Raw genomic sequence first — 144,179 nt, 5'->3', positions numbered from 1 at the left:
ATGTATCCATTCATTCATTCATCTGTCCATTTTAATGAAATTAAATGAGTTTTTTTAAAGTGCCTAGAGTGTGCCTTGATGCCTCAGCCCGATGAGCATCTGACGCTTGATTTCCACTCCAGTCATGATCTTGGGTCATGGGATCAAGCCCCTCACAGGGCTCCAGGGCTCCTTGCTCAGAGTGGAGTCTGCTTGGAATTCTCTCTTGTCCTCTCCCTCCACCCCTTCCCCTGTGTCCGCTCTTTCTCACTCTCTCTCTTTCTCTCTCTCTCCCTCAGCCCTTCCCCCCCCTCAAATAAATAAAATCTTTAAAATGCCCCAAGTACTGGGAAGAAAAAAGATAAATAAAATATTCTCTACCTCTGACTACAATTGCTCTATATATGTTGGAGACAGACAAGTAAATGCTTGGCAGGCACTGTTCTATGAGGCTAGCACCAAGCACTAGGAAACTTACCCAGCAAAGAGTGGTAGAAAAAAAAGAAAAAAGCACTAAGTGGGGAATTTTTTCTCTGCAGGTTCTACAAATACATTTAGCTTCATATATCCTCCTTCCCATCCCTCCCCACCCCAGGAATTCATCTGGAAATAGAAACAAACTTAATGAGAACTTTTTTTTTTCCTTGACATGTGCTGAAAAGCCAGTATTATGTTGTAGCATTTCCTCTCATCTCCCCCACCAATTCCCAGTAAGCAAAATAAGAATGACTCCCAGTTACAGCAGCCCCCCATGTTAGCTGTGGTAGACTGTAGATTCTAAGACATGGGCACAGGACCTGGCATGAGAAAATCTCAGAAAATGTCTGCATGATTGGAGTTAGTGAAATGGTCTCACTTGTAGCATGGAGATACCTCCTCACGATTCTTGGTGCTGTTGTGAGAGTGGCCTTACCCTGAGCGTGGCCTTGAGAAGTACTTCATACATGATAGATGGCAAGCTATTATCATTATTAATATCAATCCTTACAGTTTAGTGGATTATACCAAAACATTTAAAATATTTATTTTTGCTTTTAAAGTAAGGAGAGAGAGAAAGAAAGAAAAAACATTCAGGCCATAATGAAAACCACATGATGCACTCCATAGCTCTGTTTTCCAGGCCTCTGCAAGAGCACTACGTATTGTTTCCTCCTCCTAGCCAATTCCAAGATCTAAGACATACCCCCAGGAGCAATGGCCATTATCTTGCAAACCTCTGTTATCTAAAACAAATTGTCTCCTTGGCTCTGCTGACGGAGTAGATAACCACAGCTGAAGACAGGACAGGCAGGCCCTCTGCCATCTACAGAAGATTCCAGTCCTTCGGATCACGGCCTCTTGCCTGAGGAACCCAAGCAACAAAAGCTTCCAAGGGCTGTCTCCCTCAGGACTCAAGACTCTGCCTCCTTTGCTTCCTAGCCATTTTGCCGACTACAGAACTCCCCACTGCCAGGTCTCTTGGCTCACGTGCAAACCAGAGTGGTTCCTAAACAAGGGCCTCACATCTTCCTTTGCAGAGATCTACACTCTGAGACAAAAGGACTGCGTCATCTGCAAACGTCACCATCGGATTCGTCATTCATAGGGGAAGTGGGTTATTTATCAGCATTTGTCAGAAACATCTGGATGCGACCTCAAGCTAGGAGACTGATTTTACCCACTCCAGCCCTTACCTGAGTGGATTCTTGGGTCCAAGGACAATAGAAATCAGACTGGATCCAAAAATTAAAGGCACAGGCAAAGCTTGACTGGGGTTAGAGCTGGAGGTGAAGGGAGACACAGCGATAACAAAATAGTTCTGGCGGCCTCCCACAACAGCAGGGAAGTCTGGCTTATGGAGAGAAAGCTCCTGCTCAGGTTCCCACTCCATACAATAGGCTAACCTGGGAAGGAAAAAAATACTTTGTCCTGATTGGTTCTCGTCCTGAAGGGCCTAGTCCTGATTGGTCAATATCAATAGGCAGCTCAGGCAGCTCATTGGTGACTTTTGGAGCCGGGGGCGGGGAATCCTCTGTTTTAAGTCCAGGTGGTCTACAGGGTCCCACCCCGGCCGCATCCTGGTTCTGCTCTGGAAGAGAAGTGGTTTAACAACAGCAGCCAACCGAAACCCCTTCAGGTGCGTAATGTTTTTCGCGTTCCCATGGCTCCTATCTGTCTCACAGTTACCCGGATTTTCATTTTGAAATGCTGACTTCTGGACCGGATGCTACAGTTCTTCCAGTTTAAAAACATCTCCGATGCAGTAGGTGCACAAGAAACACGGTTTCAGTTAATGAAGAAAATGTCATTTGGGTCTTAAGGTGAGCAACGGACATTCATCTTATCTGGGTAGAAGATTATGCTTTGCAAGATATCTAAGTCTCTAAGGCTACCCATTCAGAAAGAAAATCTGTAAGGAAATTATGCCTGGCAGGCAGTAGGCACTTTTAAAAAAGTTTGCTTCACAGTGTAGGACCAGACGAAACATGTGTATTTAAATATAAATATAAATAAATAAACATATATATTCTTTATGTAATTGAACATTTTTATGCATAAAGAAGACTAAAGAAAATATGACAAAATGCTAACATAAGTTAACTTTTCAGGTTGTGGAAAAATATGTTTTTTCTATATTCTATATATATTCTATATTTTTCAAAAAAATTCTCAAAGTTAAAAAAAGAGGATGTTGCCTGGATTTGGTCACCTAGAGGATGTGGATTAAAGGACACCAGAATTCTTTCATGAAGGCAGGAGTGACTTCCGCTAACTCTTTTTTCAAAATATAGGCTGGGGTTGGGGCACCAGGGGGGATCAGTAGGTTAAGCGTCCTACTCTTGATTTCAGCTCAGGTCATGATCTCAGGGTCCTGGGATCTGACTCTGTGCTCAGTGGGGAGTCTGCCTGAAGATTTTTCTCCCTCTCACTCTGCCCTACCCCTTCTCTTTCTCTCTCTAAAATAAATAAATCTTTTTAACATACACACACACACACACATGCTGGATCCTACATCCCCCACAACAACCTTACATGTCAGGTATCATAATAGTCATTTCACAAATGAAACCAAAAAGTGAGGGTACAGAAAGGTGAGTTAACTGGCTCAAGATCACACTACTGTATATGGTTGACCAGGGCTTCAAACCAAGCGGCTTCTCTTCAGAGTCCTTCTCTTTAACCACTGTCTTGATGGACTGGACCCACTGAAATTGCCGTCATAGAACGCAGCACGAAGAATGGCTCTGTGTCCTGTTTTCTTCCTGGAATCAAAATCTGAGCGGGAGAATTTTGTTTTCTCTAAGGCAGTGTTTCTGAACCTCTTTTTTTTTTTTTCATTATCAACTTCCATAAAGGGCCATTTTAGACCCCCACAATGGTCCCTCCCCCTAAACTTAATACCACAGATATACTCTTTATCTATGTATGCACTGTTAAGTGACACAGACCATTGTATTGGTAACATCCTCCATTAAGAATACATGTTCTGAGTAAGGAAGCCAATGTCAAGGATTTCTCTAAGGGATTTTTTTTTTTTTTTTAAAGGAGAGGTGTGGAGAGAGCCCAACATGGTGCTCCATCTCACAACACAGAGATCGTGACCCGGGCAGAAATCAAGAGCCAGACACGTAACCAGCTGAGCCACCCACGTGCCCCTGAAAGTCCTTTTTTTATTGCCACTGCTTATCTGCATGTTACAAAAATATGGTATGAAACAAAATCTCCTACCTAGGCTGAAATCACAGGAACCAGGGCAATGGAAGAATTTTAGTTGTTTCTCCCCAGTTTCCAAGGTGGTGTGTTTGAGGGAGGGCTGCTGGTATGTTCTGAGAGAATGGGGAATGAGTAACCCCAAAGTAACTGCCTCAGAGCTGGAGATTCCAGTTGTCCTTATTATACGGAGTCAGTTTTCAATTACGTCTGCTAATGAGGTCCAGCAATAGGATGGGTAATTAAAATCCACAAAGAATTCCCAAACCTCATTTAGAAAACTATTTCAAGCTCCTTCTTGAGCCTGTGAACATGTAAGAACCAGACTGGGATAACTGTTCATTTTCTTCTATTGTTTCCAGACTCAGATGGAATGGGAATAACAATCATGCCAGGTTCAACTTGTACTCATTTAGTCAGAACCTTCTCTCTACCAGGCACCTCGCACGATCCATTCACCACGGTGTCTCGTTAAGCCCGTAGGCAGCATATGTGGTATCATCCTTTCTATTTAAAAATAGGAAAAATGACTTGCTGGAAGTGCTAGGAAATGGTGGAATTTGGGGTTCAAACTCAGGTGTTTCTAATTCCAAGTACATTCCTTTGTGGTATTTTTGAAGCCTTATGAAAAAGCTAGAAAGACCTGGAAAACATTCAATTGAGTTGAAGTCAGAGCATTTTGAATTGTTGATACATTCAAATGTTAATTATTTGAGCTTTAAAGTTAGACAAACTGATTTATTTCTCTCTTATCATCATTTCTTATGGCTCTTGTGTTTCATTCAACATTTTCTAATCAAGAAAACTGTTGTAGGGAGGATTAGATGATATAATGTTTTCAAGCACGTAGTACATCATCTGCATCAAAATATCCTGTTTCCTGCCCCATCCATTAGTCCTCATATAATTTCTTTGCCTTTTGTCCTATGCTGCCCCGCATTGTGACCTCTCATTTTACAGTATCTGTCTGACCTTCTTAGCTGAATCATAAGAACTCTGGGATCATGAATTGTTCATATATGAATGTGGCTCTCAAATTTTCATATTTGTATTTTTTCAGTGTATGAAATTGCATACACTACACATTGACACTCCTAAAATGACAGTTCTAAGCTAATTTTAGACTTCTACACATCACCTACCAAGCAAGAATTTGGACTCTCAAATGGCGGCATCTCTTGCCAGGATGGCAACAATTTGTTCTGTTATGTGAATAGTTTATTGCATTTGTTCTTCTAATTTTATAACAAGTGGAAAAGCAGTAACCAAAAAAGTGATAAATAAGACTGTGAGATGATAAAAGATATCCCCTAAATGGCAGATCTATATCCTCAAAGGGATATTTATTGAACTTCAACCCAAATCTGCATTCAACTTTGAAGGGTAAGAATAAATGAAAGGTCATCATGAAATGCTGAGAGTCTCTTCTCAGAGTCTGCCTGAAAGGACAGAAAGGTGGTAGGAGACATGTAGAAATCTTTAGATTAGAATTGTGAATCTGTGTAAAAAATCATTGCTATGATTCAAATGCCCAGAGGAGTGCAAGGCTGAGAGAGAGATTGCCAGGGGGTAAAGCTCATGTAGGTTCCTGGGAATGAATGCCAAAGTTCAATTTCCTTTGATGAAAATAATAATAAAAAAAAATGATGCTGTACAATCATCATTATAAGCTCCTACTCAATCTCCTGCCCAAATGCATTCACAAATTCTTTTTTTGCACAATGAAATTTATTTTTTTAAATAAAGATTTTATTTATTTGAGAGAGAGAGAAAGTGAGCAAGAGAGAGAGAGAAAGCACAAGCCGGGAGTTGGGGAGAGGCAGAGGCAGAAGCAGACTCTCTGCTGAGCAGGGAGCCAAATGCGGGACTGAGTACCAGGACCCCAGGATCATGACCCAAGTGGAAGGCAGATGCTTAACTGACTGAGCCATCCAGGAGCTGCACAATCGACTTATTTCTTATGTCTATTTACAAGATGCCATTTTTAGAAATTAAGTTCTTCATAAGCAAAAATGTGTTTTGTTTACTGATGTGCTCCAAGCACATAGATCCTTGTACCAAGTAATCACTTAATAAATATTTACTGAACGTAATTCAAGTAAACTAAAGTTGAGATAAGATACTACTTTATAAAATTCTTTAGTATGTTCAGTTTTATCTGTGTTTAATAATCATGTGAGCCTTGTGTGACCCAGGAGTTTAAGAACATCTAAAATAAAGAATACACTTAGGATTTTTTATTTTAGCTCTTGGGTCCAGAAAAGTACTGTGTTAGGTTCTGTCTTGAATTAAGCATACAGTATTGATCAAGTCACTAAAGCTGAACCTGGTTTATTTTTTTGTTTTGTTCTGTTTTTTAGAGGAAAAGGGAGAGCATGACAGGGCACAGGGGGAGAGGGAGAGAGAGAATCTCAAGCAGATTCCCTGCTGAGTATGAAGCCCAATGCTGGCCCAACACAGGGCTGGATCCCATGACTTTGAGATCATGACCTGAGCTGAAATCAAGAATCTGACACTTAACCAACTGAGCCACCCAGATGCTCCCTGAACCTGGCTTAAGATAAATAAATAGCAACATATTTATGTAGCAAACTATTTATTTATATATCCACCTCACGTGACAGCTTAAAAGAATACAAAAAATGAACCAAAAGAAATCCAATAAACTGAATAAAGAAATATCTAAATGTATATAAGTGCTAAGAAAATATATGTTAAATAAGAAGATATGACAAAGAAAAAAGCCTCAGTTTTTTTCATTTGTAAATAAAGAAATGGTACCAACCTCACTGGTTGATGTGAATATTGGATGATTTCATGTGATATTAACTTCTTAAGGTTAACACATTTTATTTTATTTTTAAAAAGATTTTATTTATTTATTTGTGTGAGAGAGTGAGAGTGAGCTCATCAAGCAGGGGGAGTAGCAGGCAGAGGGAGAAGCAGATCAATGTGGGACTCGATCCCAGAACCCGGGGATCATGACCTGAGCCAAAGGCAGACACTTAACAAACAGAGCCACCCAGGCATCCCAAGGTTAACACATTTTAGGCCTTTTAGTTGTAGTAGTCATAAGCATAACCTTAAAGACAAGTAGGGTAACTTCATGCTTCTACCTACACACAGTTGGTGGCATGAATCTTCCCTCTGCACTGTAATCTTCTTGATGGTTGTAGATGTTCAGTGGGTTTTCAGTGGGTCTTACTGAGGACGACTTATACTATGTGGTAGATGATATGCAAGCATGGCCACCAACAACCTCTCCTAGACCCACACATCTGCTGGATCTCTCATCTAGAGATAGTCTATTTTTCTTTCCCTTAAATCCGGGAAAGCCTTGTGACTTGCTTTGACCAAGAGAATAGAACAGAAATAACACTGCACCAAGTTTCACGGCACATTGAAACTTGTGTTCTCACTCTCTTAGGAGCCCTGAGACACCATGTAAAGGAGTTCCTCTGCCCTGCTGCACAGAGAAGCCATATGGAGAGAATTTAGTCTAGCCATCCCTGGCCACTCCAGCCATCCCAGCTGGAGCCTCATACGTGTGAGTGAAACTAGCTGAGCCCTTCCAGTCCAGGTAAGCCACCCCAGCTGAAACCATACGGAGCAGTGATAAGCTATTGCCACCAAGACCTGCCCAAATCATAGAATCACAGGCACAAACATGGTTATTGTTTATATTAAACCACTAATTTGAGGGATGTTCCTTATTCTGCATTGATCAACAGTTCCCTAGGCAGAACTCTAGCCTCAGAAAGAGCTGTGCCATAGTGGTAGTTCTGTTTGTGTCAGATTTTCTCTCCTGTCCTTAGCAACTGCCTCTCTATTTTGTCAATTCCCACTCCACTCTCTGACCTATCTACTATCCATGGATTTTCAAGGAAGATCAGTAATGTAGAAAAGGCCTCAATCTTGGGTTGATGCCCTCAGAGAAGACTACCAGATGTGAATACAAGGTAGGCAAATCACTTGTTTGGTAATACAGAAACTGAAAGCTGGGCCCTCTATAGACCAAATACCCGAAATTGGATGTCACAGTGGCTTGTTTGGATTAGGCAAGAGGAAGGAAAAGGACAGTAGTGTGTCCCAGTAGACCCCAGTGAGATATTGGTACTACACAGGAAATAAAACGTCACTTCCCTTATAAAGTGATAAAGATTAACACACACACACACACACACACACAAACATGCCTTTTTTGGTCCCAGTTTTAATGTACTGTACAATCAATATTTTAATGAAGGAAAAGAATGAAATAAGCCACAACTATTTCCTTTTGCCAATTTCCTTTCCAGTCATTTTCCGTGTGCATGTAAGCCCTTATTTTTAGCTGGTTAATTATCCAGCTTCTCTTGCACAGGCCCGAAGGCCAGTATGAACCCAAAGCAATGAGGGAGACAGGAGAGGGAAAGATAAAGGAATAGTACTCTTTATCTCCAAAGAGGCATGGAGGGAAGGTGTTAATGATTAATTTATTTCTCCTTGTATTGAGTCAATGAATATTATCGCAAGTATTTTAAGTACTTTCCACTTTTTAACATTCTTCAGCTGTGTAATTACTTGTTCATTGGTCTTTGGCCCAATTAGAATGTAAGCTATACATGGCCAGATCTGTTGTATCCAATTCACTGCTGTTTCTCTAGTGTTTAATATAATGCTTAGCACTTCAGAGGCATTAAGTAAATATTTGTTGGATTAAAACAGGGGAATCGCTAGTCTAGAGAACACATTTACCAAACCAGAGACAGAAAGGAAGAAGTAAGAAGAAATGGTGGTTGTTAAATTAAATAGTGTCTGAGAGTCTATATATTAAAATGAGAGCATGCATGCCCTAATGTACTTTAAAATGAATGTGGTCTATTTGATTAATTCTGCTAGTTAAGATTTGGGTCTTCTGGAAAAAAAAAAAATGAAGCCATCTCCGGAGACATTGTGTATTCAGTTCATTTAATATTTATATTGAGCTTCTTAACTCAGCATCCTCAAGGAGACCAAAAATGATCATTGCAATATGCAGAGTGATACCCAGGAGGATGGGGTAAGAGCACTCCCCACTCTCCCAGTCCTAGATAAATCAACATAGATTGAGTTAAATTTAGATATTCTCCTAAGGGGTGGAGCGAGTACTCCAGAATATTCGGAAAGGAAATACCATTTCTTATCTTTTTCTCCATAAGACTTTGGCAGAGGTTTAAAAAGGAGATTTTCCATCACAAGGAATAAAAACCATGTAAGTTATGATAGAGGTCAAAAGGGGACCCCCAAATTCAATGGCTTAACTAAGATATAATTGTATCCACTCTCAGAATGGTCTACAGGTAGGCAGATCAGGCTGGAGGACATCTGTGCTCTAATGAAATAATTGAGACATAGATTCCTTCCATCCTGTTGCTCCATCATCCCCTAAAGCAGTACTTCTCAAATGTTCATGTGCATTGAAATCGCCTGAGGATCTTGCTAAACTGTAGAGTCTGGTTTGGTGGGTCTAGAATGGGGCCCCAGATTCTGTATTTCTAAAAAGCATCCAGGTAACAGGAACCCAGCTGGCTCAGTTGGAAGCACCTGTGACTCTGGATCTCAGAGTCATGAGCTTGAGCCCCATGTTGTGTGGAGATACTAAAATAAATAAACTCAAAAAATAATACAAAGAAATGAAAAGCATCCAGGTGCTGCTGATGCTGCCAAGACCATGCTTTGGGTAGCAGAGCCCTGGGGCACTGTCATTATCTGCGTGGTCAAAGCTGGGTAACTGGCACATCTTGTTTCCTGTTCTCAGGAAGGGAAAAGAAAGTCCGGGGCAAGGAGTTTCCTTTAAGCAAACAATGTGGAAATAATATACACACCTTCTGCTTACATTAAAAAATGAAAGACAGGGGACGCCTGGGTGGCTCAGTGGGTTAAGCCGCTGCCTTCAGCTCAGGTCATGATCTCAGGGTCCTGGGATCGAGTCCTGCATCGGGCTCTCTGTTCAGCAGGGAGCCTGCTTCCCTCTCTCTCTCTCTGCCTGCCTCTCCATCTACTTGTGATTTCTCTCTGTCAAATAAATAAATAAAATCTTAAAAAAAAAAAAAAATGAAAGACAGTAAGATGGCAACACCTGGCTTCCAGGGGGCTGGTAAATATGCTTGCTCTCTAGACAGCTTCCACATTACTAACCACAAAGTGTGGAACACAGGGCAACGCGCTTTCACCGCAGGAAAAGAGAGAATGGATATTGGGGGCCACTTAGCCGTCTGTACCACAAAAACTAAGAAGGCAGGAGCTTATATTAAGCAATAGGAAGAAATGAAGCCCCAGGAAGTAGGATATATGAGCTAGAAATTACTCTGAAACCAAGGAAGACAGCTTTAGCAAAAAGTTATTGGCTCAGAAGTCAAGGGGCACTGAAAGCCTTCCATTTTCAGTTTTCAAGCCCTGGTATGCCTTGCCTGAATGCCCTCTGTGACTTGTTCCTGGGGGTGCTGGGAATATGACAGGCATGTGAGAACTTAGAGACTGTTTTAAAGGACCAAGTAGAGCCTGATACCTGCCTGTGTTTTGAGAAAACAAATGTAAACAAAAACAAAGAATGTAACTAAGAAAGACATTAGGCCAAATATGAAGATAACCAAAGCATAAACTAGAAACTTCTTGACCTATTTAACATGAATTTATATCCCTCTGTCCGTTTACCCAGTACCTATTTTGAAATTTATGTGTTTCTGACAGCACCAGAAACATAATTCATTGTCCAGCTTTCTGAATGTGACAAATTTTCTCAGACCCTTCTGTTGACTGTTAGTTTTAGAAACTTCCAGCAAAGAAAATTACATAAAACATTTAATTATCCTGTATCTTATCCAAGATTCCTTTTGCATCTAATCTAGTCACAGTGACCTCTGAGATTGAAAGTGGCATCGTTAACAATTATGCCAAGATAATAGGTGTAAACCAGGACCATCCTGGGTAACCCAAGGATATATAACTACGTCTAGGTAATACTATCATATATTTTCCTTTATATATGTCCTTTGAATTTTTTTCATATAAAATAATTATGTAATATTTTTATATATGTGTATGTGTTATTTCTTAGGAAGAAGTAGGGAATGTTAGTTGTATTAGTAAAGCTTTTAAAGATTGCAATGGATAGTCCGTTGCAGATTGCCTTGGGTAATGAGAATCTGTTCTAAGTATTTTAGGTAATGAAATTAACATGGAGGTGTGACTGGAGAGCTGTAAAGTCACTGTTGCTTCTAATCCAGACAATGTTTTTTGGAATATAGTCTGGGTTCCTCATCTCCCTCTCTCCATGTGCCTTTGTTGGACAGTGATATTGCCAAGTCCTGTCAGGTCAGGTCCCTTGGCCTCCCTCACATCAAGCCCATTCAGATTTGCCTTGTTCAATCAATAGTACCCAGGGAACAAGAATGATTTCACTCATTGAAAATGTTGTCAACTTTATGTATATTTTTTGTAGGGGTGGGGGGAAACTACTTGAGGCTCCTTTGCCATGAAGTCACAGTGTGCACATAGAACATCGTAGACCTTTCTCTAGCAAAACAAACACTGTAATATATATCGCACTTGTGCTTTTTTTTTTTTATTATTCATTTATTTGACAGACAAATCACAAGGAAGAAGAGAGGCAGGCGGGGGTGGGGGGAAGCAGACTCCCCGCTGAGCAGAGAGCCCGATGCGGGGCTCGATCCCAGGACCCCGAGATCACAACCCGAGCTGAAGGCAGAGGCATTAACCCACTGAGCCACCCAGGCGCCCCTGTGCTTTTCTTTTAAAATGCAAAAAACATACGACTGCTTGAGATATTAAGAAAGGAAATAACATCTTTTTTTATCTCTTTGTTAACATGTCTCTGGCGGAGGATAAAAAGTGATTTAAATTGAAGTCCATTGTGACTATAAAGCTTTTTTGGTCATTTGATGACTCCTATGTAGGACTCCGTTACCAGAAGTTGCTGGGAGAGTAGTGTGACGGGCAGACAAAAATGCAAATACTATCAAAATGGATAAGTGATAAAAGCTGATAGAGCATCATAGAATGTGTGTGACGCTTGCCCCAGTAATATTGGGGATCTGAGCAGGAGCTGCCCTCCAAGATGAGAGTTTGGGTTGTGTCTGGAAAGGAATGTTATACAGAAGGTGTTAACTCAGAATCACATAGCCTAGAGAAGTATGAAAGAAACCTTATGCAGGAAAGGGAGGTAAGGAAAAAATCAAATGCTGCCTTAAGCCACAGAGACTCAAATGGAAGCATAAATATGGTAATGCATAAGATAAAGACAGTGAAATGAGAAAAGAGGAGCTGGGTGGTCAAGGTCAGGCATTTCTGTATAGAACTTTTTAAATACTTCACATCAGGTAAAAATCTTTCTTTTAAATTTGGGTTCTGGTTTGTTTCACCATAGTGGAAAATAATCCTTAAACAAGTTGAAAGTTACCAAATAAGATGAATTTGTCATTTCAAGGAAGTATAAACCATGTCTTGAGACAGAAGGTCACTTCTCTAGACTCCACACTGCCTGGGTGAGAGGCATGAAACCCGCAAGGAAGCCACAAAAAGGCATGCTAGTAGTAGTGTGGAGGAGAGCAGTATTTGAATATTCACCCCTGCCCAGCTCCACCTAATGTAGCCAAGGATCAGTACCCTTTAAATGTGCAGCTGCTCACCAGAGTTGTGATGTCCAATATTTCCCTGTTCCCCCCTTCAAATGTAAACAGCCTGAAAGTCCAAGCATCCCTCTCTTAACTCAGCACAGGAACCAAGCCTAGAAGTGCAATCAAACCTAAGGAACTTCTTTCAGTATTTTCTATAACCAAATAAACTTTTGTTTATTCAACTTTTTTTTTTTTTTAAGATTTTACTTATTTATTTGACAGAGAGAGATAGTGAGAGAGGGAACACAAGCAGGGGAAGCTGGAGAGGGAGAAGCAGACTCCCCACTGATCAGGGGGCCTGATGTGAGACTAGATCCTAGGATGTTGGAGTCATGACCCGAGCCCTAGGCAGACACTTAATGACAGAGCCATGCAGGCGTCCCTTGTTGTTGTTGTTGTTGTTTAATTAAGTAGGTTCTGTGCTCAATATGGAACTTGAATTCATGACCCTGGGATCAGGAGTCACATGTTCTACCAACTGAGCCAGACAGGCACCCCTGTTTGTTCTACTTGTTAATGGCTAGACCCAATGAGTTCTCTTAATTATATTCCCTTTCAGGGCCAACAGGACCCATTGCTGGGATATGAGAATGAGCACATATAGTTAACCTACTTAAATCAGAGGTACAGAACACAGCTATGAAGCATGTGTCAGGGCAGAAACTGAGTAGTTATTCACCAGATCTATTTTTTTTTTTCTTCCGGAACATTTTCTAGCCTTGTTTGTAATGAAATGGTATCACATTTCAGCTAATAGAGTGTGAACAAAACTGATATGTGCTAATTGTAGACCTATTCAATAACTTTCTACCACTCCATAGCATAAACCATCTTTGTTTTCTTTTCTACTCCCTTGGCTTAGTGACAATAAACATGGTGACCTGGGAGGCCACAGGTTGAAGACAGCAGAACCACAAGATGAAAGAAGCCCTAGATCTTCACTTGATAGAGAGCCACCTGTCAATCAGATACCTGTTTTGCTAGTGTCTAACTGCTAGAGCAACTACCATTATCCTAACTGATTCATATACATACAAAGAAAGAATGATGGAAAGTATATCTCGAAAGCACTTTAGAAATCAAATCCAACTCTCACTATTCAGAGGTAAAATGATTCCCCAAGACTAATAAACTAGCACTAGAATCCATGTGTTTTTTATTAGCCAGGATGAACTGAAACTGTACTAAACAGAAAGAATAATGCATTGACTCATTTAATTGAAAAATTCATGGAGGGGCACTGGATGGCTGAGTTGTTAAGCATTTGCCTTCGGCTCAGGTCATGATCTCAGGATCCTGGGATCAACTGCCCTTGTCAGGCTCCCTGCTCAGCAGAAAGCCTGTTTCTCCCTCTTCTGGCCCCTGCCCCTCTTGTGTTCCCTCTCTTGCTGTGTCTTTCTCTGTCAAAGAAATAAAATAAAAGAAATTTTTAAAACAAGAAGAAGAAGAAAGGAAAAATTCATTGATACAGCTGAATCCGGAGGCAAAGACAATGTCATCCTGATTTGGCCTCTCCTTCTGAGTGAGCTCTATTCTACTAGGTGGACTCTGTTCCCAGGAAGGCTCTCCTCTTCTGGGAGCAAACTGTTTGCTGGTAGCTCTAAGCTATAACCCCAACAGAATGAAAGTTTTCTTTGCCCACACTTTAAGTGAAAATCTTGTAATAAGATTCTGATTGACCTGGCCTTGTCATATGCCCATCACTGAACTAAATGCTGCAGCCACCACCCTTGTTGACTATTTAGGTGGCCTCAGCCCTAGTGATAGCCAGATATCAGGGTTCTTACTCTACTTAACTAGATACACCATCTCTCTCACAAGAGCATTAACCATGCACTTACTCATTGAAAATTTGCAATATGCTAGGATCTGTGCAGAATGCTATAGGGGATAAAAAGATGAACAAGATACAAGTCCTTTACTCTCAATCCTATGTGTCTGATAAAACATGTACATGAATAATTACATGGCCACCAACCAACAGTAAGAACAAGCTATCTCAGTCCTAACAGGATATACTTAGAGTTTATGATTATGATTTCCGGCTGTGGGACCACATGCTTGTTTAAATCCACAGAGAATCTGTGCCACTAAAAAAAGTAGACACGGTTAAACTAAGGAATTAAAGAAAGGCAAATTGAAACATCAGTTGGGCAGAGTAGAGTAAACCTAGTTTTCCCTTGCATTCCAAATTCCAACTTTAACTGCAAAAACAAATGTTCAACTTATCAAAAGCATTTTAAACAAGATGGAAGTGTATTACTCTCTCATAAAACATCCTAACAAGGGATAATAAGGCAGCTTCTTAGTGTTAAAGCTTCAAGTTCTTTCTCTCTCTGTCATTTTTGATGGTATTCTCTCCTCTTGGTTGAAGATGAATTGCTAATACATATCTTCTGTCGGCATCTGAGCAAGCAGAAAAGGGGCAAGATTCAGGGGAAAGACATGCTTTTTGCTTCTAAAGGTACAAACCAGAGGTTGCAAACTTCACTTCTACTCATGTCGCATTGACTACAAGGAAGGTTGAGGAATATCTTTTGTAGCTGGGAGTTCTAGAACAGAGCAAAGAAAATGGATACCAAGGGACTACTAGAAACTATGCCACACATAAGAAATAGTGATCTAATCTATCAAGGATTAAGGAAAACCTGTAGGCATTATTTAGTCAACCTGTATCATAGGAAACCAAGGTCTAGAGAAGTTGAATGATTTGCTTAAGGTCATGTGGCAAATTATAGAGGGAGCCAGGACACAAATTGGTGTCCGTTGATGACTTTGAATGGTAAACTGTTAATATTATCTTGTCTTTTTTACATAAATTTATGAAGAGGAAAGTAATAGTATAGACACCAATGAGAGTTTTCATAAGAAAAGGCAAAGAGAACTGATTTTCTCCCCACTGCACAGTTGATAGAGCTTATTTAGATTTTAAAGTATTTAGTTGTGTTCTTTGATGCATAGTAATGCCATCATAAAAATTTAAATACTATAAAAGTTGTTGTATTCCTCTTCCCAAGAATAACCACTGTTAACATGCAGATCTTCTTATAGAGATTTTCAAAGTTTCTTTTGTCTATTTCCAAAGTGATAGTATTCCCAACAATATTTTTTAGTAGGACAAGGAATGGCAAGTAGATCCGCAGAACCATTCTCAGCCACTTCGAGTTGAGATGGCTCTTTGGTTGGGAAACTTCGGGGGCACCAGAGGCCAGGCAGCAGAGAATAAGTTCCAGCACTGGATAAATAGTGTTCATCTATCCATGTCATCTTGCCAACACCGGACTGGCTGCTCAGCACCAATTCGTTCTTTTACCTCCACCACCAAATTCCCCACACTCAAGCCAATATATTCCTAAGGATACTGCCTTATTTCCTCCCAGAAGACTGACTTCCACAGTCAGGTATACTAGATGGAAAATATGAAGGGCGTGGGGTGTGGAGGCGCATGAGTTTTCTGTGTAATTTCTTAACCATTCAGAAATGATGGCCCCAGGAGTTTCTCGGTATTCCCAGTTCACAGTGCCTCTCTATGAGACAGTGTGTGCTGAAAAGTGGAGTCCACGGTGCACCATCATTTACGTACATGTGCCTTATAACAAGTCATTTGGCTCTCTGAGCCTTAATTTCTTTGTGGTGACTGGGGACAATCTCACAAGGTTAAGGAAATTAGTGAGAAGCTGTGTGTGAACACTACTGTCTTATAAGCCTTTGTGGAGAAGCTTCAGGGCCCTGCAGACTCATAAGTTGTGATTTATAAGAAGATATTGAGAAATGAGGACATAACAAAAACATATTAGACCAAAACCTAACATTTCCTTGTCCTTTAGGGATTTAGTAAGCCTCATATTATAGACTTAAAGTGCCCTGGATATTTTTAGCATCAATAACAGGATTCTTCTTAATGAGTAGGCAATAATTCTATATTATTCTTTTATTTAAAAAAGATTTTATTTTATTTATTTGAGAGCATGAGCAGTGTCGGGGAAGGGGGTGGAGGGCAGGAAGAGGGAGAAGCAGTCTCCCTACTGTGCAGGACCCTGGGATCATGACCTGCACCAAAGGCAGACAGCTTAACTGATCTAAACCACTCTGGTGCCCCATAATATTATTTTTCATCTCAGAGGAGCTAGTCCTATTTTTGTTGTTGTTGTTGTTTTTATTACAACTTCTGTTAATTTTGTTTTTAGTTCTGAAGTTTTATGAAGATTTTCTGGACAAAAAGAAATGGATTGAGGAAGCCTAACAGGTAGAGCTAACAGTTGGCAGGAAGCATTAATTCAGCCAAAGGGTGGTGGTTTGAGGCTGGCCTCTCTTTTAATTGGTCGGTACCTGTACCAGTGGCAATAGTGAGTTTTGTGTTTAAAGAGCACATGTCAGTTTGAAAACCAATTCATTTTTGGGGAGAGTAGGGTCAACTTCTAGCATCCTCATTTCATTTCAGTCAAGAGTTTTAAATCAAAGGCAGATCTGTTTTTCAACTCCCCAAACAAGTGTCATTTACAAGCTAACTCAACTGCATAGACTTGCCCTTGAGTTTTGTTACTTTTATTTATTTGTATTTATTTATTTATTTTTAAAAAGATTTTATTTATGTATTTGACAGAGAGAAAGAGAGCACAGGAGCAAGGGAAGATGAGAAGCAGGGTCCCTGCTAGGCAGGAAGCCCGATGTGAGATTCGATCCCAGGACCCTGGGATCATGACCCGAGCCGAAGGCAGACACCCAACTGACTGAGCCACCCAGGTGCCTGAGTTTTGTTGCTTTTAGTCACGATTTGGGGTCACTTACAAAATAAGCAAACAAATGAATCAACCTCCTCCACTGCTCCCCTCCCTGCAAAGAAACCGAACAAATAAAACCAGTGGGTGTCATTAATTACTAACCCCAGACATAGGTGGCATATTGGTCTTCCCAAGAATACAAACACTTAAAACGTTTTTATTCCTTCAGAGGTATTACTAAATCTACATTTTCTGTTCATATTTGAAAAGCTCAAAACAGAGATGCTATGTATATATTGATTCCTAAGTATTTAAAAAAAGCTATTTGTGAATTGATACATTAGGTTTGTTGTTGTTATTGTTGTCGGTGAAACATTTTAAGCTAGCAACTAATAAAACTAAGATTTCCCAGCTTTTTCAACCAAAATCAGAAACTCTGCCTATTTCCTGGCCTCCAATAATTTGTCTTCTATTTATAGGACACCAAGACAGCATGGGGAATTAGTTAATTCAGAAATTACTTCTCTGTCATTTATACATGTAGAAATGAGATATATAGATATGTAGAAACCAAGTTACAAACAAATTCAGAGAACTCAATCATTTGTGTCATGACTGAATCAAAACAAGAAATTATTTAAGCCACTGTATCTTACAAGTCTAGGTATAGCTTAAATAAATGAAGAATAAAATTCTAGTTTATTTTAAACTAGAATTATTCTAGTTATTATATTACATATTATTATATATAATATTATATATTATTATTATTATTCTACAGTTATTCTCCTATTGATAATTTCATAGGTACTGAAATATTCGCTTGTTATGTTTTAGATATGAGATTGTGGGTGATCAGATGCTTTCTTTTTACTTCAAAAAATTTTTTGACTTACATATACTACTAAAATTAGAATTTTTTAATTAGAAAAATAAAATATTATAAAGTTATTTTTATTACTAAAATGCTAATTTGTGTACTAAAATGTTGATTCCATTGCCTTGCAAATTTCCAAAGGAATTTGAGATGTAAAAATTGAGTTGTTCATTTTACTGTTGTCCTTTATGGTTCAATTCAATTAATCTTTTAATTTTTGATGAAATCTGTGTTGGCAAGATACTATAATTCTGAAGTCAGCCTACTGTCATAAAATTGAATATTTTTCTTATGCAGTAAGTCTCTTATGCCGTAAGTGTCATAAAATTGAATATTTCTCGTATGCAGTAAGAGCCAAATTATTCAACCTAGAAGGAGCCCAAGTCACTTCTCATGAAAGCTAAAATTCATAATTTGGTTTAATTTTGTTATACTCATTTTATGAACTTTAGTTCCACCTAAAGAAGAATTGGGTAACTGATTCTGACCAGGAAATGAAGCAAACAATTAGGCAAATTTCCTTAGAAAAGGTGAAGTTTCAAATTTCTGACACTAATATAACCATTAATGCAATTAATTGCAATAATACAATTTATTATTTAAATATTTTGATATTTATTAGCCAGATAATTTAAAAAAAAATAAATTTGACTAATGACTAACATTAGTCAGAGGAACTCTGCTAGTCAATGAAAATCCTCAAAAGAAAATATCATGACAATCTTCCTCAATTTAATTTATGAAATCAGTCAAGACTGAAATCAAAATTTCCCTTCATGGTAGAGAGGAGTCATTTATTGTGAACTCTGAATATTAACAGTCAGTTACAGCAACATTAGACAAGGAACAGTTGAGATATGCTAGCTCTGAGGAATTTAATTAATTTCCACCATTAACATGATTATTTCAAACTAGCATCCCTCCTAATATTTCAGTCTCTTAGGGGAAAAGCGTCTTCTATCGAGTTTCTTAGCACATGCAAAATGTTTATGAGTTTTTCCCTAAGAATTGAGGCTAGAAATCTTTTAACAGTAAAAGTCATAGATGAAACTCCATAAAATCATTGTGTGTAGGGGCGCCTGGGTGGCTCAGTGGGTTAAGAGTCTGCCTTCGGCTCAGGTCATGATCCTAGAGTCCTGGGATTGAGCCCCTCATCGGGCTCTCTGCTCAGCAGGGAGCCTGCTTCCTCCTCTCTCTCTGCCTGCCTTTCTGCCTACTTGTGATATCTCTGCCTACTTGTGATATAAATAAAATCTTTAAAAAAATAAATCATTGTGTGTGTGGCATATCTTAACTAGATATTAATACCATCTATGAAAAACAGACTGGCCTGATGTTTTAGAACACAGATCTGTGTCAGAATTCTGAATCAACTCTTGGCTCTGCCAATTACTAGTGGTAAAACCTTTAACAAGTTATATGACCCATCTGAGACTCATTTCCTCATCTATAAAATGGGAATATCTCATTGGCACGCTATAATGATTATACAAAATGCAAAACTATTTCTTATTCCAAACCCTAAGACCAAATGTGTCTCCAAATGGTAGAGAACATGTTCAAATAGGAAGTATGGTGTACATACTATAAATTATACAACTCCTGTAACAAGAGTCTGGAGTAGGACTCCAAAATCAAATACATCGTGTTAGTCAGCTCTTGCTTCAATACTTCCACGTTCAAAAAACACCCTGAAACTCATTGACTTACAAAAGCGATCATATTTTTCTTACTTACAGGTCTGTGGGTCCACAGGGATGGGTGCTTCAGGCCACAGGTCATCTGGGCTCAGCTAGGATTGGCTATGTCAGATCCAGATTGCTATTGCAGGAGGCTGTTCTGCATTTCTTCTCACTCTCCTTGGATCAGCAATTTCCTGAGGCAGCCTTTCTCATGGTAAATTCTAGGAAGGCTAGAGTCAGACCAAACTCAGATCTCACAAGCACACATAAAGCACCCCTCCACCCCTGCCCCATCACCTCCAGTCATGTTCTCAAAGCAAGTCATATGTCTAAGTCCAAAGTTAGATATTTTTCAGGATGAAGTGAATTGTTCCTGTACATACTCGATTCTATTATATATGATGCCCTGTCTTCAGTAAAATATATAAATACATTCACATTAAGTGGGATAAACACAAATTATAAATAACCTCATGATCGTTTGGTTTTCAGAACTTTTTGGATTTCACATTCAAATTAAGACATTGTGGATCAGCAGTGTAGGCAAAGCACTTGGCATAGTGCCTGATAATGGTCTTTTTTCCTGTGCTCAGGGATATTTTATAATCTTTATGATACTTGGAAACTTAACTATTAGGAAGCTTTTCCCCAGATTATGCCAAACGTTAAAATGCATCTCTATCCCCTCTTGAGTATAAGAATGAAATTGCATTGCAATTAGTTTAATGATGTAATTCTAGATTGTGCCAATGCCTAAACATTTATTAATTTTAATTCATTCAGTTTACAGTTTTCTTTTTGAATGTTAAAGCCAGTAATATTTCTTTAAATGAAATACCTTATTAATTTTAATCCATTATTTTACAACTTTCTTTTTGAATGTGTAAAGCCAGTAATGGGGTGCCTAGGTGGCTCAGATGGTAAAGCGTCTGCCTTTGGCTCAGGTCAGGATTCCTGGGGTCCAGCAGGCATGGGCTCCTTGCTCAGCGGGGAGTCTGCTTCTCTCTCTGCCCACCACTCCCCCCTGCTTGTGCTCTCTCTCTTCGTCAAATAAATAAATAAAATCTTTAAAAATAAATAAATAAATAAAGCCAGTAATTTTCTTTAAATCTGAAATACACAAATATAAATGTAACATAGTGCATAAGCCAGGCACTGTTAAACTTCACATTTACAGCTAATTTAATCCTCATAATGGCTCTGCAAGCTAGGCACTTTTGTCATCGTCAGTTTGCTCTCCTCAGGTAAAGAATCTGGAGAGACACTCTACAACTTTAATCATTACCTGCCTAAGAAGCTGTTGAATTGATTCAAATCCAGAATGTTCTCATTCTCGTCTCCTTTCTCTTAACCTTGTGCTAAACATTTTTCTGAACACAGAGAAGCTCACAGATTCTCAATAATAAACCAAAACCCATTGTGGTTTTAAAAAAATCCCTATTTGCACACGACTCTAGAACTTCCCCAGCTGTATTTCAAGATTTGAAAAACCTAGTCACTACTTTACTTTTTGCCAATGCCATTTATCTGTGTGCTCCTGAAAGTCAGGAAAACCATGTGATAGATCATATTCCAAGCATCTGGCATAATGCCTGGCCTGTAATGGGCACCAAGTAAATATTTGTTGAACACAATGAATGACCAAATGAGTAAGTTACACATTAAGTAATTAATGTAGCCTAAACATGAGCCTTTAAGATAGAAGTTTGTGAAATTTCCAACAAGTCATGTGGTATTTCCTCCGTTGTCCTTTCACTTTGCAATGACTATTCCTGAGATGAGGTGCTGCAGTAGGGGTGGCCTCCCTCCTCTCTGCTCAGTGGGGGCAAAAGCAACTGCTGGTGCCTGATTTCTAATGTTCTCCACAGCACCTAGCTGTTTCAGATTTTAATCTACTTCTTATATGCCCTTCACAGGACCTAATAGAAGCTCCAGACCCATAGGAGGCACATCAGAAAAAATAAAAAATAAAAAATACTCATTCAGTTGGATTATAATGTCCTTGAAGCCTGTGGACCCATGCAAGCCAACTGTGAGAAGGCTTAAGGAGGTAAGCCCCAGGGACATTCCTACCATTCAGTTAGAACATTTTATCCACTCCTACTCTGTTATCTCTCTGCTTGAAGAACATCTGAACAATTCCAGGTGTGTTAATTAAACTTCACATTCTCCATTGCTTAACTAATGCATTTACTACCATGTTTTTTTTTTTTAACCAAAATGAGATGTTTCCTTAGACTTCCATAACAGAAATGTTGGCATTAGAGCTATAGTAAAGGCCAAATAATAATTAGTGAGTATACCATGTTTTTCTATTTCCTTCATTATCTGAGAATCATGTTTCTAAGGAGATATGAAGTAGGGCTGTGGACTTGTGTTTAAAGTGGAATATTGCCCAATAATAGTGCTGTCTACTATATACTTATCCCTAACCCTTCTTGCCTAGATTGTAATTAAAAGAGAGGCCTATTATAACTGCATGGTTATTACTTGTTTCATGTTACAGTAGGTTGGTTGATGTCTTCTTGAAAAATAAAGAAGTCAACTTTAAGCTGAGGGATTTTTCTAAATACCCCAAAGCAATTCTTGTATGCACAAAATTGTGGTTTCTCAAGTTTTGGGAAAAGATTAAATAAATCCAAACATTTATGAAAGAAAAATAATAGAAAACGATACTGCTGAATTATTTTCAACTGAACCAGACAAGAGTCAAAATGAATTTTTACTTATTTTTGAAGCTAGATCATGAAAAAATAGTAAATCAAAAATAAGTAACACAAGAGAAAATTTTATGCTCTCAGAAATGTCTTGATGATATTTTGGGACTTCAAAAACTGACAGACACACACATACAAAGTTGGTACAAATTTCCCATTGCTTTAAAAAATTAACTATTTTATTACAATAATAATATAGGTTTGATATTTTAAAAATTAACAAAATAGAAAGGTACAAAGTAAAACAAAATTTCCCTGCCTTCTATCCTCTCTGTTCTATTGTCCTAGTTTCTGGGGATAATCACTGGTAACATTTTCTTCTTTTTGTAGCCATTTAAAATATTTCACTTTTTCTATTTGTATTAGTTTCCTAGGGTTGCCATAACATAATACCATAGACTGATTGGCTTAAACAACAGAAATTCATTTTCCCATAATACTGGGGCCAGAAACCCAAAATCAAGGTGTTCACAGTGTTAATTTCTTCAGGGATTTCTCTCCTTGGGTTGTGGGTGGCTGTTCTCTCACTCTATCTTCCTGTGGTCTTTCCTTTGTGTTCCAATCTCTTCTTATCTGGACATCTGTCAGATAAGATTAAAACAGCCGCATCTCAATTTAACCACCTCTTTGAAAGCCCTATTTCTGAATACAGTCATACTCTGGGATTCAGGGCTTCAACAGATCAATTTGGGGAGTCACAATTCACTATTGGGGAGACATAATAACACTATTAAAAGCAATACCATAACAAAACTGGAATTCCTATACATATATCTGACAACTTCTGCAGGTATATGAGAAAGATAAATTTCAAGATGGACATCAAAGGGTATGCTCATAGGTAATTTGGAAAGATATTGATAAATTTTCTATAAAAGGCTTGTAATGATTGGGGTGCCTGGTTGGCTCAGTGGGTTGAAGCCTCTGCCTTCAGCTCAGGTCATGATCCCAAGGTCTTGGGATCGAGCCCCGCATCTGACTCTCTGCTCAGTGGGGAGCCTGCTTCCCCCTCTCTCTTTGCCTGCTTCTCTGCCTACTTGTGATCTCTCTCTCTGTGTCAAATAAATAAATAAATAAAATGTTTTAAAAAAAGGTTTGTAATAACTTGTACTATCAACAATATATAGAAATACCTATTTCCCTATAGCCTTGGACCTACCTAATCTTTTAATTTTTAATTTTACTGAAAAAAATGACTATCCTTATTTTAAATTGTATACTTTAAAATATTAATATGGCTGAATATCTTTTCTTATGTTAATCATCTAAAATATTTTTTCCATGAACCCCTACGCCCATTTTTCCCATTGAGTTATTTATCTTTTATTTACTTATTTGTGAGAATTTTTGTGTATTAAAGATAGTTTGGGGCACCCGGGTGGCTCAGTTGTTTAAGTGTCTGACTTCAGCTCAGGTCAGGATCTCGGGGACCTAAGATAAAGCTTGGAGCAGGGGTCCCTGCTTGGTGGGGAGTCTACTTATTCTTCTCCCTCTAACACTTCTCCCACTCATGCTCTCTCTGTATCTCTCTCTCAAATAAATAAAATCTTTTTAAAAAAAGTTTGTCATACGTATGGCAAAAATTTTTTTCAATCTGTTTTTGTCTTTACTTTTGCCCTTTTTTGCTGTATAGAGTTTTAAAATTGATAAAAATTTAAAATATTAAGATATAATTTGGGGTCTAAACTTTTCCTGTATAGCTTGATATCTTTGAAAATACTCAGAAAGGCCTTTCTCATGCCAAAATTATTTATGAACTAATATTCCATGTTTTCTTCTAAATATTTTATGTGTTTGTTTTTCACATTTTAGTATAGAAGATAAAGAGGAAAATTTAGCTTTATGTTCTTTAAGCATTTGGCCAATCTTACCAGCATTGATTATTCAATAATTCATATTGCCTCATTTACTAAAGTGCAACTTTTATCATTTATTAAATTCTGATAATTAGGATGATTTATGGATTTTCTCATTTGTTTCATTGATCTGTTTGTCTCATCCAAGATCAGGAAAACACAATTTTAAATACATTATCTATTATTTCCCTCATGATTCTTCTCTTTTAGAATTTTTTCTTTTTTTTTTTTTTAAGATACTTTTTATTTATTTGACAGAGAAAGAGAGAGAGAGAGGTCACATGTAGGCAGAAAGAGAGGAGGAAGTAGGCTCCCCGCCGATCGGAGAGCCCTAATGCGGGGCTCAATCCCTGGACCTGATCATGACCTGAGCTGAAGGTAGAGGCTTTAACCCACTGAGCCACCCAGGTGCCCCTAGTATTTTTTCTTATGTGTATTTTTCTTATATGAATTTTATTATTGTTTAGATCAAATTTCAAGAAAACCCCAAAAGTCTTGCTCATATTTCTTATTGATTCAAAGATAACTGACGTCTTTTAAAATATTGAGTCTTATACCCAAATTAAGGATGTTTTTACATCTTTTTAACTTTTTTTCCCAAAGATTTTATTTATTTATTTGACAGAGAGAGATCACAAGTAGAGCAGCAGGCAGAGAGAGAGGGGGAACCAGGCTCCCCGCTGAGCGGAGAGCCCAATGCGGCTCTTAATCCAAGGACCCTGAAATCAGCTGAAGGCAGAGGCTTAATCCACTGAACAACCCAAGTGCCCCTCTATTTAACTTTTTTTAATGTACCTCTGAGGAATTTAAAATTTCTGTGCTTTCTTATTCATTCTAATTTCAACTTTCTTTTTCTTTTAAAGCAGGCTCCACACCCAGCATGGAGCCCAACACAGCGCTTGAACTCACAACCCTGTGATTAAAACCTGAGCTGAGATCAAGAGTGGGATGCTTAACCAACGGAACCACCCCAAATTTCAACTTTTCATACTAATTGTGAATGAGACACTTCATTCCATTCTGTTTCTGAGAGAGAATCGTTATCCTAAAGTAAATAATTGACCTTACTTTTATATTAAATTTGTGATTACTTTAATGAATTCTTTTGTCTTGACATAATTTTTATTTGAATTGTTCATATTTTTAGGGTTTATAATTATATCAATTACAAATAATTATAAGTTTATTTCCTTCTTGCCTCATTTTAATTCTCTTATTTAATTGCTTTGGCTAACATTTCCAAAACAAATATCAAATAATAGGGGTGACTTTTCAGTTCAGCATTGCACTGGAATTAGCCATTACAATAAGGCAAGAAAAAAATAAAAGCTATACAGTTTGGAAGGGAAGAAGTAAAATTGTCATTATACATATGACATGCTTGCTCCTGTAAAAAAAGGAAAAGAATCTATAAATAAATTATAGTAAATTAATTTTTAAATTATATATATATATACATATATAATTAGTACCAAAATAGAAAATAAAAAATTTTAAATTATCATTTATAATAACACCCCAAATCCAAATATTTAGAAAGAAATCTAACAAAAGAAATGTGAGACCTGTTTCCTAAAAATTACAAAATATGACTGAAAGAATCTGAAGAAGATCCAAATCAATAGAAGAAATCCTATGTTCATTTCTTAGAAAGTTTAATATATGAATATGTCATTTCTTGATCAAATAAATTCAGTGTAATCCTAATTAAAACCCAGCAATTTCTTTTGTAGAAATTTAGACAAAATGATTCTAAAATTTACTTGAAATTCAAGGGACTTCGAAAAGTCAAAACAATTTTGAAGAAGGACAAACCTGGGAGACTTACTGTATTTCAAGGCTTTGTGTAAAGCTGATGTTACCATAGGTTGAGTAAATAGACAAATGGAATAGAATAGAGATCCCAGAACACCTGCACAAACATGGCCACCTAATTTGCTACATACTGGTTACTTCAATATAGTGGAAAAGAAATGATGCTGGCTCAATTGGATATACATATGGAAAAAATTATTTGTGATGAAACATACTCTTCTATATGGAAGTAAAACAATCAAGCTTCTAGATGAAAGCAGGAGAATTTCTTCAAGACATTGGGTAAGAAAAGATTTCTTAAGTGAGCGTCAACAAAACCATAAAGGGAAAGACTGATTTATTGGACTTAACACTAAAAACGTCTGTTTATGAAAAGATGCCATTAAAAGAAGAGAAAAGATAAACTGCAGTCCAAGAGATGATTTCTGCTATATAAATTCTGAAGAAGGATCTGTGTTTAAAATATATAAATCAACCAATTTAAAAATGGAAAAAAGACTTGGACAGACATTTCGCAGAAAAGAATGTCAAAGGACCAGAAGTCAATAGCATTAGTCTTTAGGGAAATACAAATTAAAACTCCAGTGAGATAATTATACATGGGGCACCTGGGTGGCTCAGTGGGTTAAAGCCTTTGCCTTCCACTCAGGTTGTGATCTTGGGGCCGTGGGATCAGGCCCCCATTGGGCTCTCTGCTCAGCAGGGATCCTACCCCACCCCTCTCTGCCTGCTTGTGATCTCTGTCTGTCAAATAAATAAATAGAATCTTAAAAAAAAAAAAAAGATACTTATACATCCCCACCAGAATGGTTAAAATTTAAAAGACTGATTATGCCAAGTGTTGATGACATTGTGGGAGAACTGAAACTTGCATTGCTAGTGTGAGTGCATATTGTCATACCTACTTTGGAAAATTATTCCACAGCATCTATGAACATTAAATACACCAGTAAATCTATAGCCTAGCAATTCCATTTTTGCATATATACCTAACAGAAAGGAATGATTAAGTCCACCAAAAGACATATAAGAATCCTTCCAGCAGCTTTATTCACAACAGCCAAAAACTGGAATCTACTCAAATATCATAAAATTGTAATTTATTTACACAATAAAATAAAATAAATAACATTACATGCTATAACATGGATGAATCTCACAGACATTATGTTGCTGGCTCAGGGGTGGGTGGGAAACAGCAGTCAAAAAGAATATAAATACCAAAGTTCAAAAACAGGAAAAAACACCAGTGGTGATTAATATGAAAAGGGATTAATTAATATGAACACTAGAGGATTACTAGGAAGAGAGCTGAGAATCATTCTGAAGTGATAGAAATGTTCTATATCTTGGGTGTTTTTTTTATCTTATATATGTGTTTGCTATGACTGAATTATCTCCTCCACCCAATTTCATATTGAAGTCCAAACCTCCAGTTCCTCAGAATGTAACTGTATATATAGATAAAGTCTTTAAAGGGTTAAGTTAAAAGAGACCATTAGGAAGGGGTACTAATCCAATATGATGGTTGTCCTTGTATGAACAGGAGGAGACACTAAGTACATAAAACAAAGACCATGTGAAGGGGCAGTAAGGCAGAGGCCAGGCGAGACGCCTCAAAGGAATCCAACCTGCCAGCACTTTAATGTTGTACTTCCAGCCTCCAGAACTGTGAGAAATTTCTGTTGCTTAAGCTATTCAGTCTGTTCTGTGTATTTTGTGATGGCATCTGTAGCAAACAAAGATAGTATTCATTTGCATAAATTCCCCAATGTATATATGTATGATTTGTGTCGTTTACTGCATGTAAGTTACATGCACAGGAATCTAAAACAACAAAGTTTCCTTTTGTCAGTCAATCCAGCTTATCTCCAACACAGCCTGCTTGTCATCACAAACCTGTCTCCCAGTTCTTCCAACATTTTCCTTTTTATTTATTTTTATTTATTTATTTATTTTTTAAAAAAAGATTTTATTTATTTATTTGACAAAGATCACAAGTAGGCAGAGAGACAGACAGAGAGAGAAGAGGAAGCAGGCTCCCTGCGGATAAGAGAGCCCGATGTGGGGCTCGATCCCAGGACCCTGGGATCATGGCCTGAGCCGAAGGCAGAAGCTTTAACCCACTGAGCCACCCAGCTGCCCCCCCCAACATTTTCTACATGGCTCATCACTATTTCTGATTGTTTTTTAACCCCATCGTAGCCTTTTCAAACTACACACTTTTGCTCTATGTTTCCATAACAAGGATAGAAATGGCGGGAGGGTGTGAAATTAGTAAGATCTTGTTATTTTGGACACTTTGGTGAGCTGAAACCCTGGATTTCTACCTTCCTCTCCTTGTACTTTTGCTTTCCCATATGAAAAATGGTGATAATTATAATTGGACAGACCTCCAAGGTTGTGAAGATTACTGAGATATTATCTTAAAATTGTACAGAATTGGTGCTATACAAACACAGGACAAGGTGTTATTATTCTCCATCTAGTAATAAACATGGTTTCAAATGATAGCTTTTAAAGATCTATAATCATAATAAGGACATCACTTCTCCACCCTTGCTATGTTCCTATCTCCCAAGGCCGTAGGTCTCTAAAGCAACATGCTGAAGACACACGGACATAACCACCTCTTCAACCAGGTTTATCAACTTTAGAAGTTACTCTTCCTTGCTTTTAACTTTGCCCATATATATTTTCCTTTTTGTCTACCTGGAGAATACTTGCTAATCTTCTAAAAACTCATCTAGAGTTATGTTTTTCTTTAAAAACTTATCTGAACTCCCTTTTCTCCAATATAAAAAAATCAGTCTCTCTTTTTCAAGCTTTCCGACAGTGTACCCTTATGTGGCAATACCACTGACAACTACTTCTATCCACTCTTGCTGCCCTAAGTGTTACTTTGTTTGAAGCATGGATCAGATTTCTCTATGTACATTAAAAATTGACAGTGATCATATGATGGAGGTACTATGAAAAAGAATAAAGCACAAATAGTTTAAATGAATTTCCTAAAGTCACATAGGAAGTAAGTGGCAAAATTATACTTCAAACGAAGTCTGTCTAGTTTTGAATCTATTCTCTTAACCTCTCTGCAATCCTACCTGTCACATTTCATTGTATTTGTTGGCTTTAACGTCCTTTTCTCTTTTCTAGATTTTTCTTTTCTTGAAAGAAGAAACGTCTTTTTGAAGTATTTAGTGTCTTGCATAACATAGGTATTCAGTAAAGATTTGCTGAGTGGACAGAAGGTTGAATGAGTAAAGAGATCCTCACTTTTTTATTGGAATATTACATGTTGTTAATGATCTGAGAAATCTAAAATGCCAAGGAGTGTTGAAACAAGGCTTTTAGAAGAGTAAATGCATACTTTCTTTGAAGTGAGTATTCACTTCCAGATTTTTCTGGGTTTACAGTTTGAATTTTTTTTTTTTTTTTACTTTCTTTAAGCCAAGTTTATTTGCATAGGAAATCAAGAAGAAAAATAGCACTTTCCTCATAGAAGGTGTTGTGAGGATTGATAGAAATAATACATGTAATATGTTTAGAGCAGCACCTGATATGTAGAAAACCTGAAGGATGTTACTCTGCTGTTTGAACCAAAGGCAGAAGAGAGTAACTGTTAAGTGCATGGACTTTGGTACTACACTGATAGGATGCAAAGCCCAGGTCCAGTGTTTATTAGCTGTGTGATCTTGGGTAAATTACTAATCCTATCTAACCCAGTTCCCTCAGTGTCTAAAATGGAATCATAGTATGTATCTCAACTACAGTGAGGATAAATTGTTCCAACTCGATATATACAAGAGTACCCTTAAGACTTTAATCCTCACCAAAATCTTTTGAGGTACCTACTTTTATTTTACTATTTTAGTTCTAAGTATTATACACTTAAATAGTCTATCTATCCATCCATCCCATTTCAAACAGTGCTCATTACATTGTAAATATAAGTGTTTGTTATTACTATGATAATGTATTATTTATATGGCTTGTCAGATGATATTTTCAGTATCTGTTGATTACATTTATAAAAAAGAAGTCTAAGATGATTTCTCGGTTTCTATTTGGGTCTCTGGATAGCCAGTACTTTGAAATAGGTTATAAAAGAAGAAGAATACCAGAGAATCCAGAATACCAAATATCCAGAATACCAAAGAATACCAGAAAAGAGCTTGGTGACACCACCTTAGGGGCAATTGGTCTATCTCAGTGATTATGTTATAAGGAAAAGACATGAGCTAGACTGTGAATTATACACAATAATATACAAAGAAATGTCTTGGTTGAGTCTGGGAATAAGAAATAATCAAAAGTAGCTAGATCTAGGAGTACTCAGCAAGATTTTACTAGATATGGACTTTATTTGTAGGCAATGAGAAGATATTGCGGAGTTATATTCAGTAAGTGAGGAAAACAGATCTGTATTTTATACAGATATGTATTTTATAATGAGTACACTTTGGGAACTGTATGCAGACTGGATTATCTGTAAGAAACAAGAGATTGTAGATTTGGTAGGGAAGGTCTTCAGTAGTCCAAGTTGGAAAGATGATGAGGCTCTGGACTTGCGGAGAGGTGGGCAGGATGGGGAGGAGAGGCTAGCTCATGTATAAGAGAGGTAGAATCTGATCTGGATAACTTATTGGATGTGTGGGTAATGAATCAAGGGTGGCTTTGAGATATGTAACTTGGGTGACTGTTTGGAAAGCTGGGCCATTAACTAAGGTAGGGAAGACATCTGGTTGATTTGGATGTGCATGTAGTGTGTCTAGGCAGAGACAGCTAGGAAGTGATTCACTTTGTGAGTCTAAATGTTGGGCAAAGGGTCAGAGCTGAAGATACATGTTTGCTCTCAGACTCTGTGGAAAGAGATGAGGTTAAGGAGAGAATAGTTAGGAATATTAACATTCAGGGAGTGGGCAGAAGAAACAGCCAAGGAGAGAGAGAAGGGGACGTTAGAGAAGTAGGAGAGCTGAGAGAGCAGTTATTGAAGCTGAAGAGGTGAGGAGAGGTTTTATTCAGAAGGACGAGTGTTAAATTGCAGAGATGTGAAGTAGAATGGACACCAAAGAGGTTGCTGGTGATCTTTGTCAGAGCAAAGTCAATGGAGTGTTGGGTCTGGAACCTAAATTGTCTGCAGGGGGTCACGGAGGGGATGGAAAATGAGATTATAAAGCCAGCAAACATGAACTGTTCTTTTCAGAAGTTTGATTTACAATGAAAGGAAAGAAGCCAGTGAAGATCATAAATTAAGGAGAAGGTGGGGTTCAGAAGGATATTTTTTAGGGTGGAGAAGATTTGGAAGATTGAGGAAAGATATGAAAGAAGATCATTAAAGAAGCAAGTCATAGAAGGTCTTGCAAGAGAATTCATAATAGAAGCTAATATTTATTGAGCGTGTACCATGTGCTGAGTACTTTACCTAGTAAGTACTTTTCATGTGCTAACTCATTAAACAAAGCCTATGTTCCTAACTGTTTGGCTGGGCAGCTCTCTAAAATAGGTCTAAGCATTAAGTACAGGTGGGGTACTTAAGTAATGGTGGATGCTTTGCCCAAGAAGAAAGGTGGTTCATTGTTTCCTTGAAGATCAGGCATAGGAAAATATTCATCAGTCTGTAGGCTGAGAGTTTATACCTGATGGCTCCTTCTCCTGACTTCCTCAGTAAAATAGAACATCTGTTGTGAGAAGGAGGTGAAGAGACAAAAATCTGGAAGTAGCAAAGCTCCGAGAGAATTGCTACAAAGCCTAGGATTGTACTAGAATTAAATTAAATAAAAAGTCTTTTTTTCTTAAAAATTTTGTGATCTGGGGTTCCTGGGTAACTCAGTCAGTTGAGCTACCTTTGGCTCAGGTCGAGATCTCAGGGTCCTGGGATTGAGCCCTGTGTCAGGCTCCCTGCCCGGGGGGAGTCTGCTTCTCCCTTTGTGCTCTCTCTCTCTCTTTCAAATAAATAAATAAAATCTTTTTAAAAAAATTTTTGTGATCTATTGAGGTAGATAAGACAAGTGGGGTAGCATGTGTAAAGGGACATAACAGATACAGTTGTATGAGCATTCACCCAAGGTAGATACTGTATCTGCTTATGATGCAAGAGAATCAAAAAGTATCTCAAAGTATGTGTAAATCTTGAAAGATAGTTTCATCAGGCAGTCCTGGAGGCTTACTATCCTAGTCTTTCCAACTGACAGCAGGGTTGTTCGATGAGAGAGAGCTGTCAACAGGATTACAGGAAACTGAGGTTGGGGGAATTTAGCATCATGGGAGTGGCAGAAGAGGGGAAAACATACTTTTTTTAATAAAGCAAACACATTGCATTTATGTTTCAGGCCCTGCTTTAAATACTTGACACAAATGATTCCATTTAATCTTTATAGCAATCATATATGGAGAGAGTATTTAATTTTATTTTTTTCTATTTATTTTTACATTTTTCAAATAAGCTCCACACCCAGTATGGGGCTTGAACTCATGACCCTGAGATCAAGAGTTGCATGCTCTACCAACTGAATCAGCCAGTTGCCCTGGGGGAGGTTATTATTATTATTATTCCCATTTTACAGATGAGGCCACAGAATGACAAAAATTACCCTAACTAGCCTAGGCACACACCTGGTAAGTGCCAAAGCCAGGACTCAGAACCCAGGTTGTATGGCTCCCGAACCCATGCTCCTCCCTGCCGCATGGTGCTGACTCCAGAATGGGGAGAACCTTGCTCTTCAAGCCAGAGAGAGCACCTCCTGTCCTTTCCTTTTCTCCATCTGAGGGCTCTCCCATGCCTCTCACACCAGTGACTCTTCAGGACTTACTGTCTTGACCAATAAAGCTACTGCATCACGCTTTTACAGACACAAGATGATAAATTTTGTAAGAACAAGAGCATATCTCTCTTTTTTGGTATTTGTATCCTAGCACTTGCCACATACCTGGCATATGGGAAACATGTAATAAATATTTATGAAAGAAATGAAAGAAAACATCGTCAAGTCATTCAGGCTTCAGGTTTCTTAGCTAGGTAAGAACATATTTCAGAAATTGGGAATTTTTACCCTCATAAATTTTTACACGAAGATGAGTAACATTGATTAAGTGACTTGAAATCTTTGGTAAAGAGGGTCTTTATTAGGGATTCACAGCATGACAACAAAATAAAGAACCAAATAAAAGTACGTTAGGAATCAATTTGCAGGTTAGCAAGGCCACAACTAATTTGTACACTGAATCTTCTGCTAACACGAATGTCTTTTGCTCGCATGTATTCTTGAAGAATGTCCTCAAAACACTGAAATTATGCTTAATTACTTTCATGAGTCATTTGACTTGAAAATTGATCTTCAGCTTGGAAAAGCCTTAATGGCAATACTACCAAAGAATGAATTGCAAAGATTTAAGGGCTTAATTGGAGGGAGTTTGATCCGAGTGGGAGTGAAGTGATGAGGAAGAAAACAGAGCTGAATGTATGAACAAAGGAACAGTAAAAAACTGTCTCAGAACTGGCAGGAAAGCGGGTTTTCGAATGAATAGTCTCCTGAGGGAAACATGGAGTGGGGCGCGTCTGCACACCAAGGACTCGATTTCTCCTCACTTCCACCCCCCTGTAGGTTTCTTTCTGTTGGTGAGTTGAAAGGGCATAGCTGATATAAGGGACATAAGAAGCAAAGTTCTGAAGTGGGCTTTCTCATTAGACTGCATGAGGGCAGGGCCTCTGTCGGGCCCACTGCTCTTCCCCAGCATCTAGATCACTCTCTGGCATTCATGGAGCTCAACACCTATCTAGTGATTGTAAGAACGTATGGTGTGTTGCAGCTACCTCAGAATCTCAGCTTCCCAGTGTAGTAGCAGTGTGGTCAAGGGAATATTCTCTGAACCAGCTTTCCTCTTTTAAAAATGATAAAAATAGGGGTCCCTGGGTAATGCAGTCAGTTAGCACTGGACTCTTGGTTTCTGCTGGAGTCATCAACTCAGGGTTGTGGGATAGAGCCCTGTGTGGGGCTCTGCACTTAGTGTGGTGTTGGCTCAGGATTCGCTTTCCTCATCCCTCTGCTTCTTCCCCCTATACGCTTGCTCTCTCTCTCTCTCTCTCTCACAAATAAATCTTTAAAAAAAAAAAACCCAATAAAATAAAATGATAAAAGTAGTACCTACCTCAAAGGATTGTTATGTGGATTAATGGTGGTAACATATACATTTAACAGAGTGCGTGGGCTGAGGTTAAGTCTGAGTCCTCCTTCCTGCCATTGGCCATCTGTGGGGGGGCCTTCCTGGACCTTTAGATAGCCAGGGACCATAACCATCCATTCATTTAAGAAAATTTGCATCCAACTCTGTGCCATTGCGCTCCATGCCCTCTACGCATCACCGGGTCATTGCCCAAAGAGGTGTGTCTTGGCCTGTTCAGACTCTCCTCCCACTGCCATTCTCCAGGGGAAAAAGCAGATGGAGAGGCGCTGGTGAGCATGACTAAGTCCATGGTGAAATGGGGAGGGAGCACAGTCATGAAGGCAAGGGGTGGGAGCAGAAGCAGTCAGCACAGACCCCATAAAGCTTACACTGAGGAGACTGGCAAAGGGAAAAAAAAAAAACTTTCCCTGCCTCAGCTGCAGGAATCAAGCACATGTGATCTTGGAGGTTGAAACACTAGAGCATCCAGCCCTCTGCAGCAGCCTCTTTCAAGCCTGGGAAACACCAGGGGCCTGGCTGGCTACTTTAGGTTGTCAGCTGCCTCCCACCAGAGGCCTCTGGAAACCTATAAAGTTTTTTATCTGCCCCTTCCAAGTTGTCTGGGTTCAAAAAAGCAATTTCATAAGAGACAATAATTAGGGGTTTTTATAGTTCTTCTCTCTCTCTCTCTCTCTCTCTCTCTCTATTTGGGAACAGAAACCTCCTCCTTTATAACATGTAAAATATTCGTTCAGTGCCCACTCTGTGTCAGGCTCTGTGCTAGGTGCTTTGTAACATTTGTTTAGGGCTCGCCACGACCTATGAAGTTCCTATTAGCATCTTTTAAAAAGATGTTTTTAAATTTTAAAAACTTTTTTTAAAAGATTTTATTTATTCGAGAGAGAGAGAGCACACGTGAGGGGAGGGGCAGAGGGAGAGGAAGAGGCAGACTCCCCGCTGAGCAGGGAGAGCAATGTGCGGTTCCAACCCAGGACCCTGAGTTCATGACTGGAGCCGAAGGCAGACAGTTAAGCAACTGAGTCACCCAGGCGCCCCAGCATCTTTTTTTCTTTTTTTAAAATAAGTGAGAAAAGTAAGCCAGGTGCTTTGTAACATTTGTTTAATGCTTGCCATGATCTATGAAACTGCTATTGTAATCTTTTTTTTTTTTTTTTAAGAATTAGTAAAGTAAGCCTCAACATGTAATTGTCTTGTTTATTTACATGAGTAGTAAGATTTAAAGCTGTGACTGAATAAGCCTCATGTCTGAAATATATGTGGAGTGTCCAAGAAAAGGGGTAAAGGAGACCCACACGTGGATGCTGATGTGTAGAAAGGGAGGGAGTGGTGGGGTATTCATTAAACAATGTCATCAAAAAAGATCAGGTTAAAGTACTGATATTTTAAGCAGTGGGTTCTGAATAGTTCCTACCTAAGGGTGGTGTGTGAAAGGAGGTGCTAGAAAAGCTCTTGTATTTACATACAAAATGAGACAATGGGGCTCAGAGAGAAAGAAGGGAAGGATGGTTATGAAAAAAGGAAAAGAAAAGAATTTTAAAGGAAGCTGTGAATTTCTATATTCATGTATGTCTACTGAGTGAAAAGTGCCACTGAATAATAGAGTATGAACCCAAAGTGCCTGCTCACATTCACAGGCACTGACTATAAGAAAATATCAACAACAGAAGAGCCCCAGGATGCCATTTATGGGTAAAAGCTACTTAGGAGAATGAGAAAACTGAGAGTGGGATTATTACTCCTGTTAGGTCCCTCTAGGAAGTAAATTAGGTGTTTGAGGAGGTATATGCAATTCTTTTAGATCTCTGCATTACATTTATTTCAGTGACAATAATGGAATGCTGCCCTTGGCTTCCAGGGTGGGCTTTCTCAACTCTAGAAACTGGGCCCCCCTCTGTGCAAGGTACGGTGCTGGGGTTCTGAGAGAGGAAGAGGCTTAGGTCACACTTTCCTTGTTTTTAAGTAGCTTGCAAACCAGGGTGACAATATAGCACATCTATAGATATATGTGCACACAACAGACCAGCGTATATATACCAGATAGGCATTTAGTCAGTATATGCTATATAGAAATTGGGTTGGCAGGGGGAGCTGGTTGCAGTTAATTTACCTTTACTTATTCATTTATCCGTCCATCTATTCCTTCACCCATTCCATAAATACGCATTGAATATTAATATGATCTTCCATAAGACAAACCCTTTAAATAAAACGAGGGCTAAATCAGGCTCTCCAACTTGAAGTCTAAAGAAATGCAGTTGGAATGATCAAATGCTCTTGGAAGAGTTGGATTACACTCTTGGATTATCTAGTCTCTGGGACAATCTAAGGACCCGTGACAAGTGCTCTATTGATGATCAGAAGCATTTTTTAGAAGAGAATGTTTCTAGGTTTCAAGTTCACTGAGTGTTGCTCAGAGTCCCATAACAGATGTTGGCCTTACTAGCACCCTTGCAAATAGTTAATCACAAAGACTGCTCCTAAAATATACTTCAAAAAATAATTATAACATGATAGAATTTTAGAGCTGAGGAAGAACAAATTAATTATCAGTTTTATTAGTTTTTAATGCAAGGTTATTGATTTCCCTTAAGGATTCTTAAATATAATTATCATTATCATCATCTCTTGTGAGATTACCATGAAGCAAGTACTATCATTACCTCCATTTCACAGATGAGAAAGCTGAGCTTCAGAGTGCTGGGTGCCTGGAGTGGCTCACAATGACACATACCAAGCAAGGGGCAGAGCTGGGGTCCAAGCTCCATGCCAAACCTGGACAACCAACTCACGCTCTTTTCTACTTGTCTGTGTTATTCCCTTGGGAACTAAGGATCTACTAGTCACTTTTAATTTTTAAAAAGAGAGAATAGAAATTAAAATTTTCTTTAAAGCATTTCATAGTAATGAATATTGAAAGGGTCCCACATGTGGTTTGGCAGTATTGATAATTGCATACAAGTTGAGAATTAGAAATACCTCTTTTTAAGGGCCTCCTGGGTGGTTCAGTTGGTTAAGCGCCTGACTCTTGATTTCAGCTCAGGTCATGATCTCAGGGTTGTGAGATAGAGCCCTGCATGGAGCCCCGTGGTGAGTCCCACCTTGAGCCGCATGGGGAGCCCCACAAGGAGCCCTGTGTTGAGCCCCGTGGAGCTGCTTAAGATTCTCTCTTTCTTCTCTGCCCTTCCCCCATGCACTAGTTCTTTCTCTTCCTCTTTCTCTCTCAAAGAAGTTATATATATCTCCTTTAAATTAAGTGCCCTTTAAAAAAAAAAGGGTTGACCATCTTGGTAGATAACCAGTATTTTATTCCAAGCCTTTCATTTCCAGAGGGGGAAACTGGAACCAAATAAGTGAGGCGAGTTACTCTGAAGAGAAGCATTTGGAAGCTGAGGGAGTACAAGGATGTTCTAACAGTTGACAGAAAAATGAGTTGAGGAGCTAGCTCACTAATGTTCAATAAATACAGTAGTCCTCCTTATCCGTGAGATGTATGTTCTAAGACCCACAATGGTGTTTTTTCCATATGTATACCTATGATAAAGTTAGGTACAGTAAGAGATTAACAATAATAACTAATAAGAGAATAATTATAACAATATAATGCAATTAAAGCTATGAGAATGTTCTCTTTCTCTCTCAAAATATCTTATTGTACTGTTCTCTGGCTTCTTGTGATGATGAGAAGATAAAATGCCTACATGATGAAATGAAGTGAGGTAAATGGCAAAGGCATTGTGTCATGGCATTAGGCTACTCATTGACCTTCTGGCAATAGGTCAGGAGAATCCCCTGCTTTCAGACTGTCGGATCTCAGTTGACTGGAGTTTAAGTGAAACCACAGAAAACTAAACCATGGATGGGGGTGGTGGGGACTACTTAACACATTTTTGTGGATCCAATTCACATTTGAAGTGCATAGAACTACCATTTCTTTCTCTCTCTTTTTTTTTTTTTTTTTAAGATTTTATTCATTATTTATTTGAGAGCGAGAGAGAGCATACATGAGCAGTGGGGAGGGAGATGCAGACTCCTGGCTGAGCCCTACTTGGCCTATCTGATCCCAAGAACCTGAAATCATGCCCTGAGCTGAAGGCAGATGCTTAACTGACTGAGCCATCCAGGGGCCGCCCATTTCTTTCTTCTGAAATAGTGAACCATAGTACGAAATGGGCAGTAAATCTTGATATTGAATCTTATCAACCTTAATTTAAAAAAATTCCTTGGTAGTAAAAAGAAATTCTAACCGAAAGGCATCATTATTATTCAAATGTGTGGAAGTTGCTGAGATAAGAACTCAGAATGTGGAGCTAACTAGTAACAGACGTAAGAAGGGCATTCCTACATCTTTTTTGATGCCCTGGAACCTACTCCTCTCAAGGGAAGCAAAAATAATGTAGGCTTCTGAAAATGTAAAGAAGGAAGGCAAATGACCCACACTGGTCTATCTGTGTTTGGGTACCAAACACTTCTGACCACCACTAGTGTTGACAGCAATTCCGTCTGCTTCTTCCATCTGATCTGGTGTTCTTCAAATAAAGGTTGTTAATCACTATTCTGTGAATAGCAGCCAGACTGGGGCTCCTCCAGGATGGTCAGCTGTCTTCACATCCTGGTCTCCTCAAGGACTTAGAACAAAAAGCCTGGAACAGGTTAAGGGCTCCATATGTGAGCCCTGTTGGTTAAAGTGTTGAAGGAAATAATGGATAAATATCAACTATATCCCTAGAACACTTAAGATGGGTTTTATGGAGATGAATTTTCATATATATATATATATAAAGTTTGGCACTGGCCTTGAAGAGTGTCTACTTGGAGACTAGAAATGAATACTTTCGTTAAGGGTAATCTGCATGGCATCTTCCATAGGGGCAATATGTTCAGCAATATAGCAGAGGATAGGGGACTTGTGGTATTCTCTTGGCATGAAGAGGGTATAGATAGAGGAGAGGGGGCAAGAAACCAGGTGTGTAAAGGGTGGCAAACCTTGTTTGGGGTGTGTGTGTGTGTGTGTGTGTGTGTGTGACCAAACCAAGGGTCTATTTGGGCAACTAGAGTTGTGCTGGTCAAATGACCAGTTTATGAAACATGGAAAAACCAGGCCCAGGAACTTAGGCTTGATAGAGCAGGACTCTCTTAAGAGTCCCACCCTCCTTTTCTCCTAGAAAAGTTTAAATAGAAAGTACCCTCACAAAGAGACAACAAACACTGTCACTGAATATGTGTACCATCTAAATCAAATAAGGTCTCTTTCAGGCTTTTGAAATGCAAAATGCGGGCTTGCTTTCACATTTATTTATTTATTTATTCATTCCACAAAAGTTTAGGGAGGACCCACTAGAATTTTGTTAGGAACCAGGGGGTGTTGGGGAGGATGGGTACAGAGATGAATAAAACTGGGTCCCTATCCCCCAGGAGTTTACAGCTTTGTGGTGGAGACAAACGTGTATACACAAGTCCTCACAATAGGAGCTAAGAATGTAAACACCGGAGTTGGAGGGGTTGGGTTCAAGGAAATATTGCATGGGGGCGATTTGGAAAATTAGAAAGGTTCTTTAGACAACGTGGTTTTTTTTTTTTTTTTTTTTTTGACAACGTGGTTTTTAAATGAAGTTTAAAACTCAGATGGAGTTATATATATGTGTGTGTGTGTATATATATATATATATATATATATATATATATATAATTTTTTTTTTTAAAGAGCCAGGGTCAAGGCTCTGGAAACCCATGCGATGGGGGATAATGTGGTAATGAACAGTGGTCTGATTTGGCTGGAGCACAGGGCTGCTTCTCGGGTGCAGTTGAGGGATTTAGCTGGGTGTATGCTAAATAACTGAGGCTGGGATCAGGTCAAAGGAAGCGGAAGACTTCAGTCTGCATCTCTGTGCTTTGACTTAAGCATCTTTGGGTCCCTTTAAAAAATTCTCCTCCTCTTTCCTAAAGAGAGTTCTAGCAGTTTCGGGTGGGGCCCATTTCCTAAAGTCAACGCAGAAGTTAAAGGTCTGCAAAGCTGTCCGTGGGTGATTTAAATCTCGCACCAGAAAAGGAAACGTGTGAGAGGCGGGGTGGGAGGAACGCACTTAACAACAACATCAACCCCCACACGACACCAGCCCGGGGCGGGACAGACAGACAGCCAGACCCTAGAGCGGGACGCCGGCACCCTCCGGAGCTCGAAGCCCAGCACTGGCGGGCAACGGGGAGAGGAAGAGAGGGAGGGAGGGAGGGAGGGAGGAAGCGCGAGAGGGAGGGAGGAAGAAAGGGAGGGAGGGAGGCGGCGTCATGTGATCCGCTTCCCTGCTCCTTTAAGCGTCCACAGGCGGCGGAGCGGCCACAATCACAGCTCCGGGCATTGGGGGAGCCCGAGCCGGCTGCGCCTGGGGAATCCGTGCGGGCGCCTTGCGTCCCGGTCCCATCCTCGCCGCGCTCCCACACCCCTGAAGTTTTGCAGCGCCCAGAAAGGAGGCGAGGGAGGAGGGAGCGTGAGAGGAGAGAGGGCAAAAAGCACACCCTAAAACATTTCAAGGAGGAAAGAAAAAAGGGGGCGCAAAAATGGCTGGGGCAATTATAGAAAACATGAGCACCAAGAAGCTGTGCATTGTTGGTGGGATTCTGCTCGTGTTCCAAATCATCGCCTTTCTGGTGGGAGGCTTGATTGGTAAGTGCGAGAGCTGCAAACTTTTCCCCCTTTCTGTCTTTTCGGGCCCCTTCCCTCTTTGCCTCTCGGGCTACTTGTTACAGTATCACTGCCTTGCTTCTATGATCTAATTAGTCCGGCTATTGTGCTTAAGAAAGCAGAGCTCCATGGGGCTCCGTGGGGCACAATCCAGTCTAGTGGCTAAGAGAAAAGGAGGGGAAAAAGTTTTGGCCTAGTTTCAGTATCCACTTGAAAGGAAGGAGGGGGGTGGCGGGGGTGGGAATCTTAAGCATGGCGACGGATCGCGCGAGGAAGCGCTGGGTTGCAAAGTTGATTGCTGCTCCCCCCGCATTTTCCCGCGTTCCCCCCTTTTCCTCTCCGTTCCCTCCCAATCAGCTCCCGGAGGGCAACGTAATCGACTTTATTGGGAACAACAGAAGAGTCAGGGAATTGCGCCCGGCGCTAACCCGGGAGCCCGGCTACGGGGCTGTGATCATTGCCGGTATAAACGCATTTGGTCGTCTCGGCTAGGGGGTGAGAGTTTGCGTTTAGGGTCCCGACCTTCCCGTCGGCTGCTTCCTTGCCTTGCCGCACCCCACACCCGCCCGTCGCGGCCGCGGACGGGTCTGAGAGGTGGGCCCGGAGGCGGGATGCGGTAGGGTGCGGTGGGAGAAAGTCCTTGGCTGGCGCTGCGGGTAGTTGGAGAGGCAGGAGGGGAAAAGCGTATGCGAAAGGTGTTGCTCTTGGCCCCCTGCCCTCTTGCGAGTCTCCCCTCCCCCACCTCTCAGAACCCCGGGAGTCGGTGATTCTGAAGCGCCCCCCTCCCCGGGTCGTCCCCGGGCGCCTAGCAGAGCGGCTCCCCGCAGGTGACAGCTCCCCGGCCCCCGGCGGCGACGGCGCCTCTCCCGGCGAGCACCTCCGGGACCTCTGGGAGCCAAACAGGCTTCCGGGTGAAAAAGATGGTCTCACGGATCTTCCACTCGTAAAAACTCCTGCTTGCTGTCTCTCCATCTCCATCCATCCTCTAGCCTGGCCGCACACTCGCGTTCCCTTACCCCTCGAGATTTAGGACATCCCGGCACAAACTTCAGCGCCAACTTCGCGACGGGCGCGGATGGGTGCTTTTGCTTTCTTCGCGGATCGGTGAAACTTTGCGGAGTGGAGAGTCCACGGAGGGGTTTTCTCTGCCTGTCCCTTTGCGAGAGTCCGCGCGGCGCGGGCGTGAGAGCTGCACAGGCTTGGGCACCTCGAGCCCTGTGTGTGGCGTGTCGTCTCCAGACTTGGGTTTGATGGGAACAAATTAAAGGGAGTCTGGTTCTGTAAATCACTGTTAACATCCAAGCTAATTGTTTTAAACAAAGGAGAGTGGGTGAAGCTTCACCGAGGCAGAAATTTCTGAAGGAGATCATGCCTTTCTCTCTGTGTATGTATCTACAAAGTAGAAAGGGCTTCAGAGTTTTCCATGCTCATATTCTCAATTTGGGCCACACAGCTTAATCTTTTATTCCTGGAACGCTCACCACTCAAACACATAAACGCGCGCGCGCACACACACACACACACACACACAACGGGGTTTGGCTTTCCTGTTAGGAGCTCCTGTTTGGCTACGTGCAATCTCCATGTTTCCCTGTATTGGATTTTTCTAGGCTCCTAATACATTCTCTGCTGAGACCTGAAGGCAGCCTTCCCTGTGCCCTCACAGTGATTATGCAGCGGTTACAATTACACCTCTTGTCTCCCTCGATGAGCAGTTGCAGTTAGATGCCATTGGATCTTGTGTGATTTCAGTGGCAGACCATAATTAAAATTTCTTGCACCTTGTGCTTTCAGAATTAAATTGGCCTATTATCCCTGTCTGACCTTCATCCTCTTTGAGGTTTTGCACAAGCAGCGAACCATTACACATAGTTCCCTGGTGTTTGTTGGTGTGTGTTTCTTTTTCTTTTCCTAAGAAGCTGATCTCCTAGCCTTGAAGAGCCCATTATCCACTGTTGTAGGTTTCTTAGGGCACTTCTTGAACTAATATAATTTCTAGCATCTTGGTACTGTGGAAAAAGGTGCAAGAGCACTGGTGTGTAGCTGCTGGATATTAGAGTTGCCGTAGGATCACAGCAGTTGTATGTTCAAAGGGGGTTGTCTGGAGCAAGTGGTGCCAAAGGTTGTTTTTCCCAGAGATTTTTGTCTGGTGACGGTACGTGATAAAAAAAAAGTTTGTGATATTTCCTATAACTAGATTCTTCTCAGTAGGTAAACTGCTTTAGTTCCAACTTCCTTGAAAAAAAAATCTACATGTAACACTTCTTGGGGGAAATTGTGTAAGTTGACTGCTTAGCTCCCTTCCTTCCCCAATCGCCAAGGCTGTGTCCCCCCACTCTGGCCACTTGCCAGAAGACTATAAAGATCAGATCCAGTTCACTTTAAACACTGAATAGTGACTTAGCCTTTATCTCAACCATTTAGAGGTGTTTTGTTTTTTGTTTGTTGTTTGTTTGATTTTTCTGTTAAATCTAGGAACTTGGGTACGGTACAAGACCCAAATATGGGGGGGAAATACCAACAAAAGGTAAGTGGGATGTTTTTCCACCAGACTTCCCTAAAATGAAAAGTAGGTGAAACTGAGCAAAGAGTGAAACTTCACGAAAGTATAGGAGTGGAATCAATAGTTGAAGAAGCAGTTTGTAGGCTGGAAAGTTGAAGTCAAGTTCAGAAACGTCCTCGTCCACTCTTTCCAGTGAGAAGAGAACACCTTTACTGCTCGATTCCCCTGATAAGTGTGAAGTCAGGTGTGGGGTTGGGGGCAATCAGGTGTCTTTTCAGTGCACCTGCAGAGGCTGAGTGAGAAAATGAAATCTTTGCTTTGAATTGGCCATAGTATGTTACTTTTTTTTTTTTTTGGTACGCTTCTTTTTGATCTCTGTTATCCCCCACCCATTGAAGAAAACATGGCAACCTAGGAAGAGGAGAACCTGTAATGGCAAAGCTCCTGATTGTAAGAGTATAAGTAGCCCATACACATATATACAAAACACAGCTACCAACCACCCCTCCCAAACAATCATGACAAACCACGCACTCCAAATTGACCAGGCAATCAGTTAACCAACAAGTTTCATTTTCCTCATTGTAGAGTTTTAGATGATGATTAGACTGGTATTTGGTTGGAGCCTTCTAGAATTGATGGGGAAAATTTAAACATTAGATAAAAAGCAAATAGGAGGGATTGGTTTTTCATGTAGCCAGCTTAAATATTTCCCTATCATAGTGGCCTTCTTAGAACCAAGTTTTTTTTTCTTGTTTTCTGCTTGTTTTGGTTGTTAGTTTTTCTTGTGTCGATGTCTCTAGTCTGCAGACCTTTAATGATATTTTGTAAAAAGACTCTAGAAAGCAGTATCTTATATGGTAGAATTTGGGGTATTCAAAAATTCACTGAACTATGCCATGCCTCTGTAAAAACTTTGAACCATTATAAAATCATGCATCTGATTGTTTTCTTATGTGTTGAGAAGGGTTCTTAAGTGGCTGGCTTCTTTAGTATTTAGAATATATTTAAACATTTAAGAACCCTTAAAGGAAGAGAAAATATTTTATTTTATTTTTTTTTTTTTTTAAGATTTTATTTATTTGACAGAGAGAAATCACAAGTAAGCAGAGAGGCAGGCAGAGAGAGGAGGAAGCAGGCTCCCCACAGAGCAGAGAACCCGACGCGGGGCTCGATCCCAGGACCCTGGGATCATGACCTGAGCTGAAGGCAGAGGCTTTAACCCACTGAGCCACCCAGGCGTCCCAAAGGGCAGTGTTTTTTTTTTTTTTTTTTTTTTTTTTTTAAGATTTTATTTATTTGACAGAGAGAAATCACAAGTAAGCAGAGAGGCAGGCAGAGAGAGGAGGAAGCAGGAAGAGAAAATATTTTAAAGATGTAGCCTAATCTTTATCCTCCTTAAAAATAAGCCTGCAGAAAATGTAAAAAAATAATTTCCCTTTGACTTCATGTTTGGTAATTTAATTTAGGGAGCAGCAGCTACAGGGGTGGTAAAAGAGGGGCGGGGAAGGAGATCATGTGCCCTGAAACAAGAGTGCAACCTACTAAGAATCATGAACTTGAATCCCTGGTCCATTATGTGCAATTTGCTCAGCTTCAAATTAGTCATGTCTGGGGGATATAATGGTTGAAAAAGCAGGTCACTGTTCCCACCTGTTCTAAAACTGTGAAAAGTATGAAGATCAGAAGTGAATGAATAAAAAATGATTGCATTGTTTTAAGCATACCGTAAATGAGACTATCCCAAACTTAAAACTCTGAATAAATATCTTGAGAGAGGGTTGTGTTCTTTCAAAAGCTTACCATGAGTAACCTTCTTTGATTTTTAATGCTGAGAATATTTTATACACACACTCACACACACACATATAGAAACATATAAAATCAGTTTTCTCAATTTTTACATGGACTTATTTACTGCTTTTCAGTCCATATTATTGTGCTGTTATTATTTAAATGGGAACTACTGATAACTTTGATTGTGGTCCATTTATGTGAATTTTTGTTTCTGCTACTATTGTTTATTTGGAAGCTGCACGATTTTAAGAAATTAAGTAAAATTAGAATTATGCAGAGTATGTAAAGGTTTACTTCTCAGTACGTTAGATTTTAAGCTTATTGTGGTATATATTATATTTCAGCATGTATTGATAATGTAATGCCTGTAATCCTACAGTGTTTGGGTAGCTGGTGAGAATCTCAAAAGAACTAATTAGTTGGCTTTTGGTTGATATTATTCCACTTCCCCCCCCCCTGTATTTTATTCTCCTTTTGCAGAATTTCACACCTGACTAAACCATGTCATTTTTTTTCTCTTTGTTAAACAACTGGAGTATCTAACGTGGTTTGTAGGAGTACTGTGCAATCTCAAAAATTCTTCTGTAAAAAGGTGGGAAATTTAGTGGAAATTACGTTATTGACTTAAAAAATTAATTACTTGGTTATTGCAACAAAATTATTCTTGTTGTAATAATTTCTAATCATGCTTTCAGCTAATCTTTCTGTACAGTCTGTCAAGCCTTCTATTGGAACTTTGCCTTTTCCTCATTCAAAGTGAGAATCATTTCCTTGAGATAATCATGTCATGTATGGCTTTGTAAGGTTTTTAGATCTTCTGCCTGGATTCAGATCTAGACTCTAAGCCTTTCCTAGCTAGTTGACATTTTGCAATAACTTGGCCTTTAAATTTTTTAAAAAATTCATATAGACTGAAGAAAGATTCTTACCTTATCTCCCTCGTAAAGGTGTTTCTATGGAGACTTAGAATTTGAGATTGTGTGAATGTCCTTGGCTTAGAGCTCATATGTATTACCTACCTAGCATGCGGAATATTGATTAGAGCCTGCTGTGTGCCCAGGATAGGGTTGCAGTGCCAGCTGGGAGTTAGGAAAGAGGGGACTTGAAGCCTGAGTAACCTAGGAGAGCCAGAGGTTGAAAAGAGTGCTTCTTAATCCAAGTTCACCAGTAAAAGATTTCCTATGATGAAGTGTCTAGCATCAAGATAATTCTCACTTATTTACTGAGAACATGTGAAATGAGAAGCCCTGTTAATTATACTGTCAAATAATTGTATTAATATTTCATTTTGAAATAAATGTACTACTAAAATAATGTAGCAAATGTTTAGCATGTTAGTTAAATATGCCAGACCTTTCCCAATTTAATCCATGCAAAGCCTTACCAGATTGGTAGCACTGTACCTGTTTTGCGTGTAAGTAAACTGAGATTACCCAGTGATTCAAGATTATCCAGCCAGTTAGGGTCAAAGTTCTGAGTGGACTCCAGTCCATCTGACATCAGAGCCACAGTCCTCAACCATCAGGTTATCCTGCCCCCATCTCCCAAAGCCTTGACTTTTAAGATTGAATAAATGTGGTTTAAATCCAGAAGGAGAGGATGAGTAACACTATAAATGGAGCTGCTTTCTCATTTTAATCATTAGGTAACCCATCAAATGGGAGGAAAAAAATCCAGTACGATGATAAATGGAGTTGAACTTTACATAACAGCAGTGCCTGGCCAAGGCACCTTTTGAGGACACCTTTTGAGAAGTCTGCATATGCCCATCTGACCAATTTCTTACAGGTTCAAACTCGTTCCTATAATGGTCTGAATCATCTAGTTGGCTGAGCAGCTAAGTTCATTATCCATAAAAGCATTTGAGTTCTACTTTAAGGAAGATTACTCGATTTTATTTTCTCAAGTTAGTGTTTTAACGTATTTTTGCAGTTACATACATCAGGACTTCTCCAAAGGAAGAAAAGGAATCAACCCCTTGGAGAGGCTTATAGAGGGTGTGGATTGGCAGGGTAGAGCAATGGAAAGAAGAAACTTTTACTTGAAGTTGACAATTCTCTTCTCCAAAGGAAATTTCTGTTTGTATACACACCCATACCTAATAATGAGAGCATCTCAAAGAAGAGACTTTCATGCTGATTCCACGAATAGGTACATTTTGTTCTGTGGAAAAAATGCTGATAGACTTTGTCTATTCAGGGATTGACAGCTCTCAATTTTGATAGAGACTCTTAAGAAATGATGGGAGACAGGGACCATCAAGACGTGGATTGATACGTCTGTTTCACTTATGTCTTGTGTCTTCTCTGAGGGGTAGTAAGGGTGATGATGAAATGTGTTGCAATTCCCATTTTCATAATAGGGCTAACTTAAAAGGATTGCTAAACACCAGAAAAGAGCAACTTGTGTTTTAGAATACAAAAATACTTAGGTTCAACTCTTTGCTTTTTACTACCACCTCTCCTCCCCTGCTTCTACCATGTTCCTCCTCTCATTAAATTTTATAGGGGAGCAAAAGCAATAATCAGATTGTCCTCAGACCAGTAGTGAGGGATTTGGTTAATTATGATTTGTTGCTTCGTGAGGATTTATTGAGTGGCTTTGGAAAGTATTTTACATGTACTGATTCAGAACTGTCTTAATGACCTAGAGAAGCAGGTGCCTTCTCCAGATCTCAGATGCATCAGATGCTTATTTAAGGAACTTTCCAGAGGGGACAGAGACAGTAGATGAGAGGGCAGGCGCTCAAGCCGCATGATCCTTGACCAAATTCTAAGTCATGTTCTTATGTCTAACGCCACTCTCCTGTTGTTCCCTCAGTTTCTATAGGAAACAAGGTGTTGAGTGTGATAAAATTGATTCTACACAGATTCTGTAAAAGATAGAAGCTAGTCTTCTCCTTTTCTGTTTCTACCTCTTTCCCAAACCACATACTCCGATCACTGCATGGGTACTAATCATTGCCCTATTACTTCCTTAACAGATGATCCCAGTTTTGAATACAGCAGCTATTGTCCATGTTGACCAGTGCTTGCAGACCATGCCGGAGAGGGCCAGACCTGAGAAAATAACTCCCCGCTCCCTCCAAAAAGAAATTCTTGCACACAGCAAAGAGGAACTGAGCTGACACTGAAAATGTGTCAAAACAACCAAACTTCTGAATGCCCTGAATGCCTTTTGAATTTAGCATACAGAATGGATCCTGCATATGCTATTGAATACAGGAGAGGGGAATGTGGGTGTGGGGAAGAAAGCCCCAAGAAAGAGAGCCCAAGAAAGCCCTCTATAGACCTAGGAGGCTATCTCTTTGGGACATAGTGTGTACTTGGACTTCTAAAACCTATACCATCTAAAACCGATACCATCCACTTCCTCCAAATTGAACTAGTATTTCCATCCCTGTGCTTTTTAAAATTCTGGGCCTTCAAGGGCAATTTTCTGCTCCCTCTTTTTCCTTCCTATTCCATTCTCTTAATATTTCCAGTAAAGAGGTGTTCTTTCTTCACTAGCCCCAAGGAATTATAGGGCCTTCTTAAATTCCTTAATTCCCTGGGTTAACTCAGAGGCTTGATCCACAAATAGACATTTCCAAGAGAGCAGAGGTAATTGAAAGAAGAGGCCAAGTTATGACATTTGTTTTGGCAAGGCGTTATGATTTTTCGTTAGAAAGAAAGTAATGTATCTGTAAATGATTGGCTCAGTTTTTTTGCAAAGCCCAGATTCATAAGGCCAACTAAGCTCATGAGACCGGGGGGCCCGTTAACTGCTCCCTTAGTCCTGGCTGAGCCCCTGCCAAAGAGAGAGTTCCTGATCTCAAGGCAGCATCACACGGTGTAGGGAGACCAGGCGTGGGCTCTGCAGACTGCCTGTGGTCTCAGTGATCTCAAGTCACAAGAGCTTCTTGGCTTCCCCGTCGACTGTGATGTGAGACAGAGCCCTCCTACATCATGGATGAGGGCAGTGAGGGACCACCCTCTCCAAGACATGGCACTCATTGGGCCGTCTCACTGCACCTGGCCCACCAATGATGAGATTCCCAGAGGACATTACACTAAAGCCATCTGCTTAACACCATATCCATCTCTCCTACTTTTAAAAATTCTGTTCCTCTGTCTTTCTAGATCTGGGGCAACTTAACTATGACATTGTTTATTTTCTGTTGTTTTTTTTTTTTAAACTTTCTATTTATTTATTTGAGAGAGAGCAAGAGTGAGAATGAGAGAGCACAGAGGGAGAAGCAGACTCCCGACTGAGCAGGGAGCCTGGTATGGGGCTCAATCTCAGGACCCCAAGATAATGACCTGAGCTGGAGGGGGATGCTTAACAGACTGAGTCACCCAGGCATTTTCTATTCTTTGTCTTCCTTGAATTACTACCACTTTGTCAAATACCTCCAGATTCAGGAGGTGTGGGAATCATCCAAAGTATATCTGATTTCGGTTTGAGAGTGCACAGAGAGATTTATCCTGCTTTCTAACATTAATTGCCATGTTATCGCCAAATGTCTCATAATGAGCCTTCCCCAAATGGTAGATGTTAATATTGTTAACAGTTTTTAGTAAATAAGAATGCAAGTCTAAATCATTGTCCTAAAGCATGCACAGTTCATACCCGGGAGAATTCCTCATGCTTATATTTGACATCTGTTCATTACTTTTGCTTTATACACAATTAAAAAAATATATTAAGTAATTTCTGTACTCAATATGGGGCTTAAACTCACAACCCTGAGGTCAAGAGTCACATGCTTCCCCCACCCCCAACCACTAAGGCAGCCAGGCACCCCTGCTTTATACACAATTTTAATGGAGCTTGGGTATGCCATTTTCTAAGTCTATAACAGTTGAGATGATCTGTTACCAAAATTCACTGGCAGTAGAGAGATGTTGGAGTATAGTAGGTAACATGAGGACAAAGGAAGAACGCCCAGGATTTTGGAGTCTCCCAGACAGAGGCGAGTCATTTCACATCTCAGTAAGCCCCCCTTGGTGGCCTCCTTACATTATAGGCCAGTATGACAACTGTCTGCTCTAAAGCTGTGGGTCTTCTCACTTGCCATGAGTGCCTTTGTATACTTAATATTCTTTAAGATTTTATTTATTGATTTTTGTGAGACAGCACAAGAGTGTGCACAAGTGGGGGAGAGGGGCAGAGGGAGAAGAAGACTCGCCCCTGAGCGGGGAGCCTGATGTGGGGCTCGATCCCAGGACTCTGGGGGCATGACCTGAGCCGAAGGCGGATGCTTAACTGACTGAACCACCCAGGTGCCCTGTATACTTAATATTTTTAGCAGTGGAATTACATACAGTGTTAAGCTCTTCTGTTTGGATTTCAGAGAACACCACAGCATTTTAAAACAACAACTAAATCCTCCTCGCTTACCTGCTGAGTGTGTGGTACATGTCCTTCCTCCTGCTTGAGAAGATGTAAATTTAAAACTTCAATAAAAACAAACAAACAAACAAACAAACAAAAAACCCCACAACTATGGTCCTTACTAATCCAACCAAATTACTATCCTTGTGTTTAGTTGGGACTTAATCAGTCTTAGGCTTCCTTGTCTAAAATTCTGTGACTAACTTTTCTGCTTTCAGGGAATGTCTGGTAGCAAGCATAATTCTGAAGTCATAGTGAGTCTGGGGGAAGTGACATGCCCTATATTTTTTTGGTCTGTTTTGCATACAAAAGAGACAACAAAATTGCTCATTCTTTATCTCTGCCACCTCTTTACTCTGAAGGTAATTGCAAGCAATGAATTCAAATTGCCAAAACAGAGCTTAAAATGTTGAGAGCTCCATGCCATTTTGACTGCCATGCATATTCTTGTAATTCCAGAGGTATAAGCATTATATTGTAAATTCTGCCTCCTCTGCCTTTTTGTTGAAAGTAAGCAGAGTCACAAAGCACTATTTTTTCTGCATCCTCTGATTTAGTGGGAATGAATAAGGACTTTTTTATTGAGGTCTAATTAACATATCACATTAGTTTCAGGTGTATAGCATAGTGATTTGATATTTGTATATCCTGTGAAATGATCACCACAATAGGTCTAGTTACCATCTGTCACCTTACAGAGTTACAAAGTAGTTTTTTTTTAATGAGGAGAATTTTTAAGATTTAGTCTTTCAACAGCTTTCAAATGTGCAATATAATATTATTGACTACAGTCACCGTGCTGTAAACTAATTATATCCCTAGGCATTATTTACTTTATAACTGGAAGTTTGTACGTCTTGACATCCTTTGCCAATTTTGCCTAACCCCAGACCGTGTTCCTCTCTGTTCACTACCAATCTGTTCTCTGTTTTGTTTTGTTTCTCTCTCTTAGTTTTGTTTTGTTTGTTCATTTATTTTTTTTTTTTTTAGATTTAGATATAAGTGAAATTGTATGGTACTTGTCTTTGATTTATTTCACTTAGTGTAATATATTCATGGTCCATCTTTGTTGCAAATGGTAAGACCTCACACTCTTACGGCTCAGTAGTATTCCATTGTATATATGCACCATATACACATATACACCATCTTTTTTATCCACACATCTGTCATTGGACTCTTAAGATATTTCCATAGCTTGTCTATTGTAAATAATGCTGCAGTGACCATGGGGATGCATATATATATATATATTTTGAATTAGCATTTTCATTTTCTTTGGATAAATGCTCAAAAGTGGAATTGCTGAATCATATGGTCATTCTATTTTTAATATTCTGAGGAACGTTCATAGGCACTGTTTCCATAGTAGTTGCACTAACTTACATTCCAGCCGTACACCAGGGTTCCTTTTACTTCACATTTTTGCCAACACTTGTTATTTCTTGTCTTTTTGATACTAGCCATTCTAACAGGGGTGAGGTGACATCTCACTGTGGTTTTGATTTGCATTTCCATGGTGATTAGTAATGTTGAATATCTTTTCCTGTGTCTGTTAGCCATCTGTAGGTCTTCTTTGGAAAAATGTCTATTCAGATTCTCAGCCCATTTTTAAATTAGATTATTTGTTTTTGTTGTTGTTGTTAATGGGCTATGTGAGGTTTTTGTTTTGTTTGTTTGTTTAGCTTTCTAAAGTAGTCTCTGAACCCAACATGGGCTCAAACTCATGACTTTGAGATCAAGAGTTGCATGCTTTAATGCTCTGCTGACTGAGCCAGCCAGGCACGTTAAGTTCTTTATGTATTTTGAGTATTAGCCTCTTTTGGGCTATCTGTTTTGCAAATATTTTCTCCACTCAGTAGATTTTCTTTTCATTTTGTTGATGGTTTCACTTGTTGCACAGAAGCTTTTTAGTCTTATGTAGCCCTGCTTATTTATTTTTGCTTTTGTTGCCCTTGCCTTTGAAGTCAGATCCAAAAAATCTTCGCCAAGACCAATGTCAGGGAGTCCGTCAACTATGTTTTCTTCTTATGGTTTTAGGTCTTACATTCAAGTCTTTAATCCATTTTGAGTTCACTTTTGTGCATGGTGTAAGATAGTAATCTAATTTCGTTCTTTTGCATGTAGCTGTCCAGTTTTCCCATTTATTGAAGAGACTGTCCTTTCCCCGTCATATATTCTTGTCTCAAATCTCGACTTTCAAGTCTCTGTTTAACATGCTTGTCTTTAGGTGATCACCGCCAAAACCTGGGTTCCAAATTTTATTAAATCCAGCCCTTTCTCAAGGCAAATCAAGTCCTTCTGAGGCCCTGTTCTTTTTATTCTGGGTTTTTATAGATTTTATCTGCTCTCATTTAGGTTGTAACTTGCCCTGAGAATGGAATGCCTTAAATGTGGAAAAGACACGTCCCCTCACATTCTTTCTTTTCTCTGTTCTGTTGAGCCAGTTCTGGCTTGTGTGAAATGGGCTCCAACTTGAGCCCCAGCATGCCTGGGTAAGGGAAGTTGTAGATAAGATTTTTACTGAGGCTGTGAAAAGACTGAACCATGGGGCCTGGCTGTCACGTATAGAACACACCCCTATAAGCTTAGAAAGGATCAGCTTCTTCAGAAATATAAGTGGGGGGTGGGGTGGGGCTCAGCTGAGACAGGAAACCCCGGGACCTTGGGCATCCTTTTAGTCACCCTTCCTCTTTATTTTACAAAGTTTGCAGGTTCCTGAGAGAACTGGTTTAAATCTCCAGCACCGTTCTCTAAACAAACTGAAACAGAAAAGAGCTTTTCCACTATGAGAACGTGATATTTCTCGGTAACGGTTGATGAAAGAAATAGAGTAATTTGTAGACACAAGATTTTTAAACTAAAAACACTTAAGGTCACCTTCCAATTAGCATGTTTCTTTTTTTATAGGTATCAGAAGAATCTTCCCATTTTCCTCCTCCCTAAGTCACCCACCTGTTAAAAAAAAATAAAAGCGGTGTGGGGGTAAAGAGAGAAAATAGAGTTTGGGAGAAGGATGAGCAATGCATTTGGGATTTGAACAAAATCAACATAAGCATATATTTGAGACGATAATATTTCTTTGTCAGGACTTGGGAGCTCCATCCGGGGAAGTCCTCTGTCTCATGTTAGAGTAAGTCTCCTGGCTGAGCAGAACTGCTGTAGTAATTTTGAAAACTGCCTTTGATGACTTGGGCTTCTTATGGGATTCCTGGGAAATAGTCACTCTATAAGGAAGGTGTTGGTTCAGGGTTTTCCTTATGATGTTTCTGTTTTTGGTGAATGTACTGATCCATCCCTTTTGAGTGATCAGATTTCTAACTGATGGCACGTCTTTTTATGGCTGAGCTATGGGTATGATCTGGTTTGTTAGCAGATTTGCTTTGTCACTTAGACAAGCCATTTCCATGCTGTGAGCCTCAGTTTCCACATCTAAAAATTTCTCCTGGGGCCCCTGGCTGGCTCCATTGGTAGAGCATGTAACTCTTGCTCTCAGGATTGTGAGTTCAAGCCCGAGACTGGGTGTAAAGTTTCTTTAAAATAAAACTTCCCCTTCATAGGGAGTTTGTAGGTTGTTTTTTTTTTTTTTTTTTTTTTTTAAGATTTTATGTATTTATATGGCAGACAGAGATCACAAGTAGGCAGAGAGGCAGGGAGAGAGAGAGAGAGAGAGAGAGAGAAGGAAGCAGGCTCCCTGCTAAGCAGAGAGCACGATGCAGGGCTCCATCCCAGGACTCTGGGATCATGACCCGAGCCGAAGGCAGAGGCTTTAACCCACTGCGCCACCCAGGCGCCCCTGTAGAGTTTAATGAACTTAACTTAGCTGTATCTGTGCATTAGATCCATCCATATATGTTAGCTATTTCCCTGATACAAGTTGTCGCTCATTAACTACTCAACGTTTATTCTTTCGTCCGCCTCTCTTTGTCTCTTTGTTTTCTCTCTCTTTCTCTCTTTTGAGTCATCCTCTGTTTGGTTAGGCTCATGGCAGGATATTTCTGCTTCTTAGTGTATATAAAATTAGAAACCCAGAAGCCCTGCTTGATAGCCTTCCATTAGGCACAATCCATGCTAGCCAGCAATTTAGGAAGCATGTCATTTACCCATTTGTTGAATTAGAGTGATTCACTTTTTGAGGCAGTTAGTGATAGTTTTCACCAAGGTTTAATTTGAATCCTAAATTTTGTCTTTTAAAATGCTGGGCCAGTTTTCACAGCTCTTTATAGCATGGATAAGCCCAGGTAGCGAGACTTTTAAATAGATACCACTCAATACGTGCACGAGGTATATTCGTTCCATCAGTGCTTGCTGCAAAATGAATCCCAGTTGTTCTGTTTTAAATTATAAAATTGAAGTCACCCATCCATTGGGAAATTTTTTGCTTCCAGATATAACGTAAATGACAAAGACCTTTGAAAGTCATACTTTTAGGAGAAAAGTGATGATCTTTTTCTTATAAAATATTAACTACTTCTGAGACATGAACTACAATCATAATACTATATTATAAAAATTATAAACAAAAAATAAAAATGAAAATACAATCTCTGTAAGACTGTAAGCTACGTGAGAGTAAGGAACGCTCTAATTTGCTTGTCTTTATCTTGAGTGCTTACCACAGTGCAGTGTAGCAGAGCTGCCCAGAAGTACTTAAAGAAGAAAGAATGAGACAGAGAAAGGAAGGACGAAGAGAGAAAGAAAGAGGAAGGAAGGAAGGAGCATTTTGCGTTTGGTCTTATTACGGAGATAGCTAAAATGTTTCAACATTAAGATCTGCCCCCAAACTTGTGACATTGTATTCCAAGCTATTCTTCTATAGTTAAACGAGGAGGGGTTTCTTATTATTTGCTTGAATTTAAAATATTGTGCTACCTTCACTGTTTACATGCTTTGATATAGAGAAGTGTATAATTTTTGGATTTTGGGGAAGGGACTTTCTCCTGTTACATTTGGAGACTAAGGCCTAGAGGAGTCACAGCAAGGCAGTAAGATTGGAAGGAAGTGTCCTGACCACTAGTGGAGTGTTTCATTATCCATGCCTATGGTTACGCTGATTACTGTTAAGTCTGATCTACATATCTGGTCTTCACTTGGTCATAAGGGCAGAGAACTGACTGACTGCTTGGTTGATAAAGTTTGCTGGGAGGAAGGACCACACTGCTCTCTGTATTTTTCAAACTTTGAATAGTCCAATGAGAACGTTGAATGATAATGGCAATTTTGTGCTCTATTGTCTTTAAGAAATCAATGTGTTTCTTCTGTTCCGTGAAGGCTGGTTTTAGGGGCTTCTTGAAGACCACAGTTTCTTTAATTTTCTATAAGCTCTTGAAGATGGGAAATGCATCTTTCAGAGTTTCCCTCCTAAGAATGTCACTGACGCGCGCCTGCAGCTCTTCAAAGAGATGGGTGATCTATTTATGATGTCCGATTTCGTAACTGCCCTTGACAAGAAAGCCTAACACATTCAGATAACCACCTCTACATTCCATTGTGTTCAGCCTGCGGACTGGTGTGTGGGAATGAATTCCTGCACCTAGTCTTCCAGGTTCCTGAAGGGTATGGAAATGTGTGTGCTGTGCTCCGCGTGTGCCTGAGGGAGAAGAGCTTGGGCCTGTGGACTTTGGAGTGGAGCAGGTGGAGATGGGAGGAGAGGTTTAGGAAGCAGAGATAAACTGGGAGGGAAGGGAGTGAAAGCCAAGGAGAGAGCTACTCGGAAGCTAGACCTGGATGTCTCTTAGCTAGAAGGGGCAGGGGAATGAGGGGAGAGGGGCGCAGAGCCAGCCTGAAGTAAGGAGACAAGGAGGCTCTGGTGTTGGGAGAATGTAGGGTCTTGAAAGAAAGGTGGCAGGGGTCCCTCCTCAGCTGGGTCGTCATGTCATCCTGTACTCTCTCCCTCTAAAATAATGACACTTTTTTTTTGGTGTATGTGTGTGCTATGGTCCCACCCAGGACTCTAAAGACTGGGTAAAACCACCCTGGCCGTGGGACTTTGCTCTTCTAAATGTAAGCAGGAACTGTAGGGATAGAAGAACTGGAGGCACATCCTGGCCCTACCACTTGCTGGTTTTGTGACCCCAAGTAAATGACCTCATTTTAGGGCCTGAGTTTCCTTGTCTCTCAAATAGGTAAAATGGGAGCAGTAATGTTCATCTCATGACATTTCTATGAAGATTAAATGACACAAGTGAAGACATTAAATGAGAAGAGAATGTGTACAGTGCCTGGCAAATAAATAATAAGCACTTAGAATATGCGAGGTGCTGTTTTTTTGTTCGTGTTATTCTTTTAACCCAGGAGGGAGTTCCTGGGGCTAATTCACTTAGAGTCCTTTGGGGAAGCTCACCCAAATTTTTCGCCTGCTGTGAACCTGGCCATACTGGTTCAGAGAGATGTAGATGCTTCTAGAGTTAGGTCGAGGTTGCCTCGTATACATTTAAAATCTAGAGATTAGGATCAGACATTTTCATTCCCTGCTAATTTTTATGTTTTTGAACAAAAATACAGTGATGTTAAAGGCATTAAAAACAAGGAAAAATCCTCCTGAGATCTACCATTTTAATACAAATCCATGTTAATTTTTTTCTTTCTCTTTGTGACTGAATATTTCTTTTTTCTTTTTTAAGAAGATTTTATTTATTTATTTGATCACAAATAGGCAGAGAGATAGGCAGAGAGAGAGGGGTAAGCAGGCTCCCCGCTGAGCAGAGAGCCCGATGCGGGGCTCGATCCCAGGACCCTAGGATCATGACCTGAGCCGAAGACAGAAGCTTTACCCCAATGAGCCACCCACGTGCCCTGAATATTTCTAATTTTATATAAAAAAGTGGAAAAGCCTAGTTAGTGGAGGCTGAAAGGTTTATTGTTGACGCCTTCACCAGTTGAATGTTTACTTTGGAAATCCAGCAGTCAGCTCCTCCTCTCCTCCTTCTAAACTTTCCTCAAATACTTAACTCAAGATTGCTTGTTGAACCATTGAACCATGGGAAATTCATTTTCAAAATCTGCTTAATTGCTGTGAGACTTTTAATTTGTTCTGGATGATGGTGCTAATGTCTGGGAACTGGGACGGAAGCCCTCCGAAGTTGTTAATTCAATCAGCCGCTGTGCCCTTGCCATGCCTAATGAAGGAGGGGGGGCATCCAGATCCTTCTCACAAAGAGGCTGGGCCCCTCCTGACCACCGCGTCAAAGATGAATAAGAGAGGCCCCACAGTTAGGTCGAACACTGGGGGCAAATTACCAGGGTGTCGGTCCACATTATCTAAAGCCCTGGGTTGTACTTCTCAAAATAATTATGAAGTAGATTTTATATCGGACCCCAGAGTTCGAAGGCATGGATGGGTTTTGTTCACACCTGCTATTCGGCAAGATTCTTTAATCATGGAGGTTCTGTGTTGGCTCCGTCTATAATCTGTAAGATCATAAACATCACCCCCAGACCATTGATATTCCTGTTAACCACTGAAGTTTTCCATGGCGAGACTGGTGAAAGCTTGCTCTGTCCTCATGATAAATTAGCTTGTTTATTCCTCTTCTGCTTATTTCTATCCTGCTGTTGATTAGTGTAATGAAGCAGAAGTCCATTGTGTATGTTCATTGGGTAGCGATCCTCTGGCACCAAAGGGGGTAATTGAGTAGAAAGGCAGAATGCTGTTGGTGCATGGGAGAAGTTAACACCACATGAGGTCACCAGGCTTCAAGCTTTAATCAATGTGGACACAATGCAATTGAGATTTTGAAAAGGGTTTGTTTATAGTGTGAGAGTAAGGGTCAGTAGTTAATTTGAAATGCTGTAGGTGTGTTTTCCTTGAACCAAGAAGGTACAGAGCATGTGTCATAGAAGATTGTAAATATCCTCAAGGGAGGGATGTAATTGGGGTAGAGGTTTAAAAAGAAGGGCATTTAAGAACTTCAGTGTACTTATTATTGACCCATCCATGCTTTATTTAAACTTTTACCATTCTTTAAAATGGGAAAGAGACTGTAGAAGAAACACTATGTAAGTCTGTAGTATAAAGGCACAGCACTACCAAGACACAATTTGTTTGTTTGTTTGTTTGTTTTTTAAAGGAGTGATTTCCTTTGGGAAGATATTTGGAGTTCTACTAAGATACTGCTCATCCTAGGACTGTGTGCTAATTCTAAAAGAACTCTCAGTCTCGGAAGCTTCTATCTTTAGAGATTTTTAATTGGCCATGGCTTGAATGAGAGAATATGAAAGCCATTAATCCATCTACTTGTTCAGAATGCTTTCCTTTTCCACTTCAGGCTCCCATCTATACCAGGTGTGACTGTCTGTTTTTTGAAATATCTTTGGCATTTCCCACCATTATTTAATACCTCAGTTTCAACAGCTAGAAACACTATATTTTTATGATCCTCCTGGTCAGTTTGAAAGTAAAGACAGCCTTGTCCTTTTGTTGCAGGAAGTTTTGCAGGCCAATGTCTGGCTCATAGAAATGACTACGGGAAAAGAATGTAGAGATGGTGGGAGAGCCAGAGGCCTGGCATGAACTCCTGGGGGCTTTGTTGAGTCTATGTTAAATTTAGGTGATGAATTCATACTCTTACTACCTCACATTTCTGTAGTGCTTTTATCCTTCAAAGCAATTTCTAGAAACCCTCTCATTTGGTGTTAGTAATAGCACTCTAAGATAGGTTCACCAAAGATATTCACGTTTCAACGTTATGGAAACTGAGAGGGAGAATAGCTGTGTTTGGGGTGGGTTTTGTTTGTGTAAGTTTGACTTGGTGAGATTTGTTTGGGTGGAATTACTCTGGGAATTTGAAGTTTTAATTGCTATATGATACAATGAAGACTGGGGAAAAAAAGCTTTTTTTTTTTTAATACAGAGAATGATTTGTCATAGAAGTCACTGTATGTTAACCAAACATTACTTTTTAAGCTGTCTTCAGGAAAAGTCAGTGCCATCAGGGGTCTATTTTCTTCACCTCTACCTGTTGTAACACTCATATATTCCCATAAACAATTGTTGAGTATGTAAGGAATATCTCTTTGAAGGATCAACAAATTTCAGCCTCCTGAGAGTATCCAGATGTTTTGATCTTTCTTTCCTCAGCAGAATCTGGGTCTTTAGAACCCTGTGGTAAATCTTAAGAAAGAGCTAGGGAGCACCTAGTTGAGAGTGAAACTAATTTAGTATGTTTAGCCAGTGAATGGGATTGTGGCTTGGTCACTTGCTGCATTAACACCCTGGTGTGCCTTCCTCTGTTATTTATGTCATGCCAGTATAGAGTCCTCAAAAGGCCTTTTTTTTTTTTTTAATATTTTATTTATTTTATTTGACAGAGATTACAAGTAGGCAGAGAGGCAGGCAGAGAAAGAGAGGAGGAAGCAGGCTCCCTGCTGAGCAGAGAGCCCGATGTGGGGCTCGATCCCAGGACCCTGGGATCATGACCTGGGCCGAAGGCAGAGGCTTTAACCCACTGAGCCACCCAGGTACCCCAAAAGGCCATTTTTGATGTTGGTATGATATCCCATAGAATGGATGTACCATAATTAAGTTACCCAATTTCCTATAGCTGGACACTGTTGATATTTCCATTTTGGGGGTTGTATTTTCGCAATACTGGGGAAAACTTCCTTGTATTTAAATTCTTGTTCATGCCCTTAATCATTTCCTTAGGAACTTCATTCTGTGAATTTATATTAGGTCAAAAGTTATGTTCATGAGGCACCTGCGTGGCTGACTGAAGTGTCTTGACTCTTGATTTCAGCCTGGTCATGATCTCAGTGTTGTGGGATGGAACCCTGTGTGGTTGGCTCCATGCTCAGCAGGGAGTCACCTTCCCTCTCTCTTTCCCTGTTGCCTGGCGCCTCCCCCTGCTCTCACGCATGGGCACTCTCTCTCTCTAAAATAAATAAATAAAAATAAGAAGAAAAAGGCATGCTCATTTTTAAAGATTTTGATTGAGACTACCAAGTTGCCTTTCAGTTTATTAATAACCACCACAGAACCCATTGGTTAAGTCTGGAGCACCTGGGTGGCTCAGTGGGTTAAACCTCTGCCTTCCACGCAGGTCATGATCTCAGGGTCCTGGGATCGAGCCCCGCAGCGGGCTCTCTGCTCAGTGGGGAGCCTGCTTCCCCCTCTCTTTGCCTGCCTCTCTGCCTACTTGTGATCTCTCTCTCTCTCTCTGCCAAATAAATAAATAAATAAAATCTTAAAAAAAAAAGTCTGGACGTGTTCATCTTCCTGCCTCTCGGCCAGTCCTGGGCATTGTTTTTATTTTTAAAAGTTTTCTCCTGTGCCAAGAATATCTTCTGTTCATTTATATGTCTTTGATTACTAGTGAGGATAAATCTATTTTCCTTTCTGGCTATTTATATTCTTCTGCAACTTACTTGGTTTTTTCGTTCCCTTATTTCCATCCCTATAATACTAGTTCTTAGAGATTAGGGAAAGAGAGAAGACTTATTGGGGAGGATGATTCAGCCTAATTCTATTGATAGCAGGACCCCGAGTTGCCCTGTTGCATTAGTCCCTCTCCACTGTCCATCTGTGCGGTTGAAGAGACTCTATCTCCAGTGATAGGCATGTAACCAAGCCACAATGAACGCATTGCTCAAATTAGTCTACTCAGTGTGAATTCTGAGGCTTGTTGGAGGCCACCAGAAAGAAATGTCTTTTCTTTTTCTTCCTGAACTTGAACCCAGATAATATGAGCCTAGAACTGTGATATGAGCCTAGAACTTGAACCTAGATAATATGAGCCTTGAATTCACCCTCTAATGAAGTCTGAAAATGAAGCTAATAAAATATAAGGTAGAATTCAGTGACTATAGAGAAGTGAGATCTGTTCACATAATGTGATTTCTCAAAACAACTTCTATCTAAAGACTGTTCTGTCTCTGGACATTTTTCAGCTTCACCTTGTTAATTGATTGATTCATTTGATTTTTGCTAAAGCAAATTTAAGGAATATTTTCATTTTTCTTGCAACCAAAAGACCCCAAACTGATTCACTTACTACATCTTGGTTTAAGAATAGGTTGATGGAGATCATTGCTATATTGCAGAAGGTGTGTTTGGAGAGTTTGCTCAGGTTTCATGGAATAAGTCTTCTGTAGCAATAAAAGATAAAATCAGGTATAGACCCAACCTCTGTGAGACGTATCTCCTCCAACTAGAGTAGTGGTTGAAATGATGGGTGTGTGTGTGTGTATGTGTATTGTACCACTGTTGGAGCATCATGTAGCTGGTGAAGATCATTAGTGACAATTCCTGGAGCTTGACCAGGCTGCTTACTTTGAAGTGAAGCTCATTGCAACACATCCTCCTGCTGAGCTGGATGTCTGTGTGAAATGGATGGCAACAGGATGTCCCAGCAGCTAAAATGAGGTTCTTGAAGGCAAAGGAGAAGTTTTAATGACCGCCCAAGCAGAGCAGTATTTCTGGGGATGGTTGGGAAACTTGAGTAGATGTTATAATAACTTGACGTTTCTTTAGGACATCCTAGAGTCTGTGAAGCAGAACAAAGAATGAGGCAGCACATGTGACTATAATCCCTGAACTGGGTTAGTGATGGGCTACAGACGGAAGTGCACACGTGGTTCTTGCCTTGGACCAACTTAAATTTGATTGGAGAGACAGGATCAATAACATTAGACAGTTTGTCATTAAGGTCAACGTTGGGTGAAATAAAGTGCGTTCTGAGCATTTTTTAGATCAGATAAAAAGGTTTTTTTTTGTTTTTTGTTTTTGAAGAACTAGTTTGACCTGGGCCTTTAAAGCATGGAGTGGTCATTTGAAGCACAACTTGGTGTACATAATCTTTGACAAGACTCACCTCATTTAAGGCACTGAATTAAAAATGAGGTTAATAGAAAAAGCCATGAGCGGAATATCAAGAGATCTGACTCTAGCTCCCTTTGCCTCCCTAGACGTATCTTTCAATCCCCATGTTGCTTCTTGCTTTTATTATTTGCTAAGGGGACCTAGTAATGCTTTCCTTGGTAAATAAAAACAGAGGCATGTCTTTCTCAAAGCCAAATATGTTGGGCTTTCCATCCATTTCTTTTATTTTTATTAGAAAATCCTTAATAAATTTGTTTAGATGGTGATTAAGGTACATTTATTACTTTACTGAGTTCTGAGTAATGTAAAGAGGCACAAGACTTGCTCATCTGCTCATCTATGGTGTTAGGGAAAGAAAGCACTGGATATGAAATGAATGAATTTGGGAATTGACCACTTGCCGGCTATGAGATTAGGTTTGCTTTTAGTATCCCAATCATAACCTACCATAGAGCAATAGGATCTATGGTGATGATGTATAAGAAGATGGAGATAATGGTGTAGATGGCACTTACCTTTTGTAGTGCACCGAAGAAAAATCAGCACTGTTTTAGCTGAGTAGATAGGCAGGACATATTCAAGAATATTATTAAAGAAACAAAATATATTATAAAATGTTAGATAGTATTAAATGAACATTTACTGTGTGCCTGGCAATATGCTAAGTGTTTTATATACATTATCTCAACTGCTGAGTTGGTTGAGTTGGTAACGGAAACCTTTGTCTCACTTTTGTTTTTATGTTTAAAGGTCTTAGAGACAGGAGAATCCTTAATAAAGCAGTGATTTGGACTTCCTTAACTAGTTAATTGTATTTTTTTTTAAACCCTTTATTCTAAAAGCAATGCGTTTAGGGGACAAAACCTGGAGGTGGTTGTAAATTGACCAGAAGGTTTACAAATACCCATAAGGACGGGCATTATGTTGGACATTGTGGGCAAATCCATTCAGCCCAGGACCTTCGGTTGGTATTTTCCTTTGTGAACTCTTTTGCTGAATGTCCCATCATTCTTTGTTGAGATGAGGTCCTGTTCATCCTGTCTGCTTTCACGACATGAATGTTTTAGGAACTCTCCACAGACTGGCTGGATTGTGTCTCTGGGCTATGAACAGATTGTGTGGGTGATGAGACAAGTAGGAAAAGACTCAGCAGTCAACAAAGCGAGTGGAAAGCTCTTTCTCTGGCTTTCAGAATGGAGCTTAGACACAAAGGAAACTTCGTTAATCATGCCTCCTTTGTAATCAGAATGGAGGAGGCATTTTTTTCAGCCACTATTATTTTGTCCTCTGTCTCGTCTGAGTTAAACCAATTGTTAATGGCTAATTGAGGGGTTAAAAATTTCCCAGACATAGCCAGGCAAAAATCAACTTCACTTGATAAAGGAGTGGGTTGGTTCTGATTGGAAAACCAAGTCAGGTGTTCTGTGGTGGTGGCACTGGTCTGGTAGGATATGCTTGTTCTGAGATCTACATGGTGGCAACTTTGTGCTTAGATGATAAAAATTTCAGGTGTGTGTGAGACATGGGGAAGAGATAGGTAAACATGGGGGCTCAGGTGAGCTTACTTCGATCACTTTATGGTACTAAGTTCCTAAAACTTCAACCTAAAACTAAGTTCCTAAAACAATCACTGAATGGAAAACTTCAAGTATCTCAATTACTGAGCAACCTTGGGCAACTTACTTGTTTAATCTTTCTGTAGTTGCTTTCTTAGAAATCAAAGGAGGATAGTAATCTTTGCTACCCATTTAACCAGCATTGTGTAAAATAATGAGACTGTAAATGCTTTGAGTGCCCTGGAGATGAAGAGATAGGGAAAATTCTCTTACATATTATTCATATTTAATATGGAAAGATGAATCAGTATAGTTTTTTTTTTTTTTTTTGAAAACCTGTTATGCTTTCAGCACCTCCCTTTTATAAGGGAAGCTGTGTGCCTTTGTAATAATTTAATTTTCCAAGACAAGTCCTGCAAATTTACAATGTGGTTGATTTTCTTAGAGGAAAGTTTGAGGTTAGCCCTGTCCTCTCCATTCCTGACTTTAGTGGTAAGATGTTTTATAACAAATTCTTGGTTGAAGGTGAATCAAGGGTCATGAAACCAAAGGCAATATTAGTATTTACAAGAGAGCTAATCAACTACTGCTCTAGCTATGCCCTAGCTGTGTGTTTGTCTATTTTCTTTTAATAGATTTTTGAAGCCAAAATAGTGAGAGGTAGCTGTAAATTCCAAGGAAGCGACATCAGTGTTTTAGGGATTGCAAGACAGAGGAAAGAGTGACTTGATTTTTTATCTTCTTTCTTAACCCTAGTGCCCTATCTCTGGGTCATCTGTTTAGAGCAGAAGGAAAAAATCCCCCCCAGAGCCTTCCCTCTTATATATTGTCTCACCTAAATATTTTCTTCCCAGGCATGACTGGAGTTTACCTCTCCTGTTATGGTGATGAGCTACAGTTGGTGCTTCTGCCCAGTGGAAATATCCAATGCCCCTACCCGCCATTTTCTGTTTTCAACAGGAATTGACTATTTCCCAGTTTTTCAGAGAAGCAGATTCTTGTTTTGTAAGGTGCCTGAGAGTCTATCTAGTCCAGCCTCACCCACCCTGGGGTCTCCCAAAAGGCACGACCTCCCTGCCATCACCTTCCCATTCCAGTGATGAATTAGTTGTTCTCTGGACAGCTTGTTTAATTTTTCAGTCCAGTTGAAACACTATGATGGTTAAATGTTCTTTCTTATCATTTAGTGGAAAACTGGCTTCCATTATCACATCGTAATTTCCACTTAAAAATCCTGGATTTTCCTTTTGAAATAATCTAGAACATGTGCTTCCCTTCTGTTAGATGGCGGCCTTTCAAATAATTGAAAATGATTATCATTTCTGTCCGTTGACTTTCTGTATTCCAGGTGAAAAACACTTCTTGTCTGATTTTGACTCCTTACCATACTTGCTGTCCCTCTCTGGAGATTGTATTCCTAGTCAAGATTAACTTTATCTCGGGGTGCCTGGGTGGCTCAGTGGGTTAAGCCGCTGCCTTCGGCTCAGGTTATGATCTTGGGGTCCTGGGATCGAGTCCCGCATCAAGCTCTCTGCTCAGCAGGGAACCTACTTCCTCCTCTCTCTCTCTCTGCCTCTCTGCCTACTTGTGATTTCTCTCTGTCAAACAAATAAATAAAATCTTAAAAAAAAAAGATTAACTTTATCTCTGCTACTATGGCAACTAGCTGCTGCTTGTTGTTTCTACTTAGAGGAAACCACCATTTTCCTGTTTGCAGTAGAAAATCCATAATTTAAAAATCAACATGGTAATGCCCTTAGAACAAAAGCATTTATATTGCTAGTGGTCAGCTTATTGCAGAAAACCATGGGTTCTGTGACCGTCTGTGCTCTGGCCTCACCATTTTTAACTCCTGTAACTTACACCAAATGCATTTCCCAAGTATCTCTCTGCATTGGGTTTTCTCATTAGGAGACATTAGTGTAGCGTGAGTCAAAGAGAGACTGTAGGCTCAGATGAAGTTATGTTCAAACCCAAGTTCAACCACTTACTGACTATAACCTTGGATGAGTTATTTACATCTCAGAGCCTCATTTTACTCCTCTCTACGTGGAGACAATATCTACCACTTCTGTATAAGAATAAAAATCAATCAACTTAAATCCCCTAGCCCAGTGCCTGGCACTTATGAAATCTCCAACAAATGGTAGCTGTTACAATCATTTATAATTTGTAGAGGACAGCTTGATATAGGAAGTCCATCAAGTGCAGGCAACTTTTTTTTTTTTTTTTTAAAGATTTTATTTATTTATTTGACAGAGAGAAATCACAGGTAGGCAGAGAGGCAGGCAGAGAGAGAGGAGGAAACAGGCTCCCCACGGAGCAGAGAGCCCGATGCGGGGCTCGATCCCAGGACCCTGGGATCACGACCCGAGCCGAAGGCAGAGGCCCAACCCACTGAGCCACCCAGGCGCCCCAAGTGCAGGCAACTTTACAGTCATGGACTGTTGAGAACTTGGAATCCCTATAGTCGTAAACTCTGAAAAGGGAGTTTCACAGAATGGCTTGTGGGGTAGAAGTATATCTTCTAAGCCTGGGTGGTTGGGATAAAACAGGGGTTCTTAACTAGGAGCAGTTTTGCCCACAAGGGGATATTTGGCAATAACTGGAGATATTTTGGGTTTTTACAACTTGATGGGGGAGGAGGGAAGATGCTACTAACAACTAGTGGGACGAGGTACTAGCATCCTACATTGTACACGATGGCCCCCAGTTATCCAGCCCCAAATGTCAGTAGAGCCTAGGTTGAGAAGCCCTGGGATAAAAGGACCAGGGCAGGTCATCCAGGAATATTAAGAAGGAATTGGCAGGTGTGGCTCTCGGATGGTAAGGAGCCTAGACTTTGGACAAAATACTGACATAAGATGATGACCTGGTATAGCTGTAGCTCTAACCCCATATAGTCTAGCCCCATAATCCTAATGTGCCTGAGATATCAATCCTTTCCAACTTCCTAATGTCATGTGCTAACTAAAGAAATCCTGCCAAAGGTTTATATGAGGTTTTTGTGCCTGTTGGCTTATTTTTTTATGTTGTCCCTACTAAAGACATGACTCATCTAATTGGTCCAGTTTTAAAGAAGTGATTCTGTCACAGAAATGGGCAATCAACCAAAATTGAATTTAAAATAATTTAATAATTTCAGTTCTTTATATATGCAGCCAAAACATGGTGAAGAAGACGTATAATCTGTAGCAGTATTTCTAGAAATCCCTCTTTCCCTTCCTCTCCATTTGGTGCTTCTGACCTCTTCCAGAATCTCTCACAGACCTCCTCTGATAGAACTGTTCCCCCAACCTAAGCGTATCTTCTCTACTGGCCCCTTTCCCGACTGTGTATCATGAAAACGCAGAGTTCACCTGGCAACAGCTGAACTTTCATGGGGGTTGCGTGAGGAGGAGGATAGGTGAGGGCACTCAACAGAACAGACAAAAAGTATTCTTTGTATCTGTTTTTTGGGGTGGGAAGGAGTACAGAAGACCCATGTTAATACTTTTGGCTATCATCATTTTATCATTTGTGAAAATAATTGTGGAGAAAAGATGTTTTAGTTCCATTTCACTGAGGAGAAAACTAAAGGCTGATTCTGTGTTTCCTCAAGTAACAGGCTGCTTAGGATATCCCTGGGATATGACATCTTAAACATCCAAGTTAAAATTCTTCTAGAATCATGCCTGCTTATTGGGGCTATTCACTGAGAGACACGGAGAACCTCTGTCTTTAATGACTTAACTTCTCAGGATCCAGACCTTCTTGTTCCCTAAATCTTGGTTAACACACCCCTTAGGGGAAGACTGTCTTAACAGCATAGAGAAAAAGGAGTGTGTTGCCGTCTCCCCAGATTATTCATCTCCATCTGTTGGCAGCATCATTATCATCAAATTAACATTTAAGGCCTCACTATGTGCAAGGTGCTGTAAGAGGCTCTTTCTATTCATTATTTTATCTTCACAAGAAACTGATGAGGTGGGAACTTAGTGGAATTTTACTTCCAGGGAAACTGGCATCCGGTAAAGCTATGTGTAAGTTCCCTGACTAAATTGCTAGTAAGTAACAGAACTGGTATTTGAATCCCAAGTTTGGTTTTTTGTTTTGTTTTGTTTTGTTTTTGCCTCTACAGTTTTTGCTTTTAATTTTTTGTCCTTCTGATTTTGTAGAATTTTTTTTTTCTGTAACAGAACACTTCCTGTGAAAGCGATTCCCTTGCTGCACTGTAATCATCATTTTTCTCCTATGAAATATGTAAAAGGTAATCTGGGTACATTTTGAAATATATTAAGAATCCAGCAGTTTAAATGAAAATTTGAATGTTATGAATTGATGTCTCATTAGCAAATTTTGTCAATGATCTTTTGGTTTAGGCCAGTGTGTGCCATGACTTCCATTTCTTCTGAATAATAGACTCAGCTCTGGTGAGCTTATTTCTATCATCCTGAAAAATAGCGGTTGGACATGCTCCAAATTATTTCATTGTATTGGAATGTCTTTGTGTTGTATTATACTGTGAGTATATGGGCCATTGGCTGGAAGCTGGAATGGAGTTTTGCTTTTTTATGCCTTAAATGATTTCATTATGATTGCATTGGACCTACCTTAGTTTACATTATGGGGATACATTTCATCATGCTGAATACATCAGTATGAAAGTTTACAGTTGGCTCTAGCTTGCCCTTGCTTTCTAAAAGAGCTCGTTGGTCTCACTAGTTGTTGGAAGATAGAAAACACCCAGAGCCCCTTCTGAACCCTAAGAACAGCAGAACAAAGGAGGAGGATTAAGGTCTTTTCCTCTAACAGATGTGAAGATACAAGGAATATGAGGGGGAAAAGGGCCTAGATGGACAAGGCTTGGTGGCCTCCACTCTTGGCATATAAATTGACCTTAATTTAAAATGATTATTTTTTCATCTTAAAAGAATGACTTTTACCATAACATAGAGTATATACTTTTCCTTAAGAGTCATGGGCTATTTTTTTTTTTTTAAGATTGTACTTATTTTTTTGAGAGACATAGAGAGAACAAGAGTGGGGGGGAGGGACAGAGGGAGAGGGAGAAGCAGACTCCCTGCTGAGTGGGGAGCCCAGCTCGGAACTCCATCCCAGAATCCTGGGATCATGACCTGAGCCAAAGGCAGACTCTTAACTGACTGAACCACCTAGGCACCCAAGAGTCACAGAATTTCTAAGTTAGAAGTGACCAGCAGTTAAACAACTGCCTTTCACAGTTGAGAGAACTGGGACCCAACTGGGGCCCAGTGTTGATGGATTACCTGGTTGGTAGTATATCCAGCACTGGAACTCATCAGTCCTGTTCTTTGGATTAATTCATTCTGTAGTAGTTCTGGAATAGTCTCGAGTCTGTAGTAGTTCTGAAATAGAAGATGGATTCATGGCCCCGAATTGCAACTCTATATGTGTGAAGGGTGGTCATAGAATGTTAATGATGAAGAAAGCTCTAAAGGCTCTTTCCATTCCCATCCAGTACTCAGATGTCCTCTGCCCACTTTGTACTCACCAAGTGATACCAGCAGGAGCTCCTCTTCACTCAAACATGGGCAGTTCATTGTCTTCAACTGCTTATGTGAACTTGGGATCATCAGATTTTACTGATCTCAGATCTCCTTCCTTAGAGCTTGCAACATTGGGACCTAGAATAAATCTGATTCCTCTTCCATATCTTCATGGTTCAAGTATTTGACCTTTTGTCTGTAACCTCTCCCCACCCGCCCCTCCTTCCCCCCTCCAAACTGAGATCCTTTTTTTTTTTTAAGTGAGTTTTCTTTCCTTCTTTCTTTCTTTATTTTTTTTTTAAAGATTTTTTAGTTATTTATTTGACAGAGAAAGAGAGGTCACAAGTAGGCAGAGAGGCAGACAGAAAGAGAGGAGGAACCAGGCTCCACTGAGCAGAGAGACCCTGAGATCATGACCTGAGCAGGAGGCAGAGGCTCAACCCACTGAGCCACCCAGGCAGCCCCTGAGCTCCTTTCTTTAACAAGCAATACAGTTTCTGCATGTCTGGCCTGTGATAGGACTTATTTTCCTTTGACTCCTCTCCCTAGCAGATGACACTGCTGTCCATCTGCTACCCATGCAAGAAACCCGGGAACATCCTTGACTTCTCATTTTTACTTGCATCCCACATGAATCGAATTGAGAAGGTCTGCAAATTTTTCCTCCTAAATAGCACTTCCTTTCTGTCACAATTGCATCTACTTGTCCCCATTCAGAAGTTCTGTCTGTCATCTCAGGACTTCTGGTACCCACCCTGCGCTCCAGTTTCTTCATGCCAGGTCTTCCATTGCTTTTCACTGCAGGTTCTTTGGGAACTTTCATACATAATTCATTAGACCAGAGGGGGAAATGCCTTTAGAGCTGCTGGATAGATAGACCATACATCCAGCTGAAGGTTCCTTTGCCCAAATTTCTGTCTGAGTCTGTTTTGTAGATTTGACCTCAAGAGTAGGATTTGATGTCCTTAGAAGGGAGTATTTGTTTTCTCTGTGGTAGTATTTGTTTGGAGGATATTAATGAAATGACCTGAATTTTCCCTCTCTGTTTTCTTAACAACATAGATTTTGCCATATAATCTTCAAATAGGCAGCTGTGAATTATATGCATTTAAGGCTAAGGTGTGATTATTTTATTTCATTTTCTCTCCTGTTTTCTTTCTAGCATGCGGGCCTTGATCTCCTTAGGGCAGTGCTCGAATGGGATAAATAGCTATAAGCCCTACTTTTGAGAACCTCAATTTCCAGAAAATATGCTCAAAAGTAGTTTCCTAAACATGCTCCCACAATTTTGATAGTGGCTATAATCCCTTTGCGAGAAATTTTTCAGAAATTACCATGTTTTTGCTTGCCTATTGTCTGCCTCATATACATTCTTTTGATGTGCAAATTTATTTTCTTTCCTGTGGATTGGGATGATAGTATTTCATAGGAATGTTAGGAAAGGAAATGATAGGAAAAGTTCATTTTGTTTTTATTGTTGTTGTTAGTTTTTTTGTTTTTTTTGTTTGTTTGTTTGTTTAGTAGTATTTATACCCAACAGGACCCTGAGATCCAAAGTCCCATGCCTTTCTGAGTCAGCCAAGGCAACTCCAGGAAAAGTTCATTTTGATCTCCAAAATTCAGTATTTATTTTACATATAGGTTGACACATCTGGAGGAACCACCCTAAGTGGACTTAGCTGGGGAACGGGTGTAGCACTGGGAGGTTCACATCATGGAAGATTGCCTTGGCAGCTTCCCAAACTCTCTCTCTGAATGCCAGTCTCAATTGTACTTTCATATAGGCAGGCCATGGATCTAATCCACTGTGACGTTTTTGAAATGATGCCTCGTAGGTGTTCGATAAACGCTTGTTAGGTAAATCAACAAGATTTTTATTTATTTAATTTATTTATTTTTTAAGATTTTATTTATTGATTAGAGAGATGAGAGAGAGCACAAGTAGGCAGAGCAGCAGGCAGGCTCTCCCCCAACCAGGGAGCCCAATGTGGGGCTCTATCCTAGGACCCCAGGATCATGACCTGGGCTGAAGGCAGCCACTTAACCAACTGAGCCACCCAGGTGCCCCTAAAGATTTTATTTTTAAATAATCTCTACAACCCACTGTGGGGCTCAGACTTGCAACCTGGAGATCGAGAGTCAGACGCTGTACTAACTGAGCCTGTCATGCACCCCTAAATCAGCATAATACAATGTTAATGTGTTTATTAGGACACAAAGACTCTTTAATTCAGGTTTGGAGGATGTGCATGTTCAAATCTCTATCCTTGGTGCCATAAGGAAGAATAAGATGTGGCCCCTCCTCACAGGAGCTTATAATTCTGTAGGGTTCAGAAGCTGTATTTGCAAAGTGGAATGCTCTAATAAAGATGTAGGCCACGTGATCTTGGCATCAGAGGAGGTAAGGATCATTTGTTAGGGAAGGGGAATTGGTGAAGGGCTCAGATGCTGGCACATTCTAGGGTTTTAACAAATTGAATGAAGGAGGTAGCACTTGAGCTGGAACCTAGACCTGATGAAAACATTAAATTTAACAGCTACATAGTGATTTTACTTAAATTTGTCATTTTAATGTTTTTTTTTTTAAAACCAACAATTCCTAAGGGTGTGACCTTTAAAATTGCAGTTTGCTCTTTAAATCTACCTCTTTGCCTCCAATTCTAGGGAATTCAGAAGTTCTAAGGTCTTAACATTTTCTTCAAATATTCAGGGAAGGGGATATGATTTTTTGTGGCATTTGTGAAATTCCACACAAAGCTGTTAACAAGTCTTGCTTGACACTTAGACTCAGCTTGTACTGTCCAGCACTGAAATTTTAATCCTTCGGAATGCCCCATATTCTGTTCCATTAATTGCTTTGTCTGTTTCTCTGAAATGGTCAGAATAGAGAAAAATAAATCAGTAAATTGCATGAAGCTTTTTATTGGTTCCTATAGTCTCCATTCTCTAATATACCACATGTGTGAATAGGAGACTTTATCATTTTGGTGTCACTGAGAAAACCTAAAATAAAAAACTAAATAAAGTTCAGGCTTTTATCTATTTGGTTACTTCCTGAATGTTTCTGTGAATGGGAACTTGCCCTTCCCTGAGTCAGATTGTGTCGTTTGCATACCCGAACTGTCAGCGACTTCTGTGTTAGGTTTCTCTGAAGTTAGCCAGTGTCTGACTGTATCCTTGGCCCTTTTTTGCCTATAAAATGTGTCATAGACTCATCCACAGCAACTCTCTCATGTATTCCTGAGTTGGATTTTCTCTAGGCTGACATTCCAGCCCAGAATTTGAACCCCAGTGAATTATGGGAGAGTAGCCATTAGTTTCAAGTGAGCTCAGTGCATTTTTGGCAGCTTGTTATTCTACCATCCCTTTAAGGAACTCCGTGGAGGCAGTCTGTCCCCAGCTGAGTCTCCCAGATAAGCTATCTCGATGGTTCCCTCGGTGGGGGGCCCAGTCCAGCGCTGGGTAGCGTCTCAGTCTTTCTCATCCGTCTCATGCCGTACACATTACCTCTCAGGTAATTTGAGAGAGCTGATAAATAGGGTGAGCTAATAATAAACGAGTAGCTGAGAGGCAGTGTGGCATATTGGAAGGAGCACTAGATTTGAAGTCAGATGATGGTTTTAGTCCTAGCTCTGCCACTTACTGATGGGATGAAACCCACCAAATTTCTTATGTGCAGTGGGGCTCATTACACTGACAATATTGATAAAAGTAGAATATCTGTAATTTATAAATAATCAATTATAAATGGCAAATATGTGAAATTTTATTGAGTGTTAATAGGTACTTCAGAACAAAGCAGCTGTTTCTCCTACAATGTTTATTGGGGGCTCTCTTAACCTTAAAATTTTAAAACAAAATTTTAAACAAGTTTGGTGGCAAACTTGCTCATGAAGTAGAGCCAGTTGCTTACCTTTTTGTCACCCCTACCCTACAGCTCTGCCAGAGTGGATGTGGAAACACACACACACACACACACACACACACACCGGCCTCCTGAACTCTGAGAGATTTCCCACACAAGAGCTGGTTCACCCTCCATGCTGGGTTTATGAGATCATAGTCAAGGTAGTAAATTATAAGATGCTATAATTCACTTTCCATAGGTGGTCTTGGCTACATTCCACAGCCTTTTGGCCAAAAGGTGGCTGATTTGGAAGCACTGGCACAAACTCAGAAATTCAGCCCAGATGACTGGTTTGCTGAGCGATGAGCAATAGCGTCAACAGATGAGCCATTTGGTTTTTCTGTGGAGGTCTTTTGTGTTTACTTCATGTGCATTTAATCTTTACTGTTTTGAGTATTTCTGGAGTGATGGAGAAACACTAGTTGCAGGCATTTTTCAGAGATAGAGGTTAGAACTAGTGATTTAGTGTATGTATGTTAGGCTTCATAATTTAGTCTCTCTTTGTTGCTGGATGTTAAAAGTGAGGGTCAATTTTTATTTATTTTTTTCCTTTTTTAAATATTTTTTTTAATTTTTTAATAAGCATATAATGTATTATTAGCCCCAGGGGTACAGGTCTGTGAATTGCCAGGTTTACACACTTCACAGCATTCACCATAGCACATACCCTCCCCAGTGTCCATAACACCCACCCCCGCAACCCTCAGTTTGTTTTGTGAGATTAAGAGTCTCTTATGGTTTGTCTCCCTCCCAATCCCATCTTGTTTCATTTATTTTTTTCCTACCCCCCAAACCCCCCACGTTGCAAGTCCACTTCCTCATATCAGGGAGATCATATGATAGTTGTCTTTCTCTGATTGACTTATTTTGCTAAGCATAATAGAGGGTCAGTTTTTAAATCTGAATTCAGGATTTGGGATTTTTCCACAAATAGCCCGTCTCATGGTTCGTAGATTTTATGTGCCCTTTTTTAGAGGGCTCTTTTTCTGCATTTTATTGTTTTTTCAAAAAGATTAAAAAAAAAAAAACCCAAAACTAGCACTGATCTTGAGCCTAAAGTAATTTAATGTTTACCACAGCATTTCAGATACTATGTAAGAGTTTGGCTTTTTGTCCCAAAGCACTCTAATTTTTTTCCTCTTGATTCCAACGCTCCTCATTTCCACGGGATCCAAGCCAGGCAAGTAATGGAAGCCAAGTTGTGCTGCTTTCTTGCCGCGTAGATTCTGACAAATATAGAGTAATTCTTCTATTCTTCAAAGCGGTTACATCTTTGGCTCCAGAACAATTGAGGTTGCAGGCCAAGCACTTAAAATCCTTGTCAGCCTAAGATGTAGACATATACTATTTTTCAGTATTTTTTATCAGAACAAGTTACGCAGGTGTTTGCTATGATATCTGAAACTTCGCCATCAAAATGTCTGTGTCATTTATCCATGAGTTTGTGCTGTAGGGAATTATTTTTAAATAAGGGCTTGACTTTTGTGTGTATAGTACAAAGTACTTTGCATTCGACGCAGCTATGTGGTGTGTGTGTGTGTGTGTATGTGTGTTTTGGTGGTAGTAGTTTAGTGCAGAGGAATGTTCTGCTGTGTTTAAAAATTTAGCTTTCCTAGAACAGATGTTAGCATAATTAACTACTTACTGAAAATTGCTGGCAAGAATGAATTACATTTCACTCAGCATACCCCATTACATGCACCAGGGTATAGCTAGGATAATTCAGAAAATCATTTCTCCAGTCTTGGCCCCGCAGACTCACTTGCAGCCCCCCAGTAATTGAGATTGAATTGTGAAATAATATTTTGCTTAATTATCTAGTGAGATTTAATTGGTATGGTTGAAATATAGGGGAATTTCATCTTCAAAGTCAGTGGCAGAAATGGAGTGAATGTCTGACCATTATAACTTCGGAGCAATTTCAGTAAAGGAATGAACAGACTGAGTCAGTTAATTCCGAAACACCAAGTCAGTTTCACACAAGTATTTACACTTTCTTTAGCTAAAAATTTTGAAGCAGTCATCATACTGGGACATTCTACAACTTGGATACCTGCGATAGCAGACATGAAGAAAATCTTTCTAGGAACTGACCTGGATGGGCGTAAGCAGAATTGGCTCAAGGAATTGGCTAGTGGTCTGACCCCTTATAGCTCGGTCACATAACATGATCTGGCTACTTCATTTGTACAGTGTATCCCACACGTTTCCTTTTAACATGAAATGAAGGAGGAGGTCTTTAAGCTTGAGAAAGGGATGCAGAATCTTTGAGGGAACTCAACTGAACACATTTAAAAGCTAATTTCTTTCTTTCTTTCTTTTTTTTTTTTTTAAAGATTTTATTTATTTACTTGACAGACAAAGATCACAAGTAGGCAGAGAGGCAGGCAGAGAGAGAGAGGAGGAAGCAGGCTCCCTGCCGAGCAGAGAGCCTGATGCGGGACTCGATCCCAGGACCCTGAGATCATGACCTGAGCCGAAGGCAGCTGCTTAACCCACTGAGCCACCCAGGCACCCTAAAAGCTAATTTCTAAATATAGTTGAAGTTTCTTTTATGTTAAGTAAGTGCTCTCCGGGCGAGGGGCTTTGAATGAAAACTATAATTGTATAAATATCAGAAATTTATCTGGTCTCCTAGGTTTCTGCCACCTGTGTTCCTTTTCCCTTCTTTGGCTCCTCCCCTTTCTGAGGCACATCAAAATATCCTGAGCAAAACCCTGGAGTTAATGCAAGGGCCTGAATGCCCAATACCTTTCCTATAAGTTCTCATTAAGACAAACATAGATGTTCAGAAGGAAAAGCTTAGAACTGATTTGAGTATGTAGTCTTTAATGAATTAGAAATCCCCCTCATTGTGAGGCAGTGGAAGTTTTGTCTATGTCCCAAAATGAGAAGTAGCTTTCAGTTACCTTTCACTTTGTAGCTCATGTGAATCTTGTGGGGGCTCACACTGTCCAGCTAGAGCTTTGTTCTCTCCTTTTGTAGATGTGGGCCTCAGCCAAGTCATTCTTAGTGCCTGCTTGCCACCCCCACCCCAATTACTCTACTCGGTGCCTTGGCTTCTGCTCCCCATAGTAATCCTGTCCTTTTAAATCAGCTCAAATCCTTTTTTTTTTTTTTTTTTTTTTTTTTTTTTTTTTTTTTTTTGTTAAATAAAATCCAATATGTACTTTCTAGTAACTCAGAATCTTTTAGGAATGAGGTAGAAAAGGAATAACATTGCGGGAAAAAAACAACAACAACAGATAAATCAAGCATTGATATTTTTACAGGTATAGAAGTCATGACAGGTGATTTTTAACTGATACTAAATTTCAGGAGTTAGAGCAACCTCCTTCTTGAGTCACTAGAGGAAGGACTTCTGTTAGCGATTGTCTGTATGTTGTTGGGTCAGGGTGTATAGTTTTGTTTTCGTATCTGTTAGCTAATTGCTATGGTGGAAGTAAAATTCTCTGAAATATTTCTTATTTATTTATTTATTTATTTTCAGCATAACAGTATCATTATTTTTTCACCACACCCAGTGCTCCATGCAATCCGTGCCCTCTCTAATACCCACCACCTGGTACCCCGACCTCCCACCCCCCCGCTACTTCAAACCCCTCAGATTGTTTTTCAGAGTCCATAGTCTCTCCTGACTCACCTCCCCTTCCAATTTACCCCAACCATTTCTAAAATATTTGACTATTTTTACTTCAAATCATGACTTTGTCAAATTGAGGGTTTCTGATTGTTAGTGTTTTAAACATGACTTACCATTTTAACCCCTCTGTGCTACGTATTCCTTCCCCTTGTAGCCCAAACAAGATTAATCTTTAAATATCATCTTTGTTGGGGCTCTAGGTGGCTCAGTCGGTTAAGCGTCTGCCTTCGGCTCAGGACACGATCCCAGGGTCCTTTGGATGGAGCCTGCCACATGGACATAGACACGTGGATATGGACTCAGGGGGGAGTCTGCTTCTCCCTCTCCCTCTGCCTGCCGCTCCTCCCGCTTGTGGTCCCTCTCTGTCAAATAAATAATAAAATCTTTAACAAAAATTATCATCCTTGTTTCAGGAAGACATTCCTCCTTTAGCGTTGGTGATCAAGACTTCAAAGGCTCCTGGGAGGCCTGGTTGCCACAACAAGAGGCAGAGCCTCACCATTCCTTCCCCACCACCTTCTGGCTCCTCCTTTCCAGAGAGTTCAGGTCTGGCCTTGTGGCTGCCTCCATGACAGAGACAGGCATTTTGGAAGAAAGAGTATCCCTAAATACAATTTCTTTGTTACTGGTGGATCTCTTTATTATTCTTCCTTCCACTGCTTTGCAGAATGGAGCCGAGGCTATGGGGAGCAGAAGCCAAGGCACCGAGTAGAGCGATGGCACTGATTAGGTGGTGCTGCACTTTCAACTCTCAAATGATCTCTTTATAAATTTTAATACTCAAATTCGGACATCTGCAGAATTCACGGTGATGCTCTAGATAGGCTGCGGTCTGGCCCCTGCTCTTCTTTGTGTCGTCCCCACTCAGCGGCCCCCTTTTCCCCCTGGGCACTTGCTCTCTTTGGAGGCTAAGCCTGGGCCTGTCGAGCAGTAATCCTCCCCACGCCCACCCCAGCCCTCTGTTACAGCCCGTGGGTCCCGCACAAACCTGAGGTACTTCTCTGCCAACTTCTCCGCCTCCCACACTGGACCATGAGCAGCTTGGGGTCTGGGACTGGCATTGGTCTCTATCTTTAGTTAGCACAATGCCCACATAATAGTGATACTCTTAGGTAATTGCCAAAGGAAGCTTCTTTACTTGTAATAAAGCAAAGAAAGAAATAGTCTGCGTTGGCTTAAATGGAGACCGTGTGTCATGTCAGCATGTTGTTTTCATTTTATTTTAACTTTTCTAGGAGGCAACTAAGTCTTGTATCTCTGTCCAAGTCTTTAATTACAGGTTCTGGAGGGAGTAGGGGCTAATGATTTGATGTTGACTCAACTTTGAGCATGATAGCGGTAGTGGTTGGCTAGCTGGTAATTTGTAAACTGGAGAGCCATTTGTGATGCTATAACAGGAAGCTGACTGGAGTCAATATTGTTCCAAAAGGAGGGCCGGTTTAGTCATTGTTCACTTACATTTTTACTCAAGGTTATGTTGTAATGATGACTGGAACTTTTACCTCATTCTAGTGAATTCATGTCTCTTACCTCCCAAATATCTTTCTGTTGCTCTTTCTCAGGTAATGTCAGGATAAATGTAGCATCCATAATTATAATGACCTTTTACTGTAATTATGAATTATTGCCTGTTTCCCCCATTATTTGTACATTCCACCTGGCTGGATGGCTGATGTCTGTTGGATTCACCATAGCACCTAACAGTGCCGAGCGCATAGTGGGTACCCAAGACCTATTTGGTGAGTGTGGTTATGAACCTCTGTAATGTATGTCATTGAGGAGCCACTGAATTTTCAACGAGGCATCAAGATGTGTTTGGGCAGTTTTCCCACAACCTTGAATTAGAAGTCTTATTGATTTCTTATCCCTTTAAAATTAAATGTCCTATAGTATCACATTTCACAATTCGTGTGCTATAGTGGGAGAGGCAGAGGCCGAAAATACTGGCAGTTGAAGTACAGATAAGGAAGGGGGGAAATGACCCGTGTTTGATGTAGTGAAGAGAACTGAACTCAAAACAGGTCTGAGCTTTTAATGAATAGCTCATGGTTTTGTGTCTTCTGTGCATGGTCTTCGTGCTCTCTTAACCTACCATAAATTAACCAATCCGCAGTGCTTGGGTGAATTCATTTTTGGCCAGATTGCTTGGCTACTAAATTGTACTGGTATTGAGTAGCTTTTGCCCCCCCCCTCCCCCATTAAATGCTGTGGATGGGTAGAGGGGACACTTAAAATGTGTGCCGAGACAGCTGGGTGATATTGCATTACTATCCTAGGAATACTGAGGAGTGGTTATTTTTAGCTTTCACCTGAGCAAACATGACTCAGTTTGTTGACCTGAATCCATCCAGTCCCTTCTTCAATATACAAACTCTATTAATCCCTAGAACCATGCTAGTGACCAAGTAGGGCCTTTGGCACATACACCTATTAGTTAGTTGATTGTGGTGCCTTCAAAGGTTGCAGATAATTTCAATATTTTCCATTTTATTCTTCCCTCTTAGAGTAAAATCCTTCACACTTCTTATTTTTTTAAAGATAGAAATCAAACTTTTTTTTTTTTTTTTAAATTTTAGACTGTTTTGTGATCCATGTACTTAAAATTTTGGGTATAGCTAGTGAAAACACTTTCTGCTAGTTATAAGCTTTGTTTTTAGTTTACTTTGATAGGCTTTCTACTTAACAAAACATCTGGAAATTCATTTTTAGCTGGTGTCAGAAGTTGTCTTTAGTTGTAAATATATTATTTGGAGAACATTAACTGTCCGTGTTTGAGTATCAGAATGTTGATTTAATTTCTCAAAAAATACAAGTGTTTTGCCTTTTGAGTACTACTGGAAAAATTGGAAATGTTGAATTGTCTTCAGGTTTTTAAGTTATGCAAAAGGTTTTTGAGACTAGAGACTAGAGGACTAATTTATTCAAGTGAGGAAAAATATTTGTGATTCCCATAATACAGCTTGAGATGCACTTGAGGCTTCTCATAGTTCAGTGCCATGAGATTTATGAAAATATTAGTATTCCTGGGATTTTTTTCTTTATGCAAGATACACTAAGCTAATGAAAGAATGAAAATAATTCAGGCTGCTACAAAGGCAGGCGTTCACTGTGTCCATTAAAAATGCAGCCTTTGTGCCCGTAAAGTGTTCAGCTTCTCTGTTATTAAGTTTGGAATGTGGTTTTGGAGCTTAGCTGAGGAACTCAGCTAGTTATTTTTCATTTTGGTCTAAGGAGGGAGAGACTTGTTTTTCAAAAGTGGGGAGGGGAAGAAAAGACATGAAAAAAGGTTAGGTTCATTTTAGAAGAATCGAAGTTTTAAAATGTAACTATTTTCTGCAGCAAATAGTCAGTTTGAGTATGTTAGCCAAAAATAGAATTCATGAGTTTTGTCTCTCTGTTTATTTCTTCAGCCACATTAAAAAGGGTTCAGTTAAATGTACCATTTGGTTTTTCTAATGTTGGGAGGGCATTATTTGGCCAAGTTAGGATAACCAAAGTTTAATTGATTCATATTTCTAATAAGCCAGATATTTGATTTTAGGTGGATTAGGTGTAAAATGTCTTTGTGATACAGTTTTGAGTTTTAAAGAAAAACTTCCCTTGCATGGATTAGTGGTGATTCTGTGGTGCACTGAAGGGCTTCCTGCTAGAGTTTAGTTGTGCTGTGTTTTCTGGTACATTTGTGTCAACACTGCAACAACTTACTGCAAATGTAACATTTTTCTAAAAATTTACCATTAGGACAGATATTAAGGGATAGAAAAAACATGTATTTGAGCATTAGAAGCAGGGCAAAAAACTTTTGCCTTCCTTTTTTTTTTTTTTTTTAAGATTTTATTTTTTTAAGAAAACGCTACACCTGCCACAGGGCTTGAACTCACAACCTTGAGATCAAGAGTTAAAACACCCTCGCTCTACTGACTGAGCCACCCTGGCACCCCACACTCTTGCCTCCTAAGTGATTTTTCTCTTGCTTTGTGTATTTTTCTAGTTGTTACCTGATCTCTATTATGTAAAAATTATTTCTGCTCTTAAAAGGTGGGAAAACACAGTATGCCAGTTAACATATGCACAAAATTAAACAAATTTAAACCACCATAACCTATAATGTTTTCCTTTCTCTGATCATTTTCAGAGATACATCTTATAAATATAAACATATAAATAAAAAAATAGTTTTAAAAGCATATCGTAGTAGTAGGACCCAGATGAAGAAAGCTGCAGAAATTTTCAAAGAGATATAAAAGTGGGCTCCAGTTAATGGAGAAGCAGTCACTGTTCTTGGATAGGAAAACTAAATTATTGGAAAAGGATGCCAATTCTGTCTACATTTGTTTGTAGATTTAATGTAATTTCAATAAAATCCCAGCAAAAGGATAAATTTGAAATGGATTGGGGGAGGGAACTTACTGTCAGATACTGATACAAACCATCACCTTATAGGATTCAAAACCATGTTGTATCGAGCCATGAAAAGACAGTCCAATACACAAAATAGAGCAGATTGACCAAAGCCATCTGTAGGTATACATAAGATAAAGGTGATGTCATAAGTCAACAAGAAAGGAGAGTCTGTTCAGTAAATAATAATTTAAATAGTTAGAAAAAGTAAAACTTGGGACCTCAATTCATCTTTTACTGCATAACAAATTTCAGATGTATCAAATATTTAAATATTTTAAAACATGTAATTGTACAAAAATTACTTGAAATTAATAAAGTGGCTGTTTATTGAATTTGGAGATAAAGAAGGTCTAAGCACAGAAGCATGGGGAAAATATAAAGCTAAAGAGATATTCTTTTTTTTAAAGATGTTCATTTTTTAAATTTAATTATTTTTTTAAGATTTTATTTATTCATTCGAGACAGAGCAATAGAAATGAGCAGGGGGAGAAGGAGAAGCAGACTTCCTGCTGAGCCAGGAGCCTGACATGGGGCTCAATTCCAGGAGGCTGGGATCATGACTGAACTAAAGGCAGAGGCTTAACCATCTAAGTCCCCCACCCCTTTTATTTATTTTTTTAAAAGATTTTATTTTTATTTATTTGAGAGAAAGAGTGCATGCACACGAGTTGGAGGGGTGGGCAAAAGGAGAAGCAGACTCCCCCTCAGCAGAGAGCCTGATGCAGGGTTCCATCCCAGGACCCTGAGATCATGATCTGAGCTGAAGGCAGCTGCTTAACCATCTGAGCCACCTAGGCACCCCGGAGATTTTATTTATTTATTTATTTGAGAGAGAGACCGAGAGCACACACACAGGCTGGCGTGAGTCAGGAGGAGTAAAGGGAGAAATGGACTCCCTGCTAAACATGGAGCCAGATACAGGGCTGATCCCAGGACCCTGAGATCATGACCTGAACCAAAGTCAGACACTTAACTGACTGAGCCACCCAGGCACACCAGGTAAAGAGATATTCTATGAAATCTGGAACTTCTCTACACTTATATATGCTGTAAATAAATTTAGACAACAGATGGAAAAGTTAAGATAAATTACTAGCAAAAAATATTGGGGAAAGAATTATTCTTATTTACAGACAAACTTTACAAGCTAAGGGGGAGATTAGATTAGGTAGATTAAATTTGATACATTATATTGACTGGTTATTTTGCAAACATTAGTTAAATTTTTAATTATACAGAAAATATAATAGCTAATATTTTGCACTTTTTTTAGAGAGAGCACGGGATGTGGTGGGGTACAGGGAAGGAGGGAGAGAGAATTTTAAGCAGGCTCCATGCCTAATGCAAAACCCCACACTGAGCTCGATTGATGACCCTGAAGTCATAACCTGAGCTGAAATCAAGGGTCAGGTGCTTAACCTACAGAGCCACCCAGGTGCCCCTGTTTTGTGTTTTCTGTGTTCACTTGTTAAATGTATACAGTGACTCACAAGGGTACATAATGTTATTATTGCCATTTAAGAAATGATAAAATTAATACATAGATAGGTTTAATAATTCATGCAAAACCTTCTTAGTGTGGGTTAGTGGTGACAGAAGTAGGAATGAGGAAGCCAGGATGTGATACCAGGCAGGTGGGCTCCAGAGCTTGGAGGCTCACCATTGTGCTACTCTGCTTCTTTACGTGAATGAAAAGAAAAAGCTCTAAAACTCTGTATGGTGTGATCCTATCTTACAGAAATATATATTAATATTAGTATGTATTTTAAAATTCTATAATGTAATTCATTTGTAAATTTTTATCTAATTATATGCTCCTAGAAAAGATAATATTTTGATATTTTTCCAACAGTGGTTACTTCCCTCTAGTGGGATTTTGGGTAAATGTTGTTTTGAACTTGAAAATTTCTGTATTTTGCAGATTTTCTTTTATAGTCCTATAACCGTTTTATAATCCCAAAAGTGTGTGTTTTTTTAATGTTGTATAGTTCAAATGTGATGATCGCTTTTGAAATGCACAGATCAAATGCATGGATTGGATTCCTCTGCGGTGTAGCAGCTTCTGTTCCCACCCCTGACAGTGACCACACTAAGTGAGGGCCCAAGGTCAACGTAGTTCTTTCTCTCCATTAAATACTGTGTTAGATCTAAGAAGAATCTTAGAAACCAACTGTCTTGGCCAGTCTTAGAGACTAACCATCTTGTTTCTCAGATGAGGGTCCTGAGACGATGAGATCTCACCAGTTGACCCAAGATGAACTGACAGTCTGTTGTTCGACCAGGCTTCAGTCACAGGTCTTCTGACTTCAGACACTGTGCTCTGTGAAGTCCCAGAGTCCTCAGGCAGGTGGGAAAGGAAGCACAGTTGATTTTTGTGACATTTGTTTGGAGTAAGGAAGTAACTAAACCAAAGTGGTTACAAAGGTATTCTTTCAATGAAAATGACAGTGATTGAAAACCTAATGGGGAAACTCTTGCAGATACTTTATGATGCCTGTGGAGGTCACTGAAGGGTCCTCACCTGGATTTGGGGGATCCCCAGCTATTACTGATCCGATTAGAGAAGGCAGTGTGAACATTGGAGGCAAATGTTAGCCCCAAAATGAGCACTTCGGTGGATGATATTTCTAAAACAGAAAATCCTTTTCTTTTCAGCCCCCGGCCCCACGACGGCAGTGTCCTACATGTCGGTGAAGTGTGTGGATGTCCGTAAAAACCATCACAAGACAAAATGGCTAATGCCCTGGGGACCCAACCAATGTGACAAGATCCGAGACATCGAGGAAGCAATCCCGAGAGAAATTGAAGCCAATGACATTGTGTTTTCTGTCCACATCCCCCTTCCCTCCATGGAGATGAGTCCTTGGTTCCAGTTCATGCTGTTTATCCTGCAACTGGACATCGCTTTCAAGCTGAACAATCAAATCAGTAAGTGTTCTCCCTTCTCATTCCTTTCCTTCCTTGGATACTCGCTCTCTTCTGGTTCTTTGAGAGTCAGTTCCAGTAACAGTACAGAAAATTACTGACTACTTACTACTCGCTAGGCCCTTTTCTGAATATCCTACTTATACTAACCCATTTCCTATTCCTAGCAATTTAGTGAGGTGAGTCTTACTATCTCATCCTAGGGATAGAAGCCCTGGGCCTCTGAAAGGTTGTTCAAGGTCAGAGGTGAGAGAGCGGAAGGGCTGGGATTCAAACCCAGGCAGTCTGGCTTGAGAGCCTTGCCCTAACCACCAAGCTTCATCACCTTTGTAGTGTTAGGACGGAGCTCACCCCAGTGGAGTGATTTGAGGATTTCTGAAAGGTCCCATGTTTCAAAATGTCTCTTCCCTCTAGGCTTTAAGAATAGCCATCGTCTTAGTAAAGATCTCTGTCAAAATGGGAATGCCAGCCCATGAGCACTCATTTTTGCATAAAAGCAGGGTTGTTTTTTGTTTGTTTGTTTTATTTTGTTTTTGTTTTTTGCGGTTCAAGATTCTGAGGGTATGGGACATAGAAACATTTCACGAGGAGGTGATTATATATGGCATCTGAGAACTGTATAGAGAACCTTAGGTTGAGAAGAAAAACATTTTTTAGTGACACAGGATCAGGGGTGAGATGGAAAGAGAAAAAAGTATGTTGGAGACCTCTCTGCCTGGGGCCTGTCCTTGGATTAAAGTACTTTTTCTAATTCTAATTTTCCTGTATCAGCAATAATCTCCATATATAATCGTTAAAATTATTTTGTGTAGGAGTTACCAGTATACGTGCTTGATAGACATCATATCGGGAACCAACAGATAATCTGAGATAATTTCCAGAATGGAGAACTCTCTCCATTCATTCAGTCTCTTACCCATTATTTTAAACTGTTTCGTCATGTCTACTACTGCCTGGCACTGTGCTCTTGGCTAGACATGTGGATACAGGTGAAGACAGTATCCTTTTTAAGGGGCTTATCGTCAAGTGCAATGATGGGCAAATAAATGATATGCCAGTATGATGGGCTAGGGGGTTGCAGTCAAAGTTTGTGCAGGGGGCTGTGGAAATACAAAGAAAAAGCTTTAAACTTTAGAACTTTAGAACACACCAAGGGAAGACCGCCTTGGTGCGTGAGTGAATTTATGAGTGTGTGTGTGTTTGTGTGTGTGCGCGCGCGTGCGTGTGTGTGTGTATAGAGCTGAGCAAGTAGATATTTAAAGTGAATGTTAAAGAGTGAAAACCTGACGAGAAGTTGGGGGTGAGGGCGGGGATAAATAGAAGAGCATTCTAGACAGAGGGAATGGCTGAGAGGAAGGTCCAGATTTGCCCAACAACCGGAAGCATTCAGTGGTATTTCACATGTCCACATTCTCTTGCCCATTGTCGTCTCTGTTGGTTGTGTAACACATTTATTCATTCACTAATTCAAACTTTATTATGTCCCAACCCTACTTGAAATGCTAAATACTGGGGATACAAGACTGAACAAAACATGTCCTTTTAAGGAGTTGGGTAAGACAGTGGTTGGGAAACAGAAAAGAAAGAAAGGTATGTGCTATGATGGGGGGAATAGGCAATGTTTTGAAAATGTGATTTATAAGAAATATATATTTGGTCATCCAGATCACCAGAATATACTTCTCATATATATTTGGTCCCGGCTCTTGGTTCCCAAAACCCTTGGAATTTCCTGAGTGATAAGAACAATGGGAGCATGTTTTGTTATAATATTTGGTCTCGTCCTCAGTTCCTGAAAAAACATCGGAAGCCATAAAGGTGAGATGGGTGCCTTGTTCAGAAGCCCCTTTCCACCACCACTGGGCTTATGTTAATGAGGTAACTTTTGGAAAGCACCTAAGGGTGTGGGAGCTGGTCGCCAGGGGAGCCAACCACAAATAAGGGTGGCACTTTCAGTTCCACTCCTGATTGTCAGGGAGGGGAGAGGGGCTGGAGGTCAATTCAGTCACCAGGAGCCAGTGACTTAATCAGTTGTGTGTATGTAATGAAACCTCCATAAAAAGCCCAAAGGAATGGAGTTCAGGGAGCTACCAGGCTGGCAAACCAGAATGTTTCTTCGTGTCGCCCTGCCGGGCCCCAAACTCTGAGGAAAGAAAATGTCATTAGGGACCTTGTCCCATGTATCTCTTACCTGGCTGTTGGTTCATATCCTTTGTCATCAATTGGTAATTCTTTGAACTGCTCTAGCAGTTTAAACCCGAATGGGGGCCTGTAGAAACCTCTCAGTTTATAGCCAGTTGGTCAGAAATACAGGTAACACCCTGGGCTTGAGATTGGCGTCTGATGTGGAGGGTGCTCTGTGGGACGGCCCTTAACCTGGGGGATTAGATCCATCTCCAGGTAGATAGTGTCAGAATGGAGTTGTGTTGTAGGACACTGTGCTGGTGTCTGAGAATTGTTGGATATGGGGGGACTCCTACCTCCAACACACACACAACACATCTTATTTGGTGGTCAGAACCTATTACATATTTTAACAAATAAATTACTTCACAGCAAATATATTTCTTAAAGATTTTATTTATTTATTTGAGAGAGAGCACACCTGTGTACACATGAGGGCAGAGAGGGGCAGAGGGAGAAGTAGAAGCTGGCTCTCCACTGAGCAGGGAGCCCAACATGGAGCTCAATCCCAGGACCCTAGGATCATGACCTGAGCTGAAGGCAGATGCCCAACTGACTGAGCCACTCAGATGCCTCTACCTCCCAGCAAATATATTTTTTAAAGATTTTATTTATTTATTTGACACAGAGAGAGAAAAAACACAAGTAGGCAGAGAAGCAGGCAGAGAGAGAGGGGGAAGCAGGCTCTCCGTTGAGCAGAGAGCCCGATGTGAGACTCGATCCCAGGACCCTGAGATCATGACCTGAGCCAAAGGCAGAGGCTTAACCCACTGAGCCACCCAGGCGCCCAAATTGTTAAATTTCTTACCATGTGAAAGCCCATACCTAATAGGGGCACACTGAAAAATTAAGATAGACAACTAACAGTTCCTTCAATGAATGTGTAAAGTAACTGATACCATAGAACCATCAAGAAAACCAAGTCATAAAATACTGTTTAGGGGCAGTAGCCATGGGTGGGAGCTGTCAACTTTAATATGAGAAGGTTATGTGTTAGGTTTGTGGGAATATTTTTTTTCCTTAAATTTGTTCTTTATACTTTTGCTAAAGGACACTGAGGAAGGCCTCCATGAAACTAGTGATGGTATGTCTTTGCTCAAAGAGAGAGAGAGAGATTTTTAATTTTATAATATTTATAAGACACTATAGATCTGTTTTCCTCTGATCCTTATGTTAAGAATGTGTGAGACTTTTGTCCACTTCTGCCTGCCTCTCTGCCTACTTGTGACGTCTGTCTGTCAAATAAATAAATAAAATATTTTAAAAAAATAAATAAAAGCTTATTATTACTTAATCGGTTCCAAGATTTCATCAGATTAATAGTTTTAAGGAGGGAAATGGTGACATTAGAGGGAACTTTATAAATTAGAGGGAAATTTATAAAGCTGGTTAGAGAGTGTATATATTGTATTTAATTATTGACAAGATATTCCATGTGACTTAGTTTGGATGCTTTTCTGGCAGCAATAAGTAGGACAGGAGAAGAGGGCTCAGGGATGTAGTGAACAAAATACTCGGATGTGTGGATGACTTCCTGTTTATCAAAGATTCGGATGTAATAGTGTTACCTTAATTGTAAAAAAAGTCAGGACCAATTCTATTTTTTCTTTGAACTTTCTCAGGCAGTCTATGAAATGAGTTCCAGTTTTCAAATAATGAGAAGGGATTTTAACAATGTGGATTATGAAATTAATATTATATTTCCAAGACAAATATAAATATAAATATGGCCAGAGTGTTCACCTACTTTTGAAGGGTCTTTGAGCAGATAAGGTAACCTAAGAACTATATATTTTAAGTGACTTTTAGTCATTTGGTGTTAAATGTATATATTCTTTTTAAACTTTTCCATGTAAGGTGATACAGGTTTTAGCTAGCATTTTAGATCTTGACAAACCTCAGAAAGTAGAAATCATTGACTCTTTAAAAGCTTATCATTACTAGGGGCGCCTGGGTGGCTCAGTGGATTAAAGCCTCTGCCTTCGGCTCGGGTGCCCTGCATCAGGCTCTCTGCTCAGCGGGGAGCCTGCTTCCTCCTTTCTCTCTGCCTGCCTCTCTGCCTACTTGTGACGTCTGTCTGTCAAATAAATAAATAAAATATTTAAAAATAAATAAATAAAAGCTTATCATTACTTAATCGGTTCCAAGATTTCATCAGATTAATAGTTTTAGGGGGGGGAAATGGTGACATTAGAGGGAACTTTATAAATTAGAGGGAAATTTATAAAACTGGTTAGAGAGTGTATATATTGTATTTAATTATTGACAAGATATTCCATGTGAGTTTCGTAAAAAAACAAACAAACAAAAAAGCATAGTCCTCATTTGAAAAAGCAATTTTAAATAGAACCTCTACTTTTCACCTTCTAAACTTATTGAAAAACCTACAATTGTCTTTCACTGATAAGTATAGAAAGTAGCCATTTGAACTTTGAAGTGGTGACAGTTTTAAAACGATAGCCTGCAGGAGCTGGGGAGGGAAGCCCACTGAAGGGAATCTAGACTTCGAGATACTTGGAAAATTGACCTTTTGGTGAATAGCAATGACAAATTCCTCGGAGACCAGCCTGTCAAAATCTGTGATTGGGTCAACACTAACTTTTAGTTAAAGTTAAATTAAATTATTTGTCAGGAATTAAACTATTTGTCAGGGCACAAACATGGTGCTTCTGTAAAGTTGTAAGGGACGTGGGACTTCAGTTTTCACTACAAAAAGGAAATGGAGGGGAGCATGAGTACCCTGAAAAGGGGTGTCGAGGAAAACTCAACCAAAACATCTGGCATCTAGATGTGTAGGGTTAATCACTGGGAAAAATGAATGCTTATCTATGTGATGGACTTCGATTTTTCTGTGACACCAAATTCTGTTATTTGAAAATACCCTGTAAAGTGGGTGTACCTCAATCTTTTTAAAGTGCATTATCGGTCACTCAATTTATGTACGTATCTGTGAAAGACAGGCCTGGATTGGCTCAGACGGTGCCTTCTTATGAAAAGGAATGTCAATCTACTGATTACAACTGCAAGTCACATACTTAGCATACCCTCAGACTCTCCATGGGGCTTCTTTTGAGGAACCTGGGTGCAGAGATCAAAGAAAGTTGGGTTTTTTTGTTTTTTTTTTGACATGTCTCTACCCAGCTTTCAAATCTATAGGCTGTTGAAACAGAAGCACTGCGATTCGTTGGCAGAAAGCCTCAAGATGGATTGATCTGTGTTGAGTAGTAAATCTAGAATTTTAAGGAGCTTAAAAATTCCTTAGGCTGAAAAAATACTGGAAAAATGCTGTGGGGTAGGAAAAGCTGGCCCATCTATTCTGTTCTTAGGTAATGAAGTCATTATGTTTTGCCTTGAGCCCTGTGCTGTATGCTAGGATCAAGTGTTAAGTCATACTTGCTTGTTTCATTACTACAAATGACTACATGAAATGATGGAATTATTTCTGAAACTGACAACTGATTTTTCTTCTCTCAAACTGAGAACATTTCTGTAAAATGTATTTCTAGTAAAAAAGAAAAAAAAATTAGAATGATATTACCCTGTTCTCAAGTTCCATAGCTGAGCGTCCTGCCTAACTTTTTACCAAGTAATTGTGCTCTTCCATTTTTATATCACATGAAGACAATTAGAATAAAAGAATAGTCTGTTAACTGTAAAAACAAAAACAAAAACAGTCATGTTATCTAAAATGATTAGGGGTGAATTTACCAAAGGAAGAAAGTCTGTGAACGTATTCTTGGCCATTAGCAGGAGTCTTGGTTCTTAATTCTATGTTTTCAGATGCCTCTTGGGAAGAGTCCACAAAGAGAGCTTAATGCAGGAGAGGAAACTACCGATGGCTAATGATGGAACTAGGCCGTTGGTAAAATGATACTCATGTGGCTGGATTTCCATGCCTTATCAGATAGTCCTTTTTAACAAAATACGTTGTAGCAACTACTAAGAAGAAATCTAATTCTTCTCTCCTGTTCCTTTCAAAAAAGAGACCTACTCTGAATCATGACCATGTTACAGTCCCTGTTTGTAGGAAACATTTCTGATTGGATAGTTTTTTTTTTTTTTTCTTTAAGATTCACTTATTTATTTGAGAGAGAGAGTGTGAGCGCCAGGGGTGGGGCTGGGGGAGAGGCAGAGGGAGGAGGAGACAGAGTCCTAAGTAGACTCCATGCCCAGTGTGGAGCCTCAAATGGGGCTTTGCCTGGTCTTGATCTCAAGACGCTGAGATTGCCACCCAAGCCTCTGTCAGAGGCTTAACCGACTGTACTATCTGCCCCTGATGGGACAGGGGTTTTGTTTTGTTTTGTTTTAAAGATTTTATTTATTTGACAGAGAGAGACACAGAGAAAACAGGAACACAAGGAGGGTGAGTGGGAGAGGGAGAAGCAGGCTCCCTGCTCGGCAGGGAGCTTAATGACTGAGCTACCCAGGCACCCTGGACAGTTTAAATTACAAGCTGGTGTCACCAATATTTTTGAAATTATCTTTTAAATTTCTTTATCTACCTTAATCGGAGTCAATATGAGCAGAAATGACCTCTCATTTTCTCCCTGCCCTCTCCACTCACCTCCCCCAAGATGATAAACTGAAAAAGCTCAAAATACAACAAAAAGATCCAGGAAATTTAAATGTGGTGGGGTTTGCAGAGGTAGGTAAAAGATAGGGAGGTTGTTAATATTTGAGGTAGGCTTGTATGGCCAGTCTGCTTTCTTCTTACGGAGTCATGTGCCCCCTTCAAACCCAGTTGAGAACCTAGAATTTTCTAATATGAATCAGTCTTACCTACTGACCTGGGTTAGAAAAAAACTAAAATCATAGGAAAAGACTGTATTTTGTCGATTAACCAGGATAGTGGAGATTAGGGACACCATGTATGTTTGCTTTTGTTTATGGATTACCTTTCCCTTCGAGGGGCTCTTTAGGAACAACCCTGGAATTAACCATTGAGAGCAAGTTTATACTGGCAGGAAAATGGCAGCCTTTGGCTTTGTTTCATTTGGGCGTGATTATTGGTGAACTCATTACTTCGACAGCATCACTATAAAACTCTCTGAATCTTCTTTATCTGGCTCAAAGATTTTGTCATACGTTATGTATATCCAAGTGAAGAAATACAGCCTAGGAACAGAGTTGGGCTCCTCTAAAACCTTGCCATGATTTTTTAAACAGATGTTTATAGTTTAGTATATCCTGTTCTTCCTCCTCCCTTCCAGTCATCCATTGGCTTTCAGGTCGGTTTAATATTGGGAAGGAGATCGTATTGGGTCAGTCTCTAGTCATAACAAACCACTCACTTATGGTTTGAATAATTTGCAGTTGCTGTTATTAAATATCACCTGTGTGATTGCAGACTTTGAGCCCTGGCAGGAAGTTTGGAGTGCTGCTAGTCTAGTAATCTTCAACCAGGAAGCTTACGGGTGGATTTCAAGGGCCAGGCAATCCCCCTGGGATTCTATATAAAATTTCAGTCATATTTATTGTATGTATTTTTAGAGTAAAAGGGTTTGTGGCTTTTGTCAGGTTTTCAAATCGACTACTTGATCCCAAAATGTTAAAGGGGCTAATCCTTTCATTTCCTGGATGGAGAAACCTTACACCCTGAGATACTGACCCACCGTAGCAGAGCTGGCCGAAGACAAAGCAGGATCTCCTCGTTGTACATTAACCGTGTAGGTAGGTGGGTGGTACGTGGCCACAAGGACGCTACCTGCGTGCCGGTCAGTGAGCCTTCTCCCAACCAGCACCCAAGTCTTCTTGGACAGAAGTGGCACTGGTCTTTCTAAAATAGTGTATTTTCTATTTTTCTCTTTTGAATCTCCCAAACTGTAGTTCAGGGAATGTAGTGCAGTCTAGAATCTGTTTATAGTGCCACAGCTGCAGATCACCCACATGTCTGATTTCCTGCTCTGAGTTTGGAATATAAACGAGGAGATTCTCTTTGCATCCATAACAAGTATATCCTGGTTACTAAAATAAATCCTGGTGACATCAATGAGGAGTGTGAACAGTCAAGCAGCTAGCAGCGGCAGATTCCTTGATGGCACCCTCACTATATACGAGGTGGTTTCAGGGTTGGTTTTTTTTACCTCCTCCTCTTCTAACTTGGGGTATTCCTGTCAGTATTTAAATGCCATTCAGTCATCACATAGCTAAAATGTGGGGTTATTTTACTGAGAATCCTATCTTTATTTTGGTTAACGTAAGAAAATATGAAGAAAAATCCGTTTTCTGGATTATGCTTTCCAAAGCAAAAATAAGTTGGATGGGTGAAGGAAAACCCTCTGTTAAAGCTGAATTCAACTTGCAAAAGTGCCAGGGACTCTACATTCAAAAAAAAATTTTCCCTAATGTCTACCTATTGTAGGCACACAGATGCTAAAAATGGTTCCAGTTCTTCCTTTGCTTTGGTATATTAGTGCTAATTTGGTTGGAGAGGTAGTAGTATTAAAGCGGGAGGAGGTTCTGACTTTTAAATTTTTCTGGTCTAGGTTATTTCCTAAAATAATTGTCCAGTGAATGTCTCTTTCCTGTCTTACCTGTTGTTCATGTTATGGCCATAAGGAAAGCCCAGGCCTAACCTAACAAGCAAGATTGTATCTTCTAAAGAAGGGGAGGTTTGGGGGAAGATGAAAATATTTAAATTCAGCTTCTTAAAAAAAAAAAAAGTTCCTGTCATATAGTCGGAGTTGTCTTTTTAAGCATGGAGCAGCCTGTCACGGGTAGTTATCAAACAAAAGCTCATTGGGGTGGAGAGATTCACGGTGATAATTTTATGTTGGGTGACCTTTTCTTTACAAAGTACTCTTGTACCAGAGGTGCTGACGGTTGTCTTTGTTGCCAGCCATTTGCTTTGGCTCCATACCATATTCTCACAGAACCAGACTATGTGCCCTCCCTCAGACTGTGGGCTTCCACCATGCCTGCTGAGTGGGCCGCTGGTCACAAGCTCAGCACCCCAGCCACATCTGATTGGATTAGGATGGGCCCTTCACCCAAGGAGAGCGATCAGATTCTCTCTTGTGCAAAATCCGGATTCAAAGACTCTTTTTTTTTTTTTTTTTTTTAAAGATTTTATTTATTTATTTGACAGAGAGAAATCACAAGTAGATGGAGAGGCAGGCAGAGAGAGAGAGAGGGAAGCAGGCTCCCTGCTGAGCAGAGAGCCCGATGCGGGACTCGATCCCAGGACCCTGAGATCATGACCTGAGCCGAAGGCAGCGGCTTAACCCACTGAACCACCCAGGCGCCCCAAAATCCGGATTCAAATCGTCTCCGATTAAGACAACTTTACTTATATTTCATCTGATCATCTTACCAGGTTTTCCTGGCGGAGAGAGGAAATTGAAGACCAGAGAGGTTAAATAACTCGTCTAGAGTCTCACAGCTGAGAAATAGAAGGGTTATGAGCAAAAATGATCTCAGGAGTCCTGTACCTTGACGCTATTCTGAGTTTATCTGTCCTGCAATGTAGCGTCTCTGTCTTGTGAGTAGGAAATTAGACCAGATGATCCCTGAGGTCTTGTCTCTCCAACTCTTTTGCTGAGAGTCCATGACTCACTTCAGATTCTTTGGCTTTATAAAAACCATTTGAATATCCATCCCTTCAGCTTTGTAAATAGGTGATGTCACGGACCCTCAAGTGGGAACCATTTTAGAAGATGCCCCGTTGTGCGTGGATGAGCTTAGTGTTGACAGGAGTGAGTTTTCTAGTAATTTTCTTTTGTTATGTGTTTACCTTGTGTTCATTTCTAGTCCTTGGGTAGGCAGACAGGGTTGGTGTACTGGAAGTATATTTTTAGGCTGACATTAAAAAATGTATCATAGACACCAACACAGGAAGTAGTTTTTAGGTGAGTCAGTGTATAAATAACCTCAAAGAGTTTTCATAAAGGGAAGGTGGATCTTTTAATTCAACAGGCCAGCTTCTGAGGCCCTCTTCCCAACTTCCTTTATTCATTCAGTGGTCATTTATTGGGCTTCTACTATATGCTGGCATTTTTGTACTTTAAGTCCTTATCTTTTATACTACAGTTTCAAAAAAACCTCCTGGCCCTTCTTTGTTTACTTCTCTCGATCCTGCAAGACTGCATTTTGAGAGCAGGGACTGTATCTTGTTCATCTTTTTGTCTCCATACTTAACATAGCCCCAGGCTGTATAAATACTCAAGATGTACTCATAATAATTAATTAGGAGCACACAGTCTAGTCCAGAGAGAAATAAACAAAAAAATTACACTAATGTGTTCAGAGAGAAAGAAAAAATTACACCAGTGTGTTCAGTGTTAAGTGCCCAGAGCATTCCATGAACAAAGAAGGGGAAATGATGAACTCACTGAAAGGTAATTTTTTAATTGAGTCTTGAAGGGTGGAATCTTCCAGGAGATGTTAGAATTTGTGACTTTCTAATATATGAGGGCAAAGAAATGTCTAAGAGTAGCTGTATTTTGTTCAAGGAAATGAGAGTGTTTTGGGCTAAATTCTTGATCTGACACTTAAAAATTTCATGACACTTTTGGTTAAATTAATGAAATTCCTTGTACTTCATTTTCTTCATGTATAAAATAGAGGTAATTTGTAGTGCCGTCCTTATATGATTGTTTTAAGGATGAAACTAGAATAATACGTATGTGGCTTTTTCATAGTTAAGTGCTTGGTATGTGGTACATGCTCAGTGAAGGTGAGTTATCGTTATTCTTGGACTTGAGCAGAGAGGAGTGAGTTCTGGAGAGAACATAGAAGACCAGCAAGAAGGACAGCAGGGCTGAGTGTGCAAAACAAGGACCTGCATGGTTGCTGGCCATAGGCCTTTGATTACTGAAGGACAGTAGTTTTTAACTTTGGATCAAGGACCTTGAGCTTGGGAGAGAAATGTGCAAAGGTCCCATTCAGACATATTTTATTTGTATTTCTTCAACTGAATCCCCGAAGTTATCTGTGGGATTCAGAGGTTTATGAGTCTCAAGGTAAGAATTTCAACTTCATGATCTAGGGAGACCCCATGTGAGCTTCAAGTCACATACTGATCAGCACTTAAGCAATTGGAGAACACCCTAAAATAGAAGACATGGAAAATTTTCAGCATCCTGAGGAGAATACACCCACAAGGCATGGTTTAATGACATTTGACTATAAACATGTTGACATGTAAATTAAAATGTTTTGGAATAAGGTAATAATTTAAGATGAGAATAGAAGAATCTATTGTATCTGGAACACAACCTCTGCAGACTCTGTAGACTGAAATTTACAGAAGTGAAGTGACTTCTCCAGGGTTACCTGGTTTGCCTATGAGAAAGTCAGGACTAAGATCCCTAGTTTCCCACCTTGAAATGCTGTGAAAGAACCGGTGGTGTGTGAAGGATAGTGAGGCCATTCGTTAGGCTGCAGAAGGATTCTGTATTGGAGAGAAAAGAGAAGCTGAAAGACGAAAGGGGCAGTTGGTGAGTTGCAGTGATGGCCAGGCAAGGGAATTTGGAGTTTGATCCTTAAGAAAAGAAATTGAAAATCACATCTCTAGTGCTGAAATAAAATGTGGAATTGAGGATTCGAGACTCATAGCTTGTTCTTTGTATTATAACAGCAGCTGGAAACTGCATTTCTTTTTTTCCCATTTGGACTTCTCGCATGGTGGTATTCCCGACGGGAGGGCATCTGTGAACTTTTTAATGGGAGAAGTCGTAAAGCTGGGTTAGGGCTGTTCGTGCGAGGCTGCCTTCGGAGGCAGGTAAAAATCTGACTCCCCTTTTGCTTTTCAGCTACAGACACAGCCATCGCTGCCACCACCAGCTGAGTGACTCGGAATCTAGGGGTTGCCAGTAATTGTGGGTTTAAGTCACAGAGGAAAAAGATAAGAGAAGAGCAAGGCTGGTTTTTCCACAATTAAATGTTGCCTCTCGGGCTTCTCTGACGGCAGGAATCCAAGAGGTCAGGAACCACCAGCCGTATTATTTTTCTCCCTGGCTGCCTGCCTTCATTTGTAACCCCTCCTCATTCATGGGAATGAAGAAAAGGTGGGTTGAAAATAAAAAGCTTGTTCTAGCCTACTTTTTCCTTTACGAAACTTGTCAGAAACAAAGCTTTGCCGTGAAAGAGACGGAATCCCTTCTGGTAGCTGGCTTTTCCTGCTGGCAGCACAAAGATACTTTGGGGGGTGAAGGTGGGTGGGAGAGAAACACCATTGTTGAAATGTACTATTGTCTTTTTCCAGTTAGGACAGGGTTTTTCTCAAGTACTGCCCAGTACTTTGGTATTTTTGTATTTGGTATGGTTTAACTTGTGTATTAGTCAGATTCAAGTTTTTATCCCTTGTCACTTAAGGCCATTACAAGTGCCTTGAGGGCAGGGATTGTTTTATTGTTCCTTGTTTTTGCCACGAAGCCTCAAGTGCATAAGCCAGTTCTGCAGCTGGTCCTTTGTTAAGATTTCTGCATTTGTGGAATGTTAGAACTAGAAGGACTTTAGTGGATCCAACTTCGGTAATTACTGAAAGGATACATAAAATGACTTACTCAAATTGTACAGCTAATAAGTGGCTTTACCTAGAACAAGAAACTGGTCTCCTAACTCCACCTAACGTGTGACATAATGGCAAACAGCTTGAGCTGTGGAATCAGGCACCCCTGGGTTCCCGTTTTGCCTCTTTCCTGCACTAGCAGTGTGGGCGAGCGTGGGCCTCAGTTTCCTCATGTTGAGACTGAGGCCGATCATCCATGTCAGGCTGGCACAGATGTATGTGAAAAGGTAGGCACTCACAAATAGGAGCTTTTAAAGATCATTCTTTTATTTCTTTTAAAAGCACAATACTTTCTTTATAAGAAAACTAGACATTTCTAGGATCTCTTCAGAAATTTCAGAAAAGATAGCATGATCGATTTGGGTGGCGTAATTAGGCCCTTCGGTGCAGCCTAGAATGGACAAAAATGAAAATTGGCCCCACCCACAGGAAATACGGGCCACCCCTCAGCACAGTTAGTAAAGAAGTGCCCACTTCTTTACTTTTTTTTAGCAAAGAACCTAGAGATCGGGGTAGTGAGGGGACAAGTCAGCAGATTCCACTTACCTCCCAGGTGATGGGAACATAAATAAGTGTATGCGATGTGATGAGAGATGGGGAAGCCAGGGTCTGAGGGCCCAGCTGCTGGGACTTCCTGCTCAGGGGCAAGCCTGTGGAGGCAGAGGGGCTGCCAACAACACCTGAAAGGAAAGAGAAGTTTTTTCAAAGGAGAGACTGAGGGAAATGGCAGGAGGAGAACAGCAGGAAAAGCAGCCTGTTAGTGCAGGTGCCTTTTATTGAGGGAGGGGCAGTGGGGGTCTTCTGGGGTTCAGCCAAGGGTGGTTTTTGATTTTTGTCTCTCTCTCTCTCTCTCTCTGACACATTGCCTTCTCGCTGTTCTTTGTGTTGCTACAAGGCTGTCCGTCACTTGGATAGCTGGGTGGCAGCCCAATGTGGTCCCATGGCTGTCTGGAGCTGGAGTCCAGGGAAGGCCCTTGCCAGTTGATCAAGGGTAGGACCTGAGCTGCAAAGAATGCCCCAGATCCTGAATTCCCCACAGAAGCCTCGAGAAACAAATCCTCTGTGTGAGGAACACTGGCCTGACTCCAGCAATAACACAGCTGTTGAAACAGCTTAGTCACCAGGGCGATGGAGGCAGTGGGGCCCGGGAATGCTGGGGCTCCGATGTTTAGCCCTGAGAGCCAGGGCTCCCCGCCCACAAGCATTCCCTTGTTTCTTTGAAGCCCAACCATAACCCCCTCCCTGGGTAGGACAGCATGAGGAGAGAAGCTAAAACACTTGAGGACTTGGGAGAGGAAAATAAATGGTCACTCCTTTTAGACACCTGATTTCTCTCTCTTAAGGATCCTGGTTTATTTCCTGGGTTACTTTTTTTTGTTCCCTGCCCGGGGCTAGGCAGTGTGATTTCGATATGGTGGTGGGGGCCGGGAAGATGCACTCATTTATTTTATCTAGAAAATAAGGTGATTTCCTTAGCTTTTGGGTGTCCATGTGATGCACGAAGAAGTTAAGAGGGCAAGTCGGGGTCCTTCTGCCTGATCTTGCTTGGATTCCTTTAGCAGCTGCATCGGTTAGTGCTGTGGTCAGAGGGACTCTGGGCAGATCTGGGCAAAATACTTAGCTGATTTCATCAGGATTTGGGGAGGACTAATAAACTGCCACAGAGTGACCCCATTCCTCTTCCAGCTCTTTGAAGAACTGACCTTCGTGTTTTCTCTTTATCCTGGACTACTTCTGCACTGTTTGTTTTGGAAGTTGTTAAGTTAAATTAGCCATCCCTTTCCTTTCCTGGTTACTGTATGAGAATGCAGCTGTCAGTCCGTGAACTCTGCCATCATCTATTTTTAGATTCAGTGTGAATGAAGCTCTCTTCTCTAATTGCTTTCAGAGAGAAGGGGGAAGGAGAGAGAGAGGGGGGGGGGAGGCAGGTAGATTTTTGTAACCATCAAATCAGTTATTCTAAATGCTCTGTGCATGGATGGCGTCCTGGGGAGAAAGCAAAGAAGCTCACTGTGTGTTTCTCCCTTGGCTGTCAAGTATGTTTTCTCTCCGTATTTATGTTGATTTTGGTCAAATGGGAAAGAGCCAGTTGCCATATTTGCTTTCTGTGTTTTAACACTTGCCAGCGTGGATGGTTCTGATTTCTCTGCTTTGTTAGGCAAAGATTGGTTCATTGTTGAGTTTCAAATTACTTGGAAAACAGGGAGGGTCCTTCTGATGATAGTTTCTAGGAGAGTAAGTAATCTTAAGCATGCTGAGAACGTGGAAAGTGCAGTGGGCCTCAGTGATCTCTAGATCTCTCTACCCTACTGCCCCTGCCAAATTCCAGTCTGCCTTTCACACAGCTGCCAGGTCTCGCTGCTTAAACGTCTCTCTAAACAAGATGCAACAGCGCTCAGAGCAAGCTTGTTCCCTTTGTCATCACACCCTTCCTGCTCTCCAGCCCTGCCTGTTCGCACATGATTTCTCCTGTTCTCCGCCATATTGAATTAGTTGATTTCTCCATTTCTCCGCTTTCAGGACACTTTTTTTTTTTTAAAGATTTTATTTATTTATTTGACAGACAGAGATCATGAGTAGGCAGAGAGCAGGTGGTGGGGGGAGGCAGGCTCCCCACTGAGCAGAGAGCCCAATGTGGGGCTCGATCCCAGGACCCTGGCATCATGACCTGAGCCGAAGGCAGAGGCTTTAACCCACTGAGCCACCCAGGCGCCCCCAGGACACTTTTTATGCTTCTGTGACTTTTTATACATCTAGCTCCCTCTGCCTGCAGTTCTTTCTCTTCCTTACCTAATGAACTCTTACTCATCCTGTGAGTCACAGTTAAAACCTCATCTCTTATGGATGAGGCGATCCTAAAGATCATGTATTCTGTGCTGTGTCCTTTGACCACCCCGCCCCCACTGGCTGTCGCTCTTGACAGCTTTGTGCTGACTATACTTCATATGTACTCGAATGTAGTACTAACCACATGCGATTATACTTATTTGTGTTCTTGCCTGCCTTCCCTACTTTTCCATGAATAATTAAGGGCAAACTTTGCCTTGTATGTCTGTGTTATCCCCATGGTTGATGGAGACTAGGAGCGGATTAAAAATATTAGGTGAAAGAAAGAAGGATCTGGACTGGTTGGGCCGTAAGCCTCAGAGGTTTCAGAGGTATATTGATTTCATCTTGGCAACACCAGCTGTTCTGGGTCCTTATCCTCATGGACTTGCTTTCCAACCTGGCAAAGGAAGCTTGAGTAGATTACCGAAGACATGACATGTTATATTTCAATGAATGCTGTACAATTTTTCTTCTCTGGAATCTCTTGCAAGTAGTCTCATCTATTCTCTTACCCCTACAGACTTGGACAGGCATGATACATACCTCAGACACCAACTCCTTTATTGCTTTGCTTAATCCTTAAACTGAGAGAATTCTTTGATTTTTAGCCCCTGAGATTACTTCTTGTTTCCTTTGCCCCGGTAAGCCCTCTCAAGCAGAATATTAGTGCAACCCCATATTATAATATAGAGAGGGGGAAAGGAGACAGGACCTCCCTCAGGATCAAATCCCTTAAAATCTCCCCTTCCATCCAGTCCTGGGGAATAGGCACATTGTTCCCCGATGGGACCATTGGGCCAAATTTGAGGTATGTCGTCTTTCTGAGGGGTGTGGTGTGTGTGTGCTCGTGCACGCATGTATGTACATGTGTGAGGGTAGGGGAAGGGACAGCAGGCATCAGAGAAGGAATGAATGCCACCCAAGCAGAGCAAACTATAGAGCACACATGAGGGGTATAGAAGGGATGGAGTAACAGAAGAAAATTGGGGTTGTAGAAGGATTTGGAGAAAGAAGGATGAAGTTAATTTGGCAGATGCTTCATGAATATCCATCTTGTAAAGGCACGGGTGATAATAGTTGTGAGTGAGACTGAGATAGTCCCTGGCTTTCAAGAACCTCTCGGTCTAAGTGGGAGGTGGGTAGGGAGAGAAATAGTGAGGTTGTACCATAGTCGGGTAAATGTTACAGAGCTGAATGCGCAGGGTACTGTGGGAGTGAGAGGAGGGGTACTTCATCAAGTTTTAGTGACTAAGGGAAGGCGGGAATGAATCTGTGGAGTTCTAGAAGATGAACGGGAGTCTGGTATTAGTGGGGATGCAGAGTACTGTCTATAGCTCAGAGGAAAAGGAAACTTTTGCTAATTCATCCTCTCAAAGAGGACACCTTTTTAAAATTTGGGGTGTTAGCAGAGACCTTGAGTGCAGCCACCATAGGTAACCTTGAGTAGCAGCCTTAAAATAGCAGTCAGCAGGGACACCTGGGTGGCTCAGTTGGTTAAGCAGCTGCCTTCCGCTCAGGTCATGATCCCAGCATCCTGGGATCGAGTCCCACATCAGGCTCCTTGGCTTGGCAGGGAGCCTGCTTCTCCCTCTGCCTCTGCCTGCCACTCTGCCTGTGCTTGCTCTCACTCCAAATCTTTAAAAAAAAAAAAAAAAAAAAAAAAAGCAGTCAGCATTTGCTGACTATTTACTATATGGTGGGTCTGTGGTGAGCAGTTCCCACTTTATCTAATTTAATCCTCACAACCATAGGAGATGGACATTACCCTTACCCTCATTTAGGTAGAAAAGGCACAAAGTGGCCAAGGTAAGCTACAGTTCCAGGCTGTGTCTCTCCACAGCCCAAGTTCTCACCCATATTCCAAGGCTGGAGGCAGAGTGCTGAGCTACACTCAAAGTGACCTACCACCTAGGTGGCAGGAATAGAGGGGAACTCCTAAGATATGAACCTGGGATGCCAACCAGGGACCAGATATTAGCCTGGTTGCTTGTTTGCTTGCTTGCTTTTCACTGGGGGGGGGGGGGCATTTAAGGAGTCTCAACTTTTAAATATTTTAAGGAGGACCAGGTAAAGGCATTGAAAGTATTTTAGAAATCATCTCCCTGGCTGCAGTGTGAGGAACAGACAGGAGAGGGGCATTTGGCTGAGTTATTTAAAGCCTGAGATGATAGTGGCCTTGAGCAAGAGAGGGGACAACAGTGAGGGGAGAGGGGGGAATAAATCTATAAGACCTGATGAGTAGAGAGTTTGCCAGCTTAGGTGGTTTGGCTCTCTGAACCAGGGAGGTAGAGACGTCCAGTGGGGAGTGAGCATGCCGAGCTGAAACCCAGGAGGGAAATCGAAACTTCAGAAGGAGACTGGCATCCCGGCCACAGGTGAGACCTCTCAGGGCAAGCATGGCAAGTGAGAAGAGGCGGGAGCTACTCTACAACCTGGTGACCACCAGTGGCTATCTTTTTTATATCCTATGGTACTTCAGAGCCATTTGTTTATAAAACAGTTGATGTCCCCAGCTACTTTTCCAATGTACAGCCTTTAAAGGTAATATAATAGGGTACCACAGGGATAAGTGGATATTTTCCAAGAAGGTGTCACTTTGCAAAGGGCCCGGTTTGAGGAACATTTCCCCCATTGCATATCTCAGACTGCTTACTACTTCAACTAGGAGATGGTGTGCCACAATACAGCAAGGGACTGTTTTGATGATGCTTAGAAACATGTCTTCATACACGTGGAAAATAATTCTCCCAAATGCAAACGCTTGACGTGATGAAGAAAAACGAGAGAGGTAATGTGAACTAAACTGTTAGGCTGCTTTGCGAAATAATTGTACTCATTCATTTTTATAACTGTGCACACCCAGGCCTGTGGGGCATCTTAAGAAAACAGCCAGGGCCAAATTTGTAATTAGCTGAGTCCATTTTTGCCAGGCCTAACCATGGATGTAGGACAGAGTTGGTTTTGTTATTTCCTTAATTGAAAGCATCAAGAAAATACAAGCCAGGTCGGAGAGTTTTTGATTGGGGTAGGAAGGCTGGCATAAATAACCCCAGATTATATGTCTGCTGGAGGCTGGGAGGAGGCTCGTCTGTGCAGCCTCCTTCTGAGGTTACCCAGACAATATTTGGTGACTAGCAGCTCCCCTATGGAATGTGGGAATGCAAGTGAATGTTTTGAAATTTCTTTAATTTTTTTTTTCCCCCAGGGCAAGGGCCTAGGAAAACCAAGGTTTTTCAGGGAACCTGAAAGTTTCTGACCATAATTCTTTATTTCTTCGTAATGCAACTGCCCTCCCCTTTCTCCCCTTGGTTTCCAGTTTATCGGTCAACCCAACCACCCTGAAGCTGGATGGAAGGTTATGTACCAAATGGTCCTGTCAACAGCCTTGGGAAGTAGGTCCTATTATTTCCATCTCGCCAACATGGAAGCTGAGACTTATTCAAGGTCATTCATTCAGAAAGTTGTAAGGGTAGCATTGCAAAACAGATCTCTTGGGGCTACAAACTGTCCTATCTTGGCTGGCAGATGCCCGTTTCAGAAAGTGAGTGAGAAGCATCCTGATCACTTCCTCAGTGAGGCCTCATCTTTCATTGCTTCACCCCACCAGGGTCCATTCTTAACATGAAGCAGCTGCCCTCGATTTCTTGGGGTGCCGAGAGTCTTCCTGTTTGTCTCCCTGACCATTTCTGGCTTACAAATGCTTTTCTTTTTTTTTTTTTTTTTAAAGATTTTATTTATTTATTTGTCATAGAGAGAGAAGCGAGAGCAAGCACAGGCAGACAGAGTGGCAGGCAGAGGCAGAGGGAGAAGCAGGCTCCCCGCCAAGCAAGGAGCCCGATGTGGGACTCGATCCCAGGACGCTGGGATCACAACCCGAGCCGAACGGAGCCGCTTAACCAACTGAGCCACCCAGGCGTCCCTGGCAAATGCTTTTCTTATGCAGGGTAGGGCAGTTTAACTGAAAAGGTTCCATGATTCCAAAAGATAGGATTGGTCGCTGCTTCCCAATACGGAAAGGCATGGATCTTTCCACCTGTAGTGACACTCTGCAGTCGAAGTCTGCACGAAGAGAAGCCTGGAGTGCAGATTTCCTCATGTTGGAGGAAAGCCTTTGTAACAGGAGGAAAATAAGTGCGAAGAACCACAGTGCCTTTCTATACCTCCTTTCCCAGTATTCTGAGTGAATTTTCCACCAAACTGAAATGGGTCTCCAGAGCCATATGAGAAATGTGAAGCTTGGACAGCCTGTACGATAGGAAAGCTGCTGGTTTGGGATATGTGTAGAAAATTCGTGTGTTCCAAATCCATAAATACCCTATATTGATAACCTTAAGCACTTTACCTCATGGAACTGGTATAGCCGGTGTCCTTGTTTTATAGGGAGGGTTCCCTAGGTGCCAGAGGTGGCTTTGGCCTTCCTACCATTCTCCCAGGGAGTGCAAATAGGATTCTTCACTGTCATTATTTCTGGGGGCGTATGGGGGGGAGGGCAGTATTGCCCACACAGTATCCCGGGAGTCATAATGTTTTATGACCTGCAACATACTCATTAAACTGAACCTTATTTCCAAGTCCATTGGAGGCAGAAGGGAAAATGATTCAGGTGGCTAACTTCACAGCTTTGCTGGGTTCCTCTGCCCAACACTTTCCTGTTTCTGAGTTTTGTGTTCCAGGGTGGATAGGGGTTCCTAGTGGGAAGTTCCATGTTCCTGAAACCTGGTAACTATTTAGAATTAAAGGTAGGCAAAAGACTTTTCACTTCCTAGTAAAATGATAAAAACAATAGCCAGCCCTTCATGCTTTCTGCAGCCTTCTAAGGAGTTTTTCATGAGGTCACTTAAGAGTCACAGAATCCTAGGAGGCAAGTTCTGTTCCAGCAGGGTAAGGAGCCTAAGCATCCATCCTGGTGAGGGGTTGGGGGAGAAGTGGAGTGCGATGATATCACAAAGTCCAGTGAGGGGAGGTGAGAGGGTCACTTGAAACTGTCCTTCTCCCTGAGGTGTCTGTTTTTTAAGTACACCATGAAAGACGGCAAAAAGACATAGGACTGCAGTTCATGAAGCTCTAGAAGCTCGATTCTGATGTTTCTAGGGTGGGGCTTTCCGAGTCCTGACTTCTCTACCTTAGGAATGACTTCTCTACCTGCCCCAGACTGCACAGGAAGTAATGGTGTGTGAGGATTAGGTGGAACATGGGATACAGTTCATGAACAATAATAGATAGCTTAGGAAGAACTTTACTTGAGGGTGAAATGGAAAGAAAAAAGAATGGTGATGTGGAGGCTCTATGAAAAGGGTCCCCTCCACAGGAGGACTCAGGTCATCTGATACTTTATTAGCTGAACTGCACAGAGACTTTGTTTCATTTTTGTTTTAGCTTAGCTTCTGTTTTTAGTGAATTAATTACTGACATTTAGAAATCGAGAGAGATTTCAAGAAGTCTGCATTTCTGTCTTCTATTGACAAGAGCAGAAGGTCTGGTGAGACCAACCTGTACCACCTCATGATGACTGTGAGCTAGAGCTACAAGCTGCTGCCTCAACTAAGCTCAACAGAGCTTACTGCTCCATCCAGACCCAGCCTGTCCCTGATCACACATACAGGGGTGGACCCTGACATAAACCCAGCTGGCCCTAGGCTTCCAGCTCTGTCACGCCACATCACGCCATACCACGTCACGCTTCTCCAGTCAGTTTTCTGAAATGGTGCTGTGTAGCTCTTCACCTCAAAGCTCAGATGAGAGAATTCCAGATACACAGCAAGCCACGTGCATGGCCTCGGAGGAGCATTGCTTCTCTCTCTCAGGTAGGAAGTTGTGAAAGGTGCTGGGTTGGAATTGAGTGGCCCATTGCACACAATGTGCTTGATTCAACGTGGGGCTCGAGCCTGAGATCAAGAGTCACATGCTCTACCTTCCAAGCCAGCCAGGTGCCCCTGTGAATTTTCTTTTGAAAGTTTGCTGTTTTCTACCAACAAAGGAAGTAGCAGGGAGTGAGGTTCTGGGGTGATGCAGACCCAGATTTAAGTCCCAGGTCTGCCAGTTACTAACCTCTTTCCCACAGGATGGGTGTGAGGCCTGAAGGAGAAGGGGTCTACACAGAGCATACATATTCATCTTTCGGGATTAGTTTCATGGACTGTTTTCATCACAAGGTGGCCAGTCTTCTGTGAGATATGTAAAAAAGATGGTTGTCTTTTAAGGTGATTTCAAGATAGTTGTCTTCCTCCTGTTACCAACAACAATATGACCTCGGGCAAATTACTTAATATCTGAGAACCTCAGCTCGCTCCCTAATCAAAAGGAAATATCCGTGCCCACTTCATAGAGTTTGTTGGGAACATAAAGTGAGGTAATTTAAATAAAAGCACGGAAGTCATACGGGCTAAATACGGAGTAATCATACATGAAAGCAGTGTTTAAGATTTGTTTGCTTTTAGTGGCATATTTTACAACAGTTTTTCCTTTAGGGATTCCCAACAGATGGGAATAACTCTTAAAACTGGGAGCAGGCCAGGAAGTGAGTCTTCCTGACCTTCCCTGTCTGTGAGGCACCTGTTCTGAATGAGGCTCATCCCTAATGTTTGTGGGGCCCAGGGCAAGGGTGCCTGTGAAAGCATAGCTGTTGTATGTCTAAATACTTAAAAGTGATAAATTGGGCCAACAAAAACATTAAGCCAAGTTCTATTATCTGAACATAACAACTTTACCTTCATAATGAACTGGAAAGCCAGGTTTGAATTTAGGATTCTTGGACTCCTTGGAATTCTGAGCCAAGATGGGACTGGCCAAGGAATGTGGGCCCCTTTTCTTTCTACCCCTGGCTCCATCCCCTACAAAAAGGAGCTTTGAGTGCTATGTGTGTGGACACCCAAACCTCCTTGCTCAGTCGCTGACTGTATCCCACTAACAGTGGCCTTTGACCACTTCTGAGCCCACGGGTGTGTAAATGGTTGTGTAGTTTACCTTGGGAAGCCAGATCTGGGGAAGACCCTCGGCCCTTCAAGGCCATGGAAAATAGGCTGAGGGCTGTTTGGATAGGGTATTCTGGGATCAGTCCTGAGTTCTTGGAGCATATTCTTAGAGTAGGAGTAAGGGATTAGGCTCTGGGTGGACATGTCCCTTTCACTTGAGGGTTTCTTTTCCTGCAAGGAAGGTAGCTGTAAGAGGGCCAGAGAGCAGAGCCCTTTAAAATGTGGATCCCAGATGAAGGGCCCTTTCTGTCCATGTCCAAGGCCAGTGCTGCTCTGAATTCTGGGGCTCCAAGGACTGATAACTTCTTTTACAGCTTTTCAGATTTGTACTCTTGAGGCCTGTGGTTCTGGAAGAGTTCTTTCAACATAGCCGAAAGTCCCAATTTCTCATGCCATGGTTAGAAATGAAAACGATATAGCTTGGTGCCTGATATTAGAACTCTGGCTGGTTCATTCTGTTGACTGCTGAGGCCATCAAGTGGGGAGCAGCTGTAGGCAGCCTAGGCCCCACCTAAGTGGACGTACAAACTCAAAGCAAGGCTTCTGTCAATCTGAGTGTCCCGCCATTTCTTATGTGTAGACTCGTATTTTCCCTGTTTTCCATGCTGAGTCTCTGCACTGTCTGGTGTACTCAAGTCCAGAGTCTCCCCTCAAACTGTGTGGAAGTGGGAAAAGGTAGACAATACCAGGATCCAATGACTTTGTGTACACACTTCGACCCAGTTACCCTGTCACCATCACCACGCCTCACTGGTGTTTTCTGTCTTCTGCAACATGGGTGGTTTCGGATTTTGAGTGCCTTGGATGTCTATTGGACAGAATGGTTCACCTTTCCAGAATATCCCTTCTGTAGTAGTTTAGGCTGTGCCCCTTTCTGTGGCTGTCTGGAAGACCTACCTCATCCATTTTTCATTTTTAAAAAGATGGTTGCATTCTCTGGTCTCCTCATGCTGTTACCATTTTTTTTTCCCCCTTGTGATTTAATATCCTTTGTTTTCCTTTACTGTTTTTTCTGTGGTATGTCAGGAGGGAGAGGAGGAAAATAGGAATGGCCAATGCAGTGTGTGTGAGGATTTAAATACTACCAATAAAGTAGCGGGGCACTGATGTTCATTGACGGTTTCATGTCAATCCAGGTGGCCTCAAGTGCCTCCTTTCTTGTATTCTTTCTTTCTCTTTCAGGATTTCAGACAACTTGGGGTTCACATTGTCAAACTGGCTTCAAGTCACACTGGGCCAGTGGTTAGAAAGTCCTATTTTTCCAGACAGCAGTTACTAACTTTTTCCCGTGTAATGTGTTAGATGCTCAGATTCCAGAGCTTAGAATCAAGCCCCATCTCCTAACCTCAGTGAGAGCTAGCTCTCCAGGCATTTTGGAAATGTGATCTGTGCTTCTTTTGCCCCATTAAGAGTCTTCTGTTGTTGAACTTGCTCGGCACAGTATAAAACAGATAAAATGGGCAGATGTGATTTTCATTAATCTAATCCCTTAGTGAGTTCCGTGGCGAGTTAAACCCACTTATGGTCCTTACTGATATGGAAGTACATGTGAATATTCAGTTGCACGGGTACTGAGATTCTTAGTATTCTCACACAGATTCTTATCTGTGTGTAAGTCTTTAACTTTGGAAAAGCCCTTCATCTTATACATTAACTTTCCCCACAATTTGCAGAGGGGTCTTGAGTTTTTGAGCAGTAACGGGTCTCATATTCAAGAGCTTCCTGGGGAGAAATTTTAAGAAGGATGTCTTGAGAATAGAGTATGTTCAGAAGACAGGTACTTGAATCATGTCTCTGAGGGGTGGTTGGAAAATTGTTATCAGACAGGAAACAAGACTCAAGCAGATAAAGTATGGGTTTCAAGTACATAAGGCACGTTTGTGGAAAAAGGATCTCACATTCCGTGAACTCTTATGGGCAGACCTAGGAGCAGTGTTGCAAGTCTCAGGAAGATAAGTGCTGATCATGAGTCACAGTCTGACCATCTGAGCTGCTTCAGAGATGGTGAGACCCCGTCTCTGGAGGTGTTTAAATGGAAGCTCTTGGACTCCTTGGCAGAGTGCTAATGGAAGGGACCAAGCATCCAGCTTCAGCATTTATCCAGTGACTTTTAAGTTCTCGGATTTGGAGTCTTGGATTTGGAGTTTGTTAGGAACTAATATGTTTCTTTTGTCTTGTTGGTTTCCATGGCAGAGCCTATGAGAATTTTTGAGCTCTTCCCAAAATACCTTCCCAGATGCCGTTTCAGAATTGTGCATCCTTTCTCTTGCAGGAGAAAATGCAGAAGTCTCCATGGATGTTTCCCTGGCTTACCGCGATGATATGTTTGCTGAATGGACTGAAATGGCCCATGAGCGAGTGCCCCGGAAACTGAAATGTACCTTCACATCCCCCAAGGTAGGATGCTTTGATGTCTAAGTTGATAGGGTTTTTATTTGGGTTCCAGGTACATGAGAAGATTTATTTTACAGTTCATAGATACAGTCCTTACTCTTAGTATGCATGACCCACAAAGGTTAGTCATCATCCTTTGTCTTAATAGAGGAAAGAGCAAAGCAGAGATTTTAGGTCCTTGCCCAGGAAGGAAGAATATCTGTTTGAAGTGATATAGTTGTTTCTCTGAAATTCCTCCATAAAAATAAACTCTTGGTTCTCTGCTTAAGGGCTGAGAGTGTCTGAACAACGTTGCTAAGTTATTTTAAGGTGTGAGAATCATATTGGATCAATGCTTGTATATTCTCCTCTGTTTCTTAGGCATCTCGTTGTTGCCAGTTAATGTGCAGGTACAAAGACTAAAAATCCCTGTGAACACCACACACAAAAAGAGGCCCTAAGGGAGGAAATCTAATTTCATTTGAGACCTGGGTCTTCCAACCCATTTTTAAGGTTCTCCTTTCTCTGGTTCTTTTAGAAGGATTCGTTCAACCATCCATGAGAGGGAGGTTGCTCTCCTGCATTGAAAATAGGGAGACATTTTCTTTTTGGCAAAGGTCTTTAGTTTTATGATTTCTCATCAGTGAAAATGCAGAGGTGGACACTGGCCCTCAGAGGATAGTAAGGTTCGATGGTATAAGGACCAGGTCACAATGAGCCAGGGGCCCTTTTCGGGGGCAAGTGTCATCCTCACACACACGCCTTCCCTAGATTCTGACTCCCGTTCCTGTGAAAATATATCTGTGAAGATGAAATGGAGCCATAGTTACTGTTACACTTGGCTACCCACAACCCTCAAGGGTGTTGACATGAATCACCCTGAGCAAGGTGATGACTGATGTCCCTTCAGGTACAGAAATGGTCTCATTTTTTGCACGTGAAGTACACTGAAGCACATTCTTGATTATGTCATTTGTCCCTTGGTATTGTCAAGTCAGTTCCTTTTAAAGGATTTGGACAGCTTTGTAGTACCTGCTCCATTGATCAGGTCAGTTCCTATTCTCTCCTGGCCTCACTTTTGCATCTCACTGCAAAGTCAGGATTCCCTGTGGGATGGGAGGAGTGGCATGTTGAAGCTGCGGAGTACCGTGCCCCAGTTGTCCATCCTACCCCGAAGAGGAGTAAGGTGGGAAGGGGCAGGTTCACAGTGTTAACATTAAGTAAAAGTATAGATTTGGAGCAAAACACACTTAGCTCCAATTTTGGGCTGTATCACTGATTGTATGCGTGGCCTTTGGTAAATGTAGTTAATCTGTCCCAGCTTCATTTGCATATCTGCAAAATGGAATAATAATACCTGCCTTGGGATTCTGCATAAGGATTAGGTGAGATAATCAACATCCGCAGGGTGACCTTATCATTTAATACCCACTCTGGTTTGTGTTTGAGAATGAAAGGGGATGTTAACCAGGTGGGCCACCAGGACTCTTGTGGGCAAGCCATGCACCCTATACATAGGACCTGCTGGGTCACCTGCTATTTACTAACTGTCCTTTCCCCAGGTTTCCCAGTGGTCTGAGGACCAACAGCGCCAGCATCACCTGGGAGCTTGTAGAAATTGCATACTCCCCAGGTCAACCCCCAAACCTTCTGAATCAAAATCTCAAGGCATAGGACCAAGGAATCTGTGGTTTTGTTTGTTTGTTTTTTAAAGATTTTATTTATTTATTTGACAGACAGAGATCACAAGTAGGCAGAGAGGCAGGCAGAGAGAGAGAGAGGAGAAAGCAGGCTCCCTGCTGAGCAGAGAGCCCGATGCGGAGCTTGATCCCAGGGCCCTGGGATCATAACCCGAGCCGAAGGCAGAGGCTTTAACCCACTGAGCCACCCAGGCACCCAGGAATCTGTTTTAATAGGATTTCAACTCCTTAAGTTCAATAAAATTTGAAGTTTATTTATTTATTTTAGAGAGAGCGAGTGTGCACATGCATATGCACTTGAGCCGGGGGAGGGACAGAGGGAGAGAGACTCTCCGCCAACAGACTCCCCAGTGAGCATGGAGCCCAATGCAGGCTCCATCTCCCAGCCCAGAGATCATGACCTGACCTGAAATCAAGAGTTGGGTGCTCAACTGACTGAGCCACCCATGCGCCCATGTTTGATAAAATTTAACAATCATTGCCTTAGATCCTCTGCTGGCTGTCAATTATAGCACACACCCCCTGCCAAAAGCTATCTGGAATTGTTTGGGATAGGCGCTTGGGGGTAATCTGCAGGAAAAAATGAATGGTAGAGAGAAACTGAAGGTAGCAGGAGAGGAATAGCTGACGTTTTCAGATCTTTGCATGCAACGGGGGAAATTAATTAAAACCTTTCTGTCACTGCAAGTTGAATGCATCTTTCAGAGGTGAGACTGGTTGGATATCTAAGTTAAAGGATATAAAGCCTTGGGATATGGAATTTCATCTTCGGAAAAGGGAAAAGTCCTATCTCACCTTCCTTAGACACCGGAGGGTGTTGAGAAACAGAGTGAGGGGGAGGTCATTAAGAAGCCTGCAACTGCTTCTTAATGATGGCTGCTTAATTATCTTTAGGATGTGTTGATCCCTTTCAAGAAAGATATTAAACCTTGAAAAGTGTGAAGGAGATGAATCATCAAATCTCTGCTTTTTGATTGCAGTGAAATTTAGTCTTGAGTCTGAAGATTAAATGAGAAATTGCTTTAAAGCTTTTTAGTCCCTGGTGGATTGTGAAGTCGAAAGAAAAAAAAAAGTCAAGTTGCCACCTGCTGTAATTTGTCCTAATTAGCCAGTCTCATGCTGGAGTTGGGGGAGTGCTGAGGGGGATGGGGGAAAGGAAGGAGGGGGGGAATGTCTTTCTTCCTAAATGCCCTAAATGCTGGCAGAACCTCGGTGCATAAGGAAGAGCCCCCAACAGGATACAGTGAATTTGTCTCCAAGACAGGTAGGCCAGGCCATGATCCCAGAATCTGATATGTCTGATTTGTTCAACTTCAGTAAATTTGTCTCATGGAGTAGTAGTGTAACCCTCTCTGTAAGGACAGGGAAGTAGAGGACACCCAGAGAACCAGGATGGGGGAATTAGAAGGAACCCCAGATACCTTGTTTTACTTAGGAAAAAAAGTGAAGCTGAATGAGGTGAATGACATTCCCCCCAGCAGGGGGCCAGACCTGGGCTAGAATCGAAGTCTCTGAGCATGGAGTACAGTGCCTTCCTTACCACAGCACTGTGCCTGCCATTAGGCATGTCTGAGACAACATCACTCTTCTCCCTGCTGTGCTCAAGGGTCCTCTTTCCCCTCAGAGTTAGAGACCCATGTCTCCAACCAGTACTGCTACTACGGTGGGACTTGGGTGAGAAACACTATCAAGTCAGTGGCATTAGACTGAGTAAGTTTTGTTCCCTTCCCTCTCAGAAATCTCAATTTGTAGAAATAAAAGAAGACCCTCAATGGAAACATATCAGAAAGTCTTTTTCATACTGTTACCACAGAGGGTAATCAACTTTCTTAATGCAGCTTAACCTGAAGCCAAATAAGAGCCTCTAATGTGTTGTCAGTAGTTCTTGGAGAGCCACAGTACTCATCCTGATCTGTAACTGTAAATGAAAGGAGCAGAGGAAAGAGAAAGAATCTACAGAGGAAGAATCGTCTAGTCCACAGCTGAAGTTTGGGAAAGAAACAGGAAGCTTTTGGGGTGCCTGGGTGGCTCAGTGGGTTAAGCCTCTGCTTTTGGCTCGGGTCATGATCTTGGGGTTCTGGGATCAAGCACCACATCGAGCTGTCTGCTCAGCGGGGCGCCTGCTTCCCCCTTTCTCTGCCTGCCTCTCTGCCTACTTGTGATCTCTGTCTGTAAAACAAACAAAAATTTTTTAAAAATCTTAAAAAAAAAAAATTAAAAATTAAAAAATTAAAAAAAAAAGAAGCAGGAAGCTTTCTACAGAAGAATTTTTATTTATTTATTTTTTAAGATTTTATTTATTTATTTGACAGAGAGAGATCACAAGTAGGCAGAGAGGCAGGCAGAGAGAGAGAGAGGAGGAAGCAGGCTCCCTGCTGAGCAGAGAGCCCGATGCGGGACTCGATCCCAGGACCCTGAGATCATGACCTGAGCCGAAGGCAGCGGCTTAACCCACTGAGCCACCCAGGCGCCCCTCTACAGAAGAATTTTTAAAATCTCATAAGCCAAATGTAGTCTACTAGTAGTTCTGCAAGAGCCCCTCAAATCTTAGATGATGAAAAACTATAATGATTGATTAGTAATGTCTGCTATGATTGAGGAAGGGAAGAATGGAAGCCCAAAATCTAGATGTTAGCCTCCTCTACCTCTACTTTGTCTTTGCCTCTATACAAAATTCTGTTTATTGCACTCTGAGTTCTGACTGTCCAATAAAGAATCCCCAAGATCACAAAAGGGTCAGAGACCGTTCATACACAAGTGAGGACTCCTTGTTATCTTCCTTCTTATTTCTTAACTGGAATCTTTATTCTGAAAATATAAAAAAAAATTATGTTGTTCCTGAGAACATAAGCTTAGGAACAGCAAATTAGGTCTTTCACTTCTCTGGATCAAGAGGTGCGCACCCAGCAAATATTGAAGCTGACGTATAAACCCTACATTGATGGCAGGCACTCATCTCTTTTTATCAGGAAAAAGTCCCAGGCTGCTGAAGCTCATGCCTGTATGTGCCCATATTTACTCCCCTACTCTGACCCCTTGCCAGAGACATGTAGCCAGGAGTCCTGGTGAGGCAGAGCAGAATTTAGTTTCCAAAAGCAACCTGTACCCCTACTCTTTAAACTCCTACAACCATGCTCTGGGTGGTAGCTTTTCAATCCTTGGCAGGAAGTACAAGAGGTGTTCTAGAAACTGGGCTAAATTTGGTTTAATTAAAATTTCTGCTCCCTTCTGCCATTTTACCTCTTGGGCACTTAGGTAGAAAATCCCACGTGGGCATCTCTAATAAATTAATTTCATTATTACCTTTTATCCCTTCTGTCTTCCCCAAATTCTGAGTGTTCCTTGACTTCTTTTTCTATCAAATCAATAAAAAGAAGATATTTTCTACCTTTTTGTAGCTTCTCCTTCAGGCCAAAACCATGAAAATAATTAGCCATTATCTAAGAGTGTTGTGATGAACGTCAGCAAGGGCTTTCTTCTGAACGTTTCAGAAGTTGACCGGTCCATACAGCCTGCCTTTGAGGGCTCCAGGCATGTGCTGCAAATAAAAAGCCCTTGCAGTCCTGGGAGGACACCTTAGTCTGAGGTGAGACTTAATGAGGACTGAAGAACTGAGAAGGTGTTAAGAGATAGCCAGGGTTTCTTTTTTTTATCTGAAATTTCTGGTTCTAGGGGCACCTGGGTGACTCAGTTGGTTAAACATCTGCCTTTGGGTCAGGTCAAGATCCCAGGGTGCTGGGATTGAACCCCCGGACCAGACTCCCTGCTCCATGGGAAGCTTCTCCCTCCACCCCCCGCCTGCTGCTCCCCCTGCTTGTGCTCTCTGTGTGTCAAATAAATAAATAAAATTTTAAAAAAATAAAATTTCTGGCTCTGCCTCAAATGTGTTTGGGGTTTTTTTGGGTGGGGCGGTGAGGGGAAGCTGGTGGACACCATGCCTCCATTGTGCCCTATAATCTGTAGCTCTAAGGTATCCGTTTTAGCATTAGTGGTATGAGCCAAAGGTAAGACAATTCAGACATAGTCTATTGGAAATAGCGATTCTGTCACAAACTCTCTGTTCTTCTTCCAGACCCCAGAGTATGAGGGCCGTTACTATGAATGTGATGTCCTTCCTTTCATGGAAATCGGGTCTGTAGCTCATAAGTACTACCTTCTGAACATCCGGCTGCCTGTGAATGAGAAGAAGAAAATCAACGTCGGGATTGGGGAAATAAAGGATATTCAGTTGGTGGTAAGTGAACCTAATGGATCCTGGCAGCATGGAGCATTAGAACACTGGCTCAGAACATTGGTCTGTGGGCATGTGTATTGGAAGGAAACTCTATCTCACTCTTGGCGTCTCCGTGTGTCAATTGCTTCACCTGAGAAATGGAAAACATACCTATGATGGCTGACAGCTTAAATGGAAAGTAATGCAATTATTATGCCAATTTAAGGTCTTTAAATAATGGTCATGATGGCATAATAGCACCAAGATAGAAGTAATTTTTTTTACATGTCTTTCAAGCACAAATGTTAAGGAGAACAGTGGTGTTTTAGGTTCTTTCCACTTGATTTAACAGGCAAAAAGATAGAACATGGAGCAAGAGGATTTTTGTTTTTTTTTTTTAATCTTAAGAAAGTCACATATAAAATACATATTTATTGTAGAAAATTAGGAAGCACATGTAAACATATAGAACATAAAAATGACCTGTAATATCCAGAGAAATAGTCATTGTTGAGGTTTTGATATATCTCCTTATTGTTTTTTCCATATAGATAGATACATATATCCTTACCAGAAAAAAGATCCTTACTCAACTGCCTTCTTTGTTCCTTGTTTTTCTTTTCATTTAATTGTATATTGCGAGTTTAATATAAATATACTTTGCAGTGCCGCTTAGCATTCCACTATATTCACCTTAACACATTTTACCAATACCAACATTTTGAGCATCTTAAAATATCTCAATTTTTCAATAAAAATCCTTAGAGAAGAATCTTTGATCATGTTCTCAATGATTCCTGTTGTATAGAGTCCATTTTTTCGCCTTTTATTTAGATTTCTACAGTGCCTGAGGAGGGTCTAGGGAGGACGTGAAGAGAGTATATGCTATGACTGCTAAACTCCTGATCTTGAAAGTTCGGCAGAAAAGATCTGCTTTCGCCTCTCCCCAAAATGCATTTGCTGATAGAAAATTACAATAAGATATATTCACCTTCAAAATTATGATTGGTCTCTATCTAGGGAATCCATCAAAATGGAGGCTTCACCAAGGTGTGGTTTGCCATGAAGACCTTCCTTACGCCCAGCATCTTCATCATTATGGTGTGGTATTGGAGGAGGATCACTATGATGTCCCGACCCCCAGTGCTTCTAGAAAAGTAAGAGCTGATTTCAGAGCACTCTTAAGGAACACTGGCATCCCTGATCCTGCCTGTCATGGTCCTGGTTTTGCTGGGGTCTAGTTCAAGTGGTCAGTGTGTTACTTGGGCTGATGATTAGACTGTGAACCATCCTGGATCCCCCCCCCCTTCAGCTTTCACATGCAAATTATTACTAAATCCTAGGGATTAAAGCACTCTCACATTTTTGGCTCACTCTTCTGTCTTTGCTCTTCATTCCCATGGTCTGGGGCAAATCCTTTCTGTCACAGTGAACAAACTGTCTTGCTCCTAAGCCAACCCTCTCAGCTCCAGAAGGACAACACTCGTAGATACATCATGCCCTTTCTTTCCCACATTATTGATTTTTCCTTTCTGCTGGATTTTTCTCATTAATATACAAACACACTATACGTGGTCTTAATCATCTATACCTGATGATTCTTAATTCATAGCCTCAACCTCAGCCTCTCCCAACCCTGAACCCAAGAATTCCAGCTGTTTGTTTGACATCTTCACTTGCACAAAAATGTAACGCATACAAAGGACAGCATTTTATTTCTTCCCTCTTCAGACTTTTTCCTCTCCCCAGCACCCAGAATCCCCATCATAGGAAATAGCTGCTCAGGTTAGAGAGTAGAAAGTAGGAGTCATCCTTTACTTCACTCTCTTCTTCAGACTCCTCATCCAACCCACTAGGAAATCTTGCCATATCCATCACTACCCCACTAATCTAACTCCCTATCATTTTTCATTTCTTCCTGGAGAATTGCAAATAGCCTGTCAACTTCTTGAGAAGTTGAGCCTCTCAACTTCTTGCTTCCACTGTTTTTCTTCCTACAGTCTATTATCACAGCAGCCAGTGTTCCCGTTCAAGTGTAAATCAGATCTTGTCACTCTTCTGCTCCAACTGCTCTCCATTGGCTTTTCATTTCCTTTGCCCTGGCCTATAAAGCCCTTGATGATCTGGCCCCTTGTCACTTCTGATTTCATCTCCTATCCTCTCTACCACTTGATGGTGCTCAAAAGTGCCTGGTATACTCCCACCTCAGGGCCTTTGCACTTGCTGTTCTCTTCATCTGAAATGCTCTTTCCTAGATATTTCTGTGGCTCAATTCCTCATTTCCTTCAGGCCCAGCCATAATGTCTCTTACCTTAGAACCTTCTTCCTATCTCCCTTATATAAAATAATACCCCTTCTCTCTCCATTCTCTTACCTTGCTTTATTTTTCTTCATTATATTCTCTGTTTATTTGTTGGCTTTCCTCCCAGATTCCTCCTTTCACCCATTCTGAATGCAAGCATCATTACAGCTGGATCCTTGCCTACTTTTTTTACTGCTATATCCCCAGCATCTAGAATAGTGACTGGCACATAGTAGGAGCCCAATAATTTGTTGAATGAATGAATTTGTTGAATGAATGAATGATGTCACTCCACTGTTTAAACTTCTTATTGGATCCTCAGTCCTTTCAAGATAAGTTCTCTAATGGGGTAGGTGAGTTTCTTTATGAGTTCAGCCTTTTTTACTTCTCTGATGTCATGGCCTGTCATTTCCTCATGTCCTGTCATTTCCTCCATGTGCAGATCCCCAAACGATTCAGGCTTTTCCCTCCGCTTGCAGTACCCTCGACCTCCCCAATCATGACTCATAAGTCCTCTCAATTTCTGTCTCTGTCAAGGTTAGAAGTCCCTAGGGCAGCCTGTGCACACTTCTGTCACATCTCTTGACACACTACATTTGACTTAGCCACTAATCTGTCTCCATGAGTAGAAGAGTACTACCTCACTTAGTTATCTATGGCCCTAACAAAATGCCTGGCATGTGATCCTTGCTTAATTAACACTTGTATGTCATAGGTATGACAAAGTATGAGTAAGTCAGTGAAAAAATTAATGATATTTGATAGAGCAGTGACAATAGGGCAGTAGGGAAAAAGCAAAATGAAAAGTAAACAAGCAGCTAAACGGAGTTGTATTTCTTGTTGTTTTGAGTAATTTCTTATGGAAACAAGCATGCTTATCCAAGTCCTAGTTGCTGTGGAGGATATCATCATCACAATAATGAGTGTTTTTAATGATCAGGTTAATGATTACCTGAATAGGTAGAAGAGGATAATTATGTTCAGAATAGTCTTCTGTTTAAGAAGGCAAAGGAGAGGAAAACATTGTAGAAAGCTCTTAATCTGAGGTACCAAAATAAAGTACAGGGTACTACGGAGGTTAGCTTCAGTTCTGTAGAAAAGCTAACATAGCCTTTCTTCATGATGCAGTGGGGCCAACAACAAGATAAGGCATTTTGCATCTGGGTGTAGGAACTCATTATGAGAGCTAAGAAACTAATCATACAGCTTCAGTCTCAGTAGGTAGCATCTCAATTCCCCCAAACTAGGTTGGGGTTTTGGTTTCGGTTTTGGTTTCATTTGGTTTGGTTTTTGAAAATCTGTCTCCTAGGTGAATAAAGTGGTTTTCTTGCTGTTTTCTCATGATCAGAGTCATCTTTGCCCTTGGGATTTCCATGACTTTTATCAATATCCCAGTGGAATGGTTTTCCATTGGGTTTGACTGGACCTGGATGCTGCTGTTCGGCGACATCCGACAGGGTATCTTCTACGCGATGCTGCTGTCCTTCTGGATCATCTTCTGTGGCGAGCACATGATGGTAAGAGCTCCTGAGTGGGGAGAGACTGGGGCTGAGACAAGGTAAACCAGTGGTTGCAGGACTGAGCTCCAGAGTCAGAATGCCGGTTCAAATTCTGACTCCACCACTGATTACCTAGCCAAGTGGACTCTGGCAAGTGACTTTCTGACCCAGAATCTCCAGTTTCTCATCTGTAAAGTGGATTTTAAAGGCCCAGTTTATAGGGTTTTTGGAAGATTTAAGCAGAATAATGTGAGTATTTCACAGGAAGTAAACACAGCAATGTCAGTGACTATTACTGTTTCTTCTGCTTTGGCTTTAGCTCTGCTTATCCCCAGGACCAAGGTAACCCCCAGAGAATGTGGGTCTGGCTTTTTCCAGGGGGCAGTTTGTCCAGGTGGCCTAGTAACCCCTGTTACTCTGAAACACTGACCTCCTTGATCTCAGTTTACCCAGACAGAGGGATAGAAGGTAGTATGGATACCAATAAGAATGGTGGGGTCCTAACATCATGGCTCAGGTGATATGCCAGCTGGAGCTTGGTCCTGTTGGGCAGTCAGCTTCATAGTAGTGGACTGCTTTTAAACTCTCCTAGAGTTTGATCATTGCTTCTGAAAACTTGGAATGCTTCTAGGAGAGCAGTAAGAGGAGAGAGAGTTGTTTGCTGATGGCTGGGGTACCTGGGGTAGGCGGGAGGGGTCCTCCAGTGGTGATGCACTGAGAATGAGCCCTTGACAGTAGGGCTAGGAGTACAGTGGACTTGGGCCCAGCAGTGGCACAGCCAGCCACAGAGGATTTGTGTGGACTCTCACACCTGGTCTCTAGCCTGGGTGCTAAGATTTGTCTTCTGCCTTTCCCCATGTTTTCACTCTATATTCCTTCATTTTCTGTCTCTTAGCATCTTTGTGTGTCTACCAAGAGGAGCCACTCTTGCTTTTAATGGAGATAGGGAGAACATATGTCTATTTTCCCCAACCATGAGAGAGATTGATCCATCTCTTGACGTATTTTAATGCCTTGTAGTCTTTACCTTGTCCTCTGGAGATCCACCCGCCTGAACAAACACAAGTGATAAGACATAATTTAATTTGGAATGAGTTATTTTGCAGAGCAGAGAACTTCCACTGCTGAGGGTACAAGGCCTTTTCTTTTGTGTTCCCATAGCATCCTGTTCCAGTGGCTGTGAGAGCCCCTATGGATGGGCTGATAAAAAATGAGGTCCTCTGGAACGGAGATTTTGGTCTTACTCATTCTCATATGCCTTGAGTCTAGCATGATGCATGGTATACATCCAGTGGTCAGCAAGGACTGTCGCAATGACTGACTTACCTCCAGAATTGCTTTGGTCTCCCCAGTTTCATTCTTCATTTTGGTTTCCTGCAGGACCAGCACGAGCGGAATCACATAGCAGGATACTGGAAGCAAGTCGGACCAATTGCTGTTGGCTCTTTCTGCCTCTTCATATTCGACATGTGTGAGAGGTGAGCAGGTGGCTGTGGGATCCTGGGCTGAGAGGTGCATCCCCGTGTCCACCCGAGCTCCTCGGGAGGAAAGGTCAAAAAACGGAAGGGTGGCCGGGAGCTTGTGGGACAGAAGCATTGGACATGGTCACATCCTCGGATAAGGATTGGGCTGAAATATTTGTGCTGGTCCTTTGCTTCAAACTGTTTCTCTTTGAGTCTGTGAACTTTTCTTAATCTCCACACACTCCCCGCCTTCTGGCTGAGAAGTAGAGGATGTGTGAAAAGGAAAATCCCCCTTTGCCTCTGTATTAATTGTCTTTCCATCTCGTTTTTCTTTGCAGAGGGGTACAGCTCACAAATCCCTTCTACAGTATCTGGACTACAGATGTTGGAACCGAGCTGGCCGTATCCTTCCTTGGTGGCTTCAGGGTTTCATTTCTTCCCATAGCTGCCTGGTCCTCCCCCCCAGATCATGGTCTAAGTCCTGCTGATGTTCTCCATATGTGCCAGCCAGAGCTTTGATCCTCAGACCAATGAGAATGGCACAATTAAGGCAAATAAGAGGAATTAATGCTTGCTTTTAAGCCCGGTAAGAGCCGGCAGAAAGAGGAAGGTACAGCGTATCCCCAGGGCTAGGGATCGCAGTTGCTTGTCTTACCATAGCCTGTCCAGATGATCTCTTAGACACTTGTTTACCGCAGACTCAAGCATGACTGGCGTGAACCACAGAGGGTCATCTCTGAGCTGCTGGGGAGAGCCTATCTCTGAGGTCCTTCCGTGTGTGAGACTTCTTATGGTGACTATGGTGTGCGGGCATACCACGCTGTGGCTGTTCATTTCTGAGACTAAGGTGATTCGTTCCAGAGCAGCAGCTAAGGTTTTTGGCTGGTTGGTGTACATTCGGTCTGAGTTATCTTCATGAAGCAGAAGCCACAGTCTTCACTTCTCCCCTTTAGGGTGCTAGATGTAAATATTTTATCTTCCTGAATAATATGTTAAGTCCTGTGGGAGAAAAAGACTCTCCGTTGTGGGGAGAGAGGCTGGAGTTGTCTTCTTTCTTGATGGATGCTATCGGGTCATGTGCTGGTAAATGCGCTTTGTCCGGCCATGATGTTTACGTGGGCTTCTTAGTATCACAAGACCTTTGTGAGCCAGTTTGATTCTGTAGTATCGTTACCTTGAAGATGAGAGAGTTGAGCTCTCCCCAGCGCCCATCCTTCCTCCCAAAAATGTGAGCTGCACAGCGCAGGGAGTACTTACAGTGTTAAGTCTGCTTCAGTCATTTCATTGTACACATACGTTGGAGGTCCAGGGAGGCCAATAAAATCTCAGGGCCTGTAGCAAAAACTATATTCCCTTTATTCCAGGGTGCTTTCGGCTTTAGGAAGGAAGGAGAAACTGCATTTAATATGTTATTGAATGAAATATACACGCCGAGTTCACAGTTGTTAAAGTATCTTAAAATACGCAACTTGGAGTGGAGTTGTAGCAGAAGGGACTTAGATTCAGGTCACCTGCCTCCCAAGCCAGCTCAGCATTCTCCAAACCTTGGTGATTTCTCCAGTTGGGCTTTCAAGATAGGTCTCAGAGTTGCCCGGATCAGTTTCAAAGTATATGCTGCTTCTACCCTCATCTCCCACCTTGGCCATCTGTCCTTCTGTTCTCTGTTCCATTTGACAAGATTTTTCTTGTGGTGACAGAAAATTGCAGGCAGAACTTCATCCCTGGTTTTACTGGAAGGCCTTCCATCCCATGCCCAGCCTCCCTTGAGCTGCTGCTCCCAACCCCCACATCATCAACCCCCTGACCGGGTGTCTCGGGCTCCTTCTAAAAATCCAAGCACTAGCCCACTGGTTCTCAAACATGGTTTCCTTGCTCTTGGAAAATCGGATTCCATAGATCCGCCATGGAACCTGGGCTGTATTATAACTTCTGGTGATTTTAATGCAGCGTTCTACCTGACCAGTCACTTGCAACCAACACCTGTTATTTGAGTGCTTTTCGAATGTCTCCTGGTACCAGTCTCTTGAGAATCTTGTTAAGAGGCGGCATCTGATCCAGTAGGTCTCTGGTGGGCCCTGGAGTCTGCATTTCTAATAAGCAAGGCACCATTCCTCTTCTCACTCACCTCAGAAAGCAGCTTGGAACATTCTGCTCTTTTGTACTTTTGTGTCCAAAAATTGCTATCGCTGGCATTAGAATGCCAGGTTTTACTATTTTATCCCCCTGTTTGGAGACCGTGGGTGTCGTTGCCAGCAGAACTGAGGGGAGGTGTTTGTGTCATCAGCAAGCCTTCCCTTTCCTTTACTGGAAACCATCAGATGGCCTTCATCATTGTGGCTGGTATCTGTCTCTGCCTCTACTTCCTGTTTCTGTGCTTCATGGTGTTTCAAGTGTTTCAGAACATCAGCGGGAAGCAGTCCAGCCTGCCGGCCATGAGCAAAGTCCGGCGGCTCCACTACGAGGTGAGCAAACTTTCAGGCTCGTGTGGGAACTGGTGACTCGAGACTCGAGAGCTCCCGCTCGGTGTGTAAACGCATACCACACACTTACCTACACCTGGAGAGGAGACACCTTTATTGCAGATACACATGGAGGGAGTCTCCTGTCATGCGGGGTCTCTGGGCAAAATAAGAGTCTAAACCTGATAGCATCTAGCTGGCTTGTGTCTGTCTTGGAGTTTTCTGTGGTCTCTCTGTCTTTCTGTCCTCAGAAGGGGTGAACTTGTTCAGCAGGTTCTTCAGCTTTGGGATGGAATGTGGGTGATACCAGATGGGAGATTTGACAAGGTGGAATCAGGGCTTTGGCCGGGGTGAGGCTTTAGGTAAGGTTCCCTTGCCGGAGCCTGGGCTTCAGCCCAGATGATCTGATTTTTAGACTCTTTAAGAGGGCACATCTCCCCAAAAATATCCAACATGTGATCAGATAGAAATCAGTAATCTCTGTTGAAAGGTTATGTGCCTTGTTCAAGGGAAAACACTCAACATCCTCAGATCTCTAATGTAGGCAACACATTCTTAATTTTTCAAGGATCCCTTGGACTCATGCCTGAGTCCTTGGAGACATGGGCCTATTTCCTCTTGTGAAAAGAAACAGAAACTGCAGAACTCAGGGTTTTTATGTGCAGTGGATCTGCAGCTAAGAGCCCTGGAATAAGAGGTGTGTCTCCCTGAAACACAGGTTCTCTTAAATCCTGCACTCAGGAAACCTTGAGCACTCTCTGAAACTTTGCCTGTCTCTAGAGCCAGAGTGACACATGAGAAAATTCAACCAAATCCACTTCATGTTGATTAATATGCACATTTCTTTTTGTTCACTGGAGCAGAATTTTATTACAACCGCAGAAAACTTGGATTTGGTGACTTTGAACCCTTGCAGAGAAGCATAACCAGCTTAGCAGGGAAATTAGCAGCCTCACAACGTGCCGTGAATATAATTTCCCCAGGCTCTGGTATCACTGTTTCATGAGAGATAAGAACATAAGAAATATTTGGCCCAGTAAGATTTTCAGCCACCTTCACCTCTGCAGGAGAAATGTTAGTATGTGAAATTATTTTACTCGTCCCTCTTAGGGCTTTTGTTTTATAGATTTTTTTTAATTGTTTTTTTACAGATTTATATCTTGGGAAAAGGATTAGTGCTAGCCGGGAGAGTGGTAAACTGCTCTTTCTCTCTTTCCCAATAGGGGCTGATTTTCAGGTTCAAGTTCCTCATGCTGATAACCTTGGCCTGCGCTGCTATGACTGTCATTTTCTTCATCGTGAGTCAGGTAGGTGGCCCCTGAAGGGTCAGGGTGAGAATGTTCCTGGAGGGGTGCCTCCACTCTGCACAGAAAGTTCTAGAGAGCTGCTAAGAAAGGAGCAGAGAGGCTGTAATGCTGGGCAGCTCCTCAAGCCATGTTTTTTAAGGCTGCTCCACTCTGGGACTTAACCACCTGGCTAGAGGCGGATGGAATTTTCCCTTTCGGCAGGCGAGAATTCTACCACTGAACCACCAATGCAAGAATTTTCCCTTTCGGTACAACCTTGTAGGAGGAAGAAAGTTGCTACATAAATTAAAAGCCTGCAGCCAGATTGAAGGGCACTTATTTCATTTACTTAAGGGAATGCAGTTTTTAAGCCCTATAGCAGAACACCAACAAGCAAGTATTAGTTGGACTCGATCTTTATCTGGCATTAACGTAGATGCTCTTACAGTCCATCAGCTATTCTGATAATTATTTTGCCACTTAAACATGAACTACAACTCAGAAGTCCCCTTGATAGAATCTTATCTTTCTGCGGGGTATTTCTAAAACTCAAAACTTTGCTATACTTGAAAACCTCAGTAGTGGTAATAATTTTAAAATATTGGTAACTGGCTTTGGAAAGTGGAAAACCTTGTTTAAATCTGACAGACAAACTACCTGCCATTCACTTGAGCATCACAAAAATCCTGTGGGTCAGTACAGTGGTAGGGGTTGTTAGCTCAGTTGCTAGCTATAAAACCAAATGGCCTTAGGGACATTTTCCCATTGGTGCTGTTTTCCAGCTAGGTGGGGTGGTGGATAGATTCCTTAACAGTTCTAAGGTTGAATTTTCTTATCAGTAGAATGCATGGAATAGTACCACGACAAAAGGTGGCTGGAAGGACCAGGTGGCTGGAAGGACCGCGGGAAGTAATGCCTGCAAAGTAATTTTGCAGAGTGCCTGGCACATCGTGGGCCAGAATAGTTGTGTTCTTGAGAATGACAAAAAGGGTGAATGTTGTGCCAAAGGCCATTCAGTAAGTTAGGCACCAGAACCCAGTCCTTTTGACTTTTCTTTTCTTTTCTTTTTTTTTTTTTTTTTTTTTTTTTTTCCAACTGTTCTGTCATCCCTGTTTTTGGCCCAAGCTGAGAATGTTAGTTGCATAGGTGGCCCAAACTGAGAATGTTAGTTGCATAAGTGGAGTTGCATAGGACCGACTTGTCTCATTGTGCTGGCTCATTTCCTTCTAGTGGAGGGACTCCCGGTGCTTTTTTGTGCCATAGACCCCAAGGCAACCTGCTGGAGGCTATGGGCCTCTTCTTTGAATGTTTTTAAATGAGTAAAAGATGATACTTTGGATTTCAAAGATATTTGAAATTATCCATGTTGCTGATGTTACAGATATATATATCTATAATTGTAATTGTTATGAAAATGTCATGATTTCTGTTGGTAACAAAATTACAGGTAATGCTAGTGTTCATTTTAACAGGACTTTGTTTTCTACATTCATAATTGCAAGAAATGGTAACTTTCAGTTAGAGAATGGTGAAAATGAAGATACAGTTTTTCTCCTTCCAGTTCATGGACCCCTTAAACTTGTTGCAGGGACACCCCAGGGTGCTTCTGACCATGTTAGGAGCCCCTAGAGCCATGTTGGGCTCTGCCCACTGGGCAGTGTGATGTGTTGCTGTTGAAGGCTGAAATGGGTGTGGAAAACAAATAAAACAAATAGTCCACATCTGTCTTCGATATTTCTGCTTACCACATCTGCTATGACCTACACCAGTGCCGTGTTTGTATCAGACTTTATGAAACCGAGGGAACTTCAGTCGCCACTCCAAGTGCAGTAGCATATTTCAGATTCTGAATGAGTTTTTTATTTACCCAGCTGGGGTTCCAACAAGGGTGTCTGAGGGCTGACTTACCCTTTGGCTGATTCCTTCACGTGACCCAAGTGTCCAGTCCTCCAGGGCCTCGGTAACACACAGGGACACTCAGTGAATCTGAGAGAGCAGGACGCACTCCTTGGAGAAACAGAAGCTTCTAGTCAGCTGGGCTGAGGAATGAAGGGCAATCCCGAGGCAGTTTCTTAGGAAGGCAGAAACAAAGGGCACTTTGGGTCTTAACACGTGTCTCTGCCACCTCAGAAAGCTGCCACCACGCTCCCGCTGCCCCATGCTGCTCACTCACCTGGCTCTGCCAAGAGTCCCCTCCACCTGAAGTCAGGAAGGGACAGCGGGCTGCTCTTGAAGGCAGTCCACACATGTTGCTCGAATTTAGCCTTGTCTGTGTTATACAGTGTACCATTTTCAAGCAAGGGAGGCCAGTTCTTCCAAGGAACAGAGTTTGTGGCTTTTCTTTGGAGAAAAAGATTAATATTCCGTTGCCCCAGTATTTTCTAACATGGCTCCAGCCTGTGGCTGGCTTTTTATATCTGCCGGAGCGACAGTCCGCCCGGGGTGGATTTCAACTCCAAGGGGGTAGCAGCGAGCTCTTTTGGATTCCATTAGCTCCTCACATTCCTCCTGCTGCGTTATTTTTTTAAGGTTTATTTATAGATATCTAAGACGTTTTCAAGCATAACTCTCCATGTCCCAGGTACTGTACTAATATAGTCATCAGAGGATTTATTTTTTAATGTCATTTTGGAATGTCTCAGCAATGAGCTCACCTGAAAGAAAACCTATTGGGTAACTTTTTGAAATAGATCCCAGCCTTAGGTAAAAGGAATGTATTAAAACTCCCATTATGCTCTCAGGCTTGCTGAGAGAGCTTGCATTTAAGCCCCATGAAATATAATGCGAGGGGATCTCGCCAGGATATTGAAGCTCTGAGGCCAGGAATGAAGGGCCCACAGGAAGCTGTGGAATGCAGTGACCTTGAGGCTTTGTAGCTGGGTCCTGTGGGGCAGTCTTTTAATGCCTGCCATTTTAATGGCCTCAGTCCTAGCAACCGAGAGATGGTACATCACAGTCTGGTATTTTAGCCCCTTCCCTCTGGAAAAGAAAGAGGCGTTCCGTTTAGAGGTGGCGGGCAGTAGGGAACAGAAGTGCAATGCAGGGGAGAAGGTCACCAACCTCCACTAAGGGGACCCCCAGGTGCCTGACATTCAGGTCAGGCCCCATGCAGCCAACTCCCAGAGAGCCTGTCCCCAGCTCTTTTTTGTGTGTGTGATCACTTCATTCTGTTACTCACAGAGGAAATGTTTCCAGTAAGAGAGCCTGTGTCTGGGATTTGGAAATCTTGTTGTTAAGTGGAATGTTGGTTGTCAAGACTACTGGGTGTAAAGGGATTTGACCTTCACTTGGCTCCAGGGGTATAATTGGGTGGTTTCACACAAAAGTAAATTGTTCAAATGTTAAATCAGGAAAAACAGGAACTGTTCAAAATAAGACTTAAGCAGAGGGAAGATGATTTTCTTTTCTTTTCTTTTCTTTTTTCTTTTTTGGTTGGAGCTATCTGTTTTTTTCCTCTGGAAGTTAAAATGGGGTGACTGTCACCTCTGTGCTTTGGCATTAATAAGATTTCGGGTTCACAAGGCCTGCTCTGTTGAGACTGCTTACTGTGTGGTTCCTGTCGGTGGGAACATGCTCAGAACACAGGAGGTTCCAGGCAGGACTGAGAGGAGACGGGCACACACCCACAGTTGAGTGACTCTGTATACAGCTCATTTATGCAGACTCAACTCTTTGCCCTCAGCAGGAAATAATACATTTAGGGATTACAAATTAAATAGTAATGGTAATTCTGCAACCTTACACTAAACAAGGTGCAGGTGTCTCAGAGCAAACCTGAGAGGGGGCATGAATCTGCTAGTTTCTCAGGCCATCTTAGCACCTGTGTCCCCCTCATGGTATGAGCATCTTATTTCAGCGGTTCTACTGTAAAGTTGTATTTTGCATATAGATCCAGTTTTGAATATCTTATATTACTAGGTCTGTATTACTCTATGGATTTGAAATTGCAAACTGGTATATATATACACTGAATAATAATTTGCATTATGGTTAATTAAGTGAATTTTCAAAGGAAGTCTGGTCTTCCACAATAGTTGCTCCATATGCTAACTTAACGGACTCACCACTCTTTAGGTTAATATTGCTACTCTTGGGGCGCCTGGGCGGCTCAGTCATTAAGCGTCTGCCTTTGGCCTAGGTCCTGATTCCAGGGTCCTGGGATTGAGCCCCGCATCAGGCACCCTGTTCTGCAGGAAGCCTGCTTCTCCCTCTCCCACTCCCCCTGCTTGTGGTCCCTCTCTCGCTGTGTCTCTCTCTGTCAAATAAGTAAATAAAATCTTTTTTTTTTTAAGTATAATATTCCTACTCTTTTATTACATAATGGTTAAGAATATCTTCCTTCGGAGTCAGAGTCACGACTTTCTGACTGAGCAATCTTGGCAAGATAACATACCTCACTGTGGCACAGTTTTCCCCTGTGTTGAGTGGAAATGCTACCTGCCAACTAATGACGCTATTAAGACTAAATAATATCCTCCATGTAAAATTCTTACAGTAGTGTCTGACATAGTAGCATTGAATAAATCTTAACTGTCATTACCCTTGTTATTTTAAAAAGTCTTAGTTTTGCTAATATCTGTGTTAGAGAGTAATATTTAAGTGAAATAGTACCTATTACCCATTGACTTACTTAAAAGTAAGTCAATGGGTAATTGACTTTACTGTGGAATGCAGTAGTTTCTCTTTACTTTGCCATCAGATATTTCCTAACAACGACTGTTTCTATCCTCCCTTTCTACTTCCATTCCTACACATGCCTGTACTTTTATCCATATTCATTCAACAAACATCCATCTGTCAAATACCCTTGTGAACCAGGCGTACAGTGGGTGTTTCCTTAGATCTGTCATGCCAGTCCCAACAAGAATCACTTTGAGCAAAAAGGTACTGAGGATTCCCAGCTTATGTCATAGGAAGTAGGGTCTCTTGCAGGAGAGAGACCTATTGAGGGGCCTGCTGTCTTAACAGAGTAGAATAAAATTAGAGCTGCCTTACTCCATCATTACCTGTAGTTCACCCAGTCTGGCCTCCCCTCTGTCCTGTCAAACAGAACTGTTCCTTTGTTATGACAGCACACACATATGTTTCCAGGAATTATCTTAAGACTCCCTCTTCTCTTCCATTATATGCATTAAAATCATCTTAAGTATGCCCTAAGTACTGTAATTTTTATAAAATTACAGTATTCTCTTCTTTTAAGAAGAGTGACATTTGGAGACGTTTCTGAGAAGTTCGTTCTAAGTAGTTTGAATGCTTATACATTGTTCTAAAATCAGAAGTGGTTATGAAATTCTTCTTTGCCAAAAATATTCCTGAGCACATTGTATCAAGTGAATTATTTCCAGAAATAAGTAAGCATTCATGATTAGTGGTTTGTGCATCACAAAAATGAAAAATTATGTATCACCAAGGCCAAACTAAAATTGGTAAGTCTACAGTTAGTTAACTTAATTAATGGACACTCCAGGTCTTTCAAAAGGAAACAACTACTCTTATAACTTTATTATGCCTGGGGCCCCAGGGTCATGAGGTATAAAGAAGGTGTCAGGTGAATATAGACCCATTGCCTCATGAATAGGAGGTGAAATCCACCTGCTTGTCAAAGTCATTAACATTTAGATATAGCTTACTGCTCACACTGTAGCTCCTAGGAGTGGGGGCTCCTAGAAATGGCTTATATAACCCAGCCTCATTAAGTTCTCACAGGGACATTTGTCCAGTATTCTTCTACTCCATTTATGATTTCCTGCAGCAAGCAGAAGTGGTTAGAATCATTTCATTGATCTTAGAACTGGCACAAGTTTTTAGTCACTAGGCTCAGTAGTTCTGTTGACAGTTCTTAGTGTAATCCCTATGTCATCAGACAGCCCTCGAAACAATTACGAAGTCATTAACATAGAGAAAGGCAGCCTCAAAACATTCCTGGAGAATTGTAAAGGCTGTGAAAGATTCATAATTACCTTCATGATTGACTTACATAGAGTGACATTATAGACATAGATTTTTGTTCATTGTCTTGGGAAATTTTTTTTTTAATTTTTTTTTTTTTTTTTGACAGAAAGAGAGAGAGAGATCACAAGTAGACAGAGAAGCAGACAGAGAGAGAGGGGGAAGCAGGCTCCCCGCTGAGCAGAGAGCCTGATGTGGGGTTTGATCCCATGACCTGAGATCACGACCTGGGCCAAAGGCTTAACCCACTGAGCCACCCAGGCGCTGCTGTCTTAGGAAATTTCTAGAAACATTTTTACTTAATTCTCCTCAGTAACCCTGCAAGTTTGTTTTGTAGGGTTTTTTTGTTTTTGTTTTTTCGTTTTTAAGATCTTAGTTATTTAATTGAGAAAGAGCAAGTAAGCAAAAGAGAGAGCACAAGCAAGGGAGAGGGGCTGAGAGAGAGGGAGAAGCAGACTCCCTGGGTAGCTGGGAGCCTGATGTGGGACTCGATTCCAGGACTCCGGTGTCATGACCTGAGCTGAAGGCAGATGCTTAACCAACTGTGCCACCCAGGCGCTCCTCTACTTTGTACTTAAAGAAACTGCAGTTCATGGGACGCCTGGGTGGCTCAGTTGGTTAAGCAGCTGCCTTCGGCTCATGTCATGATCCCAGCGTCCTGGGATCGAGTCCCACATCAGGCTCCTTGCTCAGCAGGGAGCCTGCTTCTCCCTCTGCCTCTGCCTGCCATTCTGTCTGCCTGTGCTCGCTCTCTCCCCCTCTCTCTCTGATAAATAAATAAAATCTTTAAAAAAAAAAAAAAAAAGAAACTGCAGTTCAGAGTCTTAATCTTCTCTTACATGAAACAGAGTAAGTGGTAAAGTCTGCATTTGAATCCTGATCTCTGACTCCAGGCCCATGTCTTTTCTGCTTCCCTGCACTGCCCCACTAAGGAAGGCTACTCACTTATTTAATGAGCCTGTCTTCACTAAGCCCCTTTGGGGATCAGGCGCCAAGGTATGGCAGTAAACAGGTCAGAAGTGGTCTCTGCCTGCAGGGAGTTTACATCGAGCTGGGAAGACAGACCGCAGAGGAAGAGTCAGAGTTGTGGATAAGTGTGAGACTCAAACACTGTTTCCATATATTAGGGATAACCGTGGACTGTTATTTAAGAAAGGGCTACTCCCTGGGTGGTTCTGATACGCAGCCAACAGGAGAACCACTGACTTTGTATCTGACACGCAGTAAACCCTCAGTGAATATAAATTCATACTAGTATGATTTAGATTTAAAAAAGAGGCCTGGGTGCCTGAGTAGTTCAGTCAGTTAAATGTCTGCCTTTGGCTCAGGTCATGATCCCAGGGTTCTGGGATCCAGCCCCGAATCCATTGGGCTCCCTGCTCAGCAGGGAGTCTACTTCTCCTTCTCCCTCTGCCCCTTCTCCCACTCAGGCTCCCTCACTCTCTCTCTCTTTCTTTCAAAAATAAATAAATAAATAACCTAAAAAAGTAAAACAGGAGTCCTACAAGGCCCTTTACTTTTACCATATATAGAAGATATTTGGTTTTTGTGTGGGTTGATTCCTGTCTCCGTGTTGTTTCTTCTTGGTTCCAATTAAATGTTACTGTTCTTTTTCCGTAGGTGACGGAAGGCCATTGGAAGTGGGGCGGCGTCACAGTCCAAGTGAACAGTGCCTTTTTCACAGGCATTTATGGGATGTGGAACCTGTATGTCTTTGCTTTGATGTTCTTATATGCACCCTCCCATAAGAACTATGGGGAAGACCAATCCAATGGTGAGTTTGTCTCTTTAGCAGAGCTTTATTCAGGATAATTCAGCTTCAGTTTCTACAAGATCCTCTTAGGAAAGGCTCTGGGTTCCCTGGTCAAACTTGCCCTCTAAATGTCAGTGAGTACCCCTAGGGTACTGGGGAGCCATAAGACAAAAAGCCAGCACGGGGCAGATATTTCTTTAAGTCCTTGTGCCTTTTTTGAGAATATTGCAGTCTAGTCTGAAAGAGGTGCCCGTTTTAGTTTAAAACTTAACATTGCTTCCCTCAATTTTCTGAGCAAAATTGACTCTCGGAGATTATGCTGTATTTATTCTTCTGATCTGAGAAGCATGGTCTCAAGCTATCAGGTGGAACGGGACTGGGTTCTGAGAGTTGAAGACGGAGCTGGCTTCGTTTTTTTCCTGCCCAATCTTGTGCAAGGCTGTTGACACGCGTCCACACCAATAGCTATTCACCCGTCCCCATGGCCTTCTTCTCCTTAAATGCTACTGATGCTATGAGGAACCTTAGGGAACCTAGCCAGTCTGGTTGTTTTGTAGATGATGAAACGGAGGCCCAGAGAGGGGAAGTGCTTGACTGGGGTGTCTCTCCCAGCAGTGGCAGAGGGAAATGACAGTCACTGCTCCAGGCCATGCTCTTAACTTGGAATGGGTGGGGTCGCCTGGTAACCAACATATCTGATAGCTCCTTTCCCTCTGACAGCTCAGTCCTACACTGTTGGGGCCCACCCTTACTTTGCCTTCTCTCTCTCACACCTGCTTTACCCTTGCCATGTTCTCGCTCTTCCCCAAGTATTAGATGGTCCTTCTCAAATCTGAACCAGTGCCCTTCACTCCCTTGGAGCAAAGTCCAGGGCTTTCGGTCTGCATGTCTGCTATGGGACCATGGCTGGGCCTTGCTCATAGGAAGTACTCAACACAAGTGTGTGTTGAATGAATGGATTCATATCCTGGGTCCATTTGGGTCTAATAAAACCCTCCCAACCTTCTGGGCTCATTCAAAATGCTGCTTCTTTCTTGAAACCTATTCCAGAACACTCCAGTTAGAGCCCAGAGAACTATATTCAATAGAATGTTGTTGCCCTGGGATATTGCTGGGTTTTAGTAGTCAAATTTGAGAACCATTGGGTTTTTAATTGGATTAATGAGGTTTTTACTGCAGGACATCTTAATGCCTTAATGACTTAATTTTTACTATAGGTGCTTTAAAATGGGTGGGAGTAATAGCATTCCCCAAAATTATTGAATTATTTGGCACTGGACCCCTTTTCCAGGCAGTGCTTTTTTTTTTTTTTTTTTTTTTAAATGGTGTTCTAAGAAACAGGCCTGGGGAAACACGATTATCCTTTTCATATGACACTTGCTGTATAAATGCAGTAGGTAAATTTGCCTGTGTCTTCTCTCTCCTGTTGGAACACTGACTCCTTAAGAGCAAGGACAAGTTCTTAAGAGTGCTTTGAAAATGTTGTTTGAATTAATGCTTTAGAAATAAGCGTTCTAGATTCGTTTTTATATTTTAGAGGTGGGCCGTTGATCTTGAGAGCTGAGTTAAAAAAAGGGGGTGATGACGGTGATGGTATGGGAAGTGAAGGGCGTCTCTGTTGGAAGTGGGGGCTGTGGGGGATGGGGCTGTTTCTCAGCCACTGTCTGTCTCTAGACCATACTTGCCCCTTCTGTGTAAGAGTGTCCTTCAGGCCTGTCTTCCTTCCTGCTCCTTGGCTGGTCGCACTCTGCACAGGGAATGGTGGCACATAACCTCTCAAATAGTGGACCTCCAGAACGCCAGCAGGAAGGGGTTCTGGGCTTGTGAACAAGAATCTTCATTTCATTTCATGGTCATCCTGTTGGACTTTGACAGAAACCACATGGGCATGACCTCGACTTGAGAGTATTGAGCAGGAATCCAGTAGATGAAATTCCTGCCTTCTAGGGAAATTCCCCATAAAGCAGTCACTGGACTTCCTGGGAAGTTGGAATGATACTCCTAATGGGTAATAGTTACTGAATACGGACCACATACTAGAGCGCTTTATGTAAACTATTCTGGTGGTTTGGGTTCGGTGACTCTGGCATACTACTTAACCTCTGTGCACCACTTCTCCCAGTTGTGTGATCTCTTAAAGTCTTGGAACCGTGAAGGTCTGTGGTTCTCTTTCTTCCCGTTGGCAAAGAGGAGCATCCCTTAGGATAAAGTGGCAGCTCAGGGGGGTGATTCTGTCCCAGGTAAGGGATTTCCCAACACTGGTTATAATTTGCCCATCCTAGCACTTTTAGGCACGTGGAAGCCAGAGCTGTGGCCAGCCCCTTAGAGGTAGGCTGACTGCCTGTCACCCTGTTGGGCCAAATGCTTGATTTGCAAGCCAGGTATTAGGCAGCTCCCATTGGGACTTCTTACTCTGCACAACAGCCACCCTCTGAGGCTTAAAGAAACTTTGCAATTGAGAATAGCCCTCCCCACAGATTTGGGCTGGGGGCAGGGAGAGGCTGAAGGCGGCTTGACCTGTAACTTCACTGAAGGCTCAAAAGCTAGCTCTCACCAGGAGGTCCTATCCCCCAAATCCCTTGCCAAAAGTATTTGTGTTTATTTGTTTTGGGATTGTCAGGGTGCCACTAGCATCTAGGGGACAGATTCTAAGGATGCTAAGTATCCTGCCAAGAGCAAAATAGTCCCCTGGAGTAGGGAATTGTCCAGCCTAAAATGCCAATAAGGCCTTTGTTGAAAAAACAAATTTTCAAGCAGTTAAGTGGGCAGGCTCTTTTGGGACCCTGTTCCGATCATAAACACGAGCCACACAACTTAACAGTTCTGTGATGGTAACATGATCAGCTGTGATTTCACAGCAGCCCGAGAGCCCCCGGGCAGCTTGTTGTTGTGTCCTTCCATTCCCGCGTGGTGCTGTGACCTCGTGCCTTTGGAAGGGGCTTTTCCACGTCGGGTTCTCAAATCATGTTCCTTCTCTGCCCTACTTCACTTCTCATCTCTTCCGTCCACCACCAGCCCACACAGTGTCTCCCAGGAGTTATAGGATTTTGAAGCTCCTTGGAAGGAGCTAGTTCAGAGTATTATGGAAACCTAGAAAATGAACTCCTCGGGAGTTACACTGTGTTTTTAAATTCTCTGGATCTCTGGATGACATCCCTTCTCCTCCCCCAGCCTTCCCATGCTCCTTTCCCTTTCTCGTGGCAAGTTTTTATTTTTAAGTTGGCTGGGGCTCCCCCGCTCCTTGGCTTTTAAGGTCCAGAGCCAAGAATTCAGATCTCTGGCTATGGAGAATGAATCCCAGGTGTGTGATGCTTCTTGCCTTGGTGAGATGGACCTCTGGAAAAAGCTCCTTTCCAGGAACTTGGCAGGTGGTTTCTGATGCAGCCAAAGGGGATAAAGAAAGAGAAGGAACATTGAGAGGGATTGGTTTTTTTGGACGTGGAGAGGAGATGCCGAGAACTATCAGGAGGGAGTGGGTAGGAAGGAAAGGAAAGCAGAGAGCATAGACTTTAGCCTCTCCCTTTTGGCCAAGGAATGGACGGAGAGAAACAAAGCCGATGGCAGGTTCTAGAAAGGTTGGCTTTCTAAAGAGCATTTTTTTTTCTTATACATGTGTTTCTCTTTTACTGTGTGGATCGGAAAATGACCCTTAGAAATGAACCCCTGAGTACCTCAGTACTTAGCACTGCATCAGGTTTGATCAGATGGAGTGACCTGAAGCCCAAAGGAGGGACCAAGACACAGTCCCTGCTCTCATGGAGCTAGTAGCCCGGTCTGAGAGGCAAGGCTTCCTTGGCTGCCTCTTGAAACTTGGGACATGGCAGAACAGCTCTAGGCCGGAACACTTTCGTGTTTTTAGCAGCTGATGGGTGCTGCAAGGGTATGGAGCTCTGGGTTCCAACTTCTAGTTGGTTGATTCATCATAGTTGGTGACAGAAATGTTCTCACATCAGTTATTTCACACACACACACACACACATATATATATATACACACACACACACATATCTTTAAGTATAATCATTTTATTTGTGTATGTGTGTGTACATATTGTTGTGTGTTTGTGTACACACATATACAAATAGACATACAACTTCTTAAAAAAGATTTTATTTATTTACTTGAGAGAGAGAGAATGAGTATGAGAGGGGAGAGGTCAGAGGGAGAAGCAGACTCTCCGCTGAGCGGGGGGCCCCGATGTGGGTCTCAATCCCGGGACTCCAGGGTCATGACCCAAGCTGAAGGCAGTCTCTCAACCAATGGAGCCACGCAGGCGCCCCGACTTGTTTTAATTTAGCAAAGATATTTTAGACCTCATTTTCTGCCCGGCTCCTGCTACCTTCTCATTAAAGTTGTTCTTTTTACCTGTTCCCATGAACAATTTGTGAATCATTCTAGTTGTCTTCCCAGGCAGACACGAATTGCAGCAGGCTGATGTTAACCTTAGGTCGGAGCGAAGATGGCATCTCCCAGGGGCTCAGCATCGATACTGTCCACACTCAACAAACTGTCCAATCGCCCTCAGCCACCAATTCATGTGGAAAAAAAGTTGGAGCTGCTTATGAAGTCAGACAATTCTTAATAATAGCTTTCATTTCTGTGTTCTTTCGTCTATAGAATTCTCGTCAGAAGGTTTTAGAAAAAAAACTGAGAAACGGAATTCCTGACTGGATGACTGTGACGAAGGGTACAGGAGACGCTCTAATTGCCAACTGGTTGCTTTCTATTTCTATTCGTACTGAATGTCGTCTGTCTGACACACTCATTCTGCTGGAAGCCACAGCAGCAACCCCGGGTCCTATGTCTTGGTAGCTCGCTACCACGCTGTGTCAGTTTTCCTGCCAGAGGCTTCTAAGGTCTCCTGCTGCTTGTTTCACAGGAAAGGTGGCTTTGGCTTTTGTTGCCTCAATAAATGTTTGGTTTGAGTCATGAGGCTTTGACAGTGGCTGCCTTTTATTGAGGCCTTTCCCCTGGTTGCGTGTTAGATGACCCACCCATGGCTGGCCTGGCTTCTTGATGTCTGTGAGCATTGATGGAAGTGGTCTTACCACCAGGGCCGGACTCAGACTCTGAAGTGGGTCTCGATATCCTTTTCCTAATGAAGATGGGAAGCCTGTAACAAGCCATCACCAGCCGAGCACCTCTGCTCTGCTGAATGGAGCTGGGCACTTCCCGTCTCGTGCCTCTCCCAGGGCTGCTGTCCTTACAGTGACCTGATCTTTCCTTTCCCTGGCAAAGTAAATAATTTTTTCCAGCTCTTTGGATGACTATTACCCTACCCTCAATCACCTTCTTGGGAGGAACTTTCTGCTTCCTAAATTTATCAGTTTGGGAAGCCTGCTATTGCAGATACCACAGAATGAAAGACTTAAAGCAGAAATCTATGTATTTTTTCACAGTTCTAAAGATTGGAAGTCCAAGATCAAAGTTTCGGCAGGACTGGTTTCTTCTGATGGTTCTTTTCTTGGCTTGTAGATGGTCATCTTCTCTCTGTGTCCTCACATGGTCTTTTGTCTGTGTGTCTCTGTACCCTAATCTTTTCACATAAAGACATAGATAGGTCTTATTGGATTAGGGACCTCCCTATGACCTCATGTTTATTCCATACCTCTTTAAAGGCCCTGTCTCCACATATAGTCACATTCTGAGGTACTAGGAAATAGGAGTTCAACAAATGAATTTTGGAAGGATATAATTCAGCCCATAACATTAAGATTTCACTCAAAATGCCTAGGTTTTATCGTGTCCACCCTCTGGCAGTTGCCTGGTACTTGGTATCTAGAGGTACTTTGGAGGTAGGTGGGGAATGGCTCACGCCATGCCTGGTATAAACCACCTAAATGCCTGAAAGTGACTAAGAAGTGGCTGGATCCAGGCCACTGTGCCCCAACCCCTAGAAGGGGTCACAAAAACCAAGCCATCCTGAGGCACACCTATTTTCCAGCTGAGGGTTCCATGGGGAACACAAGGGCTGCTGTACTGGGCTAAACCACCCACACACAGTGGAGCAGGGAGGACCTGGATTGGTGTGTACCAGGAGAGTCTTTGTGGATGCTATAATGAGCACTTAGTACCTATCAGAAGCTGCAGTGGTTATTTATATTCTTTGAAAAAAGTTTTTTGAAGATTTTTAAGAACCTGCTCTCCACTTTAAAAAATGGTATATATATTTTTGTGTGTGAGAGAGAGAGCCGGAGCAGGGTGGGAGGGGTAAAGCGAGAGGAAGAAGCAGACTTCCCACTGAGCAAGGCGCCCAATGAGGGAACTCCATCCTGCCACCCTGGGATCACCACCTGAGCCCGAGGCAGAGCCTGAGCCACCCTGGCGCCCCCTATGGTCCAATTTATTTTCAACACCCAAAGTGTAGGAGGGACATAACCTTAGAGTCAACCGTAGTCCTGTCCATGGAAATAGTTTAGCTTTACAAATACTCTCCTCTCCTTGTATTTTTTAATTCTGCCACGAACCAGGCTGGACTCTATTCCAGAGAGTTACCGTTTGAACTTAGTTTTGAAGGTGAATAGGAAGGGAGGTCAGTATGGGACTAGAGAAAATTCCACAGGAAAGAATGAAGTCAAGGGTGTTATAAAAAGAACATCAGCTTTGGAGGTAGACATAGATGGTTGGGAATCCTGGCTCCAGTGTGCACTGAGTCTGACCTAAAGAAATATGAACTCGTGGTGCCGGAGCTTCCTGGCTTCCAGGTCTGGGTAACACGGTGTTCATTCGCCTTGGTGGTTGTGAAGACAGAATTAGTTAGCCCCATAATGTTCTAAGACTGCTGGTCTCCAGATTCTGTGAAACAATCTTGGAGTTATCCGTAGCACATTTTCTTTCCTTTACTCCAGTAGCCACAGATACACAAGGGATCATCATTAAAATGTGGCCAGTCTTAGGGAGCTGTGGTAATTGCTGTCTCATTATAGCATAGTTTATAAAGCTTTCCGTGTCTCCGGGACGTGTTCCAGCCAGTTAGAATCAAGCAGCAAGCAGCTACCTACCTATAGATGCCGTATCATAAATAGGGATCCACTGATAGTCCTCGGTGAGTCAATCCAATGCCAGAGATTAGTCCCATTTCACAACCGTTAGAAAGAAACAAGCCCTCATCTCCTTGTTAATTAGCTGAGAGCAGCTGACACCATAAGCAGGGAAAGAGACTGACTGCAAACCGAAGAATTCTTGTCTTTACCTTTCTTAATTTTTTCCCCATTTATTCTTCCCTTCTTCCCTAAACAAGAAACATAATGCATTTTTGGAAAGGGTATTGTGGATTTTTGGTTTTTGGTTTTGTTTTGTTTCTTTTTTCTTTTGTCTTAGAAAAGACTTAGAGCATGTTTGTGTACTGAGTAGCAGGAGCCAAGAGTGAGGGAGAGTCACAGATGGAGCAAGACCTTGGCAGAAGTAGGGGTTGATGGAATTCGGAAAGAAATGGAGGGATTCCCACTCCCGCCATGTTACTGCCGTATTCCCACATTCACTCCCTAAGGGGGATGCGGGTGGGGGGAGCTGGCCTTCAAGGTACAATCAAACCACACATGAATGAGTCATAGATTTGTCCAGCCAGGGGCCCATTGGTCTGGGTCTTCATCCCAGCTCTGCTGGGAGCAACCTGGTTCACATCAGAGAACTTAATTGCCTATTTGAGCCTCAGTGTCTTCCTGTCTTACAAAGAAATACAGGGCTTGCTGACCTGCTCCTAGTGCAGGGTGAATACTCATAAGTAACAGCTCTCTTTACTACCCAGACGCTGATATTGTGTGCGTTAAATTCTCTTCCATCAAACACGGAAGCAGAGTTAACATGCTGCACATCTCATCCAGATCATGCATGTATATGTTTGTGACCGGACACATTGTATGTGGATTCCTCTTCTGCAGGCAGTCTTGCTGGCTGGTAGGAACTGGATTGTTTACAAAGAGTCAGTGTAGCCTAAAGGTTCGACAACCTGGGTTCCTGAGCCTATTGGTCTGGTTTAAATCCCACCTCAGTTTCCCAGCCTGGCCTTGGGCAAGTTACTTAACCTCTCTGTGCCTCATCTGTTTTCTCATCACTAGAATGGAAATGATGAGGGTTGCGATTCTGTCAAAGCACTAGTGTGAGGATTAAATATGTTAGTATTTGTAGAGTGTTTAGAACAGTGTCAGCACACGAGAAAGACCTCTCTGTGTGCTTATTAAAGTAATTTGGTTCAAGTGGTATGTAGGATCATACACATTTTTTAGGACATGCTAATGAGAATCGCATTTTAAGCTTAAAGAACTAGCATCTTGGGTTCAAAACCTGAGTAGAATTACATTCTAGTGTCTATTTTTAAATAGTCCTCAGTGAAAGAGATTCTTTAGGTAAACTCTTGGAGGTGCTAATGGCTTTATTGGGGTGGTCAGGACTGTCTTTGGAATTTTAATGACTCATGCAGACATCCTCTTCCTGACTGTGGCTTTGAAGTCTGGATGGCTCACCCAGATATGCAAATCCAGAACTAGCTTTGACCCAGAAATTTGAGGCCTACACATTGTGCTTAGACTGAGGAGTGGGCTAGAAGTTGCAACCCTGAGAATGCAAGCTGGTGGCCTGGGAAAACTTGCTTGTTGTACAAGTAATGGTTCATTCAGTGTGGCCTCTGGGGGCTCTGCGGAAGGCTTCTGCAGGCTCTGCATCCCATTGGTCTCTGTGCTCAAGGGAAGATAAAGCTGGATGTGCTGGAGGCTGGCCTGAGAGCCCCTTTATTACTTGCTCTGCCCCCAGTTCTGTGGATCAGACCCTTGGGCAAATAGCCCTGAACACCATTAGCAGTCCTTTGCATCAGCTCATGACCCAGCTGCTGAAAGAGGGGAGTCTCTCAGGTAGAAAGCCGCAGACCAGCATTTACTAAGACTGATGCTGCCGCACAGCTGCTGAGAAATGGGTCTAAGTGAAAAACTAATACCACGTGGCACATGTGAGGAGCACCAGCTTCGCAGCCTGCGGGACCAGGGTGTGGGGTGACTCCTGGGTTCTGAGGCCTGCAGATGTGTTGAGGCCCAGCAGTGCTTAGACTAGTGACAGGACATTAGCTGTAAGCATAGGACTGAAGCTTTCTTCTAAGTTTCAACCCCAATTGAAAAGTGCACTTATTTATTTAATTCTGTGCTTTGAACTGGGACAAATTTTAGACCTAGAAAATATGTGTACACAGTGGAAACATAAAGCTATAAATATATAAAAAGCATATATCGTAATAAAATAAAATATAACATATAATAAAAATAGACATAGAACATACACAAATCACAGACCTAACCCTGACCTTTCATTCTCCAGCACCTCTTTCTGCAAATCTGCAAGTCCTTGAGCATCCCAACCAGACGCGGTCTGAGAACAGTTAGGTCCTGATGTTTCCCATTTTCCCTTTGCCGGTTGCATGTTCATTTAGTTTGCCTCATGGCGGGTAGGGGGCTTTAATTTACAGAAACATATTTTTTCTTGCTAGTGGAGAAAAGACTACATCATTCTGTTTTAGCAGAGGAATATGTCTGTCCCTGATGAGGAGTCCAAGACTACAGGTGTTGTGTACAGAATTCCAGGGGCAGCAGAAAATTTTGAGCACATTTCTAGGACTTTTTTTTTTTCCAGGAGGAGAAAACCCCTAAACGTTTCTAAACCCAGTCTGTTAGTAAATATAGGCAGGTCTTGTTTGCCCTCGGGTGGCGTAGCTGCTTTGTAAATTCCTCAGTGTGTCCGTGCCTCACTCCCCATCCCTGGGGAGGCGTGTTGTGCTGGTTTAGCCTGCGGTGGCCTCGGAGTCAGACTTTCCTTCCCTGGCCTAGTTCTCCGGCTCTGTTGTGTGTCTGCCTCTCCACCTGGGGCAGTGTCCTTACTTCCCTCCCTGTTTCCTCATCTCTAAAGCTGCTGGGATCCCAGCGCCCACCTGGGGTGGCTCTTGGGAGGATTAACTACGATTACATATAAAGCCTGGAGAATGGCGTCTGGTACAAAGTAAGCTCTCATTAAATGTTAATAATGACTACACATGATAGAAGCAGTATGCTGACTCATCTATCATTAATATCTCCTCCCTGAGAGACAGGAATGCTCCCAAAGTACCGCAGAGCCCGAGTGAAGGGGGTGCACGTTGGCCCAGGTGTTTGTGCCCTGGGGGTCTCTGGAAGCTCGGGATGTGGAAGAGGGCTGGTGTTGGGGCTGCTGTTACGGCGGCGAATACCAGCTTCTTCCTCCTCGCACACATCTCACACCAAAAACCTCTTTCAGGTGATCTGGGTGTCCACAGTGGGGAGGAACTACAGCTCACCACCACCATCACTCATGTGGACGGACCCACCGAGATCTACAAGCTGACCCGCAAGGAGGCCCAGGAGTAAGAGGCTACAGCATCCCGCTGGGACAGTCCCGCATCTGGGCCCCTCTAGCTAGAGCGGGGAGCGTGCCCCAGAGAGCTCAGGCGCAGAGGAAAGCTCCAGGCTTCTGGCTGTGGTTTCCTGGACCAGCGGCGGAGACATTCGTCAGTTTGCCTTCCTACTGTAGCTCTCGGAGGACAATTCCCGCGGCCACTAATGCGTTGTGTATGATAACAAAGCCTCTGATATGACACATTTTCTGTGATCATTGTTAATTAGTGACATAGTAACATCTGTAGCAGGTGGTTAGTAAACCTCATGTGTTGGGGGTGTTCTCCTTGGGGGATGGTTTGGGCCAGATGGGGTCTATATGGAGTGGAATATTTGACTCTCTTTCCTGTTTTAGATTCTAAGATAGATTTTAACATCTTTGCAGGCCAGGATAGTCTGCTGTCATAGTCTTCTCAAACCTAGTCTGTGACCACTTGTTGTCTGTTGGGGTTTTTTTTTCTATTTATATCACCAACTAGCCTATTGAGTTAATATTTAAGTTGTCAATAGATGTGTGTCCCTATTTTTTATGGCATAATATAAAATAACTGAATTTCATGAGACGGTCTATTACGCCAGGGGCATTTCAGCTTTGAAACCAAATCTGTATATCCAGTACTAACCAGTCTGTTGGATGTGGGTTTTAAAAAATGTTTGCTAAACTACCCGAGTAGGATTTATTGTATTAAATGGCCTTTTGGTCTGAAAAGCTTTTTTAACCTCTTGCTTAAAATGTGTTTTCTTTTGATAAGATGCTTCCAACAGCCTCCAAAAGTGTAGATCTGATCATTTAAATAAACCTGTATGTATGTGCCCTCACGGATACGCACACGTCATCCTCCGCCTCCACCAACCGCTCATGCCCGCGGGATCTTTTCCCTGCTGAGTCTGGGGGTGGGGGAGAACCGGCTGGGGAAGCAGCTTTATGAAAAGTTAAAATATTTTGCCACCAAATCGGAGTGTTTGGGGGGTGGTATCAGTTTCTGGAGATAGGGTCATACTTTCTGTGCTAGGCTGTCAACAAGCGCTCACACGTGTGGCCCCAAGGGTGGGGAAGAAAAGTTAGAGGATGTACAGCTGGACATCTGCACCCCAACCCCCTTATTCCCACTTCCCAAGTAGCCTGTTTCATTGCATTTTAACTCTGTCATCTGAGAGGCCACGTGGCACAGCAGAGAGAGAGGATACCGGATCGGGCGTTCCAAGGCACGGTTTCCTGTCATCATTCACAAGATGACCTTGTTGAAACCTCCTGACCTAGCTGTTCTCTCACCCACAGACTGGCATTCATAACCTTTCATCACTGCACGGGGTTGCCCTGCCAATTAAATGAGTTAGAGTATATGGAAATGTTCTTACGCTCTACGCCATATAAATGTGCTCTTCCTGGAGTCGAGAAACCATTTTGTGAGTGTTTCTCACACACACGGGCCTGCCGGTCTGGGGCGCACGCCATGGGATTTACCCACTCCGCAGCCTCCATCCTTTCTCGTCCCTGATTTTGGCTAAAGTCACACTCGGCCATGACGGAAAGACACACACACTTTGGCTTGGGCGCTTCTCCCGGGCCTTTTCCTATCCTGGTAAACACGCGATGTATGCAATCAGACACATTCGACATCTTTTCTGATCAGCCACTGTGGTGCCAGGAAATCCATGTAGCCTGTGCCTTGCCATCGGGATGCGAGGACGAATGTAAATGTGACTAGTGAACTCCTGTCCCAGAGGATGGAGGGAGAGTTTCTCCTAAGGAGATAGGAAAGGCTTCAAGTTGGCCTTGAAGAAGTAAGATTTTACCAAGGCCGCGGGGCAGAAAGGAAACACAGTCCAAAAATCATAGGGGAAGTAAAGAGCAGAGAAGGTTTGAGTGAGGCCTGTCCTCAGGCCTGGCTGGCACATGGGAGGAGTGGAAACAGCAGATGAGCCCCGTGTCCCTTGAGCCACAATGAAAAGGGTGTTGAATGCTGTGGTAAGAGCTGTAGGACAGAACCTAAGGTGTTAGGCGGAGAA

The 144,179-nt window shown here is 41.6% G+C and overlaps 1 protein-coding gene and 1 long non-coding RNA gene across 2 annotated transcripts; both read left to right on the top strand.

Moving 5' to 3' along the window:
- The first annotated feature begins 21,363 nt into the window (after window positions 1-21,363).
- LOC131809403 (uncharacterized) lies at window positions 21,364-25,279 on the top strand. Its single transcript, XR_009345158.1, has 2 exons — window positions 21,364-21,656; window positions 25,043-25,279. It is a non-coding gene; the product is annotated as an uncharacterized LOC131809403 (long non-coding RNA).
- A 15,197-nt stretch (window positions 25,280-40,476) lies between these two features.
- Window positions 40,477-142,988, top strand: WLS (Wnt ligand secretion mediator). The gene is made up of 12 exons (XM_059135582.1): window positions 40,477-40,836; window positions 84,021-84,293; window positions 109,057-109,181; window positions 114,930-115,091; window positions 116,091-116,227; window positions 118,721-118,889; window positions 120,252-120,349; window positions 120,673-120,736; window positions 122,653-122,796; window positions 124,017-124,100; window positions 131,649-131,802; window positions 142,033-142,988. The coding sequence occupies exons 1-12, from the start codon at window positions 40,731-40,733 to the stop codon at window positions 142,140-142,142; spliced, it is 1,626 nt and encodes a 541-aa protein (XP_058991565.1). The 5' UTR covers window positions 40,477-40,730; the 3' UTR covers window positions 142,143-142,988.
- Window positions 142,989-144,179: the final 1,191 nt, after the last annotated feature.

This window comes from Mustela lutreola, chromosome 10, assembly GCF_030435805.1.
Source record: "Mustela lutreola isolate mMusLut2 chromosome 10, mMusLut2.pri, whole genome shotgun sequence".
NCBI lineage: Eukaryota > Metazoa > Chordata > Mammalia > Carnivora > Mustelidae > Mustela > Mustela lutreola.
Note: the sequence above shows the minus strand (reverse complement) of the source record. Positions and strands in the feature narration are given on the sequence as shown.

Excerpts from the sequence above, each read along its gene's own strand:
- WLS (XM_059135582.1), top strand. The coding sequence starts at position 40,731 with ATGGCTGGGGCAATTATAGAAAACATGAGCACCAAGAAGCTGTGCATT. Across the intron at positions 124,101-131,648 it reads TTTTCTTCATCGTGAGTCAG|GTGACGGAAGGCCATTGGAA; the intron begins GTAGGTGGCCCC and ends CTTTTTCCGTAG. Across the intron at positions 131,803-142,032 it reads TGGGGAAGACCAATCCAATG|GTGATCTGGGTGTCCACAGT; the intron begins GTGAGTTTGTCT and ends AACCTCTTTCAG.